This window comes from Myotis nattereri (genome assembly GCF_964212035.1).
Source record: "Myotis nattereri genome assembly, chromosome: 3".
NCBI lineage: Eukaryota > Metazoa > Chordata > Mammalia > Chiroptera > Vespertilionidae > Myotis > Myotis nattereri.
Genome location: NC_138077.1, coordinates 703,290 through 828,954, shown reverse-complemented (window position 1 = coordinate 828,954; position 125,665 = coordinate 703,290). Strand labels below are relative to the sequence as shown.

The 125,665-nt window shown below is 48.9% G+C and overlaps 8 protein-coding genes across 8 annotated transcripts; 6 read left to right on the top strand and 2 right to left on the bottom strand.

The window, feature by feature from the left end:
* Positions 1 to 1,630: 1,630 nt before the first annotated feature.
* LOC308515812 (uncharacterized protein) lies at positions 1,631 to 1,945 on the top strand (the record flags this gene model as incomplete). The annotated part of the gene is made up of 1 exon (XM_081086431.1): positions 1,631 to 1,945. One exon carries the CDS (start codon positions 1,631 to 1,633, stop codon positions 1,943 to 1,945), a length of 315 nt encoding a protein of 104 aa, XP_080942557.1.
* Positions 1,946 to 10,613: 8,668 nt separating this feature from the next.
* LOC308516963 (uncharacterized protein) lies at positions 10,614 to 10,874 on the bottom strand (the record flags this gene model as incomplete). Its single annotated transcript, XM_081088007.1, has 1 exon — positions 10,614 to 10,874. One exon carries the CDS (start codon positions 10,872 to 10,874, stop codon positions 10,614 to 10,616), a length of 261 nt encoding a protein of 86 aa, XP_080944133.1.
* A 12,105-nt stretch (positions 10,875 to 22,979) lies between these two features.
* On the top strand, positions 22,980 to 23,219 carry LOC308515813 (uncharacterized protein; the record flags this gene model as incomplete). Its single annotated transcript, XM_081086432.1, has 1 exon — positions 22,980 to 23,219. One exon carries the CDS (start codon positions 22,980 to 22,982, stop codon positions 23,217 to 23,219), a length of 240 nt encoding a protein of 79 aa, XP_080942558.1.
* A 26,239-nt stretch (positions 23,220 to 49,458) lies between these two features.
* On the bottom strand, positions 49,459 to 59,023 carry LOC308517080 (uncharacterized protein; the record flags this gene model as incomplete). Its single annotated transcript, XM_081088125.1, has 3 exons — positions 49,459 to 49,774; positions 54,466 to 54,681; positions 58,743 to 59,023. 3 exons carry the CDS (start codon positions 59,021 to 59,023, stop codon positions 49,459 to 49,461), a joined length of 813 nt encoding a protein of 270 aa, XP_080944251.1.
* Positions 59,024 to 69,383: 10,360 nt separating this feature from the next.
* Positions 69,384 to 69,578, top strand: LOC308515815 (uncharacterized protein; the record flags this gene model as incomplete). Its single annotated transcript, XM_081086434.1, has 1 exon — positions 69,384 to 69,578. One exon carries the CDS (start codon positions 69,384 to 69,386, stop codon positions 69,576 to 69,578), a length of 195 nt encoding a protein of 64 aa, XP_080942560.1.
* Positions 69,579 to 79,389: 9,811 nt separating this feature from the next.
* Positions 79,390 to 79,587, top strand: LOC308515814 (keratin-associated protein 19-3-like; the record flags this gene model as incomplete). Its single annotated transcript, XM_081086433.1, has 1 exon — positions 79,390 to 79,587. The coding sequence occupies one exon, from the start codon at positions 79,390 to 79,392 to the stop codon at positions 79,585 to 79,587; it is 198 nt and encodes a 65-aa protein (XP_080942559.1).
* An 18,277-nt stretch (positions 79,588 to 97,864) lies between these two features.
* Positions 97,865 to 106,235, top strand: LOC308516962 (keratin-associated protein 19-3-like; the record flags this gene model as incomplete). The annotated part of the gene is made up of 2 exons (XM_081088006.1): positions 97,865 to 97,940; positions 106,000 to 106,235. 2 exons carry the CDS (start codon positions 97,865 to 97,867, stop codon positions 106,233 to 106,235), a joined length of 312 nt encoding a protein of 103 aa, XP_080944132.1.
* Positions 106,236 to 118,489: 12,254 nt separating this feature from the next.
* LOC308516537 (keratin-associated protein 19-3-like) lies at positions 118,490 to 118,687 on the top strand (the record flags this gene model as incomplete). The annotated part of the gene is made up of 1 exon (XM_081087553.1): positions 118,490 to 118,687. The coding sequence occupies one exon, from the start codon at positions 118,490 to 118,492 to the stop codon at positions 118,685 to 118,687; it is 198 nt and encodes a 65-aa protein (XP_080943679.1).
* Between the last annotated feature and the right edge of the window lie 6,978 nt (positions 118,688 to 125,665).

Here is a 125,665-nt window from a genome sequence, read left to right as displayed (position 1 = left end):
GAAACATCAATGAGGAGAGAGAATCATGGATCGGCTGCCTCCTGCATGCCCCACACTGGGGATTGAACCCGCAACCCAGGCATGCACCCTTGACTGGAATCCAACCTGGGACCCTTCAGTCCACAGGCTGACGCTCTCTATCCACTGAGCCAAACTGGCTCAGTCCCAAAATATATTTTTTAGTATAAATACGTTGTGTGCAATATTGGGGTCATACTTACCAAATCTGGCGACTCTGTTTAATTGATAAGGTGAAGGCATTCCCCTGCATCCTGGCTGACCCCTTGGGTGTGACCTTGTGAGAATCAGAGCCGAGATGCCAGTCAGGCTGAGCTCAGACCCCAGACCCAGGAGGCCTGTGCGATCACAGGTGGGCGCTGCCCCTGCTGCTCCTGTGCGGTCACTACGACAGGCCCCTCGCTGTCCTCTCCATGTCCTGGCGGGTCCAGGAGGCGTGGGTGACCTGGGGGTCAGGTCTGCGCATCAACAGGGGCCAGGAGGCCAGTCACGGGGATGATGTCACAGACAAAGCCCCTGGAGGGACAGGGAGACTGGGGGTAAGGGGGGGGACCCTCAGCCATGCCTGAGGGTTCTGGCTCCTGCACAAGGTGCTGAAGGAAAGTTCATGCAGGACCCAGAGTGTCCCCGGGGAGAATGAGGGACTCGGAGGTGACCGGGGGCTCTATGACAAAGTGATTTCCCCATGGACAGGTCACCGTTAGCGACAACGAGCTCCTGGCCCAGCGAGTGCTCAGGCCTCCAGGGGTCAGAAAGGGAGACTTCATGTCGCAGAACAAAAAGGAACAGAGACTGGACCTTGGTGCCATGTTAGCTGTGGAACTCAGTGAGTTTTCTCACCTTTTGATGCCTCAGTTTCCATATTGTAAGAAGAGACCTACTACTTTTACAATTTCTTTGTGACCCAATAGGTTAAAATCTCTGAAATTAGTGATCTAACAAACATTCAGCAGTTACAATAGAGGATATGTGTGTGTGTGTGTGTGTGTTATTTTGGTTTGAAGTAAATGACCACCTCGAATGGATAAAAATGTACTGAGGAGTGGCCCTCGGGGTAAAAATACATCCTCAGACGAGACTGTGCCACGGATTGGACGCACAGGAGCGCTGTGCTGTGCGAGGGGGAGCAGTGTCTGGAGGGCAGCGGTGGGCCCCGCGAGATGACCTGTGACACAGTCAGCGTGTCCTAAGCTGGTCAAGCTCATTGGAATAGCTGCGTTCCCAGCATAGACTCCCCTGCCCGCCCGGAGCCTTGTTGTTTAAAAGGCATTGCTGGCATCATGTGTTCAGGTAACTGGATAATTGATGGAAACTCACCTTATAGACGTGTCCTTGGCTCAAGACAAGGCCCAGGCGACACAAAACAAACACGGTTCCCAGTAAAAGTGAGAGACTCTATACTAATGGCCATTTACTACCGAGTCCTCTCATGATCCACAGACAGGAGTGACCTGCACATACCGGGTGTGAAGTGAATGTTTCCTGCGTGAGTCACAGACGCGATGGCATTCCCGGGCCCTTCTGACGGATATAAAGCTTCCAGGGGAGGAGGCGACATTCACACTCAGAAACGTCCCTCTTCGCCTCAACCCATCCTTCACCCTCCGCCAGCATGTGCTGCAACTACTACGGGAACTCCTACGGGGGCTGTGGCTACGGCTGTGGCTACGGCTATGGCTCTGGCTATGGCTGTGGATACGGCTCTGGCTATGGATCCAGATATGGCTGTGGCTACGGCTCTGGCTACGGCTGTGGCTACGGCTCTGGCTATGGATCCAGATATGGCTGTGGCTATGGATCTGGCTATGGCTGTGGATATGGATCCAAATATGGCTGTGGATACGGATCTGGCTACGGCTGTGGCTATGGCTCTGGCTACGGCTGTGGCTACGGCTCTGGCTATGGCAGTGGCTGCTGCACCTTCTGACCATCCTGCTACCGACGATGCTATTCCTCTTGCTGCTAGAACATCCTCCTAGAACACTCTGCGCCTCCAACATAATATTGAAAATTAATGCTTTTCCCCGAATGATGCCCCATTCTCCATCTCTACACTCCAGTAAGGATTGGACACCTCCTGTTATTACATAAAAGTCTTGTTGTTATTGAGGAAGTTTGAATGCATCCATTATGCACCCCAAAGACAGAAGATTTGATTATGATTATGTTCAAAATGTCAATTTTTGGTTTTTCTATTCTCTAGTGTCTATTCAATGTATTATCCATGGGAATAAGTACACTGTAGTTTGAAAAAATTACAGTTTTCAATAAACGAATGGCATTTGTTCCTGCAAGTATTTGTGTCTCTGTGGCTGGAGTCATCGCTGAGATTAGCATTTGCGTCCCGTCCGCCATGTTAGGCAGCCACTGTTCAGCTCCTCCTTGGGTCTGTTTACTCCTCCATCTACCAATGTGCCCCTTCTCTCACCCATGCCGCCTGGTGGTTTACTTTGGGGTTGTAATAAATCTTGATATTAAGTAATGTGACTATGCTGATACTCCTTTTCAAAGTTATTTTGGCTACTTTAGTTGTTTTTGGTATCCATATAAACATTAAAAGTAGCTTGTCAATATCCATAAATATATTGTGCTGAGATTTCAATTGGGACTGAGCTGAATATAGATCAATTTGGGTAGGATAGACATCTTAAAAATATTGAGTTTTCCAATCCATGAACATGGTATATCTCCTCATATATGTATGTCTTCTTTAATTTCTGTGATGTGCTTTAATGCAATGTTGAATAAGAATGATTATTTTTGTATTCAAAGAGGGCATATTCTAGTGGGGAAGTAAGACAAAAGTTTAAGTAGCTATCCAACATATAAATAAGTAAATAAAGTAAATAACAATTACACTTTTATAATAACTGATAAACAGTTACTTGCTATGAAAAATTAAGTAGCCCACCGAAGCTGCAAGAAGAAATATAAAATCTTAATGGGACTATATCTATTAAGGAAATTGAGTCAATAATAATATTCCAAAACAGAAAGCATCAAACCAGAATGAATTCAGTGGTAAATTCTACAAAAAACTTAAGAAATAAGTTATACCAATGTCCCACAAATACCTCCAGGAGATAGAATAAAGGAATATTTACTAACTCATTTTATGAGGTCATCATTACCTTAATACCAACAACAGGTAAAGACACTGCAAGAAACAAAACCACCACAGACCAATATCTTAAATAAACGTAGATGTAGAAACTCTCAACAAAATATTATGAATTTGAATCCCACAATAGATAAAATGAATTATACGTCATAACCAAGTGGGATTTGTGCCAATTATGCAAGGTTGGTTCAATCCTCATCAATTGCTTAATGTAGCCCATCATATCAATAGCCGAAAGAAGAAAAATCACACAATTATTTCAATAGAGGCAGAAAAAAGATTTGACGAAATCCAAAACCCATTCATGATGAAAACTTTCAGTAACTTGGAATAGAGAGAATCTCCCTCAATTTGATAAAGAATTTCTACAAAAACCCTGATGCTAACAGCATATTTAGTGGTGAGAAGCCAGAGACATCTCTGCTAAGATAGGAAAAGGCAAGGATGCCCTCCTTATCTATTGCTTTTTCAACATCATTCTGGAAGTCTTTGAGATGCAATATGACAAAAACAGATTAACTGATAGGAAAAAAAAGAAATAAAACTGTCTTTTTCCACATGGCAGGATTGTTTATTTAGAAAATCCAAATAAATCTACAAAACCCTTCTGGGACTAATAAGAGATTATATAGCAAGGTTGCAGTATATAAGGTTACTACATAAAAGTCATTGCTTTTCTACATATCAACACAGAGTGCATGGAATTTGAAGTTTAAAGCATAATACCACTTGCAATAGCAGTCCCCAAAATGTAATACTTTGATATAGGTCTAAACATATGTACAAGATCTACACGAGGAATACTACAGAACTCTGTGAAAGAAATGAAGGAAGAACTAAAAAACGAACAAAATATATTATTTCACGTTCATGGGTAGCAAGACTCAATATTGTCAAGATGTCAGTGCTTCTTCCTTATTTTACCTATAGAGTAAAAGCAATCCCGATAGCAACCCCAGCAAATTATTTTTTGAATATTGACAAAATGATTACAAATGTTATATGGAGAGGCAAAGAGCCAGAAAACAGCCGACAATGAAGAACAAAGTTGGAGGACGGACACTGCCCGATTTCAAGTCGTACTTTAAACTACAGTCAGTAAGACAGAGTGGTATTGGCGAAAAACATTAAAAACATAATTGATCAGTGAAGCTGAACAGAGAGACCCCATATAGTTCACACGAAGAGAGTCAACTGCTCTTTGAAAAAGAAGCAAAGAACAAGCGTGGCCGGAACAACTGGACATGTACCCACCAAGACATCGACTTTGGACACAGACCGCGCACCCTGCACACCATCAACCCACTGTGGGCCGCAGACCTAAAGGCAAAAGGCAAAACCACAACCCTCCTGGAAGACAGCGCAGGGGAAAACCTAGATGATTGAGTTTGGCGATGACTGGTTGATGCAAAACCAGGGACATGGCCCATGAAAGAGAGGGGGGGCCCGCTGGGCCTCCTTAGCGTCAAGAACGCCTGCTCTGTGACCCGCCACGTCCAGGGAACGAGAGGACAGTCACCAACTGGGAGAACATATTTGCCAAAGACATTCCTGAAGAAGGACAGAATGTGCGGAGAGCTCTCAAAACTCAACACTAAGAGAACCCGCCACCAACTCAAACATGGCCGGAGAGCTCAGCGCCGCCCTGAAGGTGTCACCGTCGGGAGCGGGGCCACGCGCCCGTGAAGTGGTCCAGGCGGACCCTCTGGTGCAGGCGTTACTGACGGGGGGCTGTGCTGTGGGGGCAGCGGGGGTGGGGGCGGGGGGCGAGGGGGGCGGGGGGCACTTCTGTGCTTTCTGCTGTTTGCTTGGGAATGTGAAGCTGCTCTGAGAAGTGAAGTTTGGTTTAAAAAGCCATCGGGCGCCGTCTCAGACGGGAAGATCAGCCTCGGCGTCTGAGGCGGGGAGGACGCCCGAGTGTGACCGTGTCGGTGTGAGGACTGGGGAGGCTGCGGCCGGCTCTCGGGGTCCGGGTGCCAGAGGTCCGAGGGGCGCGGCAGCAGGAGGGGAGGCTGTGAGGAAGGACGCTCCGCTCCTCTCTGCCGGGTCTCCGCGGCCACTGCTCAGGCCTTTCCCCCATGGCTGTGTCCTGCACGGCTGCCCCACGGCCTTGGGCGGCAGGGCACGTCTCCCCGTGGCCGCAGGCGTGTCTGTGGTTCGGTGCCTGTCATTTCTGTGCTCGTTCCTGATTCCTGGGCCTCTCAAGGAGCCACGAAGCCAGCTGGCGACATCGGCCTGATTCTGTGTGTCTACAAAAGTGTTCGTTCGACGTGCCTCCGGCCAGGGCAGCGAGGACAGGCACACGCACAGGCGGTCATTCGCCGAGGGAGTGGGTGGCTTTTGAAAAGTCAGCGTGAAGAATGTTAATTAAGACGCACACACACACACACACACACGCACACACACACACCACACACACAACCGCAGCAGCATGGACGTAAACATTAGACTTAAAGATTGAGTGTGATGCATAGATCAATACAAGTGCATACAGATATCTGAGAAGCTGTTCCTTTGGGAAAGCGGATGCTTGGATGGAAACATGGGAAATAAACCGGAAAGTAAGATCAGTGTCCTCCCCACCCCCCACCCCCCGTCTTTCCCTCGACGGACTTTTAAATACACGCAGTTATTTCCGTGTGGCAGGTGCAGACACGGATTTTATGAATTGAGGACGTTCCCATGGTCTGGTGGTTCGGAAGTAGCTCAGGCAGCGCTCCCTGCTCCTCGCCGCCCGCTCCCCCCACGGCTGCCTGCTCCATGTTCAGCCACGGACCCCACAGCCAACTTCCCCGCTACCCGCAGAGCCCCCTTCGAAGCTTTCCTTCCTCAAGTATTTTCCCATCCTTAGGGCATTTAGAGTTTCCTCATATCTTCTTTAAAAATATATTTTTATTGATTTCAGAGAGGAAAGGAGAGGGAGAGATATAGAGGCATCAATGATGAGAGAGAATCATTGATTGGCTGCCTCCTGCACGCCCCCCACTGGGAATGAAGCCCACAGCCTGGGCGTGTGCCCTGACCGGGAATCGAACCCTGACCTCCTGGTTCATAGGTTGATGCTCAGCCCCTGAGCCACGCTGGCCGGGCAGTTTCCTCACATCTTACAGTTACTCTTGTATCATGACTTAATAATTTCTATGTTAAACTGTCCCTACGTCACTAGCTGTGGTTCCTGCCTCCGGACTGAACCCAGGCAGATGCAGGGATCCTCGAACCCGGCCTTTTCTTCCCTCTACATTGAGATTCTGGGCAAAGATGGTCCTTCTTATCTAAATGATCAATAATGCCGTTTACATAATTTACTCATCGGGAGTTCAGCGCCCATTTTTCCCCAAAGGAGGAAATGTCATAATTTGGCGAGAAAAGTAGGGGCTGGACACCGTTTCCTTCGGAGAAAAAGAGGCCATTTCTGGGAACATACACAAACATGTTGAAAGGCTAACTCCTGGTCCCAAGTCTGTGAAAAGTGCTTTAGGAGAGATTAGGGTGAAAACCCCCCGAAATACCAGGAAAAGAGGAAAACAACAAGGTGACGAGACGATGGAGACGGTGATGACGACGGCAAAGAGGGTGTTAACAGCAGAACTTCGAGTTTAATGGCAAGTTCTCAGACGCTGAGAGAGCAAAGTAGTAACCACAGGCACAGGCCCATGTATCCGTGAGGTGCTGTGTCATGGCCTCTTCGCGCAATTACGGGAGGTAAACGATGGGTGCACACGCGTGTGCTTAGCAATGTCTTGACTTTGCTTGAGGCTGAGGCACGTCCAGGGGAGCAGCAATAAACGCTGGCTTCCCAGCAAGGCCGTCGGACACGGATGAGCTCACGTTGGGCAAACACTTGTAAAAGGAGGGAGGAGAGCACGTGAGGGAGCAGCCGCCCGCCGGGAGGGACACGCAGGTCCTGGGAGAGTGGGGCTGACGTCTGCGTGCACCTCCCCTGAACCCCCCCCCCCACACACACACCCTGTGCGGCAGCTACTGCGGGAACTCCTGCGGGGGCTGTGGCTGCGGCTCTGGCTGCGGGTCCCGCTATGGCTGCGGCTGCGGCTGGGCCACCAGCCACTTGTCTACAGGGCCTCCTGCCGCTACCCACCCCTCCGGCCATGCCGGGCCTTGGAAGCGACCCCTCCAGGTCTGGGCGGAGCTCCCCGTCTGTGACTCACAGCAAAGGGAAGAACTGCTGTTGGCCGGAACCTGGTGGCCCCTGAGCTCCATCGCGTCCCGAGGCAGCAGGCCCCCCCCCGAGCGGTCTGCAGCTGTGAATTCGGGCTGTTGTCCTGTCCCTGCTCCACGGCTGCTGTGCGAGCACAGGCTGCACCCCTGGGTGACCCTGACATGGGGCACAGCCAGCCATTTCCTCACACAAGGCCTGCTCCCTAACGCGCCTGGTGTCCCCTGTATCGGCCTCAGCCTGGATGCGGGGGCTCCTGGGGGCTGAGAGCAGGTGGAGGTGGGACTCAGGATGAGCCTGTGCGGGGAGGGGTCCCACTTAAACAGCCCGGGGCGGGCACACAGACCCCTCTGGGTCCCCGTGTACCAGCCGTGCAGGCGCCAGTCGGCGTCCGACCCTCAGAACTCCTGTTTCCATCCATGAAAAGAGGCCGTGAACTCCCACCCAGGCCGTCGTCCTGGCGACGAGAAGGGTCCTCAGTGGGAGCAGTGGCCGGCGCAGGGGGCAGTGCGGGGAAGGGCTGCGTGTTGTAGTTGCCAAGCGGCCCCTCTACCGTGTGGCCTCCGTTTAGTGCATCGTCTTCTCCGCTTCCGAGGGGCACAGCCTGGGGCTGGGGGGTCTGCTCATCCTGTCTGTCTCCCCGTCTCTCGCGGGAGCCCGTGGAGGTGGGGACGGCCACGGGGCCCGAACTCCAGGCATTGCCACCTGCACAGTGTGGGCGATGCAGGGGCGTGGAGGGCTCTACAGAGTGATGGGAGTTTACATTCCTTCTTTGTAAAAAAATATTTTTTATTGTTGGTAGTATTACAGATCTCTCCTCCTTTCCCCCCCCTTCCAGCCCCTACCCACCCCCCAGGTCTTCACCCCCTGTGGCCCGTGCCCATGGGCTGTGCCTGTACATATGTAAGGTCGTCGGTTTCTCTCTTCTCACCCCCAACCCCACGTGGAGGTGTGTCAGTCTGCTCCCTGCCTCCCGGCTGCGGGTCTTACTTTGTTGGTCAGTTCACTCTGTTCATCAGATGCCACAGATGAGTGAGATCGTGTGACCTGTGTCTTTCTCAGTGTGGCGATTCCCTGAGCATCATGCTCTCCAGGTCCCTCCGTGCTGCCCCGAAGGGTAAGGCCCCTCTTTTCACAGCTGCGCAGTGTTCCATCGTGTACCAGCCCCACAGGATTTTGCTTTCAATGCTGAGGAATGACTCAGGGTTATTTTGGTTTTCTTTTCCACAAAGAAAACACAGAGACATACTGTGCATGTTCATTGTATTCAAGGGCAACGGTGCAGCGTAACCCACATCCATCATCTCGTGGACGCACAGCAGAAAGCCCCCTAGCGGCCCCTGCACCCCACCTGGCCCCCCCCCCCCACCTGGGAAAACAGAGCTAGAATCTCTACCGTACAGCGGAGTGTGGCCGCCGAGCCAAGCGGCTGCGCTGCCTGAGTGTTTCCTTTCTTATAGTTCCGAGGCTGCGGGGTAACTTCCCATGCTGCTTAAACTTAAACCCAACAGGACGATCCAGCGCCTCTGGGAAGGACTCCTATAGAAAGGAGACCATTTGTTAGCACCTGAGATGGTGCAGCCGATGGGACCAGAGATACGGTCCTTTGGAGCTCTGAGCAACGACAGCTCATCTCCCCCCTGGACACAGAACAGGCACACGAGGCCCGTTCTGGGTGTCGGTCACGCCTGCCCTTCTGGGTGGCAGGCGCCTTCACGATCCATTGTAACAGAGAAGACCCACTTCTGATCTGTCAGCCCACCATCTGTAAGTTGGAACACGTGCCCTTTGAAAATCACCAGCAGCAGGGAGGGAGAGCCGGCGGCAGGAGCGAGCGGGCGCGGGGACGCCGTCTGACTGCACCCACTTGCCGCGGCGCCGCCCTCCTGCCCCGTGACCCTTCCCCACGCGACAGGGACAGGCCAGCACGTCCCTGCCTCACCCCACGTCACTGCCCAGCACCCCTCCCTCCCCCGTGGGGTCTGCAGGGAATGGATGGGCCGGGCTGCCCTGGGAGGGAAGTGCAGCTTCCTGTGGCCGTGCTCCTGCCTGGCCTTCCCTCTCCTGCTTCCTGACGTCAGGAAACCAGCCGGCCGCCCCACTAGCACCCGCACGGCTGCTTCTCCTCACTCCTCTCGGCGGCTTTCTGTTGCCTCCGTCGGAGACCGGAGACCGTCGTGAGCATCTCTCACGAGGAGTTGACGTCAAGTGCAGTGTAAGGGGAGGGTGAGCGTCCCTGCCCTCCCGGGTCCACCTGTCACCTGTGGCTTGGCTGGTGCCGGGTGTGACCGGGGCCGGGCTTGGAGCTCAGGGTCTGGGCTGGTCAGACGGGGGAAGCGAGGAGGGAACCAGAGGAAGCGCACGTTCTGTAGGGGCTGATGTCACGCTCGGGTCTCTCTGGCATCACTGTCACCCCAGGGTGTGCCAAGCCTCTCTCTCTCTCTCTCTCTCTCTCTCTCTCTCTCTCTCTCCCCCCCCCCCCCCTCCTACCCACTGGTGTGAGTCAGGTTCTCAGGGGACACAGAACCAGGAGGAGCTCTACAGATGTGCCCGCTCTGCTCTGTCCACGTGGAGGCTGTCACAGGATGGCTCACGTCATCGTGGGGGACGCGAGGCCCCGTGACTGGCCACCTGCAAGCTGGGGAGCAGGGGAGCCAAATGCACACACAGTTCAGTCCGAACCCGAAGACCTGAGACGCGGGCGGGAGACGATGGACGCCCCACCTCAGGCAGAGAGAGCACAGCTGCCCTTCCTCTCCTCTCTGTCCATGAGCCCGCAGCGGAGGGGCTGATGCCACCTGCCCTGGGGAGTCTCCTCACTCCGTCCACTGACTCAAATGCAAGTCTCCTTCCGAAACTCCCCCACGGACACACCCGGAAATCACGGATCACGTATCTGCTCTCTGGGACTCCCTGGGCCCAGCCAGGTGACAGATGAAATTAACCATCACATTTGCCAACATCCCAACACACACACACAAATGATGAAGGAAAAGCAATTTAAATGCAACAAATCAGTATTGCAATGAGATGTTTATTAAGATTAATTTAAACTTTTCTCACAGGAAAGTTATTGATCAAAAATGTAAGAATTGTAAAGTCAATAAAGTAGCAAAGGAAAAGGTTTTCAGAAAGTTGTGAAACGTTCCAGGCGATTTCCTTGACTCGAGTCTGACCTCCTTTCAGACACTTGAGGATGAGGTTGGCTTTTCGAGCAGAAACGGAATTGCTCAGCTGGAGGGTGGGGCAGTGGGTGCGGCGGCCGGGGTGGGCCGGCGGGGGAGCTTCTCTGGGAGCATCTCAGTAGCACCCGTACAAACAGAACCTTCTGCAGTAAGACGGGCGGTTGCCGCCGTATCCGTAGACGCCAGAGCCCCAGCCGTAGCCGCAGCCCAGGCCGCCATAGCCACAGCCATAGCCGTAGCCCAGGCCGCCATAGCCACAGCCGTAGCCACAGCCATAGCCGTAGCCCAGGCCGCCGTAGCCACAGCCTCCATAGGCACAGCCCACGCCGTTGTAGCCGTAGCCGCGGCCGCCGTAGTAGTTGCCGTAGCAGCTCATGGTCTCAGGAGGGAAGGATTTGATTGAAGAGCAGGGGGTAGGTGTCCTCAGTCTGAGCATCACCCTGGACCACGGTCCTTTTATACGCGCCTGCATGGTGGGCGGGACCCATTGCAGGGCCGTTTACGACATGCTCCTACTAATCTGTGCGAGTGCACGTCCGAGTCTTTGCTTTATTAGACAGTTCGAGGCCCGTGTAAGGGATGACTTTGCGGATGAGTCAGCGTCCCTACGACAAAACCTCGCGCCTCTGACGTGTTTTCTTGTTCTCGCTTTACAGCCCTTGCTCACCCTCCATTCACGGGGCTTGAAGAATGTGACTCCTCCTTCACCAGTGCCTTCCTGACCAGCTTCCCCAGCGCCGGGCTCCAGTCCCCTCGTTACAGCCGCAAAGACCATGCGGGGGTCTTCCTCGGCGCGAACAGCGCCGCTCTCGTCCCCAGAGCGCATGGGGGCTGCAGGCCTCTCTGGGCTTATTATCCGCTTTAGTCAGTTCGTTCCGTGCAACAGGAGAGGGTGTAGAGCTGCATTTTGAATCGTTATAAACTCACCGTCGGGATCTAACAACTGTCAATATCCCACTTAGTTCATCTTCTCCCCGTGTACTTTTTTCTTACTGCTGTTATTTCTGCTGAATATTTAAAAACCAATCCAAGACAAGGCTTATCATTTTTCTTATACGCACTCAGTGTGTATCTCTATCACAAAGTGAGTTTTAAAGACATTATCTGTGCTAATTAGACTGGGTCAACCGGCCATCTTCCAGACGTCTGACTTCCTTCTGGACAAAGTCATGGTGTTGGGGGCCCAGGCAGAGGCAGTTAGGGGTGAGATCAGGCTGGCAGGGGAGAGCAGTTAGGGGCGAGATCAGGCTGGCAGCAGGTTAGGGGTGATCAGGCAGGCAGGGGAGGGCAGTTGGGGGCATTAGGCAGGCAGGCAAGTGAGTGGTTAGGAGCCAGTGGTCCTGGATTGCGAGAGGGATGTCTGACTGCCAGTTTAGGCCTGAGGGGTCCCAGATTGGAGAGGGTGCTGGCTGGGCTGAGGGACTGCCCCCGCCCCGTGCACAAATTTCGTGCACTGGGCCTCTAGTGTATATCTCCACAATCCCATAATCGCATATAAGTTAAGAAACAGTTTATTGGAATCCTCTAAAACTTAGCAGCTCAGGCTCAGGTTCCTAGACTGGTTCACAAGTATATTTTTATAATTAACTTTTTCCCACGTTGGGACTCATGTTCCACTTAGACATCCTGTCACGTAACCCTTCTTAGAGATTTAATAGTCCCCCCCCCCCGCTTTCTTTCATGCACGTTATATCTGAGGAAACCACTGTTGTCCTGCCGCGTGCTCAGATTTGCACGGGGCTCCTGGATCCTCCATGTTCCCCCATGTCCTCCGGCTCTCACACCGTCAGCGTCTCCCCAGGTGAATGTGGAGAGCGGATGTGATTCTGGTCATTCTCCTTATTTTGCTTAATCCCCCCTCCTGCCCTCCCAGGAGATTTTCCTATTGATTTTTAGGGAGAGTGGAAACAAGAGGGAAACACAGTGATGGGTCGCCTCCCGCACGAGCCCTGACCAGGGCCTGGGCTGGGGAGGAGCCTGCAACCAAGGTATGTGCCCTTGACCAGAATCGAACCCAGGACCCTTTGGTCCGCAGGCTGACGCTCTATCCACTGCGCCACACCAGCAAGGGCCAGGCTTACTTTTTAATAAGAAAGATTGTTGATAGGCACTCTGTGCACTTTCTTTTTCTAAGTTATTTTATTATTTTTAACATTTTTATTGCATTTATTGGGGTAACATTGGTTAATAAAATTACACAGGTCTCAGGTGTATGACTCTACAGCACATCATCTGCATGTTGTACTGTGTGTTCACCCCAAGTCCAGTCTCCTTCCCTCACCATTTACCCCCCTTTCCCTCTGCTACCTCCTCCCCCGCTTCCCTCTGGGAATCACCAGGCTATTGTCTGGGTCTGGAGGGCTTTTTGCTTCACCTTTTCCTCCCACCTCCCCGCCCGCCCCGGGGACAGCTGTCAGTCTGCTCTCTGTGCTTCCTGTTGCACCTGAGGAGGTGGGGGGGGTGGGGGCTTGGGGGGTGCCCATCCTGCACACCCAGCGACGTTGGGCTCCTCAGTGGGTCCACGGATGTTCACACTTGCTCATGGGAACCTAGACCCACTGTTGCCAGAAACTGTAAAATGTTGACTTTAAAACCCCATTGCTCCACCATACCTGTCCCGTGACCAGGCCACCCCTGGGGCACCACAGCGACACCTCCTGCTCCCCATCGGCAGCAGGAAAGGCTCCCCAAGTGGGTGCCGCCTCTTCAAAGGAGCTTCTGTGCAAAGTTAATAGCAGGCGGCACGACCACAGACCACAGCGAGGGTGACTGGCAGCTCAGACCCACCTGCAAAGCGCTGCTCCCAGTCTCCCTCCCTCCCTCCCCCTCCCTCCCTCTCCCTCCCCCTCCCTCCCTCTCCCTCCCTCCTCCCTCCCCCCTCCCTCCCTCCCTCGGCCACGGGAGCGCCTCAGGTGATGCTATGGTGACGCCTGTCCTCACCTCTCCGCTGGCCTTTTGGAGAAAGTCTCTCCTTCGAGCAGCCTCGCCCGCTCCTTGTAACCTGCTGGGTGGACACTGTCTCGGCCGGCTCCATGCACCTTCACGGGCGTGTGCGGCCTCGGGGCTGCTTTCCCGCGTCCGTGGGAGGAACATTGGCGTCCACACAGCGGCCGGCCACGTGGGCGGGCGAGGAAAGTGTGCAGCCGCGTCTGCAAGTTTAACGAACGGCTTTCGTCGGAGGGAAAGGTTGTCATCCCCGGACAGTGCTCCTCAGGAAGGCGTGGCCCCGGTTAACTGACAGCTGCAAGGCCATGTCTCTCGTGGTAAAGAGGCCTGTTTCCGATGCTCACGTTAGTTTTTAACTTGGTTTTTATTATTGACACTATTACAGGCCACACCCCGCCTTACCCGCCTCCACCAGCCCCTTCCCTCTGGCCATCGCCACACTGTCTGTCTGTGGGTGATGCCTGTTGCTCTGTGGCTGACCCCTCCACCTTCTCTCATCCAGTCCTGCCCCCGCCCCCCGCTGCCGCTCTGACAACTGTCCTCTGTCCCATGAATCCAGGCTGTTTCTGTTTGCTCATTGGAGATCACGCTGGCTCATTTCACTCAGCGTAATGCTCTCCAGGCCCCTCCATGCTGGTGCAAAGGATGGGAACCCCTTTTCACTGCTGCATAGTATTCCACTGTGTAGATGCACCTCAGCTTTTCTATCCGCTTGTCTGCTGAAGGGCGCTTGGGCTGTGTCCAGATCGTAGCTATTGTAAGTCACGCTGCTATGGACATAGGAGTGCATATGGCCTTTCTGACTGGTGTTTCGGCATTCTTAGGATATATGCACGGAAGTGGGATCACTGGGTCACAAGGGAGTTCCATGTTTAACTCCCTGGGGAAACGCCATGCTGTTTTCATAATGGCTGCACCCATCTGCATCCCCACAGCAGTGCACGCGGGCTCCCTTTTCTCCGCGTCCTCTCCAGCTCTTGTTGTTTGTCGGTTTTTGATGGCAGCCGTCCTGGCTGGGGTGAGGTGATGTCTCCTGGGGCACCTCTCTGAGGCTCAGTGACATCGGGCATCTTTCCACACGTGCCGTGGCCTTCAGTGCGGCCTCTTTGGAAAAGTGTGGATTCAGGTCCTTTGCCCGTTTTAAATACGTTTTGATCTTTGCGTTTGGTTCCATTTTTCCTCAGCTACTGAGCACTTATTTGTGTTCTTTTCCATTAGCGTGTGACGCCGCATTCGGACAGTTGTTACCTGTTTCCTGGTAGGAAGTGCTGGCCGCTGTGGGTTCCTCTGTCGCAGTGCGAGCCAGGCCCCGGCCCAGCGTGGGGCTGAGGAAGGCGAGCTGCGGCGTGTCCCCTCCCCTCCTTCCGCGCCCCGCGGGCCCCGGGCGGACCTGGCTCAGGCGCAGCTGGCGGGCAGCAGGGCGGGCGCGGGGACACAGAGCTAAGGGGTGCACGTGCACAGGGCCCGTGTTTCTATGCTCGGGGTCACCCGCGCGCAGCTCCCCGCGTGGAGAGAGATAAATTCCGTCTGCAGGAGAACGCGCTCAGGGCTTTAGTTTTAAATGGGCCGTGATTTTCACAGGTGAGTTGTGTTTTTAACCGCATTGGCGGCGTCCTGCGTGCCCCAGCGGCTGACAGGCCCTGTGCGATGGTGTCCACGGCAGCGCCTGCTAGAAGACGCGTTTCCAGCTGTGCACACACAGCCACTTGCCCTGGTCTATGGGATCGTTTTAAGGACACGGTTGTCCAGTTCCCTCATCGGAATCGTCCGAGGGTTCGATGTGGCGGACTTGTCCCCCAGGGATCTGTGGCCACCGGATGGAGGATGAGGATGCAGGACGCCTGGCCCTCCCCTTTCCACGGCGCTACATCCACGCCCCGGGCACTGTCCAAGGTGCTGGCCGCGTGGACTCTCTCGATGGCACGGTGGTCTTAGTGGTACTTGACTTCTTTCTCGTGACATGGACTGTGGTGGCTTTAGAAGGCCATTGGAAAGAGTTCCAGTGTGCTGTGGGGGTACACCGATCAAACACTGTGCACACTGAGAAAACAAGATGCAACTTCTCATCATTTACAGCAAAACATAGATGTTCTCCGTTAACCCTGTCTCTGCAGCGTGCCTGGCTTACGTGAGGAGCTGACTGGCGAGTGAATGAAGAAGGAATGAGTGAGTGCGTGAATGCATATATAGAATGGACTTCATAATAGAAATGGCCAATCATGAGGAGATTTATCAAACAGCAGCAAGGCTCTCAGAGTGGGCACCCCATCCCTCCGTCCCATGGGCCTGGACACGAGGTCTGTGTCAGTGACGTCAGCACAGCTTCTAGAGAGAAGTAGAGCCGACACGTGGGACCCCCACAGAGCGTGACGCACAGTGGGGTTAGCCCTGGCAGGTGTGCTCAGGGCTGAAGGCGTTGGCCCATCGAGGGGCAGCCTCCCTCTGTCCTGCAGTGGCATCTGTGGCCAGGACAGGGCCGATGTCCACTCTCAGTGGCTGCAGCAGAACCCCGCTCTGCTCACCCATCACCCAGGGTGGGGGGTGCTGCTCCCCGGGGCTCTCTACCAGGAAGTCGCTGGTTGGGCCAGGAAATCGGTGCGCCTGCCCTCGCTCCATCGGGTGGGAACCCGCCGCGTGCTCTGTCTGCAGGACGTCTGGGGTGACCGACGGGCCTTGCTCCTTCTCAGGGAACCAGAGGGCCTTCTCCCCCTTCCAGGTGCTCAGCCCCGAGGCAGGACAGAGCCACGCCTGAGTTCTGATGTCCCGCTCAGCGGCATGCACTAAAGCTTCTCTCTGGGGAAGTGACCGGATGAAGCAAATTTAAGAACAAACATGATCGCAGAACCTACTGGGTGCGGACACTGCTCCACGGGCCCGACACACACTGACTCCTTTAACGCTCAGAATCGCCCTGTGGGGTGGGCGGTGTTGTTATCAGCCCATTTTCAGATGAGGCAACTGAGGCTCATGGCTATAGTGGCTGCACAGCCATAAGTGACAGAGATATGCCTTGAACCCAGAGAGTGATTCTAGAACTTTCTCTGGAGTCTACTGTGCTCTTGGGAAACCTGTGAGGCCATCTAAGAATATGAGCTTAGAAGCTACTTGACTCGATCGTTGAATGTAGCTCTGAGCTTCGGCACAACAGAGACATGGTCCCTGGTGAGGGTTCTCAGGGTCGGGCTGCTCTGCCCGGCACCCGGGCTTGTTGGTGAAGCCACCGCGGTGCCTGGTAGGTGTCATTGCCAGGTTCACTCTTCAGCCCCCTTGTGGCCAGAGCACAAAGACTGCAAAGATGTTGAAACTTAAAGAAAACTCTTTCATGAAAGTGCGGTTTCATAAATGACGTGTCACCGTGTCTATTTGCTGGCTGTAGGTTCAGATATAAATGTGAAACCACTGGGAAAATATTTGGGGTTTTAAGAATAGAAACATAAAAGGAAATACGAATGTAAGCGAGAAAGGAATTCCGTTTCATCAGGACTGCTGTTCCAGAATTTCAAACGATGGCCTTTTGGTCAAACGTCTCATGAGGCTGAGTAATAGCTGCGGGCTTTTCATAGTAAACCATCTCTCACATAAAATGAGAATTCCTAAAGGAAAGAAAATGGTTTGGAGCAGCAGGGACGCGCTGGGGAAACTCCAGGTTAAGGTAGATTCCCATGACCTGTTGACTATCAGCCAGAAGGAGGCAAAGGTGTTGGTTGACTGGAGTAGGTCCGTGTCTCTGGGAAATGACGTTTCTGCCAGAAGCTGGTTACAAATGGGTAATTTGAGGAACTTGTGTGAGCAGGTTTTGAAAATGAGACAATCCATTCTTATTAATGACCCCAGATGAGCCAGATGTGGCTAAACCACAATGGACATTCTCCGTGTCCCCTGAGGCCAGGCCTTCAATCAGGAGTCAACAAATTAGCCGGTGACACGCCTTTGTGGTGGGTCCCCCGACCCGGAGGGTGTATAAAAGGCTCCTGTGAGGAGAGGGGTCCAGACTGAAGTCACTTCCAGCCCTTCTCCACCCAACGACACCCTCATCTCCAGCACCATGTGTGGCTACTACGGGAACTACTATGGGGGCCGCGGCTATGGCTGTGGCTACGGAGGCCTAGGCTGGGGCTGGGGCACCGGCTGTGGCTGTGGCTACGGCTGTGGCTATGGCTGTGGCTGTGGGTATGGCTGCGGCCGTGGCTATGGCTCTGGCTTTGGCTACTACTATTGAGGACACCTGGGACTCATCCCGCCCACCTGGACGTCAGGGTTCACCAGTCTGAAGCCACCTGCCTTGGGCCCTGTGGAAGGCGTGCCCTCCAGTGCCCTCTGGGTCTGACACCCCACCTTTCCTTCCTGAGTCTGACTCATGATTGGGTCCTGGGAAGTTCATCCTGAGGGTCCCAGGAGGTCTCTCAGGGAATGATGTCATCACAGGTCCTGCCCTTGACCTTCATGTAGGACTCACTTCTCCGTTTGCCTAATAAACCTGTTCAACCCGAAACAATACGCCTGCATTACTTTTCTACAAAGTCCAGTGTCTCTTATTTTGTGTTTTCCTTGATTGAGTTAAGGAAACAATGGCCTACTTAGGGGATGTCTTCTTTTAATGTTTCTACTTCAGTTGCTCTATCAAACCCTTGTGTGTGACACAAGGAAGAGATAACCTCATCGCCCTCACTTTCTGCTCTGGGGGAGCAGCAATGCCACAGGCTGTGCTGGGCTAGGGTTAGGGTTAGGGTTAGGGCTAGAGCTAGGGTTAGGGTTAGGGTTAGGGCCAGGGGTAGGATTAGATTATAATTAGGGTTAGGATTAGGGATAGAGCTAGGGTTAGGGTTAGGGTTAGGGTTAGGGTTAGGGTTAGGATTAGGGATAGGGATAGAGCTAGGATTAGTGTTAGGGCTTGGGTTTGGGTTAGGACTAGATTAGGGTTAGACTTAGGGTTAGGGTTCAAGGGGGGAACATGTGTCAGTACAGTTGAGCATCACCTGAAAACACTCACAGGCTAAGTGCTTAGACACTGAAACCTTCACGGAGGAAGTCCTAGAAGATCTGAAAGTTGACACATAATTCCTGATCTAATCACTTGGGGCCGATTTGAACAGGAAGTGGTTTCTGATGCTGCCCAGGTAGGAGCAGAGGAGGTCAAATCTGCTCCACCTCAATTATCTTTATGTGTCTTGAACTAGAGCTGATGTTTGAAGTGAAACCTTATCTAACATTCATCACATATTTACGTGTTGGCGGCATTTGCTGTCGTTCTATATTCTTGTCTCTTTCCTCTAATTGGTGCGTGTCCAAGGTTATAGCCATCAGTCATTTCCTTTCCCACTCATTTTCTGTGACTGATGGATCCGTAAACTTGGATTTATCTTCCCTGCTATGGGGGTCCTGGCTCCCGGGTTGGCCCTGAAGGAGTGTGAGGAGTGTGTTAGCATCAGACAATGGCCTGTCCCATTCATTTCCACTGGTCGGAGCCAGGAAGGAAATGAGGCTTCGAGAAGGAACTAGGATCCCAGGAAGGTCACAGCGCAGAAGAAAGAGCTTCTTGTCTTCACATCAATCTTCTGTGAAGACTTGTCTTCTCTCCTCACTTTACTCATAAAGCTTATCATTTTCCACTTGATATTGTGATAAACTGAATGGTCTTGGTCTATCTCAAGAAACAGATTGTTAAAGCTACTTCTCTTACTCCATAGGTCACAATAGTTGACTACAAATAAATTAGATAGTGACTCAAATTAGATAATAGACTTAATTGTAAGCTCACAAGACAATATTCTTGGTGATTATAATTTTCCATGATTGGCCCCTTACACATGTGTTAATTGGTTGACGTCCTTAGGCCCCCTGATGTGTCTAACTTGAAGGTCAATGCCACCGCTAACAGCCCAAACAAACATCTCTCTCATTTGTACTTATACTGGCTTGTTGACGACTTTAAAGTCTTCAGATAATGAATTGCTCCACCTGAACCTGGAAAACACAGGTGCTTCTACACTGAACCCCATTCCACTGTGGGTCTCTTTTCTTACAGAGAAAACCTTAGACCCCAACTATTCACTCTATTTACTCTATTTGGTCTTTGAAACAGGAACCACTTAAATTTAGGCATTGAAGTAGTGACTCATTGCAGATTTCAGTTCTCCCAAAGCAATATCTGCCTAGATATGAATGTATTTCTCCCAGACTTTAATATTGGAAAATGTCAAACCCGCAGTGAACCCAGGAATATAGTGCAGTGAGCACCTGAATGCTGTTGACCTCGATATGAAAAATTAATATTTGTCAGTTTCATTTTCTCTCCCTGTGTCTCCACCTCCACCCCCACAAACCCCCCCCCCCCCCCCACACACACACATACACCACACTGTTGAACCATTGGAAACTATTCTGTAGAATTCATGACACTATTATCAAGTGAACAGGGATGTTCCCCAAGTAACTGCAATCACATTATCACCAAAAGAAATACGGTTTTGATACAATACCGTCATCTAATTCACAGTCCATGGTCATTTCCCCAAGTGCCTTTTTTATTATTTTTGACACAGAATTAAATTGGAGGGAAAGGTCACACTTTGCAATGTATTGTCCTTTGTAACCAGCATCCCATGGAATCCAGAGCATCTCCCGCCTCTTATTAGTCCATGATGTTAACACACTGACACACGCTTAAGATTCAAAGATAATTACTCCCTAGAAAATGCCACAATCTGTTTTTGATCATATCAATTGTAATAATTAGACATTTTATAAGTGAATACTTGTAAGACAAAGATGATCAAATGTGCCCGAAATTAGGAAAACTGAAGCTTAATCAGGCATTGAGTGGATACGTGTTGTAGAATGAAATCTAAGAGCACAGTTGAGGAGATGATGTGTGAGTAACGTGTCACTGAGAAGGCTGTGCAGTCGGGGAAGTGCTGACGGGCTTTATGCTGGATTTTGGAAACGAATGACTGGACCACCCAACACTCAGAAGGTTATTGCAAGGCTGTGCCTCACCTGGGCACCGCCCTGGGGAATTGTTCTGTAGACCAGTTCTCTACTGAATTCTGTGCCGTCCCAACTTTCCTGGTCAGCAGGGAGGACGGGACCCCCAGGGCTGAAGGGTCTCAGGCAGAGGTCCTTGGGCTGTGAGCCGCCTACACAAATCGCTCAGCTGAAGAGCCTGGCACACAAGGTCCTGCCCATTCCCAGCACCCACCCCAGGGTTGGCAGGGCCATGAAGACACACCCGCTTTCCTGCCCCAGCAACTCTGGTCCATCCCAACTCCTGATCCCACATGGTCCCCTAGGCCCCTGTGAGCCTGCACCCAGCTCAGCTCCCTGTGAGCCAGGCTGCTCCCTGCTCTTCCTTCCTCAATGGTCATTCCAACATCAGTCACCCCAGTAATGCGCTTCCAGAAAAACAGTCGAACCCAGGGCCAGGCCAGGACCAGCCACCACGTGGTGTAGTCACTTCCAGGACTTCCATATTTCTGTAGCTTGAAGGAAATTCTGTTTAGAATATTCTTCAGGTTGGATTGTCTAACATTCCTTGTGATTAGAACAAGGCTATGGATTTTGTGAAGCAAATACAGGAAGTGATAATGTTTGGTTCTCTTTCCCCCACGGGGAAGGACAGGAGGATGGCTTGTCCCATTACTGATGCTGATAACTTGATCAGTTGACCCATACGGTGAGGACCAGATTTTTCTCCTCAGAAGCTACTTACATGGTTCTTGCACAGTCAGGAAGTCTTCTTTAGAGGTGTTTTGTGACGATATAGATGTCCCATTCATCTCCCAGCACTCACCTCTGGCCTTCACATTTATCTCTCTTTCGTGCCTGAATTGTTAGTCATGATGATGGATGGCAAATGCTGAGTTTTTTGATTCTCATCATTTAAAAAATATATTAGCTGGTGTCCTACTGCAAAGAAGTTTTCCTTCCAACTTGATTGTAACTTTATTTATATCAGTCTAAATTATGGATTTCTATTATAAACAATCCATTACCATGATAAAGAGCTAGCACTTCCCAAGCTCTCTCATGAGTCAGAAAGTGTATATGAGCATTGTGTGGGATTTAGCCTCTGTCACTTAGCAACCTATGACATTGGGCAAGTTATTCAACTTCTTTGGCCTTGGCATTCTTGCCTAAAAATTAGCACCATTCCAGGTTTTTAATGAGAAGTACATGTTTAAAATATGTAAAGCACTTAGAACATGCCTAGAATTTAACAAGTGCTTCATATGTGTCATCATGTACGACTATAGGCAAGATTTATCTTCTGCTTCTTCGTCTGTAAGAATAGTCTCTGTTTACCTTGCCTGGTGTTTGTCATGCAGGTCCTATGTCAAAGCTCTAACAACAGTGATAATTAACGGCATTTACTAGTTGTGTGAAGTACTGATGTGCATTATCTCACATGATCTTCAGAACAACCCTCAGATGTGGTCACACCACCCCATTTACAACAGAAATGTGATGAGATGAGGCGGCTTATTCAAGAGTCTGGCCCCATAATGACAGGTTTTATCTCTCTGATAGAAATACAAACATTGCATTTCCTGGCCAGCTAGCATTTTTTCCAGAAAAGGCTCAAGAACTCCCAGGATAATCTAGGTGTTAGCACCCTTCAGTGATTAGCTTGTGGTGCCTCACTAAGTACATGTGAGGACCACATCTGTGTTTCTGAACCTCCCCTTTAGAAACGTTTTTCATTACAATCCTCTGTTCCTCTCTTCTCTGTTTATCCCTTTCTTTGAGTGACAGATTCTAAAATATATCCGCACAGCCCTTACATTTTCTATAATTTTTCTTATAACATTTTTGCTCCAAATTCTAGAAGGATTTCTTAAATTATACTTCATCCCACCTCACGCTGATGTTTTCTGCCCTCCAGGAATATTGACATTTGGAAATCAGCTCTTATGACAAACATGTTTCCTCTTTCCAGAATTCCCCTTGGGAACATATGCCTGACATTTCTTTTATACACTGCCTGGCTTTGAGTATGAGTGAATTTATGAAATGTTCTCAGCGTGTTAAAGGGATCTACCTCCTCTGGCGATAGCACTGTTTGGAGACCTGGGCTCCCCTGGTCCTCACCCTGACCCTGGTTGTGAACATCTGGCTGCTTTCACTGGGCTGTTTCCTGAAAGAGGAAGGATCTGTCCACACCAGGCCTGAGAGAGAGGCCTGTTCCGTCAGGACTCAAGTGTGTTCAGATGCAATGTCTCCCACACAGATGACTTTAAAGAAAATACTTGGATTTTCCCATTGTATCTGCGAATTAGGGCTCCCATGATTCTCAAGGAGACTGACATGTGTGGCGTTTAGGATGGGACAATGGGTTCTCATGAATGGCCCTGCCTGGGAGCCACGGGGGCCCAGGAGTCAGCAGTGACTCAGGTGGGTCCTGCCACCAGCCAATGGCGTGGCCCAGATGCTGGTCCCTCCCACCCTGAGGCCCATAAAAGGCTCCTGTAGGAGAGGGGTGCAGACTGAAGTCCCCTCCACCCCTTCTCCACCCAAGGACACCCTCACCCCTAGCACCATGTGTGGCTACTACGGGAACTACTATGGGGGCCGCGGCTATGGAGGCTGTGGCTATGGAGGCTGTGGCTACGGAGGCTGTGGCTATGGAGGCCTGGGCTGGGGCTGTGGCTCCTGCTGTGGCTGTGGCTTCCGTGGACTGGGCTGTGGCTATGGCTGCGGCTATGGCTCCCGCTCTCTCTGTGGCTGTGGCTATGGCTGTGGCCGTGGCTATGGCTCTGGCTTTGGCTACTACTATTGAGGAGGCCATGGGGACTCTCACCCTCTGAATGTCTAGCTAGTGGTTCCCCAGGCCTGAACCCCATCCATCAGGTGATTTGTCCCACACGCTGCCCAGCTCAGATAGGATTTGCTGGGCCCTGGTGTCTGCATCTGATGCCACTTGATATCTGGGAGGATATAAACTCATTCTGTGAGCTCACGTTCCCCTTCACATCAGGATGAGATTGGCATCACTGCTATTTCTGTAATTTTATGTTAAATTGGCTCTTCTGTTGCTCTATTACATTTTAAATTTCCTAATGAATCTGGAAGAAAAAACTTATTTCATCTCCTTTCATTTGTTGTGCCGCGTTTTCCTTGTTTTTGGCTGTTCATAGGATAACAATGATTTTTCTTCAATATTTCTTTTTGCTGTACTGGTTCCATGATATGTAACCGCGGACAAATCTGTGAGCTTTGTGAGTCTCAGCTCTTCTCCAGTAAAAAGAATAGGAATTTGCCTCCCGCATGGTGGCTTTAGCTCTTTATACTGTTTGCTGTACAGACTTATAATTAAAGACCCTGCCCTGGCTGGCTTAGCTCAGTGGATAGAGCGTCCGCTTGTTGACTGAAGGTCCCAGGTTCAGTTCCAGTCAAGGGCACATGCCTGGGTTGTGGGCTCAATCCCCAGTAGGGGGTGTGCAGGAGGCAGCCCATCCATGATTCTCTCTCATCATTGATGTTTCTATCTCTCTCTCCCTCTCCCTTCCTCTCTGAAATCAATAAAAATATATTTTAAAAAATTAAACATTGTGAATATCTAAATTCACATTTAAACACAGAGATTGTCTAACTGGCTAAAATCAAACTCATCTGTATATTTTGTATAAGAAAATCACTTTAAATATAAGTGTGTGTGTGTGTGTGTATGTGTGTGTATGCTCACGCATGTGTGTGTCTAAAGGAGAAAATTTGTAGGGAAATAAAACATTTTGAACTGAATGAACATGAAAGATATGCACATGTGTGATATGCAGTGAAGGCAGCGCTCACATGGGAACCGTGGCAGCCCATTTTACGTTGGAAAAGAAGGAAGTTTCCAGATCAGTAACGAGATTCCGCCAAACCATCAGCAAGGAGCACTGAGGGGGAAGCAGGGAGGCGACGATACAGGCCACCGCTGAAGTCAGTACCATTTTCCAAAAAACAGGAAAAGTAAATGAAACCAAAAGCTGGTTCTCTGACAGGTTTAGGCTGATAAACCTTTAGCAAGACTAACAAAGAGAAAAGGAGAGAATACGGATTTTATCAAGAGCAGGAGTAAAACGGAGGCATCACTGCAGACCCTACGGCCGTCACCAGGTCAGGAAGGGGTCAGGCGTGTTCTCTCAGTTCCTCGTTGACACAGTGGCTGCTCACGGTGCCGGGTCTGCACACACCTGTGCTTTGCTGAGCCACCTTTCCCCCCGGGGGCCTGGAATCTTGCTGGTGTCTCTCTGATCTCAGGCACTGAGTGTCCAGGGGCCTCCTGGGGCGGAAACGGTGCCACACAGACGCACCCTCCCCTTTGCTGGGCCAGAGTGAGCTCTGAGTGGTCCCGTGAAGGGGAGGCATGAAACGCCCGCCCCCGGCCCCCGGAGGCTGCCTGCTCTTCCCCTGCTGACCCAGCCGTGCACCCACCTCTCTCCTGTGACAGATCTTCACCGTGAGCACAATGATGTGAGTCCTTCTAGCGAACTCCCCAAAGCAGGACGGGGGTGGGGACCCCAACATCATGGGGCCTCCTGGGAAAGCACAGCCATAGTCATGTAGAACAGGCAGCCATTTCCAGGGTCTAGGGGTTTGGAAGGTAGTGACTGAAAGGGGGTTGAGAAAAGCCTGAGGGGGTTGGAGGGAGGGGTGTGGCCCCATTTAGGGTTTGGTTACGGCGCCTGCACCACAACACTAGGTTTTTCAAATCACAGAACTGCACGTTGCAAGAATGAAGTTTTCTGTCCATATTTTTGAGGGGAAAACATAGGAAGTACTTTGAAGCAATGGGGACTTCACAGGTGACAGTTTGTGGTGGAAAATGATGCAGAAAATTTACCATGGGCTACACAAGAGCTAAACTAATTGAGAAATATGATCTCACTTTGTCTGAAAACTCCCAGCGACAAAGACGTGGTCCCCTGTAGGAGAGGAGGACATTTTCACCCATTCTCCTCTTGTCTTCTTCCCTCTCCAGTTTTACTTTCCTTTCTAGTTAATTTCTCTTTCCCAATTACCCCCCCCCCCCCACCCTCTTCATCTCCACCCACCGCCTCCCCCTTCATCACTCCACTGCTGTCCGTGTCCCTGAGTTCTTTCCCTTCTTCTTTCTTTTTTGCTCAATCCCTCCACGCAGCACCCTCCCCTCAGAACTGTCAGCCTGCTCTCTGTCTGTGAGTCTGTCCCTATTTTGCTGGTAGTTCAGTTTGTTCATTAGGTTCCACATCTGAGTGAAACCATGAGGAATTTGTTTTTCTCTGACTGGCTTATTTCATTTAGCAAAATGCTGGCCAGGTCCATCCACGCTCTTGCAAAGGGTAAAATTTGCCTTTCTTCTTCTCTCTCTCTCTCTCTCTCTCTCTCTCTCTCTCTCTCTCTGTGAACAGCCGGGTAGTATCCCACTGTGTAAATGTTACGACAGCTGTTTTCTCCACTCATCTAGGGTGGCACTCGGGCTGTTTCCAGCTCTTGGCGGCTATAAGTAACGCTGCAGTGAATACTGGGGGCATATAGTCTTTTGAATCAGTGTTTCGTGCTTCTTCAGCTATATTCTCAGAAGTGGAATTGCTGGGTTGTAAGACAGTTCCATTTTTAGTTTTTTGAGGAAACGCCATACTGCCTTCCACAGTGGCTGCACCATCTGCACTCCCACCAGCAGTGCAGGAGGATCCCCCCGCCCCCCCATCCTCGCCAGCACTTGTCATTCCTTTATTTGCTGATGGCAGCCATTCTGGCAGGTGTGAGATGGCACCTCGTTGTGGTTTTAATTTGCATCTCTGATGATTAGTGACATTGAGCATCTTTTCCTCTGTCCCTTGGCTTCTGTACATCCTCTTTGGAGAAGTGTTTGTTCAGGTCCTTTGCCTGTTTTTAATTGGATTGTTTGTTCTTTTGATGTTGAGTTTTATAAGCTTTTAAAATAAATTTTGGATATTAAGCCCTTATCAGGTGTATCACTGGCTCTCTCATTTAAGTGGTTATCTTTCCATTTTGTTGATGGTTTCCTTTGCTGAGCAAAAACATTTTAGTTTGAGGTAGTCCCATTTGTTTATTTTTCCTTTCTTTCCCTTGCTCTAGGATATATATCAGAAAAAAATATTGCCAGAAGGAATGTCTGAGATTTCACTGTCTGTGTTTTCTTCTAGGATTTGTATGGTTTCAGGACTAACATTTAAGTCTTTAATTCATTTTCAGTTTATTCTTGTGCGTGGTGTGAAAAGATGGTCTAGTTTTCATTTCTGCCCACATCTGTCCAATTTTCTCAACATCAAATTCTTTTCAAAAGTCACATGCTTAGAACTGGTAGAGCAACTGAAGTAGAAATATGAGGAGAATGTGTGTCATAACACACATAGTCACCTTTCCTGGAATCAAGCAAATAGAAAATCCCAAAATCATAAAATAAATTATATCACACAAAACGAACACACAGAAACCCAGCTGCAAGGCCAGGCTGACCAGGTCGTTAGGACAGGGACACCGAGTGGTGCGTTAAAGTGTCCTGATCAGCAGCGATGGCTCTGCAAGGTGGAGGAGGCCAGGGGGTCAGGGGTGAAGGTCACATTCTCTCCATGAAGCAGAGAGAGGGGATGAGGACCCAGACGGTTAGTCCCCGACAGGGGCCCCCGTGCAAGGACTCAGCAATCACCCCGAGGCTGTGGAGGAAGATGAGCCTGTGAGGTGACACAGAACACAGGGTTCAGGGCTCAGGAAGCAGGATGGGACGGAGGGGGCAGATAATTTCTCCTGTGTCCTCAACAGTAGTAGCCAAAGCCAGAGCCAGAGCCACAGCCATGGCCACAGCCACAGCCACAGCCACAGAGAGAGCGGGAGCCATAGCCGTGGCCACAGCCCAGTCTGCGGAAGCCACAGCCACAGCAGGAGCCAAAGCCCCAATCCAGGCCTTCATAGGCACAGCCTCTGTAGCCACAGCCTCCATAGCCACAGCTTCCGTAGCCACAGCCTCTGTAGCCGTGGCCCCTGTAGTAGTTCCTGTAGTAGCCACACATGGTGCTAGGGGTGAGGGTGTCTTTGGGTGGAGAAGGAGTGGAGGAGACTTCAGTCTGGGCCCCTCTCCTCACAGGAGCCTTAATGGGCCTCAGGGTGGGAGGGACCAGCACCAGCGCGCACGCCATTAGCTGGTGGTGGGACCCACCTGAGTCACTGCTGACTCCTGGGCCCCCCTGGCTCCAAGGCGAGGTCATTCATGAGAACCCATTGTCCCATCCTAAATGCCACACTAGTCGGTCTCCTTGAGAATCATGGGAGCTCTAATTCGCAGATACAATGGGAAAATCCAAGTATTTTCTTTAAAGTCGTCTGTGGGAGACATTGCATCTGAACACACTTGAGTCCTGATGGAACAGGCCTCTCTCTCAGGCCTGGGTGTGGACAGATCCTTCCTCTTTCAGGAAACAGCCCAGTGAAAGCAGCCAGATGTTCACAACCAGGGTCAGGGTGAGGACCAGGGGAGCCCAGGTCTCCAAACAGTGCTATCGCCAGAGGAGGTAGAGCCCTTTAACACGCTGAGAACATTTCATAAATTCACTCATACTCAAGAGCCAGGCAGTTCATAAAAGGTACTAAGAGGCCTGGTGCACGAATTTGTGTATGGGTGGAGTCCAGCTGGTCCGCCCAAATCAGGCCGGATCAGGGCCAGGCTGGTGGTGGTGGTGGTGGTGGTGGTGGGGAGGTAGGGGGGGCTAGAAGGGGCCACGGAAGGTTGGCCAGCCGGCCCTGCCCCCGATCAGGCTGGTTGGCGGCCACAGCGTGCGTCACAGTGACTGGTCGTTCCAGTCATTCCGGTCACTTTAGCAGGAATACATTTCCATGGGCAATTCTGGAAAGAGGAAACATGTTTGTCATAAGAGCTGATTTCCAAATGTCAATATTCCTGGAGGGCAGAAAACATCAGCGTGAGGTGGGATGAGGTACAGTTTCAGAAATTCTTCTAGAATTTGTAGTAAAAATGTTATAAGAAAAAATGTTCAAAGTGTAAGGGCTGTGCAGACATGTTTTAGAATCTGTCACTCAAAGAAAGGGATAAACAGAGAAGAGAGGAACAGGGGATTGTAATGAAAGACGTTTCTAAAGGGGAGGTTCAGAAACACAGATGTGGTCCTCACATGTACTTAGTGAGGCACCACAAGCTAATCACTGAAGGATGCTAACACCTAGATTATCCTGGGAGTTCTTGAGCCTTTTCTGGAAAAAACGCTAGCTGGCCAGGAAATGCAATGTTTGTATTTCTATCAGAGAGATGAAACCTGTCATTATGGGGCCAGTCTCTTGAATAAGCCGCCTCATCTCATCGCATTTCTGTTGTAAATGGGGTGGTGTGACCACATCTGAGGGTTGTTCTGAAGATCATGTGAGATAATGCACATCAGTACTTCACACAACTAGTAAATGCCGTTAATTATCACTGTTGTTAGAGCTTTGACATAGGACCTGCATGACGAACACCAGGCAAGGTAAACAGAGACTATTCTTACACACGAAGAAGCAGAAGATAAATCTTGCCTATAGTCGTACATGATGACACATATGAAGCACTTGTTAAATTCTAGGCATGTTCTAAGTGCTTTACATATTTTAAACATGTACTTCTCATTAAAAACCTGGAGTAGTGCTAATTTTTAGGCAAGAATGCCAAGGCCAAAGAAGTTGAATAACTTGCCCAATGTCATAGGTTGCCAAGTGACAGAGGCTAAATCCCACACAATGCGGTATGTTCATATACACTTTCTGACTCATGAGAGAGCTTGGGAGGTGCTAGCTCTTTATCATGGTAATGGATTGTTTATAATAGAAATCCATAATTTAGACTGATATAAATAAAGTTACAATCAAGTGGGAAGGAAAACTTCTTTGCAGGCCACCAGTTAATATATTTTTTAAATGATGAGAATCAAAAAACTCAGCATTTGCCATCCATCATCATGACTAACAATTCAGGCAAGAAAGAGAGATAAATGTGAAGGCCAGAGGTGAGTGCTGGGAGATGAATGGGACATCTATATCGTCACAAAACACCTCTAAAGAAGACTTCCTGACTGTGCAAGAACCATGAAAGTAGCTTCTGAGGAGAGAAATCTGGTCCTCACCGTATGGGTCAACTGATCAAGTTATCAGCATCAGTAATGGGACAAGCCATCCTCCCGTCCCTCCCCGTGGGGGAAAGAGAACCAAATGTTATCACTTCCTGTATTTGCTTCACAAAATCCATAGCCTTGTTCTAATCATGAGGAATATTAGACACATCCAAACAAGAATGATCTCACTCATATGTGGGATATAATGATCAACATAATTTGATGAACAAGAATAGATCCAGAGACAAATGGGGGGGGGTTAGAGAGCAACCAAAGGACTTGTATGCATGCATATTAGCATAACCAATGGACACAGACACTGGGGTAGTGGGGGCTTGCCAGGGGTGGGAATGATGGGGGTGGGGGTGTCGGGTGGGTCAAGTGGGGAAAAAGGAGACATATGTAAAACTTTAGAGAACACAAATAAATAAATAAATAAAAAGATGAAAAAAAGAGAGAATATTCCAAACAGAATCTCCTGCAAGCTATAGAAATATGGAAGTCCTGGAAGTGACTACACCACGTGGTGGTGGGTCCTGGCCTGGCCCTGGGTTCGATTGTTTTTCTGGACGCGCATTACTGGGGCGACTGATGTTGGAATGACCATTGAGGAAAGAAGAGCAGGGAGCAGCCTGGCTCACAGGGGTCTAGGGCACCATGTGGGATCAGGAGTTGGGATGAATCAAGGAGTTGCTAGGGCGGGAAAGGGGGTGTCTCTTCATGCCTCTGCCAGCACCGGGGAGGTGGGGGTGCTGGGAATGGGCAGGACATTGTGCGCCAGGCTCTTCAGCTGAGCGATTCGTGTAGGCGGCTCACAGCCCAAGGACCTCTGCCTGTGACCCCTCAGCCCTGGGGGTCACGTCCTCCCTGCTGACCAGGAAAGTGGGGACGGCACGGGACTCAGTAGAGAACTAGTCTACAGAACAATTCCCCAGGGCGGTGCCCAGGTGAGGCACAGCCTTGCAATAACCTTCTGAGTTTTGGGTGGTCCAGTCATTCATTTCCAAAATCCAGCATAAAGCACGTCAGCACTTCCCCGACTGCACAGCCTTCTCAGTGACACGTTACTCACATATCGTCTCTTCAACTGTGCTCTTAGATTTCATTCTACAACACGTATCCACTCAATGCCTGATTAAGCATCAGTTTTCCTAATTTCGGGCATATTTGATCATGTTTGAGAGTATTCATTTGTAAAATGTCTAATTATTACAATTGATATGATCAAAAACAGATTGTGGCATTTTCTAGGGAGTAATTATCTTTGAATCTTAAGCATGTGTCAGTGTGTTAACATCATGGACTAATAAGAGGCAGGAGATGCTCTGGATTCCATGGGATGCTGGTTACAAAGGACAATACATTGCAAAGTGTGACCCTTCCCTCCAATTTAATTCTGTGTCAAAAATAATAAAAAAGGCACTTGGGGAAATGACCATGGACTATGAATTAGATGACGGTATTGTATCAAAACCGTATTTCTTTTGGTGATAATGTGATTGCAGTTACTTGGGGACCATCCCTGTTCACTTGATAATAGTGTCATGAATTCTACAGAATAGTTTCCAATTGTTCAACAGTGTGGTGGTGGTGGTGTGTGTGTGTGTGTGTGTGTGTGTGTGTGTGTGTGGTGGGTTGGGTCGGGGGTGGAGATACAGAGAGAGAAAATGCAACTGTCAAATATTAATATTTGCCAAATCAAGGTGAACAACATTCACGTGCTCATTACACTGTTTTCCTGACTTCATTGTGGGTTTGACATTTTTCGGTATTAAATTCTAGGAGAAATCAATTCATATTTAGGCAGATATTGCTTTGGGAGAACTGAAATCTGCAATGAGTCACTTCTTCAATGACTAAATTTAAGTGGTTCCTGTTTCAAAGACCAAATAGAGTAAATAGAGTGAATAGTTGGGGTCTAAAGTTTTCACGGTAAGAAAAGAGACCCAACAGTGGAATGGGGTTCAGTGTAGAAGCACCTGTGTTTTCCAGGTTCAGGTAGAGCAATTCATTATCTGAAGATTTTAACGTCGTCAACAGGCCAGTATGAGTACAAATGAGAGAGATGTTTGTTTGGGCTGTTAGTGGTGGCATTGACCTTCAAGTTAGACACATCAGGGGGCCTAAGGACGTCAACCAATTAACACATGTGTAAGGGGCCAATCATGGAAAATTATAATCACCAAGAATGTTGTCTTGTGAGCTTACAATTAAGTCTATTATCTAATTTGAGTCACTATCTAATTTATTTGTAGTCAACTATTGTGACCTATGGAGTAAGAGAAGTAGCTTTAACAATCTGTTTCTTGAGAAAGGCCAAGACCATTCAATTTTGACACAATATCAAGTGGAAAATGATAAGCTTTATGAGTAAAGTGAGGAGAGAAGACAAGTCTTCACAGAAGATTGATGTGAAGACAAGAAGCTCTTTCTTCTGCGCTGTGACCTTCCTGGGATCCTAGTTCCTTCTCGAAGCCTCATTTCCTTCCTGCCTCCGACCAGTGGAAATGAATGGGACAGGCCATTGTCTGACGCTAACACACTCCTCACACTCCTTCAGGGCCAATCCGGGAGCCACGACCCCCATAGCAGGGAAGATAAATCCAAGGTTACGGATCCATTAGTCACAGAAAATGAGTGGGAAAGGAAATGACTGACGGCTATAACTGTGGACACGCACCAATTAGAGGAAAGAGACAAGAGTATAGAATGGCAGCAAATGCTTCTAAAACCAAAATATGTAATGAATGTCAGAAAAGGTGTCACTTCAAATATCAATGCTAGTTTAAGGCACATAAAGGTAATGGAGGTAGAGCAGGTTTAACATCCTCAGGCTCTTAACTTGGGCAACATCAGAAATATTCCCTGAAATGATCCAAATTAGGGAATTAAATTTCTGCTTCTTAATCTTCTCAATTATTTCAAACAGGTGAGGTATTAGGTATAAAAGGACTTGCTGTAAGTAGTGTTTAACGGTGATGTTCAACTCAGCTGACAAACATTCCCTCCTTTATACCTAACACTAACCCTAATAATAACCCAAACCTAACCCTAGCCCTAGCCATAACCCTAACCCTAACCCTAGCCCTAACCCTAACCCTAACCCTAACCCTAACCCTAACCCTAACACTAACCCTAACCCTAACCCGAGCCCTAACCCTAACCCTAACCCTAACCCTAACCCGAACACTAACCCTAACCCTAACACTAACCCGAGCCCTAACCCTAACCCTAACCCTAACACTAATGATAACCCTAACCCTAAAACCCTAACACTAATGATAACCCTCACCTAACCCTAGCCCTAACCCTAACCCTAACCCTAACCCTAACCCTAGCCCTAACACTAGCCCTAGCCCTAACCCTAACCCTAACCCTAATCCTAGCCCTAACCCTAACCCTAACCCTAACACTAACCCTAACCCTAACACTAACCCGAGCCCTAACCCTAACTAACCCTAACCCTAACACTAATGATAACCCTAACCCTAAAACCCTAACACTAATGATAACCCTCACCTAACCCTAACCCTAACCCTAGCCCTAACACTAGCCCTAGCCCTAGCCCTAACCCTAAACCTAACCCTAGCCCTAACCCTAACACTAACCCTAATCATAATCTAATCCTACCCATAGCCCTAACCCTAGCCCTAACCCTAACCCTAAACCTACCTCTAACCCTAATCCTAACCCTAGCCCCTAGCCCTAGCTCTAGCCCTAACCCTAACCCTAGCCCAGCACAGCCTGTGGCATTGCTGCTCCCCCAGAGCAGAAGGTGAGGGCGATGAGGTTATCTCTTCCTTGTGTCACACACAAGGGTTTGATAGAGCAACTGAAGTAGAAACATTAAAAGAAGACATCCCCTAAGTAGGCCATTGTTTCCTTAACTCAATCAAGGAAAACACAAAATAAGAGACACTGGACTTTGTATAACAGTAACGCAGGCGTACTGTTTCAGGTTGAACAGGTTTATTAGGAAAACGGAGAAGTGAGTCCTACATGAAGGTCAAGGGCAGGACCTGTGATGACATCATTCCCTGAGAGACCTCCTGGGACCCTCAGGATGAACTTCCCAGGACCCAATCATGAGTCAGACTCAGGAAGGAAAGGTGGGGTGTCAGACCCAGAGGGCACTGGAGGGCACGCCTTCCACAGGGCCCAGGGCAGGTGGTTTCAGACTGGTGAACCCCGACGTCCAGGTGGGCGGGATGAGTCCCAGGTGTCCTCAATAGTAGTAGCCACAGCCACAGAGAGAGCGGGAGCCGTAGCCATAGCCATAGCCATAGCCATAGCCACAGCCACAGCCACAGCCACAGCACGAGCCCCAGCCCCAGCCCCAGCCCAGGCCTCCGCAGCCCTGGCTCCTGTAGTAGTTCCCGTAGCAGCCACACGTGGTGCTGGGGGTGAGGGTGTCCTTGGGTGGAGAAGGGCTTGGGGGGACTCAGTCTGGACCCCTGTCCTACAGGAGCCTTTCATGTGCTCAGGGTGGGGGACCCGCCACGCGGCCCAGGCCATTGACTCATCTCGGGCCCCAGCTCTTAGCTTGTTGGTCCTCAGCCGTGTTTGTCCTCTCAGGGCTCAAAGGAGAGGGGGCCCTCCCAGGGACCCGCCTTCCCGGGCCTTCCCTCTGCCTCCTGCCGCCTCCTCATCAGGAGCAAACACATCTGTGAATCTCACTCTGGCTGCTTTGGGTCCTAGGTAGTTTCACTAATTTTTTTGAACATTTTATAGGAATAACACTATTTCTGACTCATGGATTTTTCTCCTCTTGATCTAAACTAATTATCTTCCTCAGGGATTCGTTCCTGTTTCTCTGCTGATTCCGCCATGTGTCTTCCATCCCAGGCTGTGATAAAAATCCAACCAGATACAGCTTCAGAACGCCACGTCTGGGCAGGGGGCACTCCGCGTTTCCACGCGCGCTCATGACCCTGGTCTCCTGCCTGTCTATTTCCACCGAAGGACTGGAACACAGGCCTCACTCCTGGGAGGACCTGGCTCTGCTATCTTCCCTCTGGATTGAATAGGCAGTTATGCAAATGAGCGAGCGTTCTCAACAGCATTAGAATTATAAGTAATTCTCCCGTAGGCTCATCATCAGATATCTACGTCTTTCAATCTATTAGGTCTCCTCCTCCATCAAGTATCCAATCTTCATTCTTTGTAACCTCATAGCCCCAACATCATTCCTGTCTTTATTCCAATTATTGTCATAAGCCCTCCCTCTGGGCAGCACTGGAAGAATGAGAATGGATTCAAATTAGAGATAAAAAATGTACTTTTGCTTCTTTAAGAGAATGAATGTGGAGACATGGTGTCCTAAACATTCCAGTGTAATCTATCATTAGATTTCTGTTATTCTGATATTCTGAGTCAAAATGTTTTTATGTATCTACTCGTAGCCTTAGGCAGACTCAGAGAGTACAGAATATTGAAGGTCATAAGAATGAAGGCACGATTTTTAAAATATTTCCCAATTCATCTGTCTGGATAGTACATCTAACGAGTAAAAAATATTCCCCTTAATAAGATAGAATGTTTTAATACTAAGAATCCAATGAAATACACTCACCTACCCATTCCTGGGTGTTTTTTTGAATGCTCTCTCCATGTGTGTTTTTTGAAAGGTTCACTTTTGTAGAATAGACGCATCATTGTGCTGTTTTAGTCACAATTTCCTGGGCTGAGATGTTAGAAGTAGTGGACGGCTCAGTATATTATTTTCAAATTTCCCTACAGAAATTACAAGTAGCCTCAACCATCACAGTTCAGAGTCAGTAAAGTAGTAATCACATAGGATGAGGTTCCAGTAGGAATTTAATTAATTTAAATAATGCGATGATCGGTCTTCCCCCAGGCTAAGCTCTTAGCACGTCACCTGAAATTGCCATGACTAAGCAGCATAGGGCAATTTATAAAGGAAACTGTAATTAATGTGGATTTTTTCTTGGTATTTGATCAAAGTCGCTATAAAAGATGTGATTATTCCTGTGGAATGCGGCGCCCTAATCATAACATTTACTGGGTGATTTCTCCATGGAGTAACTTCCTTGACTTAATTGGATTCTTCCTCAGAGCTGAGTTGCTCTTTCTAATCGCAGCAGTGAGAGCAGCGCACCCCGACATGCCCTGAACCCCTTCCCCCTGGGCTTTCCGAGCTTGTGCAGTCCTCTAGTTTAGGGGATCCATCACCAACAAGGACAAATTAGTGCCGCTGCCTCCTCTGTCGTCTCCGCCAGTGTCCTTCCTCTGGCTCACGGCAAAGCCTTGCGGGCATCTCCGTGGTGGGCCGGCCCGCCTTCCTCCCGCCTTCCTCCCCCTCCTGGTCTTGGGTTCCTGCACTCGGCTGACATGCCCAGCGGGGTCTGCCCTTGCCAGTGCCCGAGGCTCCCCATGGCCAGTGGATTCTCCCACTTCTCTCCTCATGCAGAAGGCCCTCTGCCCCCACCTTCCTCCTGCCACACACATCCACTTTGATTGGGCGTCACTGCAGCTTCCCCCCAGTTGCCTTTCTCTTTTCTCTTCCTGGGATGTGGCTCCCAGTTGTGAGGGCGCCCGGCCAGCCCCTGGCCCCTCTCACGGTGGTTTCCGCTTACGCCTCTTTCGATGGACTACCTGGGCTTTGGCCTGTTCGTCTCCATTCACGTCTAAGCTTGTCCTCCAGGATCTGCCTGCATGTCCCGCCCTCGCTCCATCAAGAACAGAAGCGCCAGGACCATGGGGTCTTGTGGGCACCCCCACCGGCCCCCCGGCTACGTCCCGATGCTCAGAACAATGTCTGACAGACAACTGGGTCTTAGAAGTTTCATGTACAAGAGAACTAACAAGTGACCCAATCAGTGCAATCAAGTAGCACTTTTATTTTCATTTTTTTTTTTAAATTAAAATGATTGGAGTGACATTGATTCTTAGGATCAGGTAGCTGCCAAGTGTGAGCTTCTATGCCACAAGCAGCGTTTTAAATTCTCCTCCCAACCTTTTTTATTTTGAAATGATTTTAGTTACCAAATGTCTAGAAATATTTCAGACCTTTAGCGCATCCTCTTCACCCAGTTACACCCATGACAACATCTCCCAGAACCAAGTACAACGATCAGAGCTAAAAAATCAGCTTCTTAAGGAATCAGCTTCTTAACGAATCCGCACGCTTCCCTCGGATTTCACTTTTCTGTCACCGGTGCCCTTTATTTTTTTTCTAGGATCTAATCCAAGATCCCCCTGGCATTGGGTTGTCTACTCTCTTTTGTCTTCCTCAATAGGGGGCAAATTTTCAAGTGTTTCTTTAACTTTCATAACCATGTCCAACACCAGATGTTTTGCGTATGTTCCTCCGTCTGGGTTTGCCTCATAGCCAAGTTGAGGGTCTACATTTTGGGCAAGGATATCGAAGAGATGCGCCTGCTTCATTTAGTCAGAGCAGGAGGTACTTGATCTCAGTAAGACTTTGGTAGTTTTTGGAGTAGACGCTTAAGCCGGAAGTGCTAATAGAATAAATCCTTCTATTTCTGTATAATTGTGGTCCACGGGTTTAAGCTTCAGAGACTCTGTCTTGGCCTTTGATCCTGTACAACATGATGGACACGCATATGTGTGAAATACGGATCAAAGTGGGTCATTTTGCTCCACAGAAACACAACGCACGTTAATCATTCAAGCATTCGGGGCTGAGCCCTGCCATGTTGTCACTGCGTCTTCTATCATGTCTTCTCCACACTTTCCGTCCTTACGCACCTCCCGGAAGCCACACTGTCCCCAAGGCTGAGACATGCAGGGAGGAAGGAGGATGTTATTAAAGGAAAAAAAGAAGTTCCAAGAGGTGAAACCAGCCTGCGTTATAGGACCTCTTGGCAGCTAGTGTCAGAGTTTAGATTTCACGCCGGAATAAACAAGCAACCCAACCAAGAGAAGCATCTGTCATGAAAGGCTCGTGATTTCGTCAGAGGCATCTTGGCGCACAGCGAGGTTGCCTGGATGCCCTGGTTTATGAGGAGTTCTCGAGATGGTTATAATGCCAAAGAGTTTGCAACATGCATCCCACAGTGCCTGTGGCTAGTCCCACGTCCACTCAGTTGGTATATAAGGCCCCGTGCTGGTCAGAAACTTACAACTCTGGGAACCGACTCTGTTCTCCTCCTCGGTCTTCTCCTCACACCATGAGCTTCTACAACAACTACTACGGGGGCCTGGGCTGTGGCTATGGTGGCCTGGGCTATGGCTACGGTCGCCTGGGCTATGGCTATGGTGGCCTAGGATGTGGCTATGGATGTGGCTACGGATATGCCCATTACCGTCCATGCTTCTATGGAAGATACTGGTCTTCTGGATTCTTCTAAGAAATTTTAGATTGCTCATCTGCTCAAGACATTCTCTCATGAAGGACTATTCAAGCAACAACAAGCGAATCTTGCCTGCCATGGAACATCAGAAGCTTTTTGATGGAAATTACCTGTCTTTCCAATAACATAAAAATATTCATTTGACCTGGTGATGCTATGGTCTGATTGAATACAACCAATCATGAGCATTTCCTTTGGAAAAATGTGCTCATTCATTGTTCATTAAAGGCTATCTGTTTTGCACACTTACAACACTTTCATGTGCACTTATTTGCATAGTGTGTGTGTGTGTGTGTGTGTGTGTGTGTGTGTGAGTGAGTGTGTGAGATGGCTGAGCCTTTGGCTAGCTGATGACTTAGGTGTGTGGTTGAAGAGTTATGTTCAACCAGGGCTTTTGAGATCTAAGGGCTACTCTTACCTGCGCTGATTTAATCAAAGCCTCATCTGTGGTGTGTCCAAAGTTGGGCTAAAGACATTGGCAAAGAGGTATCCCGCCCCCCATCACTTCCTTCTTCCTTTAATACTTCACTCTTCCTGGTACTAAGTATTTAAGCGTGCCTCTGGTCAGCGGTGAATTTTCCCTCTAAATTTTGTATTATTGCTGTTTCTTTCCACCCGTTGAAAACATGTTCTTGAACTCCTCTTGTGCACGACGGCCGCACAGATGGCCTAGCTGTCTGGCATTCACACGTCGTCACCGGAAGATGTAGGACTGGAAGTCTGTTTCAGCGAGACCTCCAGTGGGTCCATGTCTGCCTGCCTTTTGGAAAGAGACCCGCCCTCCTGCAAACCAGGTAGTGGCCTGGGGAGACTGCAATCCCGCCAACACGAGTCGGCTCCAAATAAAGGCTGCCCGCGTGTCCCTGGTCCTGGTAGCCCAGGCGACGTTCAGGAAGCTGCCTGTGTACATCCTCTTAGTGCACGCCACCTAGGAAGTAATGACAATGACATCAACAATGACAACGGGTATGTCAATCATATCGGTTCATACTTTGGTAACAATGTCAGAATTTGGGGTGTGTGAGACTGACGCTGGGTTCATGCACAGCTTTCTGAATGGAGATGGAAGTACGAGGCTGGCCAGACTCTAACCTGCACCAAGGACATGTGCTCTGGCCGCATCTAGAGGAGTGGATTTTAGAGCTGTGTCTCCCTCCATCAGCTGAAGACAGACCACAGGGGCACTCAGAACCTCTTTCTCAGGGAAACTAGAGGTTCCATTCTGTGAGACTCATGCTCCACCGGGGGTGTAGGACAGCAGAGCTGCAAACGCTCAGAAATTAGGAAAGAAGAAGGCAACGTGTGCACAGAAGAGCAGTTGAGGGACACAGGTAGCTCTCGTGGATGCATGTCCACGTCTCCACTGACAGTAGAGGGGAAACTTTCTTTGACGCTTCCACAGAAAATGCACAAAGAGTGATCCTATATTAAGTCACGAAGAAAAAAATCAATAAATTTTTCAAGGTAGAAACACTGCACAAACCCTGTTTGATTGCTGTGCAACAAAGCCAGAAATCGCCAATAAAAACAAAGAGTGGAACAGCCCGTTGGCCTGAAAAGTAAATTCTTGATTAAACAACTCTCAGGTGAGCAAGAAAATACCAGATTATAGAACTTCAAAATAAATAATAGTAACAAAAGTTGTACTTACCAGAGTCTATGAAAAAATGTCAGTAATTAGGAAAAAATTCAGAGTACTAAACACTTTTGTTAGTGAGAGTGAAAGAAATAACATAAATAATTTATTAATAACTATATAAAGAACAACTAAATTAGCCAAAGACAGCGCAAGGAAGAAAATAACAGACAGGCAAGAATTAATGAAGTAAAGGCCAGAAAAAAAATAGATTTTAAAAATGACTCAAATGCTATTATTTGAAAAGAGTGACATTTTTAGATCATTTGCTATTTTGATAAGAAACAAAGGAAAAGAACCTAGACAAAGTGAGAAATAGGAGAGAAATAAACGTGGAAACAAGCAGCTTAAAGTTACATGCATCTGCTTTGCGGGTCGTTATGGATATAAGTCTGAAAACCTGTACGCAATGCATACCTTCCTGGGGGAGTGCAGGTGGCCCAAAGAGACACGGTCACGCTTAGCAACAGAAGAGACTAGCTTCCTTAGCACGAACAGAAAATTACTGAGGGACTGCCCCCCCAAGTACTCCCAATGCAGGCAATTTCCCAGGGGAACCCCACGGAAGCTTCGGGAAGGTAGCTGCACGCGCTGATGATCCCTCAATTGCAGATGAGGACCAGCTCCCTGCCTCCTGCTGGCCATGCTCGGTGTTGACTGGGTGGTGGGCAGACCGCACGGTGCTCCCGAGAGCTCTGCCTCTGTGCCCACGCCCTGTGATCCGCCTGAGTGTGGCCGGGGCTCCTGAGTTACTTCTACCAAAGAGGACATGGCAAAGGCAATGAGACATGTACGATGACACGATCACGTGTGGTGTGTGTGTGTGTGGTTGTGTGGCGTTGGTGTGGGTTTGTAACCCCCATCGTGCAGAAGGCTCCCCTTCCCTTCCTGCCTTTGCAAAAAGGGGCAACCACGTTGGGGAACCCACAGGGCGAGGAGCTGTGGGCAGGTGGCCTCTTGGCCCGAGGGCCTCCAGCCAGTCCCGCCGAGCCCTGGGGACACGCTGAATTTGGCCACGAACGTGAACTTGGGGGCAGAGCCTTGCTCATATGAGACTCAGATGAGACCACACACCTGACCGACACCTTGCTTCCTGCACTGCGAGACCCTGGGACTTGCTTGCCCCTGAAATGGTGCTTTTATCTCATTACCACGGCCCACATGCAGGCCGGATGGTCTTATCATGGACTACTACCTCGGGAGGAATCCATTGTAAAAATATTCTTAGATTCTTTCTTTCACAAAATATTTTTTTAAAAATTATTTTTTATTGATTTCAGAGAGGAAGAGAGAGAGAGAGAGAGAGAGAGAGAGAGAGAGAGAGAGAGAGAGAAGAAGAAGAAGAAGAAGAAGAAGAAGAAGAAGAAGAAGAAGAAGAAGAAGAGAAACATCAGTGATGAGAGACAACCATTGATCGGCTGCCTCCTGCACACCCCACACTGGGAATGGAGCCCGAAACCGGGACCTGTGCTCTGACTGGGAATCAAACGGGGACCTCCTGGTTCATAGATCGATGCTCAGCCCCTGAGGCATGCCGGCCGGGCCACTGAGCATTTTTAAGGAAGGACTAGAAGCAGAGGTTATTCCAACATTCATTTATTGTGAGAGATACGTGGGCATTGGGAAGTTATTACTTTTCTTCATTCTCATGAACCAGGCAATGCTTAATTTATGAGTAATATTGCCTCTAGGGTGGAGAATTATCCGGAATAACAGATATCCTTCCCTCGGTAGCAGAGGAGGAAGCGGGAATTTACAAAATATAAGTTTCTTCCTTGGGAACTGAAATAAAAAATGTCAGTAAGAAGCTTGAGACGTCCAACCGCGGAAATCAAAGCCAGGGTCGCTGTTTGAGTTGACAAGTTTATTAGGTCAGCAGAGACACAGGCTCCCGCGTGGAGCCACCACGGCAGCTGCTGCTGTGACGTCATGACGCCGATGACGCCAGACCCGGGGTGGCAGGTGAGTTCACCTTTCCCCACGTCCATGAGGTGAAGGCAGGGGATTCCTGGTTAGGTGGGAGGCCAACCCCAGACCACCCTAGATTTTCCTGAAGCAGGAGAGCCACCACCCGCGAAAGACACAGGACACGTGGGTCCCAAGTCCTGAGGTGCAGGAGCAGGGGCTGGTCCCATGGCCTCCTCAATAGTAGTAGCCAAAGCCAGAGCCAGAGCCACGGCCACAGCCATAGCCTCAGCCACAGAGGGAGCAGGAGCTGTAGCCACAGCCACAGCCATAACCACAGCCATAGCCACGGCCGTAGCCACAACCCAGGCCTCCGTAGCCACAGCCTCCATAGCCACAGCCTCCGTAGCTGCGGCCCCCATAGTAGTTCCCGTAGTCGCCACACATGGTGCTGGGGGCGGGGTGTCCTTGAGTGGAGAAGGGGTGGAGGCGACTTCAGTCTGGACGCCTCTGCTACATGAGCCTTAATGGGCCTCACGGCGGACGGACCCAAACGTGAACTCGTGTCATTGGCTTGTTTCTGACTAATATAATGAGTTTGTTGTTTCAAGACTAGAGATTGCCCTGAGGTATTGACGAAGGGTTGCTGTCACCACCAAGGACCTTTCATCAGACGGTATAGCGACGCCTACAAAACTCTCTCTCCTCACAAACGTTCACTTTAATGCCCTACTGTGGTCGGCAAACTGCGGCTCGCGAGCCACATGCGGCAATTTGGCCCCTTGAGTGAGGCTCTTCCTAAGCCTTAGGAGGACCCTAATTAAGTGAATAACAATGTACCTACCTATATAGTTTAAGTTAAAAAAATTTGGCTCTCAAAAGAAATCTCAATCGTTGTACTGTTGATATCTGGCTCTGTTGACTAATGAGTTTGCTGACCACTGCCCTAGAACCAGGCCCCACGCAGGCAGGAAAAGTTTCAATAGTTTTCACTGACCTGCCTTTGAGCTCAAATAATCCCTTCTCCTCCTTGACCTCCCCGAATGACACTGCCCTCCATGAGATGTGTTATTAAATTGTTAATTTAAATTTTATTTTTTATTTCAATGTTTTTATTGATTTTAGAGAGAGAGGAAGGGAGAGGGAAAGAGAAAGAGAGAAACATCGATGTGAGAGAGTAGCATGGATCGGCTGCCTCTTGCACGCCCCCTACTGGGGATCGAGCCCCACACTGGGGCATGTGCCCTGACGGGAATCACAGACGACACTCAACCACGGAGCACACGGCCAGGGCACGTGAGACGCTTTAACTCTTGTTCCCGCTGAGAGTCACAGGGTGTGTGGGCTGTGGAACAGCAGGGAGGTGAGGGTGCAGAATAAATGTAATTTGGGAGATCATGTGTATTTTAATCAGCTCTCACCTGATTATTGGAGGTGTGTGGACACAGCCCCTCTCATGGCACTGATGTCATGTGCCTTGATGAGAAATTAAAACGAGAAAACAGGATTTTAATACAGTCACACCCACACGTGAAATGTACTTTTACTCATTCAAAATGCTTCCTTTCTCCATACGTGTCCTTGTAGGTGGACTTTTGTAAACAAATACGAAGCACATCGTCTTCTTTCCTGTTTCGTGCGCGTAAAGCCACGAAGGACGCGACCATCACTGCTCCTGCGAGCCCACGAGTTCTGGGACGTTAAACAGTGTCCTGCGCGTCTTCTGAACCGCGTTTTAACGCCCCTCGTGCTTCCTGCTTGTCTGGGGGACCCTCCAGCCGCCTGTGTCCTTCTGTCTGACTCGGCGTCAGTGGCGTGTCTCCTTTTTACTACGTTGAGTCTAACTTCTTAGAACTGATCTCGTAGCCGGACGTACGCTCCGTCGGGGAGGACTCCACGGCCCCTGGGGACAGCGGGCGCTGCCATCGCGCCTCACGGGCGGCGGAGGGCGCAGGTCAGCTCCTGCTCGTGCTTCTGTCTTCATGACGCGAGTGATTCCCAGCCCACTTAGGTCTACTGCTGCCCAGTAGGAGCTTTGGAGTCTCTAGTCACAACTACGGGTGTTTCCTCGTTCATCTCAGCCCGTTTCTGGCTGGTTCCCTGCCTTTGGCGCGGCCATTACTGAGCCACACGGGGAGTTGCCACAGGAGCCGCACTCTCTGTCCTCACGCAGCGGGGACACGGCTTCGCCCAGGGCGTGTGCGGGGCCGCCCCTGGCCAGCTCTCGGGTTATTTACCTCCCGTGTATGTGCAGAAGCCGCCCGTGGCTCTGACTGGCCGTTGACGTATTCTGACTTTCACATTTAATTTACTTCAGACGCAGGTACAGCGACGTCTATGCCGTTTTGCTATTTGTTTTCTCTTTTCTGACCTCTTGTCCCCTCCCTGCTCGCATTTCTCTTATTAAATTACTAGAGGCCTGATGCACAACAAAAATGTGCAAGAGTAGGCTTGGTCAGGAAGGACGTCCGGAATGACATCCAGAAGACGTCTGGTCTAATTAGCATATTACCCTTTTATTATTATAGATTTGATAGGATTTTTTTTGGAATTCCATTTTATTGTCTCTGTATTCACTTATTAGGTACAACACATGTAATGATTGCTATAAACATTACAACATGCATCTGAACGTATCCTGCTTTTTGCCAATAATATTACACCATTTCACAAAACACTCCCCTTTACGCCACTCTGTGCTGTTACTGTCAGACTCATTAGCGATTTTATGCTTCATGAAGATTCAATTTTTGTATCATTTTTGTTTTGATGCTTACTTCGTTTGATACCAATACAGCCTCTCCAGCTTTCTGAAGACCAGTGTTTCTAATATATGAATAATTCGTGTGTATAGTATATGTACCTATATGTTCATTTCTAACGTGTCTGTGTCTGTTTAATTGCTGTGGTGTTTTAAAGAGCATAGGTGTGCGTAATACTCTTAATGGCAGCGTCTCTAGACCATTTCCATTGGGTGTAATTGTTGTCGTGGTTGTGTCTCCATCTTACTATTCGTGTTTTTCTTGCCACATCTGCTCTTCCCTTTTCTCTGCCTGATTTTCCTGCTTCTGCGTCTTCATGTTGGTGCTTCATGTTCATCCTCCGTTGGTTTAGTAGCTAGGCCCGTGGTCGGCAAACCGTGGCTCGCGAGCCACATGCGGCTCTTTGGCCCCTTGAGTGTGGCTCTTCCTAAGCCTGAGGAGGACCCTAATTACGTGAATAACAATGTACCTACCTATATAGTTTAAGTTTAAAATATTTGGCTCTCAAAAGACATTTCAATCGTTGTCCTGTTGATATCTGGCTCTGTGGACTAACGAGTTTGCCGGCCACGGAGCGAGGCCAGCAGTGATGGTTCAGCAGCCACCCGGGGCTGCAACGTGCATCGGAACTCCCTCCCTCCCGTGAGTGATATCACACAACTCTCGGCAGCACATGCCGACTTGACAGTCATCCACACTCGCCACCCTCTGTTCTGCATATTATTGATTTTACTCTTATGTGCCATAAATCATGCTTATTATTTCTCATTTAGGATTAATTATCATTATAAAATTAGAAAATAAAAAAAGTTTCTGCACTAGCTGGTGTGGTTCAGTGGATAGAGCATCAGGTCGGCCAGTGGACTGAAGGGTCCCAGGTTCGATTCCCGGTCAGGCCACAGGCCCGGGTTGCGGGCTCGATCCTCAGTGGGGGGCGTGCAGGAGGCAGCCGATCAGTGATTCTTTCTCATCATCAGTGTTTCTCTCTCTCCCTCTCCCTGCCTCCGTGAAATCAATAAAAATATGTTTAAAATGTTTTCAGTTTACCCCAATGGGTTATGGGAAAGCACTCGTCCTGGCTCCCTGTGTGGCTGTTACCGCTCAGCTCTTCACCCTCGGGTTCATAGGACCCTTTTGCAAAGTCAAATGGGAAACATTTATTCAAATCCACTCGTGAGCCTCTTTGAGACATAATCCTGTGTATGCGGCCACTCAGTATTGTACCTCAAATAACAGATCAAAAAACAATTCTCTCTGGATTTTAAGGTTGGGTAATTGCTATTGTTCTACCTTCAAACTTAATTTAAATTTTCATAATTTTAAGATCTTTGATCCGTGAGATTCAGATGTTATCTAAATGTTATCTTAATTTTGTGATGTTTCAGAGGCATTTTAGATTCCCAATATGTCATTTTAAAGACGATTTTTTAGAGAAGTCCTAGGTTTATATGAAAATTAAGAAGAATGTGCAGAGATTCCCCGTATTCGTCCTGCCCCTCCCCCATGCACAGCCTCCCCACCCTCAGCCTCTTCACGGAGCAGCATTTGGCCAACCGAGGAAGCTGCGCTGACTCTCGGCGATCCCCCACGCTCCACGGTCACATTGGGGTCACCTGGGGGTCTCTCCCGGGGCTGTACATCCCACGGGTTGAATAAATGCCCAATGGCCTGGAGCCACCACTGTGGTCTCACACAGATACCTTCACTGTCCTCCACTCCCCGTCCAATGCCCTCGCCTCCTGCCCCCTGGCCGCCACGAACTCCCGCAACCACGGGCCGGCTGACTGATGCCGTGGCTCTGCCTTCCACAGAAGGTCACAGAGCTGGAGTCATACGATGTGCAGCTTTTCCAGATTGGAATCTCTTTTCATGTACGAATACGTATCTAAGATCCCTCCAGGTCTCGTGGCTTCAAGCTCATTTCATTTTATCCCGAAATAACATCCTGTGGTCTGGGTGCACCCAGTTCATGTGTCCATTCACCTCCCGAGGGGCGTCTTGGCTCCTCAACTCTCGACGATGACGTAGAAGCTGCTCCCACATCCCATGCAGCTTTCTGTGGACATAAGAGCACAAGCTGGAGCACGTGGGAGCGTGGGCTTAGTTTTATAAGAAACTATAAACCTGTCTTCCCACGTGGCCGCACCGATTGGCTCCCACCAGCCGTGAATGAGTGTTCTGCTGGCTTCTCAGTCCTGTGGGCGCCTGCTGTCGGGTTTTGGCCGCTCTCATAGGTGGTGGCAGCGTCTAATTGTCATTTTAATGTGCATTTCTTGGATGACGTCTCACGTGAACCATCTTATCATGTGGTCATTTGCAATCTTCTTTGGTGAAGTGTCTGTCAAGGTCCCTGGCCCCTGGTTACATAAGGTCGTTTGCTTTCTTATTATTGAGTTTTAAGAGCTCTTTGTATATTTTGGATAAAACTGCCAGATGTGCTCCTTACAAATACTTCCTCCCCGTGTGTGGCCTGTCTGTTGGCTGGTTGACGTGGTCTTCTGCCGACGTTTTGATTCTTACAAGGTGTGGCTTATCCCTTCTTCCTGTAGTGGCCTGCACCTTTGGTTTTGTAACTAGGTCCCGGCCATCCCCAAGGTCATCAAGGTTTCCTCCTATGAAATCTTCTAGAAGATTTATAGTTTTTATTTTATATTTATGTCTGAGACACATTTCAGGTTAATTGTCATCAAGGGTGCGAAGTCTATTTCTAGATCTTTTTCATTTTGTGTGCGTGTGGACGGCCACTTGTTTCTGCACCATCTGTTGAAAGGCCGTCTTTTCCGCATTCACAGAGACCAGCTGTCACCTACTCAAGTGAGTCTGCTTCTGGAATATTCCGCTCCATTGCTTTTGCTGTTTCACCAAGAGCTCCCTGTGCTGATGCCTGTGGCTTCATCGTGAGAACTGAAGTCGAGTAGAGTTCCTTCTCCAACTGGCTCCTTCCCTCGACATTGTGCTGGCTGTTCTGGGCTCCCCTCGCCATGGAAACTTTATAATCACTTTGGTGAGATCCACACAACAATAGGCTGGAACTTTGAGTGGGATTGCAGGGAATCTGAGGACTATCTCCAGAGTATTGAGTCTTCCCATCCGTAAACGTAGAATAGCTATTCATTTAGTTCTTCCCTAATTTCCTACGTCAGAGTTTTATGGTTTTGCTCATATAGATCTTGTACACATTTCTTTTAGATTTATATCTAAGTATTTTATATTTTGGCTGTTGTAGTCCATGCTATTATTGTCTAATTTCATATTAATATGTACAAAAGCAATTGACTTTTCTATATTAACCTTGCATACTCTATCCTTGCTTTAATCACTTGTTACTGATAGGAATTTTGTTTTTTAGGTTGTTTCTTTTGGATTTTCTACGTAGACAATCATGCCCCAGATGGAAAAGGGCAATTTCATTTCTTTCTTTCTCTCAGGATAACTTTCATCTCTTTTAAAAAATCTTTATTGTTGAGCGTATCACAGACATTCTCCTTTATCCCCTCATTGCCACCCTTCACCCAGTTCCCATCCCACCCCAAGACTTCACCACCCTGTTGTCTGTGTCCATAGGTGATGCATATGTGCATATCATCTCTGCCTTCTCCCCACCCCCCTTCCCTCTGAGACTCATTGGTCTGTTCCATTTAATCTCTTTTTCTTGGGCATCAGCACGGTCTTCCATTTGACATTGAGGAGAAACATGGAGAGAACTTCCTTGCCTTGCTCCTAATCACAGCAGGAAAACGTCTGGTTTCTTGCTGTTAAGTGTGTGTGATGCTGCTGATAGGATTTGTGTACATATTATATTCTCTATCAAGTTGAGGGAGTTTCCTTTTTTCCTGATTACGAGAACATTTTATTCATGAATGGATGTTGAATTTTGTCACATGTTTTTTCTGCTTTTATTGAACCGATCATGTGATTTTTCTTCTTCATTCTGCTAATGTACTAAATTACATGAATTCATTTTTGAGCACCAAACCACCCTTGCATAATTGGGGTCTATCTCGCGAGGTGGATGTATATAATTCTTCCTATACAATACCGACGTCAAATTGCTGATGCTTAATTTTTGTACCATGTTCATTTATACCTTTTGTATCTATGTCCATCCAGATATTTGTCTGTAGTCTTTATTTTTGTAATGTCTTTCCCTGGTGTTGGTATTAAGGTAATGGTGACCTCATTGAATGAGCTGGTAAGTTTTGTCTCTGATTTTATTTCTGGAAGTGATTGTAGAGAATTGGTGTAACTTATTCTTTAAAACTTTGGTAGAATTTTCCCGTGAAGCTTTCTGTTTTGGAAGGTTATTATTGGTTCAATGTAGTAGGAAGTGATATGCCTATTAAGAGTGTCTGTTTCTTCAGTGAGTTTTATAGGCCACATGATATTTCACAGCAACCCACTGCTTATGTCATTAATCATTATAAACACCCTTTATAATTATGCTAATTACTATTTTATTTAGTTATTTAGATGTGTTTTTGATTCTTACACTGCTATTCACCTCCGCATCCAGAATATGCCTTCAGTGAGTTTAAAGCTCATAATTGAATTTTGAATGAGAACCCACCACAGAAATCAAAGAAGACCCACACACCATGTGTATGGACCAAAAGGCTCAATAGCGTGAAGAATCCACTCCCTCACAATTGGTGAATGGATTCCATTCCATCCCCATAAAACTCTCAGCAGGGTATTTTTGTAGATTTTGACAAGCTGATTCTAAAGTTTAGATGGAAAACAAAGAAACCAGAAGAGCCACGGAAATTGTGAAGAGGAGCACGGTTGGAACACGCACATCAACCAGCACTAAGACCTACTGCGACCTGCAGTAAACAGGACCATGTGTGCTGGTGAGAGAATGGCACATGCAGTCGGTGACGGAATAAGAAACCCAGGGATCGGCGGACACAGTGGCTGAACAGCCTTCTGGGAAGGACACAGGGACAGTGACGATTCTGACACAAACACAGTTACTTCCAGGATCACATCAAGTTTGTTTATTGAAAAAGTTTAATTTCTTCGAACTCTGGCGTATTTGTGTTCCAGGACAACACAACTTCATAGGGTAGAAAAGCCGAGCGTGGACATTGGGAACGTAATCACAATCACGTCTTTCGTCTTCAGGTCCCACAATGGATGCATTCCTACTTCCTCAATAACAAACAAGGCTTTGATGTAATAACAGGACGTGTTCAATCCTCACTGGAGTATAGAGATGATGAATGGAGCATCGTTCAAAGGAAAAGTGTTAATTTTCAATACTATGTTGGAGGTGCAGAGTGTTCTAGGCGATGTTCTAGCAGCAAGAGGAATAGCATCGTCGGTAGCAGCATGGTCGGAAGGTACAGCAGCCACTGCCATAGCCAGAGCCGTAGCCACAGCTGTATCCAGAGCCATAGCCAGATCCATAGCCACAGCCATAGCCACAGCCATAGCCAGAGCCGTAGCCACAGCCATAGCCAGATCCATATCCACAACCATATCTGGATCCATAGCCACAGCCATAGCCAGAGCCGTAGCCACAGCCATATCTGGATCCATAGCCACAGCCATAACCAGAGCCATAGCCACAGCCATAACCAGAGCCATAGCCACAGCCGTAGCCACAGCCCCTGTAGGAGTTCCCGTAGTAGTTGCAGCACATGCTGGCGGAGGGTGAGGGTTGGGTTGAGGCGAAGAGGGACGTTTCTGAGTGTGAATGTCGCTTCCTCCCCTGGAAGCTTTATATCTGCCAGGAAGGCCTGGGAATGCCATCGGGTCTGTGACTCACGCAGGAAACATTCACTTCACACCCGGTATGTGCAGGTCACTCCTGTCAGTGGATCATGAGAGGACTCGGTAGTAAATGACCAGTAGTATAGAGTCTCTCACCCTTACTGGGAACCGTGTTTGTTTTGTGTCGCCTGGGCCTTGTCTTGAGCCAATGACACGTCAATGAGAACAGTGCCCTTGGATGATCTACTCATCGGAACACATGGTTTCAAAGCTTCATCCACGAGTCCAGGTTCTGGGGAGGGAGGGGCGTGTCTGTCTGGAATGAGCCAATTAAATGAGCTCCACTCAATGCTTTGACAGCTAAGGAATTGCTAATGAGTCCGGACTGGATCTCATTGGAGCGCAGTGCTGGGCTGCACTCACACTGAGCATTTCCTGGCAGAGGGCTCCTGTAAGTCCACACTCATGAGATGCTGGGTCGTGGCCTGTTTTACTTTGGGAGCCGCTCCCCAGGACATTGGTATCCCCTCTGGGGGTCCTGCAGTTCTACCCAGAGCACCAACGCCACAGAGTGTCCTCACAATGACATTGTTGAACGTGTTGTCGAGCACAGGTCCCTCAGCCATTGCATCTACTTGATGCCCATGACATTGTGACAGAGTTAGGGACCTTATCACATGGAAATTGCGGTACAAAAAGGTTAGGGAACTTACTAAAATGCACACAGCTCGTGCAGCATCAAGATCACATCTCTGTTCCTCTTTGTAATGTGCCATACGCCCCCCTTTCTAACCATTGCAGACGTGAACACTTGCCGTAACAGGGAGCTCATCATTTCCTACAAGGGTCCATTTTCTGGTAAAGTGACCCTGTAATAAAGCCCCCAGCCACCTCCGAGTCTCTCATTCTCCCCGGGGACACTCTGGGTCCTGCATGAACTTTCCTTCAGCACCTTGTGCAGGAGCCAGAACCCTCAGGCATGGCTGAGGGTCCCCCCCACACCCCGAAGTCTCCCTGTCCCTCCAGGGGCTTTGTCTCTGACATCATCCCCGTGACTGGCCTCCTGACCCCTGTTGATGCGCAGACCTGACCCCCAGGTCACCCACGCCCCCTGCACCCCCCAGGACACGGAGAGGACAGCGAGGGGCCTGTCGTAGTGACCGCACAGGAGCAGCAGGGGCAGCGCCCACCTGTGATCGCACAGACCTTGTGGGTCTGGGGTCTGAGCTCAGCCTGACTGGCATCTTGGCTCCAATTCTCACAAGGTCACACCCAACGGGTCAGCCAGGACAAAGGGGAATCTGGTTGGTGTATCATTTAACTGGAGTTGCCCATTGGCACGTCTGTCCCTGAGAGAGCACGAGACATATTTATGCTAAAAAGTTATCATTTTTAAAACTGAAACTCAATTTATTCATCTTGAATTTTTTTATACCAGCCCCAAGCATAACATGATCATAAAAGTGAGTTTTTTCTCCCAATGTGAGAGGCACGTGCTAGTCCTTCCCACGCTGCACGGGAGGCCGTTACACGTGGCTGGGTGTCCCTGGGGGTCAGCCAGAGCGCTCACTGCCGCGCCTGCCGAGGTCTTCCTGACGCCAAACTATGGCATCTCCTCCGGGATAGAGGGGGCGACCGCAGTGCAGGGTCAGCATCTGGGCATCGTCTCCCGACCTCAAAGCTGTTTCCCTTCGCCTGTTGTTGGCCGACTCTGACCCACCCCCTTCCTGTTTAAGCTGGAAGTTGGTCTTTTCTTCAGGAAGATTCCCGACCCCTCTCTCTTCTTACTCTTCGTCCTGGCCTCTCCTCTGACTTTTCCCTCTGCATTTCCCAGGCACCCCTGTGGTGTGTGTCATCATATTAGAGCAATGATGGCGAACCTATGACACGCCTGTTAGAGATGACACACGAATTCATTTTTTTGGTTGATTTTTCTTTTTTAAATGTCATTTAAATAAAGAAAATAAATATCAAAAATATAATTCTTGGTTTTACTATGGCTGCAAATATTAAAAAATTTCTATATGTGAGATAGCAACAGAGTTAAGTTAGGGTTTTTCAAAATGCTGACACGCCGAGCTCAAAAGGTTCGCCATCACTGTGTTAGAGCAATCATTCCATCTTTATAGCTCGTGCATTATTTGCGTTTCCCACACTTTTAGAAAGCAGGTGTCACATGCGTTCGTTCTCCGTTCATAGCACACAATGAAATGCCCCCCTGTTAAGAGTTTAATAAATGTGGCGAATGAGACTGCGCATAGATCTCACTCATAACAGCCGGTTCTATTTCTTCAGGAATAGCCTCCCTATGCTGATGCCTGTGGCTTCAACGTGAGAATGAAGTCGGGTAGAGTTCGTTCTCCAACTGGCTCCTTCCCTAGACATTGTGCTGGCTGTTCTGGGCCCCCATTGCCATGGAAACTTTAAAATCACTTTGGTGAAATCCACACAACAATAGGCTGGAACTTTGAGTGGGATTCCAGGGAATCTGAGAACTATCTCCAGAATATTGAGTCTTCCCATCTGTAAACGTAGAATAGCTATTCATTTAGTTCTTCCCTAATTTCTTACATCAGACTTTTATGGTTTTGATCATATAAATCATGTACACATTTCTTTTAGATTTGTATCTAAGTATTTTATATTTTGGCTGCTATAGTCCATGCTATTATTGTCTAATTTCATGTTAATATGTACAAAAGCAATTGACTTTTATGTATTGACCTCGTATACTCTATCCTTGCTCCAATCACTTGTTACTTCAAGGAGTTTTGTTTTCTCCGTTTTTCTTTTGAATTTTCTACCTAAACAATCATGCCCGAGTAGAAAAAGACACTTCCTTCCTTCCTTCCTTCCTTCCTTCCTTCCTTCCTTCCTTCCTTCCTTCTCCCTTTCCTTCCATCCTTCCTTTCATTTTTTCATCTTTTTCTTTCTCTCATAAACATGACTTTTATTTCTTTATCCTGTGTTATTGATCAGCAAGGTCTTCCAATATGACACTGAGGAGAAACACGCAGAGAACGTCCTTGCCTGGCTCCTGATGGCAGCGGGAAATGTCTGGTTTCTTGCTGTTAAGTGTGCGTGATACTGCTGATAGGATTTGTGTACATATTATATTCTCCATCAGGTTGAGGAAGTTCCGTTTTTTCCTGATTACGGGAACATTTTATTCATGAATGGATGTTGGATTTTGTCACATATTGACCGATCATGTGATTTTTCTTCTTCAGGCTGCTAATGTAATAAATTACATGAATTCATTTTTGAGCACTGAACCACCCTTGCATAATTGGGGTATATCTCGCGAGGTGGATGTGTATAATTCTTCCTATAATTCTTCCAAATTGCTGATGCTTAATTTTTGTACCATGTTCATTTATACCTTTTGTATCTATGTCCATCCAGATATTTGTCTGTAGTCTTTATTTTTGTAATGTCTTTCCCTGGTGTTGGTATTAAGGGAATGGTGACCTCATTGAATGAGTTGGTAAGTTTCCCTCGGATTTTATTTCTGGAAGTGATTGTAGAGAATTGGTGTAACTTATTCTTTAAAATTTTGTAGAATTTTCCCGTAAAGCTTTCTGTTCTGGAGGGTTATTATTGGTTCAATGTATTTAGAAGTTACAAGCCTGTGAAGAGTGTCTGTTTCTTCAGTGAGTTTAAAGGCCACGTGATATTTCACAGCAACCCACTGTGTATGTCATTAATCATTATAAAGACCTTTATAATTGTGCTAATTACTATTTTTATTTAGTTCTTTAGATGTGTTTTTGATTCTTACACTGCTATTCGCCTCCCCCTCCAGAATATGCCTTCAGTGAGTACAAGCTCACCATTGAATTTTGAATGAGAACCCACCACAGAAATCAAAGAAGACCCACACTCCATGTTTATGGACCAAAAGACTCAATAGCGTGAAGAATCCATTCCCACACAGTTGGTGAATGGATTCCATTCAATCCCCATAAAACTCTCAGCAGGGTATTTTTGTAGATTTTGACAAGCTGATTCTAAAGTTTAGATGGAAAACAAAGAAACCAGAAGAGCCACGGAAATTGTGAAGAGGAGCACGGTTGGAACACGCACATCAACCAGCACTAAGACCTACTGCGACCTGCAGTAAACAGGATCATGTGTGCTGGTGAGAGAATGGCACATGCAGTCGGTGACGGAATAAGAAACCCAGGATCGGCGGACACAGTGGCCGACGGGCTTCTGGCAAGGCCACAGGGACAGGACGATTCTGACACAAACACAGTTACTTCCAGGATCACATCAAGTTTGTTTATTGAAAAAGTATAATTTCTACCAACTCTGGGGTATTTGTGTTCCAGGACAACACAACATCATAGGGTAGAAAAGCAGAGCGTGGACATTGGGAACGTAATCACAATTATGTCTTCCGTCTTCAGGTCCCACAATGGACGCATTCCTACTTCCTCAATAACAACAAGACTTGGATGTAAAAACAGGACGTGTCCAATCCTCACTGGAGTGTAGAGATGACGAATGGGGCATGTTCTAGCAGCAAGTGGAATAGCATCGTTGGTAGCAGGATGGTCGGAAGGTACAACAGCCACTGCCATACCCAGAGCCGTAGCCACAGCCGTAGCCAGAGCCATAGCCACAGCCATATCTGGATCCATAGCCACAGCCATAGCCACAGCCGTAGCCACAACCATAGCCAGAGCCATAGCCACAGCCATATCTGGATCCATAGCCACAGCCATAACCAGAGCCATAGCCACAGCCATAGCCAGAGCCATAGCCACAGCCATAACCAGAGCCATAGCCACAGCCGTAGCCACAGCCCCCGTAGGAGTTCCCGTAGTAGTTGCAGCACATGTTGGCGGAGGGTGAGGGTTGGGTTGAGGCGAAGAGGGACGTTTCTGAGTGTGAATGTCGCCTCCTCCCCTGGAAGCTTTATATCCGCCAGGAAAGGCCTGGGAATGCCATCGTGTCTGTGACTCACGCAGGAAACATTCACTTAACACCCGGTATGTGCAGGTCACTCCTGTCAGTGGATCATGAGAGGACTCGGTAGTAAATGACCATTAGTATAGAGTCTCTCACTCTTACTGGGAACCGTGTTTGTTTTGTGTCGCCTGGGCCTTGTCTTGAGCCAATGACACGTCCATGAGAACAGTGCCCATGGATGATCTACTCATCGGAACACGTGGTTTGAAAGCTTCATCCACGAGTCCAGGTTCTGGAGAGGGCGGGGCGTGTCTGTCTGGAATGAGCCAATTAAATGAGCTCCACGCAACGCTTTGACAGCTAAGTTTATGCTAATGAGTCCGGACTGGATCTCATTGGAGGGCAGTGCTGGGCTGCACTCACACTGAGCATTTCCTGGCAGAGGGTTCCGGTAAGTCCGCACTCATGGAGATGCTGGGTCGTGGCCTGTTTTACTTTCGGAGCCGCTCCCCAGGACATTGGTATCCCCTCTGGGGGTCCTGCAGTTCTACCCAGAGCACCAACCCCACAGAGTGTCCTCACAATGACATTGTTGAACGTGTTGTAGAGCACAGGTCCCTCAGCCATTGCATCTATGTGATGCCCATGAAAATGTGACAGAGTTAGGGACCTTATCACATGGAAATTGAGGTACAAAAGGTTAGGGAACTTACTAAAATGCACACAGCTCATGCAGCACCAAGATCAGGTCTCTGTTCCTCTTTGTAATGTGCCATACGCCCCCCTTTCTAACCATTGCCGACGTGATCACTTGCCGTAACAGGGAGCTCATCATTTCCTACAAGGGTCCATTATCTTGGTAAAGTGACCCTGTTATAAAGCCCCCAGCCACCTCCGAGTCCCTCATTCTCCCCGGGGACACTCTGGGTCCTGCATGAACTTTCCTTCAGCACCTTGTACAGGAACCAGAACCCTCAGGCATGGCTGAGGGGCCGCTCCCCCTCTCCCTGTCCCTCCAGGGGCTTTGTCTCTGACATCATCCCCGTGACTGGCCTCCTGACCCCTGTTGATGCGCAGACCTGACCCCCAGGTCACCCACGCCCCCTGCACCCCCCAGGACACGGAGAGGACCGCGAGGGGCCTGTCGTAGTGACCGCACAGGAGCAGCAGGGGCAGCGCCCACCTGTGATCTCACAGACCTTGTGGGTCTGGGATCTGAGCTCAGCCTGACTGGCATCTCGGCTCCAATTCTCACAAGGTCACACCCAAGGGGTCAGCCAGGACAAAGGGGAATCTGGTTGGCATATCATTTAACTGGAGTTGCCCATTGGCACGTCTGTCCATGAGAGAGCACGAGACATATTTATGCTAAAAAGTTCTCATTTTTAAAACCGAAATTCAATTTATTCATCTTGAATTTTTCATACCAGCCCCAAGCATAACATGATCATAAAAGTGAGTTTTTTCTCCCAACGTGAGAGGCACGTGCTAGTCCTTCCCACGCTGCACGTGAGGCCGTTACACGTGGCTGGGTGTCCCTGGGGGTCAGCCAGAGGGCTCACTGCTGCACCTGCCAAGGTCTTCCTGACGCCAAACAATGGCATCTCCTCTGGGATAGAGGGGGAGACCGCAATGCGGGGTCAGCATCTGGGCATCATCTCCCGTCCTCAAAGCTATTTCCCTTCGCGTGTTGTTGGCCGACTCTGACCCACCCCCTTCCTGTTTAAGCTGGAAGTTGGTCTCTTCTTCAGGAAGATTCCCGACCCCTCTCTCTTCTTACTCTTCGTCCTGGCCTCTCCTCTGATTTCTTCCTCCGCATTTCCCAAGCACCCCTGTGGTGTGTGTCATCATATTAGAGCAATCATTCCATTTTGTAGCTCCTGTATTATTTGCTTTTCCCGCACTTTTAGAAAGCAGGGGTCACATATGTTCGTTCTCCGTTCATAGCACACAATGAAATGTCCTCTGTTAACAGGTTAATAAATGTGGCGAATGAGACTGCGCATAGATCTCACTTTTAACAGTTGGTTCCTTTTCTTCAGGAATAGCCTCCCTGTGCTGATGCCTGTGTCTTCATCGTGAGAATGAAGTCGGGTAGAGTTCGTTCTCCAACTGCTTCCTTCCCTCGATATTGTGCTGGCTGTTCTGGGCCCCCCTCGCCATGGAAACGTTACAATCACTTTGGTGAAATCCTTCCTTCCTTCCTTCCTTCCTTCCTTCCTTCCTTCCTTCCTTCCTTCCTTCCTTCCATCCTTCCTTTCATTTTTTCATCCTTTTTTTCTTTCTTTCTCTCATAAACATGACTTTTATTTCTTTATCTGTGTTATTGCATCAGCAAGGTCTTCCTATATGACACTGAGGAGAAACACGCAGAGAACGTCCGTGCCTTGCTCCTGATGGCAGCGGGAAATGTCTGGTTTCTTGCTGTTAAGTGTGCGTGATGCTGCTGATAGGATTTGTGTACATATTATATTCTCCATCAGGTTGAGGAAGTTCCGTTTTTTCCTGATTACGGGAACATTTTATTCATGAATGGATGTTGGATTTTGTCACATATTGAACCGATCATGTGATTTTTCTTTTTCAGGCTGCTAATGTACTAAATTACATGAATTCATTTTTGAGCACTGAACCACCTTGCATAATTGGGGTATATCTCGCGAGGTGTATGTGTATAATTCTTCTTACACAATGCTAGAGTCAAATTTCTGATGCTTAATTTTTGTACCATGTTCATTTATACCTTTTGTATCTATGTTCATCTAGATATTTGTCTGTAGTTTTTATTTTTGTAATGTCTTTCCCTGGTGTTGGTATTAAGGGAATGGTGACCTCATTGAATGAGTTGGTAAGTTTCCCTCGGATTTTATTTCTGGAAGTGATTGTAGAGAATTGGTGTAACTTATTCTTTAAAATTTTGTAGAATTTTCCCGTAAAGCTTTCTGTTCTGGAGGGTTATTATTGGTTCAATGTATTTAGAAGTTACAAGCCTGTGAAGAGTGTCTGTTTCTTCAGTGAGTTTAAAGGCCACGTGATATTTCACAGCAACCCACTGTGTATGTCATTAATCATTATAAAGACCTTTATAATTGTGCTAATTACTATTTTTATTTAGTTCTTTAGATGTGTTTTTGATTCTTACACTGCTATTCGCCTCCCCTCCAGAATATGCCTTCAGTGAGTACAAGCTCACCATTGAATTTTGAATGAGAACCCACCACAGAAATCAAAGAAGACCCACACTCCATGTTTATGGAACAAAAGACTCAATAGCGTGAAGAATCCATTCCCCCAGAATTGGTGAATGGATTCCATTCCATCCCCATAAAACTCTCAGCAGGGTATTTTTGTAGATTTTGACAAGCTGATTCTAAAGTTTAGATGGAAAACAAAGAAACCAGAAGAGCCACGGAAATTGTGAAGAGGAGCACGGTTGGAACACGCACATCAACCATCACTAAGACCTACTGCGACCTGCAGTAAACAGGACCATGTGTGCTGGTGAGAGAATGGAACATGCAGTCGGTGACAGAATAAGAAACCCAGGATCGGCAGACACAGTGGCCGACGGGCTTCTGGCAAGGCCACAGGGACAGGACGATTCTGACACAAACACAGTTATTTCCAGGATCACATCAAGTTTGTTTATTGAAAAAGTATAATTTCTTCCAACTCAGGCGTATTTGTGTTCCAGGACAACACAACTTCATAGGGTAGAAAAGCCAAGTGTGGACATTGGGAACGCATTCACAATCACGGCTTCCGTCTTCAGGCCCCACAATGGATCCATTCCTACTTCCTCAATAACAACAAGACTTGGATGTAAAAACAGGACGTGTCCAATCCTCACTGGAGTGTAGAGATGACAAATGGGACATGTTCTAACAGCAAGTGGAATAGCATCCTCTGTAGCAGCATGGTCGGAAGGTACAGCAGCCACTGCCATACCCAGAGCCGTAGCCACAGCCGTAGCCAGAGCCATAGCCACAGCCATATCTGGATCCATAGCCACAGCCATAGCCACAGCCGTAGCCACAACCATAGCCAGAGCCATAGCCACAGCCATATCTGGATCCATAGCCACAGCCATAACCAGAGCCATAGCCACAGCCATAGCCAGAGCCGTAGCCACAGCCATAACCAGAGCCATAGCCACAGCCATAACCAGAGCCATAGCCACAGCCGTAGCCACAGCCCCCGTAGGAGTTCCCGTAGTAGTTGCAGCACATGCTGGCGTAGGGTGAGGGTTGGGTTGAGGTGAAGAGGGACGTTTCTGAGTGTGAATGTTGCCTCCTCCCCTGGAAGCTTTATATCCGCCAGAAGGGCCCGGGAATGCCATCGGGTCTGTGACTCACGCAGGAAACATTCACTTAACACCCGGTATGTGCAGGTCACTCCTGTCAGTGGATCATGAGAGGACTCGGTAGTAAATGACCATTAGTATAGAGTCTCTCACTCTTACTCGGAACCGTGTTTGTTTTGTGTCGCCTGGGCCTTGTCTTGAGCCAATGACACGTCCATGAGAACAGTGCCCATGGATGATCTACTCATCGGAACACGTGTGTACAAAGCTCAGTCCAGGAGTCAAAGTTCAGGGGAGGGCGGGGCATGTCTGTCTGGAATGAGCCTATTAAATGAGCTCCACTCAACGCTTTGACCAGCTAAGTTTTTGCTAATGAGTCTGTAGTGGATCTCATTGGAGGGCAGTGCTGGGCTGCACTGACACTGAGCATTTCCTGGCGGAGGGTTCCTGTAAGTCCGCACTCATTGAGATATTTCACCCCGGGGCCTCTCCCCAGGACATTTGTATCTGCTCCGTGGGTCCTTCAGTTCTACCCGGAGCACCAACCCCACAGAGTGTCCTCACAATGACATTGTTGAATGGGTTGTTGACCACAGGTCCGCTCAGCCATTGCATCTATGTGATGCCCATGAAAATGTGACAGAGTTAGGGACCTTATCACATGGAAATTGAGGTCCAAAGAGGTTAGCGAACTTAATAAAATCCCCACAGCTCATGCATCACCAAGATCACGTCTCTGTTCCTCTGTGTAATGCGACCTATGTCCACCTTTCTAATCATTGGAGACGTGAGCACTGCTGGTTCTCTGTGCTCAGCAGATGGTTAATCCCGCCTCTCTGATTGGCTCCCCAGAAGACAGCACCCAGGGCTCTTCTCTCACTGGGTCCTTCTGGCTTCTCTTTTGGGTCCCCGACTCTTTCCTTCTCTCCATCGGCCCCCCGTGTGTCAGCACCATCACCATCCCCGTCCCAGGAGCCTTGGGGGCTGCGGCTCCGGCACTAAATCCCCTCTGCACCTGCAGCGGGAACGTGGAACTATCACGTGGACCAGCAGTTCCGTCACACTGTCCCCACCGTCCCTCCCTGCACCCGCCCTGCCCTGAGCAGCCCCTATGCACACCTGTCAGTGTCCGCACCTGCTCCTCTTCCACAAACAAAACCCTGGACCCCACTGGCCTGTCGCCCGGTCCTCCCATCTCCCTCCACCCACGCCGTCTACACGCAGAGAGAGGTTTTGCCCATCTCTTTGTGATCTGTTCTGTTTTGACTTAATTTCCCACCTGGGCTAAGGTTCCCATGGGTCGCCCGTGATTACTATCTCTCATGCCATCTTTAATCCTCAAGGGTCCTGGTTTGGGCACAAAGTACACGCGTGTTTCATCGATCACATGTCTTTCACAGGCTCCTTCTCCTTCCGCTGCCCACACTGTCAGCTCTCGCCTGTGCTTTCATTCAAGTCTTCTTGCTCCAAACTCCGCTCCTCCCAGCTGCTGGGAGCATGGGCCTGGCCTGCGGGCCGGGCCACTGGTCACCTGGCGGCCACGGGTCCTTGTCTGGCGGGTCCTGGTGCGGCTGGAGCATCCTGCCTGTCCTCGGCCTCCTCCCTCCCTGCGGTGACACCCCCTCCCCTGCTCCCCGCTGTCCAGGGCTTCCTGCTGCCCCTGCCCTTTGCTGCCTGCAATCCAGCTGCTTATTTCATGGAGAAAAGAGCATCTACCAGGAGCACCCCGACTGCCCTCTCCCCGCACGCCCACCTCCATTCGCGCCCCCGCCCCCCAGCCTCTCAGCCTCTCAGCCTCTCAGCCTCTCAGCCTCTCAGCCTCTCAGCCTCTCAGCCCCGTCTCAGTGGAAACTGCCCTCCCTCCCGTCCAGACATGTCTTCGTGTTGCGATGAATGCAGCCCTTCAGTGCCCTGCTCGACAGACCCTTCCTCCGTCTCCTGCGCTTTCAGCTCCTTTTCCCACCGACACCCCTGTAGGCGATAAACTTGCTCAGGTGTCCCAGCCCCGGGCGCTCTCGGCTCCTCCTCTCAGCTCCTCTCCCACCTCAGCTGTCCGATCGCGTTCTCTCAGGCTCCCGTTCGTCTTCGGTCCGCGCCAACCTGCCTCCTGCTCTCGCTGCCACCCCAGGGTGTCCTCGCTCAGCCCCCAGCAGCCCCCGCGCCGTCTCCGCGCCTTGCCTTGCATTTGTGCTCTGCTTTGTGGCGTTGGGTTCCGTGGCCGCATCTCCCCTTGGCTCCCGTTTTGTGCTTTTCCTGATTTCATGTCCTGCTTCCTGGTGCTGCCTCCATCCCACCTGGAGGGTGTGCCGCCTCCGGCCGGCTGTGCCCTGTGGCTCTGGCCCGTCACTACCTACACACAATCCAGCCTCATGCGCAGGACACAAGGGCCCGTCAGTGATAAGCCATGGGCTCCCAGCGACTCCCCCGCAGGCCGGCGGCCACCCTACCTGCTTCCCGCCAGCACCTGCTGAGTGAGGCTCTCGCTGCTCCTCGTTGGTGGAACCCTGGGCCTCCGTGACGATGCCGCCCCCTCCGCCAGCCGGCCTCCCTCAAAGGTTTAGCCTCAACCTGAGCCTCCCAGCAGCGGAGAATGGTCTTGTCTGCCTCCCACGCCCCTGCTTAGTTATGGGTCACAGAGGCCCAGGCGTCTCCCCGCTCCTCACACAGACCCTGGAGTTCAGGTAACATTTGTTTACGCTGTTTGTGTCAGGGCGAGGCCACTGGGGGTTACTGCGTCACTAGTTCACACACAGCGTATGAGCTGAGCCTCTCACACAACGAGGATAAGACAGGGTCCCCCCGAGAGAGCGCAGAGCCAGGGGTGCACAGGGAGCACAGGTGCGGAGGGCGAGGGGCAGACGTCAGAGCGACGGGCAGGTGCGTAGGTCGCCCGGAGGGGAAACCCAGAGGGTGCGCTCCTGCGACAGGGGTGCGGGGCCGGCGAGAGCGGGATGGGAGGCCGCTCGGGTGGCGGGACGAGCACACGGAAAGGCAGAGACACGCAGAGCGGCTTCTCAATGCACACGGAGGGAAGCGCCCTCCACGCGTCCCATCTCGCCTCGTCTATGCCTGTATTCTTGGCCATTAGCAGCATTTTCGTAACAGAGGGCTGGCTCCTCACTGAATAAACGAGTTAACAAATGAGTGAAAAAACCGTCAATATAGGAATCATATCCGTGAAATGGGGGCAACAGTAGGTTTACAGTTGTTTGTTGGGAAAAGAATACGATGGTTTATTGTGAGAATGAACTGTTTTGTGTACTCACAACTGTAAACCTACTTTTGCCCGCCCTGTATATGTAGCGACGATGACGATGATGCGACTGAAAATACCAATCCACGCGCGGAGGTGCCTCCGCATCGAGAACCAGGTTCCGCGTGGCTCTGCGTGACTGACACTCATCACCCCCAATCACAGCAAGCTTTCCGTCTCCGGTGGTCACAGCAAAACCAGCGCCAGGGCCAAGCCGTAGCCTCGCCCTCCCTCCCACACCCGCTCATCAGGCCAGCTCTGCCACACCCTTCATTTACTTACTTACTTATTTTTTTTTTTTTTAAATTTTTAAATATATTCCATTGGTTTTTCACAGAGAGGAAGGGAGAGAGATAGAGAGTTAGAAACATCGATGAGAGAGAAACATCGATCAGCTGCCTCCCGCACATCTCGCACTGGGGAAGTGCCTGCAACCCAGGTACATGCCCTTGACCGGAATTGAACCTGGGACCTTTCAGTCCGCAGGCCGACACTCTATCCGCTGAGCCAAACCGGCTTTGGCGATTTTTTAAAGATGTTTTAATTGATTTCAGAGAGGAAGGGAGAGGGAGGGAGAGAGAAGCATCCATGAGGAGAGAGAAGCACCGATCGGCTGCCTCCTGCTGGGGCTCGACCTGCAGCCCGGGCCTGTGCCTGACCGGGAAGCCAACTGCGACCTCCTGGTTCATGGGTCGGCGCTCAGCCACTGAGCCAGGCCCGGCTCCGCTCCTCCTTTAATGCTGAGCCCCTCCGGGGCCGGGATTTCTATTTTCCGCTTCACGCCCGTGTAGCTACTGTTCTTCCCTTGTCAGCAGGAGACGGGAAACCCCTGCAGGCGTCTCGCGGCCCCACGGTGCTCAGCTCCCCGCCTCCTGGGCTGGAGAAGATGCCCGACTCGCAGTGGTTCGGAGGGTGCTCCGAACTGGATCTTCCCAGGTGGTTGTGGAGCAAATTTCCAGACGTGATCCCATCAGATCCAAAGTGTGTGTGTGCGAGGCTGCGGGGGGGGGGAGGGTCCCGACTATGTCAGCTCTTCATGTTCCCGGGAGGAAGGTGGTCGTCGGGAGGCAAGACGAAGCTGAAGAAGGCGAGCGGGGCCCCCACTGCGCAGGTCTGTTCGGAGCCCCCACCTGCTGTGTGCGCTTTGGGGCCAATTACTCAGCCTCTCTGTGCCTCAGCTGCTCGATTCGCTACACTGGGGGCATATCTGTCTCTCAGGGTTTCGTGACACGTTAATGAGAGAAGATACAAAGTCGTCCCCAGCAATGGTAGCTCCCCAATGGTTCCAGACACTGAGAACGGCTGGTAATAACTTCGGAGCCAGTAGGATCACGACTTTTCTGGAATCGGACACGTCCTACCATCGCCGCTGCCATGCCGACCGAGAGATGGCTTGGGCATCGATACCTCGCCACGGCGACAGAACCACAACTGCCCGTGATGCATAGAAAGCGATGCCATAGGTTTTATGTTATGTCTGTCATCACTGCCGTGCACATGCGTGTCTGCTGTCCTACATACACATCCTACTTCTTAAGTCAAAACATCACTTTTCCTTTTGGCCAACGTGAGCTGCCTTGTCACGGAGGCTGCTGAAGGCCAGGCAGGCCGAGCGGGTTCGGGAACTAAACTCCAGCAAAGCCTTGGGGTGCGGATGCCTCCAGAGGGGAAGGTGTTGGCGGGAAGGAGCCGCGTCTAGTCCAGCTCCTCAGCGTCAGGCTCAGGTAGGTGGCAGGTCCCGTGAGAGCCTCGGGCACAAGCCCGTGTCGCAGGGGCTGACATGACCAAGTCCGAGTGGGTGACCGATAGCACACAGCCAGCTCGTTCGTACAGAATAAGACGTGATTGCTGCAGAAACGGCAGTGCTTGCGTTTGCTTGGGGTGTGAACTCTCCTTATAGTTAACCCATGTGGAAATCCACATTATAGTCAGACCGTTTGATTAATTTAGGGACAAATGACTGTCACAGGCCCATGTTATCACCACCTCATCGCCGATCCACACGGGAACGGAGTGGTAATCAGACACTGACTTGTTCATTTCCTCCGAGAAGTCGCTGTCAGGAAGGCCACCGGGCTTCCTGCTTCCCCCTGAGGAGCAGCCAGGCTGGGAATGAGGAGAAAGTCGTGTTCTGAGCCAGGAATCAGAAGGCCGGGAATTCCACAACCTGGACGTTTAACAGTATCAGCCCAGGACGACTTACTCACACAACGTGCCATCCCAATGTGACCAGAAGCACTTCAAGTCCCACACGGAGGCCACTTTGCCTGAAGGCGACTGTGAGAACTGAATCTAAATTTTCAGTGATTTGGTGCATTGAAGGGTCCATAACTGCCAGAACTTTGTGACCACGACTGAGGCATCGTTACGGTATTGTTCCCAAAGTGGTCTTTATCTCACCCGTAATAATTCCAGCAAATTAACATCATTATGTTGTGCGCTTGGAGGAGCTACCACTAGGTGTCAGTAGGGGTCATTTGCTTTCAACAGGAAAAAGGTAAACTTTTATTAAAAAAAAAAAAAAAGATAGCCAAATAGTTAAAAGGCAAAACAGGATAAAAACAAGAGCACCAAAAGTCTTCTGAGATAAAGAATAAATTGAAAGAATTACCTGGTCCAAATGTAGTGCTGCACATTGATAACAGGGCAATCTATACATATAAAAGCCCAGCGACCTGACTGGTGGAAGGACCAGAACAACCGGAACGATCGGTGGCTATGATGCACACTGCAGCAGCCAACTGGCCTGGTCTGGACCCCGGTTGGCACCCCCTCCTGGCCGCCCGGCCCCTGATCAGCCCCCAACACCTTTGCTGTGAGCCCTTTCATGAGCCAAATTAAGAAATGCCCACTGATTTGATTAGTGAGTCAACATTCAGATTGAGTCACCACAGACTCAGTAAACTTGGCCGGAGGAAGCGGGAGAAGGAAAGAGTTGGGAAGGAGAAAGGGGCAGGGGAAGGAGGCAGTAACGACACAGTGGCTCAAAGACAGGAGCCCTGAACGTCCGAGTGAGGTCTCCACGCCCAAACTGAAAGCACATGAATGAAGGCCAGGAGTGACGGAAAACCCAGGTTCAGTCTCAGAAAGCAGAGGTCAAATGAAGAGAATCACACCAACCACAGAAGGACTGCCCTCCCGTGGCCGGCCCTGCCCCCGATCGGCCCCCAACACCCCAATCAGGGCGGGGCCACCCGGCCAACCTCCCGTGGCCCCTCTGCCCCACCGGCCCAGCCTGATGGGCCCCCATTGGGGAGGGCTGGCCGGACCCCACCCGTGCACAAATTCGTGCACCCGGCCTCTTGTTGGCAATAAAGTGACAATTCTTGTCAACTCTGAGCCAAATAATAGAGCTTGAAATGATAGGAAATGAAATATCAGAAATAACCAAATTCCAGAGGAATACAACTGATGTTAGGTAATTTATCATGCAACTATCCATTTAGGAGAAAAATACATAGGTGAAATGAGAAATACAGTCGATACTAGAGAATGATAGTAATATTCTTAATCATTTTCTTCAGTAATTTGTAGAATATTCAGAAGAATGGTAAAATATTCTGTGTTTCAGAAAAAGCTCAATAACTTACAAATATGAAAAATTTGTATGTATTAACCCAGGATGATAACAAACTAGAGACTGGTTTAATAAAAACTGTATTAAAATACTAGTATGTATTTTAATTAAGTACTGAGTAGAAGAAAAAAATCAAGGATAAGACAATAAAACAGGAAATCTGTTTTATTTCATATGAAAATATAAATTTGTGTTTCAATATATAAAGTGAAACATGTGGTACTTTAAATATGTGTCTTATTTAATGTTAACAATTAAAGGAATGAAATTAAAGATATATTTATGAAGTTCAAAAGTTAGAAAAAGGCCAAACAGGCAATTACAAAGTGCATGGAAAAAGAAAGTAACAAAAATTAATGCAAACACTAAACATTAGAATACAAAAAGATAGTAGAGTTGATAAATTGGTCAGTGGGTTGAAGAAATAAAAAAGAAAAAGAAAAAAATCTATCATGTAAATTTTGTTTGTGTGTATATGTATAAAAAGCTAAATATAAGCAAGAAGATATAAAATAATCACAGGAGGGCTTTTTCATACAAATTATAGGTCAACATCATTCAAGAAGTATGCTAGTAAATTGAAAATATCCCAATAAAGTCAGGCTTTAACTCTATAAATATTTCAAGAAAAAACGGGCAATTAGAGTAGTAATTACGGAAACAAATGAAAATGTGTCCAATAAATCTTTCAAGAGTGTTTTTTCTAGATCTTCAAAGGTTACGTAGACCAATATGGAAATACACTTCGTAAAGTTCACATTGCTTTTGTACTTAAACTTAAAAAAGACAGCACAGAAGATAACTAAAAAGGTAACGCCCTTTTTTATATTCACAAAATTCCTAAAGAAAACACTAGGAGAAAAATGAACGTGAAGATAAATTGAACATTTTAGTGTATTTTCATGAGCTTTTAATTCTAACCATGGTCCCATGCTGTTTCTTTTATATATTTTAATACCTACTGGAAAAGTTCTGATGTGGAAAAACAATATTCGTTTTTCAGGTAAAGAAGATAATTTGGAAACCCCTGGGCCCCAAATCACACTGTGATATAGATTAGGGCCCCTTATAGTCATAGATTGAAATTGGGAGGCTGCGATCATTTCTGCGTTTCATGTTCTCACACAATGAACTAGGTGGGTGGTGTAACATCATCCAGGTCTCCTATATCTTTCCATACAGCTTTCCCACCAATGCCAGCATCTCATCCACTCCTTGCTCATTCCATCGCTCGGTTTGACACTGTTATTGAAACTAGAAAAAGCTATCCTATCTGATAAAAGCCTAATATGCAAATTGTCCCCTTGACTAGGAGTTTGACTGCTCACTATGACGTGTGCTGGCCACCAGGGGGCGGTGCAGAACATGGTGGGTGTCGGTGATGTGGCGCTGGCAGTGGGTGGCAGTGGAGGTGCTGCCGGCCCTGATGGGCCCCGAAAAGAGCAGGACCCCGGTGGGATGGTGGAGCAGGTGAGCAGGTGGCACCAGGCCAAGGTGGATGGGAGCGGGGCCCGATCGCCCTGCAGACAGAGGCCAGCTTTTATCTTTCCCAGGCGCTGAGGGAGCCAGGCAGGGGCCCGATGACTCAGGCAGAGAGGGGTGTGTGGGGGCCCAGAGGTCAGCTGGGATCTGCCCTTCCATGCCAGACTCTTGTGCTTTGATCACCGGCCAGGACTAGGGACTGCACCTGTGCAGGAATTTCATGCACCGGGCCTCTAGTTGTTGAATGACATGTTCTGAAAGGCACTGCTAGTGTACATGAAAGTCTCACCGTGTATAATGCTTATTTTATAACTATCCACCTAATTGTAGCCTTCTGTTGCTCTCACCGGTAGTTGATTCGATTTTCTTGTCTTTTCCAAGTCTGATCGTTGAATAAGTTTTACACTATTCACATCCCACTGCGTCATCTCTTGGTCTGTGTACTTTTTCGGGTGCAGTGACATCCTCTACAGAAAGACGACCTGTAACCCCCGCCCCAGGTCAGCGTCCCCTGCGAAGCCCACGCGTGGCTTTGACACGGACGATAACACTGACCAGAGCACGCAGTCGGAAGCCATCGTCTCGGAAAGTGCAGACGTAGAGGCTGGTTCCCTTCTCCCCAGCAGAACGTGCCCAGGGTCATTACATAACGAACTGCTCGGCCTTTATCTTTCCCAAGTATGATCGCCATTGGGATCATGCCAAGAACAGGATCTAGAGATTTGGTATCAGGTATTTAAAATAAAACCTCCACCCATAAAAAGATTAAACGTGTTTGGTCTCTGATCATTCCACCGCACGAAGACTCTGGCCCCAGCCCAAGAACGTGGAGGCTCCTTGCCATTTTGATGCATCGCTTGTGACACCGCCATCATTCTTTATAACAGCGGCGATGAACGGGGAGAGACGGAACGGAGTTATTCACAGAACACGCGCTGTTCTTGGCGACCAAGCCGGCGCCGAGGAAAGAACCTGCAGCTTTATGAAGCAGCGTGGCTGTGTGTCCCGGCAGGACCCGGGAGGGCGTAGCTCACTACGTGCACACACACCCCCCCCTGGAACTTAACTGCCCAACCCTCCACCTGTGCTGCTGATGCTGCCCGTGGTCCCTGCACACTTGGGTGCATGGTTCTTGGCGTGTCTTTCTCTGGGCTGAGGGTTTTACTATGAAACACTCAGGGAACCCGTCAGAGAGAGGGTGAGAAGTGACTCATTCACCAAGGACAGGCTCAGAGACGAGTGTCGTCAATAGACTTCGCAATACATACGCTTACGACACGTGTGCTACGTGGCTATCACACACGTCAGTGTCACACACACATGATTTGCATACTTGCTTTCCCTGACAAGCGTCTCTTAGATCGCGTGCTGACGAAATGCAGATGCATATAAAACTCAGCCCCGAAACCACATGAAAACGCCCAGCCCAGTGAGAACGGCGGCCGTGAGTCTAAAAACGCTGTTGGCAATCAAACGCCCGATCCGTCCTGCCCCAGGCAAACAGAAAACCTAAAATGAGACTGAAGCAGGATCTGCCTGGACAGTGGGCGTCTCCCCGCAGGCAGGGCTGGCGACCACAGGAAGGGACCTGGGAGTCCTGCCCTGCACCCTGGGGTCTCCGGGTGTCGGCGACGTCGGCCAAGAGGTGACATCCTCCTTTCAAAGCCGCCCATGGCCTGTGTGGTGTCCGGCTGGGCATCGCCAGGAGCCTGTCACGGAGCCTGCGTGTGGCCCGAGTGTGGCTGGATGACCACAGGCGTGTGCGCATCTCCAGAGGCAGCGTGAGGAATCCACACGAGTGTGCACGGAGCTCTGACCCGATGAGCACGCTGTGCATGACGCAGGCTCCCCACTAATTGGCTGCCACGCGCCCGCGGCTCGCTGCCACGCCCCTGCCGAGGGCGCATAAAAGGCCCCGCGGAGGCCAGACGGGCAGTCTGCGAGCAGCACCTGTTCTGCACCCTCCCTGACACCATGAGCTACTACGGCGGCTACTACGGAGGCCTGGGCTGCGGCTACGGCCTGGGCTGTGGCTATGGCTGTGGCTACGGTGGCTTTGGTGGCTATGGCGGCTATGGTGGCTACGGCGGCTACGGTGGCTACGGCGGCTACGGGTACAGCTGCTACCGGCCCTGCTGCTATGGGAGGTACTGGTCTGGCTGCTACTGAGACACCTGCCGGGACTGGACGGGCTGAGCGGGCCCCCCGGCCCCTGCCCCTCTGAGATTCTGGAGAGATGGGCAGCCCTGGGCCCCTGCGGCGGCCTTGGACCTCAGCACCCAGCACCCAGCACCCAGCACCCAGCACCCAGCACCCAGCACCGGCCTGACAAAACCATCGCAATTGCGGTTGGGACGGGGCAGGGCACAGTGTGGGGAGTGACTCCCCGGGCGGATACATGTTTTGGGAGAACCCCCTTCCGATGGCTCATGGACGTGGGGGACTCACTCGACAATAAACTGCCTTTGCTGGGCGCCTGCATGTGTCCTAGTTTCTTGTCTGCGCTGCATGGATAGGCTGTGCCTGTGTGCGCACAGCAGGTGGGAGTTCACGTGTGTCCGTCTGCAGCACGTCTGTCTGACTGCAGTGCATGGCTGTCTGTCTGACTGCAGTACATCTGTTTGTCTGCAGTCCGTCTGACTGTAGCATGTCTGTCTGTTTGCAGCATATCTGTTTGTCTGCAGTGTGTCTGTCTGCAGTGTGTCTGTCTGCAGTGTGTCTGTCTGCAGTGTGTCTGTCTGCAGCGTGTCTGTCTGCTGTGTGTCTGTCTGCTGTGTGTCTGTCTGCAGCATGTCTGTCACTCAGAGTGTGATCCTTCTTAAGGGCCCGAGTCCACATCTACGGTGTGTGCATGTGTGTGTATGCATGTGTGTGTGCATGTGTGTGAGTGCATGTGTGTGCATGTGTGTGAGCGCATGTGTGTGTGTGCATGTGTGTGAGCTTCGTTTCTGTGTCCACGTTCCCGTAGGTGCCCACGTTGTCCTGGCTGTTCTGTTCACCTACTGTTTGTACCTCCAGCTGCTGTCTTCACCTTTTATTTAATTAAAAGACACCCACCCACAGCTTGCTTCACTGGTGACGACACCCTGCAGTGGGATCCTGTGATCTGTTTGAAGAACCTTTTTTTTAGTTGTCGGGACAAAAGTTCTCTTCCGATGCCTGAGAATGGATGGCAGCTTCTGCGTCCACACGAGAACCACACGCCGGGCCAGCACGCGACCTACTTAGTAGTAATTTACGACAGCAGCCCCCTTAGCTTGGGATTCCTAACTCAGACTGGCCACAGGCAGAAGCACATGAAGTTTGGAGAACAGAGTAAAAGAATCTCTGCAAGACGCCACCTTAATTTCTCTCAGGAGCACAATGACCACGACAGAGGGCCCTCGGCTTGGGTTGGGGAACGTCCTGTAAGGACCCCCACTGTCCGCCCCCAAGGCCGGCGGCACAGATTCCAGTGAGGACAGTACCCATGACACTGCAGTCTGTCTGTCTGTCCGCAGTGCGTCTGTCGGTCTGTAGCGTGTCGTGTGCAGTACAAGCTCAAGGAGCCAATGCCAACATGTCTACAAACTTTACAGAATCATTGTACATTCGTCCACATTTTTAAAAATACCTGCTACCAGGTGAACTGGGCGTGGGCATCTATGAAACAGCTGTGCCTGCTGTGCCTGCAGGAGCCTGGCCCGGGCAGGGTGACAGGCTGGTGACGCTGTGGCCAGGGCCTCCCAGGATGGACCCATTGTTCCTTTATTCAACCATCACCCAAGGGAACGTGGTGCCACCCTGTGCCCGAGATGTACTCAGTGCCCGAGGTAGAAAGACATAAAGTTTCCTGTGATCGAGATGAGCTTCTGGGTCAGACGGAAATATAATTACAATTCTGTGGCCCGGCCGGGTGGCTCAGTGGTTGAGCATCGACCTATGAACCAGGAGGTCAGGGTTCCATTCCCAGTCAGGGCACAGGCCTGGTTGTGGGCTCCATCCCCAGTGTGGGGCCTGCAGGAGGCAGCCGGTCCATGATTCTCTCTCATCATGGATGTTTCTCTCTCTCTCCCTCTCCCTTCCTCTCTGAAACCAATAAAGAGAGGAGAGGAGAGAGAGAGAGAGAGAGAGAGAGAGAGAGAGAGAGAGAGAGAGAAAGAAAAAGAGAGAGAGAGAGAGCTGCACAGCGAGGCAGACTGAGCTCACACGCACGGATCCTGGTGTTCAGCTCCTCCCGGCACAGTGAGCCATGACCGGGAGCAGTCACCAGGCAGGACGGCGATCGCACCAGCGGGGCCATTCACCCCAACGAGCAGGACACTCCCACAGGGTCTCCATGGCAGCCACCACGCAGGCTGCTGCTCCACGATGCCTGGTGTCTGAGGAACCCCGCGGACCCCAGGCTGTGGCTCCCCGAAAAGTGACGGGATCCCTGCTGCCGGTGTGGCTCTCAGGTGACAGGACAGCGTGTTGGATGGGAAGCCGGGCCCAGCGGGACGGACAGGAGCAGCGTTTCAGGGAACAATGACGCTTCCCTTCACGTGAGTTCTCAGGAGAGGACAGGCCCCCCGGGCTCTGCAGAGTCCACGGCCACGGAAGGGGGTGGGGGCTCAGTTCAAGGTGAGCGCAGCCTCGGGCGATGCCACGATGGCACCTGGAGCGTGAAGATGGCTCATGGGGTTTGCGACTCAGAGACCCGAACGGGTGTGTGGGTGACAGACACGATCGCATCTTATTGACATAAAATTCTCTTCTAGGAATTTCCCCGAAGCCACACACGCCTCCGTGACTCTCGAAAGCGACTCACATGAACACGTGCAGACGTGTTTGCCGTTGGGAAACAAGAACATGACACGGTTTCCAAGGACCGTGTGCCATTGGGTGACACAGGTGGCTGTCCCCGCCCACGTATATAAACGTCCTGGGGCCATCCCGTCACAGAACGGACCCACAATTCCAGCTGAAATCACCTCTGACACCATGAGCTACTATGGCAGCTACTACGGAGGCCGCGGCTATGGTTGGGGCTGGGGCGGCCTTGGGGGCCTGGGCTGTGGCTATGGCTCTGGCTGGGGCTGGGGCGGCCTTGGGGGCCTGGGCTGTGGCTATGGCTACAGAAGCTATGGCTGTGGCTGCTGGCGCCCATCCTGCTGGGGGGGATACGGATACTCTGGCTTCTACTGAAATCCTGCCCAGCAGCTCAGCCTCTGAACTTACCAGGGACTTCCTCCCACGTTTGATCTAAGGAACCGGACAGCAAACCTCATGCTGGGTTATGTGCACAAAAGCCTTTAGCTCCTCGGGATTATGGGTAGATTTTCAACTGTGCCTGCATCTCCCTCATAGACCAGGATCCTCTGCGTTTGCTGTCAGAACTGATTGGACTGTCTGTCCACCTTCCAATAAAGCATTGAACTTGGACACAAAGAATGGTTTTGTTTGTTCATGAAACGCGTTATGAGGAAGTGGTTCTGGGCACATCCACTCCGCTGTCCACGGGGAAGCGGGCGGGACCATCCAGTTTCCCGGCTTCATCTCCTGTGAGGCCGACTCATCGAGAACCGCCCCCCTCCGCCCCCATCTCCGTCCTCCTGCCTCAGCGCCCAGCCTGCTCTGTGGGCGCCTGGCCCTGACCGTGACGTGGAGGGAACTCGGGGAGCTGAGTGGGTGATGGGAGGGGGCTCTGCAGGGACCCACGTCCGTGTGGGAGGGACGCTCGTCGCCTCCCGCACAGCCGGGCTCTCAGCTCCGGGTCTAAGGTAAACTCTCTGACACAGGGAGTGGGTGTGAGCGTCACTCCTCCATCACGGTCTTCGCCGAGAAGCGTGGACCCATCAGCAGCCGCAGTGCGTTCTTCTGTCTAAGACGTTTACCCACACGGTCTGTTCCATGGGCCTGTCGGCCTCCTCCTCCTCACTTTCTTCTCTCCTTTCCCTTCTTCCTCCCCCCTCTCTCCCCTTCATCTACCTCCCCCTCCCCTCTTCCTTCTCTTCCTCCCCCTCCTCTTCTTATTCCTCCTCCTCCCCCTCCTCCTCTTTCCCCTCCTCCTCCTCCTCCTCACTGCTACCTCTCCTTTCTCCCACCCAGACACAGGGATCTTAGGTCTGAGGGTAAAGGCTCTGGGACGATAATCAAGCTTCAGAATGTATTTTTCCTTGGAAATCATCTTGTTAATTTCAAAGTAAAGTGAGAAGAATCTTTAGTGTGTGTGTCAATTATGTTATAACTAGAGGCCCGGTGCTTGAAATTGGTGCATGGGGAGGGGGTCCCCTCAGCCCGGCCTGTACCCTCTCCAATCTGGGACCCCTCGGCGGATGTCCGATTGCCTCTCGCAATCCGGGACTGCTGGCTCCTAACTGCTCGCCTGCCTGCCTGCCTGATCACCCCTAACTGCTCCCCTATCGGCCTGATTGCCCCTAACTCTCCCCTGCTGGCCTGATTGCCCCTAACCACCTCTGCCTCACCCCGCACCCTGGACCCAGAATTCCCTCCTCCAGCCTGTCGCAGGCACCCAGGACCCAGGCTGGCTTCACCTTGGCTGGCCGCAGCCGCAGGGGATCATGGGTGGGTGGCTTTGCCTGGGCCGCAGCCGCAGGCGCCTGGGACCATGGGGTGGGCAGCTGGTCCCTCTCCTGGGGTGCAGCCTGGCTGGTCCCCATTCCTCTCTCCCTAGTGTTGAGTGTCTGAGCAGTTAAGGCATGATGGCGTGAGGGCGTGATGGCCATTTGCATCTTAGCTCTTTATTATATATGATACATTGAGAAAATAAATTACATCAACATATTAACTATTGTAAACTCTAGGAAAGGGGTGTGGGATGTTTGCTGTAACATTTAGTCTTTCTCTTTCTGGGCGTTTTTAAAATACCCCATAAATGAAATATCTGAAGTAAAAGCAACAATTCTTTATTCTGTCCTTAATACATGTTGTCATATTAGATTTATGAAAACTGGCTCAAGAAGAAAAATATCTGAGTAGTTTTATATTTCACATAGAAATAAAGTCCATGATTAAAAATCTCTCCCAAAATACCCGTGTGGGGCCAGATAGCTTCACTGGTGAATTCTAAACACTTTTTGTTCCAAAGAATAATAGAAACACTCCTACATTTTAGGTTGACCTATCGCAATAAAAACATAATGCCACCAGCAGGGAGAATTACAGGCCGGTATTTCTCATGAGCACATATGCGAGGCTCCTAAGAACATACGAACGCATTCCGTCTAGCCACACATGCATGAAACGGATCAGACCTCCCGACCGAGGGAGTTTTATCTGAGGAATGAAGAACAGCTCGCCGTGAGAAAATCACAACACGAGACGCTGTAAGCGAGTACGGGAGACACAGCATAATAGCCAGCATCCCGGGCGGAACCCTTCTCCCCGCCGGAAGGTCTACAGAGACCCAACCGGTGCCCAGGCCTGGGAGTGACTCTGCTTGGAAGCTGGCCTTTGCGGATGGAACCACGTTGGGATGCGGAGCCTCCAGGTGGGGCCAGGGAAACACGGCACCTTCCCTTCTGTGCCAGAGACGGGGCTCAGGGAGGAGAGGAAGCGTGTTCACAGAGGCGGCCGTGGCCGAGGGAGTGGGCGTGGGGACACCGGACCCCCCCGGGATGGTGGAGGGGAAACAGGGACCCGCCCGGGATGGTGGAGGCGGCCGAGGGGTGAAGGCCACAGAGGCGGGGCGGGCAGGAAGAACGCTCCCCCGTCCCAGGAGCCCAGCCTCACTCCGCAGGTTCTGGGCGCTCAGCCGCCAGGACCTGGAGGCAGCGGCTCCTGGTGTGTGGGACCCAGCTGGGGGCACGCGTGCTGGGCCTGGGGGCGTCGGCATCGCCTGCCTCGTCTTACGCATGAGGAGGGCATGACAGACACGCTTCGTCTGCCCACACGTGTGTGTGGCTCAGGGGCAGGCTGACTCTCTCCTATAAACGCATCCTCTATATTTAAATGGTGTTTCAGGAAAATGTAAATGTTTAAAAGTTAACAGACATTCATTACGCCTCCTTTTACAAGGCCTTGGCTGAGGCCTCGGGGATGCAAGACTCACATCCTCCAACTCAGGGCTCCGGCTGCAGCTCCGGTGACTGGTCAGGGACGGGAACCGTCTGTCCAGGTGGCAGCGGCAGTGAGTGACGGGGAGGGATGGAGGGGCCGGTGGGGACGGACGGACGGACGGACGGACGGACGGCAGGGACGGAGGAAGCGGCAGGAAAACTCACCGGGGAGAGGTTCTGAGCAAACACTCAGGGCAAGGAACTCCCGGGTGTGCAGAAGCGAGATGCGGGTTCGTGGGCAGAGGGACTTCACACGGCGTTTTAGCAGGAAGAGCCGGAAGGTGGGCTTTGGTTACCGTGTGACAAGATCTGAGTGTTTCCTACACATATGAAGACTGTTGGGAAGAAGTCACAGCGAGGAGGCGAAGTGCCGGCGTTTTTAGGATGTAGATATACTTGTACTTTCAGAGGACGAGTAGCCATCGAGAAATCCGCCCCCCCCCCCCCCCCCGTCATCATTACACTAATGGCCTCGCTACAAAGAAAGAAAAAATTGAGAAAGTACTTGTTTAATGAAAACCCAGCCTAAGACAAAGGGAAGAGCAGGGGAGGGAAGAAGAAGGGAAGGAGGAAGGCAAAGAAGGAAGGAATACCTCTGCGGAAATAAGCTATAAATAAAATATAACTTTTGCTTTAATAACCAAATAAGAATTCTTCTAAGTTTATAAAATTGTTTTGGCTTTTTATTACTTTTTTGTTATTAGTTTTTGATATAAGAAGTTGAAGAAGTATTGACAGAATGGTATGAAATCTACTATTTCTACCTGAACATAAGTTATGCACATTGACCACTGGCCTTGTTGATTGCCGACTCAAACGCCAAGCTCAAAATCCTCACCTTTAAAATACTGTTGTATTCACGCATTATTCAGGAAATGCTGAAATGGAACATGGGATAGTTTACAAAATTTGAATGACAAAATGTTTTTAAAAAACGCCTTTGTGACTCAATAATTGTCCTCTTGTCAGCGATCAAGTAAGTAAAATTTTATGCCGTAAGGAAGCTTCACTGACTAACAGGTCTAAGAAGGGACTTAGACATTGAAGAGACAGGAATACGAACATCATTGATTTTGCTGAGAGCTGAGCTGCCAGGGAAGTGGACCGAGCTGACAGACACTACCCAGCTGACGTCCCCGTGGCCGCTGGGTGAGCACAGCCTGGGGCGGGTTCCTATCAACTCTTCTCATTGTGGGCACGATAAGTTTTTGCTTTTGTTTTTAAATATTTTTATTAGAGAGAGAGGAAGGGAGAGGGAGAAAAGATAGAAACATCAATGATGAGAAACATCGATGGGCTGCCTCCTGCACGCCCCACCACTGGGGAACTAGCCCACAACCCGGGCATGTGTCCTGCTGGGGAACCGAACCAGCAACCACTTGGTGCCTGGGATGACGCTCAACCCACTGAGCCACGTCAGCTGGGCCACAGTAGGCTTTGTGGAAAGCAAGCTCAGCAGGAAAATCCAAGGGAAGTTTAAGCTTCCTCAGTTGGATCTCTCTCCAGTTAGGAAAGAATAGCGTAGCTGGGTTTCTATGTAGAGCAGTCTGGGTTTTGAGTCAACTTGATGTCACGCCCCGTGGTTTCCCCATCTGCTGCTGAGGGACCGACGAGCTTCTCTCACGTGTTCATTTGCGCCCAGAGGAACCAGACAGGCTTCAGCCACACCCCCACCCGGCGCTGGCAGCTGGCCTGGGGCCTGGGCGTGGACAGCAGTGGCCTGGACGCTGGTCTGGCTGCGGGAGCCACTGCCCTGTCTCTGACTTTGACTCCAGCTGGAAGGTCTTGGTCCTGATTCTGGCCCCAGGGATGTGGACTTGACTTCGACTGAAACCCACTGATGTTCCCAAGCCTTAGAGACAGGACGCTCAACTTCCAGGCTCTTTACTCAAAGTGTTTCCTAACCTGCCTCCTGGGCTGCTGGGCACGGCTTCCACGACCCCCGTGGGCAGGGCTGAGGCTGTGGCAGGGCCGTGGCTGACGGGCGTGGCAGATTGGAGAGGAGGATGCGATGTGACACCTGTTTTGGGACAGTTCTCGGGAGAATCGTCCAACATCAAATTCCAACTTTTCAAGCGTTGTATCCTGTCAAATCTATTTCCAGCTCAGAACACGGAGAGAAGATGGATTGCCCGCTTACGAGCTCGTTGGCGTGAGATTTAAGGGCTGTCTGTGTGTGGACAGCTGTTCAATAGCAGTTTGGACTAATTCTATAAATATCGGCTGTTTTACCACCGGCGCTTTCTGCTTTCACTCTCCAGATGCTAATTTTTCATCTGAGATTCTTCCAGCGCATTTTACGGGGGGAGAGAGCGCCATGATCATTTCCCAATAAGCGAGTTTAATGTGGCGTCGCCACCGGGTGACCACGGTCGTCATTTATCTTACGTGTGTCCTTTGTTTTATGATTTCGCTGGGAAGACAACTGTGTCCCTTCCTGCGGACACCGGGTATCCATGCTGTTACATCAGCGAGAAGGAAATACCAAGGATTGAGATGAGGGGAGAGGCGGCCGGTCTTCCCAGGCCCGTTCTCTCCGTCAGTCAGATCCAGACCCCGGGCCGTGCCGTGTCAGCCAGCTCAGTCCTCCCAGACAGTCCATAGGCTTAGACGGCTTCTCGGTTCCCTAAAATTCACATCGGTGTGGCCCGGCCGGTGTGGCTCAGTGGTTGCACATCGACCTATGAGCCAGGAGGTCAGGGTTCGATTCCCAGTCAGGGCACAGGCCCGGGTTGTGGGCTCGATCCCCAGTGTGGGGCGTGCAGGAGGCAGCTGATCCATGATTCTCTCTCATCATTGATGTTTCCTCTCTCCCTCTTCTTTCCTCTCTGAAATCAATAAAGATACATTTTTTAAAATTTACATTGGTGTGAACTCCCAAGTCTGGCTATGATTTGGGTGCTAAAACCCCTGGACTGAGATTCTGGTCATTCACAGCCTTGATTATGATTTTAATTTATTTGGCCTCTTAGACTCAGGTTAAACCCACGGTGTTCGGAGTCACCTGGGGAAACTGGTATCAGGAACGGCGAGGAACCTTACGTTGAACTCTGAACCGAACACTCTCTGGACCCTGCCATACACACCCTGTTATTCATTCTCTTTAAAAAATATTCTTATTGATTTCAGAGAGGAAGCGAGAGGGAGAGAGAGAGATAGAAGCATCCATGATGAGAGAGGATCATTGACCGGCTGCCTCCTGCACGCCCCCCATCGGGGATCGAGCCTGCAACCCGGGCCTGTGCCCTGACCTCCTGGTTCATAGATCGATGCTGAAACACTGAGCCACACTGGCCGGGCTATTTATTCTCTTTTAAACCGGCTGCCTCACCAGTTCTTTGTAGACTGATGGCCACTCAATCTCCTCACCAGGCAGAGCTTTGGGGTTGGTTTTCTCTCCTAAAACCTTTGCTGTTTCCACTTTTAAGGTTTTGCTCCACGTGAAGCTGGTTGCCGTGACCTCTGGAAGGATCAGACCTTCTTCTCGCTGTCGGGAAGCTCTCAGAGGCCGTCGCTGCAATGGAGACATTGGTTGGAGAGGAGTGATCGATGGGGAGATGGCAGAGCAGAGGGGGCGACTGACTATAAAAGGAGCCATCAGGTGTCGGCGACAAGATGAGCCTGGCGGTGAGCAATCCGCTGAGGGTCAGGAATGTGCCGATGTGGACGAGTCAGCCATGTCTTCCCATCAAAGCAAAGCCGCACGCTCAAGGCCGCCCAGTGGGAGGCTGGGTCAGCAGAACTATTTTAATGGGAGTGAGGCCTCTGTGTCAGGAGACGGCCTCGGTGAGTGACAACATTCCAGGCGATGCGCGGGGCGACACGGAGGAATGGTCACGTGATTCAGCACCTGCTGGCCCATGTATATAAGCTCCCTCCCCACTCGCCGACACTCACTCTCAGGACCTCGTCTTGAACAGAAACACACTCCCCCTGACACCATGAGCTACTATGGCAGCTACTACGGAGGCCGCGGCTACGGCTGGGGCGGCTTCGGCGGCCTGGGCTGTGGCTATGGCTCCGGCTGGGGCTGGGGCGGCCTTGGGGGCCTGGGCTGTGGCTATGGCTACAGAGGCTACGGCTGTGGCTGCTGGCGCCCGTCCTGCTGTGGGGGATACGGATACTCTGGCTTCTACTGAAATCCTGCCCAGCAGCCCCACATCTGAGGCCATGAAAGGGGGACCCAAATGTGACTGCCGTGGCCAGACCAGGACCCGCTAAGGTCCAAGCATCAGGGACATGACTAGGAATGTTGATCACCTCACGGTTGTCTGCACTATGTCCCCTGGCGTTTCTTGTTTGCATTCTCGTAACTGTGAGATTCTCTGTTCTTTTTGCAATAAATGAGTGTAAGTTAAGACGGCGTACGTGGCCTTTACTTTTCTGCGAGAGTCCATGGCCAGCGTGGCTTTCGCGGGTTCAAAGACTTGGAGGGAGGGCTGACGCGCAAATGATACACAAGACGGAATATTAATTTTTATAATTATCGGGGGAACCAGAGAACAACCCAACTAAAGAAGTCGCGTTCTCCCTGTTGCTGCTTTCCCAGCTGCTTCTATTAGCTAGAATACACAGTTCCCTTTAGGACGCAAACAGACACATCGATGGTAATGCTTAGCAAACAGTAAGAGTGCCTGGTCTTGGGGAGTTTGCTTTAGGCCATTGAGTCAGCAGCAGGTAATAAAATGTAGGTATTCACCCTGTGAATATCAAAGGAGTCCTGGTCAGCCTTCTGCCAGACTCCTTACATTTATATCCATTACTGTTGATCTTGGTCGTCAGCACTCTTCTATTTAGCTCAAAATATCAGAGTGAGTATTTGTAACCTTACCAGTTGATAATGAAGAACATAAACTACTCCATGAAAAACTAAAGTAAGAGGATCTGTATATGCATCACACACACACACACACACACACACACACACACACACACACACCCAAGGCCAGACAGGCAGATAGATGTAAACCCTCACACTCAGTTGAAATGAAATTTTTCTTCTAAACACAAGACCAGCTCGTATTCAGCGTTTGTAGTGAGACAACACGGATGCTTAAACTTATCACTGAAATGTCAGTTATAGGCACTTTCACTTCTCCAGCGAGGCCAGCATGAGGAACAAGTAAAGGGTGTCCCAAAATTCACGCAAGAAGTAATTTTGATAGAAAACACAGGTTTATAATTAAAAATTGTAAATTTGTTATTGATTCATAAAGCATACAGTATAGGGTTATGTATGGAATAGCATATCGGGTAAATGACCTCCACGGCTTTGCTGGCACATACGCACTCTTTTGTTGAAATTTTCCATGACCGTTTTGCATAAATGTGGCTGAATTTCGATGAGGCTCATTTTCATCTTGATGGCTTGGTTAATCGACAAAATTGTCACTTTTGGGGTTCAGAAAATCCACGAGTGATTGTTGAGAAACAAATGCATCCACAACATGTCACTGTTTGGTGCGGATTTTGGGCTGGAGGCATCATCGGACCATTCTTCTGCGAAAATGTGGCTGCTCAGGCAATAACAAAAGAGTGCGTATGTGCCAGCAAAGCCGTGGGGGCCATTTACCCAATATGCTATTCCACACATAACCCTATACTGTATACTTTATGAATCAATAAAAAATTTACAATTTTTAATTATAAACCTGTGTTTTCTATCAAAATTACTTCTTGCGTGAATTTTGGGACACCCTTTACTTTTCTGTTTTGTTAAAAGCTTGTTGGTGTTTGGCGATAAGGAAAAGAAGTGAAAAGATAAAACCGGTCTCCACATTTGCACTGAAAATGCCCTTCTTCACGTGACTCCCCCGTTTCTCCAGGGCCGCCCGTGACGCGCGTGATTGTTCTCCATGGAGGCCGCGCCTGACGTGCTCACGGGGACACGCAGGGCTCCCTGCCGCCCGCTGCCCCGGGTGGCGTGTCTGCACGGACACAGCTGCCGTGGAGTTCAGCGATCGCCGCCCATGCACCCTCCGTTGTTGTGATTATTAAATATCCTGCGGAGGCTCTTTGGCGGCCCTTTCCTGATTGGGCGGCATCTTTGTAGAAATAACTCTGAACAGCGCTGAACCCAAACCCTATTACAAGTGATGATGCGTAGGAAAGTCTCCGACTGGCTCGCTGAGCGCAGGCACCGACTTGCTGAACCGGATCTTGCCTCCACGCCTCTCAGTGCCTTGGGAGGGAGAGGGGCTCGAGCCACACAGTGACAGACAAGAGAGTGCAGGGCCCTGGCCGGTGTGGCTCAGTGGATAGAGCGTCGGCCTGCAGACCCCAGGGTCCCCGGTTCGATTCCAGTCAGGGGCACGTACCTGGGTTGCAGGCTCCTCCCCAGCCTGGGCCCCAGCTGGGGCCCCTGCAGGAAGCAACCCATCGATGTGTTTCTCTCGCATCAATGTTTCTCTCTGTCGTTCCCTCTCTCTTCCTCTCTCTCTAAAAATCAGTGGGAGCCCCAGCCGGTCTGACTCAGTGGGTACAGCATCGACCTGCAGACCGAAGGGTCCTGGGTTTGATTTCGGTCAGGGGCACGTACCTGGGTTGCGGGCTCGATCCCCGGGGGGGGGGGGGGGGGCGGCGGGGGGGGGGAATGTGCCGGAGGCAGCTGATCAATGATTCTCTCTCATCATTGATGTTTCTGTCTCTCTCTCCCTCTCCTTTCCTCTCCGAAATCAATAAAAACATATTTAAAAATAAAAAAAAAACAATCAATAGGGAAAACCCTTGGGTGAGGATTAACAAAACAAAAAGGAAGTGCGGCCCCTTTCTGTGCCCCCCGGGGGGGCTGCACCCCAGGGCGCCTCAGAGACATGTGCACACAATGCCTCCGCCCGCCGACCATCTCCTGTAGGGCCTGCCGGGGCCTCCTGGGGGGCCTCCTGGAGGGTGGGTCTCCGTGCAAACGTGTCCCGTGGTGGCTTGGCTGGTTTTCCATCCTGGACTTGCTTGGAAACAGACGGTGCACCGAGAGCATCCCTCTGTATCCATGGAAACCTGTCCGTGTCGGGTCCGTGGGTTCAAACTTCAGGAGCGGGCTGGGCTCTGCAGGCGCCTGTGCTGAGCACCTTCCCGGAGCCTCCCTCCCTCCCGCGGGCTCTGTGTCCTGTCTCAGGGCGGCCCCTCGGGGCCAGCTCCTCAGGGACAGGCTCCCCCTTCTCCGTCCTCCCCGCCCACCCGCCTGCCCCGGCTGCCTCTCGGCCACAGCCTCCCCGATGCCGTGACTCCTCTCCTGGCACCTTCTCCGAAGTCACGGGCAGAACCTCATGTGCCTTCGTCGGAGCCACCCGTGCACGCGTGGTGACATCACCGAGCCCAGCAGCGCCCTGATACCGTCCCACACGCCGTGACCCTCCCAGGACCGGCCGTGTCCTCGCTGCAGCCACAGCCTGGCCTGGCCTCCGGCTAATGGGCCTTAAAGCAGCAGGAGCTCCGAGGCCGTGGCCGTGGCTGGGCCAGGGAGGTGGGGCTTGAGGAGAAGCATTGCTTTCATGTAACGAGGAGGAGCAAGCAACCTATTTGTTTTCTTTTTACTATTTTTATGGATTTTAGAGAGGGAGGGGGAGAGAGAGAGAGAGAGAGAGAGAGAGAGAGAGAGAGAGAGAATGAAGGGGAATCATGGATCAGCTGCCTCCTGCACGCCCCCACTGGGGATGGAGCCTGCAACCCGGGCCTGAGCCCTGACCAGGAATCGAACCGGGACCTCCTGGCTCACAGTTCGCCGCTCACCCACTGAGCCACACCAGCCGGGCAGGCAGAGCGATGGTTCCTTAACCACCTCGGCTGCCCCAGGCCAGCAGTAGGTCCTGCAGGGCCGTGGGGGTCAGGCTTTCCTCTCAGCCTCACAGACGAGAGGGGCTGTGGCCGCGGCCGTCATGGTGCCGGGGGGGATGCGTGTTGGGTCTGGTCTTCAGTCCAGGTCCTCGGAAGTCACTCCAGGTCTGATGCCGGCCCTTCTCGCCTCTCTGTTAGCCTCATGGCTTCCAGACGGCGGGTCCTTCCACAGCCTCCGCCCTGGTCATCGCTCAGGACCCCCGCTGTGGAGGCCCCCGAGCAAGGGCATCACCGATGTCTGCCCTTCCTGCCCTCGGTCCCTTTCCATTTGGCTTCCGGGCCCATCGCTCAGGGGGACGGGGGGTCTCTTACCGGCACCATGAGCAGTGGGCTCTGCATGCTCAGCGGACGTGAGGAGCAAACAAGACGAGATGAAAGGAGGCTCAGGAGGGAATGACGCGATGGAGGGAAGTGGTGACAGAGGTGTCCGACCCAGGCCGCTGCCCACGCCACACGGCGGACTGAACATAACCCCGAAGAGCCGGGAGAGGATTGGTGGTGGCAGGAGTTTGGGGGGCGCAGGGAAGAGCAGGTGGAGCATAGGCGGTTTTTAGGGCAGGGAGGTTATTCTGCATGACCTGTTTTCGTGGTCACATGACACGCATTTGTCCAAACCCACAGAACAGGACAACACAAGAGCGAGCTCCCATGTACGCTGTGGGCTTTGATTCCCAACAGTGTGTCCATGTGGGTTCATTCATCATGACTCCGGTGCCATACGTGTTTCATATGCTTAACAACGGGGGAAGGTGCCTGTGTGCGGGTGTGTAGGAACTCTCTACTTCCTGCTAATTTTCTCTGTGATCTTTAGACTGCTCTAAAAATGGAACCTATTTATGTAAAAGGGGGGACCGCATAGCAGGTGAGAGACAGGGTGGAGAAGGGGAGGCGCAGTGAGTGGAGGGACGGAGCAGGGTGTGACGGCCTTTAGGAAGCACCTTGGAGAGACTCATCCCGGAGGAGAGGAGCCGATGAGAGAGGATGAGCTTTGCTCAGCCTTTAGAGCCCTCGAGAGGCAGGCCTTGGTGACTGTCATTCTCTCTGAGTTCCAGACCAATGTTATCCCACGCTCGCCAACGCCCACAGGACAACACAAAGACTACAGAGTACACAACTGCCCGGCTGGTGTGGCTCAGTGGTTGAGCATTGACCTATGAACCAGGAGGTCAGGGTTCAATTCCCGGTCAGGGCACAGGCCCGGGATGCAGGCTCCATCCCCAGTGGGGGGCGTGCAGGAGGCAGCCATTGAGTGATTCTCTCTCATCATTGATGCTTCTCTCTCTTTCTCCTTCTCCCTTCCTCTCTGAAATCAATAGAAATATATTTAAAAGAAATAATAAACAACGGATTTACTTAATAATTATATACCAATATTGGTTATCCATTGTGACAAGCAATCATGGTTTCTATACTGCACAGTAGAATGAAAAGGGAACGGTGAGCACGCTGTGATGGTCACTGTTCTCAGAGGAGAGGAAACATCTTTGGCTCCTTCCTCGCGTCCGCATGGCGCTCAGGGAGCTGGTTCTGGGTCCTCTCCAGCGCCTGCTCCCCTCCCCTCTCTCTGGACGAGATGTAACTCACTTTACAAAAGGAGGGAAAGACGTTAGAAAAGGAGATGGTAACGTGCAGAGCCCTGCATTCGACCTGTTTCTTTGATTTAATTTGTAAGTGAACTACAGCCACTAGAGGAAGTACAGCAACGAAGACAACCAGATGAAGAAGCGTTTACTGAGAAACGCGGTCGGATGGGGCAGGTCTGCGGGCATGAAGAATGTCGCTGGGGTCCGGCACGCCCGAGAAAACATGGATTCCTTCTCGGGACCTGATGCAACGGCTTCCCCACAGCTCCCCTGCGGCGTGAGGGACGCTCAGCTCACACATATGTAAAGTGTGGGCCGCGATGCGTTGCTAAAGTGATAAAACGACCTTGAAGGCCACTCTACCTTAACTACAAAGACATTTCGGACATTTTAATGAGTGGGCGGGCCTCTCCCTGAGTCAGGGAACAAAGAATTAATGACGTAGCTATGTAGATGCAATAATAGTAAAAATAACACAAAATGGGCTACACGTGATTGAGCACCTGCTGGCTCAGGTATATAAGCTCCCTCCCCCCTCGCTGACACTCACTCTCAGGACCTCGTCTTGAACAGAAACACACCCCCCCTGACACCATGAGCTACTATGGCAGCTACTACGGAGGCCGCGGCTATGGCTGGGGCGGCTTTGGGGGCCTGGGCTGTGGCTATGGCTCCGGCTGGGGCTGGGGCGGCCTTGGGGGCCTGGGCTGTGGCTATGGCTACAGAAGCTATGGCTGTGGCTGCTGGCGTCCGTCCTGCTGCGGGGGATACGGATACTCTGGCTTCTACTGAAATCCTGCCCAGCAGCTCAGCCTCTGAACTTACAAGGGACTTCCTCCCACATTTGATCTAAGTAACCGGACAGCAAACCTCATGCTGGGTTATTCACTCTAAAGTCTTTAGCTCCTCAGGATTATGGGTAGATTTTCAACTATGCCTGTGTCTCCCTCATAAACCCAGGATCCTCTGCGTTTGCTGTCAGAACTGATTGGACTGTCTGTTCACCTTCCAATAAAGCATTGAATTTGAAAATAAAGTATGGTTGTTGGTTTGTTCATGAAACTCAATTATGGGGAAGTGATTATGGGCACATCTACTATCTTCTTGGCTAACAATCATTTTTCTTTCACACGCCTCTCAAGCATGCATAGAGGTAGAAAAATAGATATAAAAATAAATAATTCTACTCTGAAATGAAAAACATTGTTTTGAAATGTTAGTGGTTTTGTATTTATCAATATCTTGCTTCTATTTGGATAGTATTCAGATGTAAGTCAATAAGAAAAAGCAACGACAATGTAACATATCAATATATTTTCTTATCAAATATGTGTTTTATTTAATTGCTATTTCTCAACTCACTCCTTCCATTTGTTCAAGTGGTAACAGATCGGGTGTATCATGGGCTGATGGAGGAAGTCACCCATCTGCACACGACTCTTATTCTACACAATCTCACCCGGTGTGTCGGGCTCTGAGCACATGATCTCAGTCAACTTTGTCATCAAGCAGCTGACCCAGAAGCCAACCATGGATTGGGGTAAATTCCTTTCATATGAGGTCATGGAACTCAAACATTTCAACTGAACGTTTCTGTTCGCTTTCGTCTGCTCTCACTGTGTCTCACTGGCATCCTTCCTCACCACCATCACCACACCGAGGAATTAGCTTCCATCCAATCAGGGAAAGAAACAAGACGTAATTGTGAGCTTGTTTATGGCTTAGCTGAGACTGATGACAAACACAGCTGAGTCCCAAAAAGTCTCTTAGAAATCTGGATTCCAGTGAAATCTGAATTCTCCTGATAAAATAGTAACTGGAGAGCAAACCTCATGCTGGGTTATTTGCACAAAAGGCAGGAACAATCTATTTATACAATCTATATATTGATACAATCTATATATATAAAAGGCTAATATGCTAAGTGTCCCCTTGGGAGTGCGACAGGGAGACCAGGAGTTTGACGGCTTGCTATGATGTGTGCTGACCACTAGGGGGCGGCGCTGAATGATGGAAGGCCCTGATCAGCCCTGATCACTGGCCAGGCCTAGGGACACTATCTGTGCACGAATTTCGTGCACCGGGCCTCTAGTTTTTTTATAAATGTAAAGAAATACCAATGGTGTTTTTAAAAAATCAAGTGACATATTCAGGAAATAATATAAAATGAAGATATTTTGTCTAAGTTGGTCAACCTTGGTCAAATATGTTGACTGAGTGCGACGTCCAATCACAGACATGGTGCGGGAGGCGCGGAGCAGCGGTGCCTGCGGCTCACTCCGCAGAAAGGCCCAGAGATCTGGCCTCTGAGGCCTGTGTTGGCCGTGGTGACAGGGGGAGAAGCGGAGCCTGACTTTGACTCTCAGGGTGTTTTCTCCCTTCGTGCAGCCAAACAGAGAACCTACCGCCAACGTCCGCTCAGCTCCCGGTACGTAACTGATCCCGGGAGACGTGGCAGGGGACTTCCTCTCCCAGCGGAATCGCTGCGTCCCTGACGTTTCCTGTTGGGATGCATGTCATCACATCTTACTTTAGGGTTTTATTCGTTTTGTCTCAGTAAAGAAGGAAAACTATGAATTTATAGCAGAAGTGCCCTCATTCCACAAAAAGCTGTCATTTGGCCAAAAGAAAAATATATGTTCATTAGCTCACGCACCAACAGAGGGTCTGAATGCCATCACCAACTTATTATTTTCTCGTAGAAAGCGCTCAAAAACAGAATGACAAAGAAAGAATTGTCGAAATCTTTCAGCTCATTGAATTAAGAGTAAAAAGAAATATTCATTTCTTAGTTTCCAAAAATAAGGAGTATCTAAAAGATATTACAGCCCTAAACAGTTTGGCTCAGTGGCTAGAGCGCTGGCCTGCAGACTGAAGGGTCCCAGTTTCAATTCCAGTCAAGGGCATGTTCTTTGGTTGGGGGCACATCCCCAGTGGGGGGTGTGCAGGAGGCAGCTGATCGATGTTTCTCTCTCATTGATGTTTCTAACTCTCAGTCCCTCTCCCTTCCTCTCTGTAAAAAACCAATAAGATATATATATATATATATATATATATATATATATATATATATATATATATTTATAAAAGAGAGAATGCTGTGGCTGGTTTGATCTTCTATCCAGACCCTAAAAACTTAAAAAAATAATAAAATAAGTAAAAGATATTACAATTGTTCTATTTTTTGATGAAAAAATAAAAACATTAAGTTCATATATTTGACTTTTTTTTCTTAATCTCCTATATCTGTGTTTATTTTCTATGCAGGTATATGTATATATATGTTTCTATATGTAGATTTATATCAGAGTGATATGTATGTATATGTGTGTGTATATATCTCACTGTGATACATCGATTACTATTTTTTGTCTTTGAAAATACATACATAATCATGGTATATTTCACTATTGGGCTTCAAAAATTATTTTTAATCTATTGGTTTCTATTTCACGTGGACACAGCTATTTGCATCAGAAACAATAATATAAATCATCACAGTCAAGCAATCTAGCAAATTGACTGAACTGCTTATGAGATTCTTAAATTTGTTAGACTTATTTGTGATCGTTTAGCTTCGAAGTGACTCATTGGGAATGAAAACTTTTGCCTGGTTTTTCTTTTGCAGAATGAGAAGTGAAGATGGGATACATTTTCACGAAGGAGAATAAGAGATTTAACAATAGGTTAAATATTCTTTACGCCTTGAGAGCCTTTTAGTCCCAAATCTATCTTAGAGACTTCCTCCACGTTGGGGAAGAATTCACTTTTTCATTCATTCAACAAATATGTTTTGGGCAGAGGAGCGTGAACACATTCAGGTGGGAAATGTATCATCAAAACCACATTATTTATAAACCTCGAAACAAAACAAAGTGCCCTCAACAAGCAAACAAAACCTCAGCTCCGTGAACGTCACGGAACTGAACGAAAGGGCGAAGGGCCAGGGCAGGTGCAGGCACGTTCCAGCCGCCTCACTCGGGGCCTCCTTGCTCCCCCCGCAGAGCAGAGCAGAGCGAGCGGAGGCGACTCGCAGGGCTGGGCGCTGGCCTCCTGCCCTGCTCCCGCCTGCATCTCCCGCACATTTATTTGTGAGACTGTTAAGGCAGGAGGATGCGCTGAGACTGTTACAGACATAGCGCCTTAGGCGTGTGGAAATATTTAAAAACGTAAACCTTGGTAAGTAAGTAACAGCTTATTAAAAATGCTTGCTGGGCGCCTGAGAGGAAATAGGGGGTAGAATACGCAGAATCGGGAAAGAACAGAAGGACAAAGCTATGGGCTACAACTTCACCACCTGATGGTGTAAAAAACCGTGAGTAGTGGGGTGAGATGCCGACGGGAAGGTGGGTGAGAGCCAGTCCTGGCTGCGGGAGAGTGGGGGGATGATGCAGAGGGGAGGCGCAGGGAGGTGGGGGCGCACAGGGAGGTGGGGGCGCACAGGGAGGTGGGGGTGTACAGGGAGGTGGGGGCGCACAGGGAGGTGGGGGCGCACAGGGAGGTGGGGGCGCACAGGGAGGTGGGGGCGCACAGGGAGGTGGGGAGACAGATGACTGTGGATGATGAAGAGGACGAGAGAAGGAGGAGGAGGAGCCACTAAAGCAGGGAGCTGAGATCTGTTTCTATCATTTTTATATTTGTTTTTAGTTGAATTTATTGGGGTGACATTGGTTTGCAAAACCCATAGAGGCTTAAAGTGCACAACTCAGCAAAACATCATCTGCTCCTGGCATCCTGCGCCCACTGCCCCCCCCACAAAGTCTCTGTCCGTCCCCCTCCCCCCCCACCCCCTCCCCACCTCCCCCGCCCCCCTTTCCCTCTGGCCAGCACTGCCCTTCTCCGTGTCTGTGTGTTATGTTTATGGCTTTTTTGGGCCTCATCCTTTCACCTCATTTCAGCCATCCCGCCCCCCACCCCGTGCCCCCAGCCGTCAGTCTGCTCCAGGCTTCCATGCCTCTGCTTCTGTTTCCTTCGTCAGTTTATTTGGTTCATCGGTTCCACATGTGAGTGAGATCATGTGATACTTGTCTTTCTCTGCCTGGCTCAGTTCAGTGAGCAGGACACTCTCCGGGTCCGTGCGTGCTGCCGCTGAAGGTCAGGTTTCCTTCCTGTTTTACAGCCACATAGGATTCCACGGCGTAGATGCACCACAGCTTCCTACCCACGCGTCTGCCGATGAGCACGCGGCCGTTCACAGATCTCAGCTGTTGTGAGGCGCCTGCAGTGGGCGTGGGGTCCACACAGCCTTTCCAAGCAGTGCTTCGGGGTCCTCAGGGAGCACCCCAGACGTGGGGCTGCTGGGTCAGAAGGCAGCTCCAGTTCTAACTTTTTGAGGAAGCTTCATACTGTTTTCCACGGTGGACCACACACGACAATAAACTCAAAACGGATAAGACTCAAGTCGCAAAACCATACCAATCCTAGAAGACAAGGCAGCAAAGTCCCCGACGCCTCTTGCAGCAGTGCTTGCCGATGTGCCTCCTGGGGCCGCGAAACGTAGGAACAAACAGAACCAGGTGGGACGACATCCAACTGAAAAGTTCCACACGGCAAAGGGAGCCACCGGCCAACGGACACGGGACCACGGAGGGGCAGACATTCGCCAACGATGCAGCTGGTCAGGGTCTGAGTCCCAAAACCTATAAAGAACTCACACACTCAAGGCCATGAAGACAGACGGCCCAGCTGAGGAGACGGGCCGGGGACCTGCCTGGACGCTTCTCCAGAGAGGACATGCGGACCCCGAGGGGCGGATGGAAGAGGCTCAAGGTCACCAGCCACTGGAGATGCCACTCACACCCACACGGAGGGACCGCCTCCCACCTGCCAGGGGCTGCCTCACCTGTGTTTTCACATTAGACTCCTACATTCTGGAAGAGATGGGATGAGTACAAAGGAAACATGTTTCAAGATGTGTTCACGCTGGCGTCCATGCTGGAGCTTGTTCTTGTGGTTAGTCCTCCGCTTCTGAGATAACTTTTACCACGTTGTAAACCAAAAGGGTATTTCACAAGAGGATACATCACACTAAATAGTTTACGTGTGTGTGTGTGTGTGTGTGTGTGTGTTTTCTCCTTGAGAAGTAAATTTGACACAGAACTGGACACAGTAAAGAATGTGAAACTTGGTTGGTGGATGTGACCCCAGATGGAGTCAGACACAATCATCCAAAGAACGGCATGCAAGTGAGCAATGACACACCCTCAGCGAGAGACACCACCCGGTTGTGATGACGCGACACGCTTCCCAATGAAAAATCCTATTTAGGGAATTTCTATTCTGTGACGTGGAAGATAGATATGCTTCTCCTTAGAAACAAAGACTGTCATGGGTCCCAGGGGCTCACGTTCTGAAGAAAGGAGACAACCCCAAGTAAATAATAAAGGGGGGAGGTAGGAAAATATGTCTGAGCCGGAACAAACACTTACAGAAGGAGGAGGCACGGAAGTCGGATGTCACATGACAACGTTCTATTCACAGACGGACACCATTTCAAAGCGAAAAAATACCAAACCGAGAGCACCCGGGCAACTAGTTTCATGGCGTGAATCTGACCAAACACCAGCACCCAAACGCGCAGAGAGCTGCTGCCAGTCAACAACAGCAACAACAATACTGATTAACAAGCCGGGTGAGCACGGACAGCACAGTGGGCGGAACAGGCACTTCAAAAAGGAGAACATCATAGGCTGAGCATCAACCTATGAACCAGGAGGTCACAGTTCGAGTCCCGGTCAGGGCACAGGCCCAGGTTGCGGGCTCCATCCCCAGTGGGGGGTGTGCAGGAGGCAGCCGATCCATGATTCTCTCTCATCATTGGTGTCTCTCTCCCTCCCTCTCCCTTCCTCTCTGAAATCAATAAATATCATTTAAAAAGGGAAGGACATCTAAGGGGACTGTAAACATTGGGAAAGGTGCCTAATGCCACTGCCAAACCCCATAGTCAGACGTCAGGAGTGCTCGCAAGGGGACCGGGTCTGAGCGTGGCCGTGGGGGAGCACGGGGAGCCGCCACAGCCTCGGGTCTGCAGTGAGCAGGGGGCTGGACACTGCGTGGCGGGACCTGCTGAGGCTACAGCTGCCACTCACGCCCTGGGAATCATGTACAACCACGAGAGCGGATATCCAGGTAAACAGAAAGGTCAGTATCGATAGGTACACATCAGCTTTATTCCGACATGTTAGCCAGAAAACAGAAAGAAAAAAAGGGAAGAAGAAATAAAGAAAGAAGAGAAACTGCCCCAAATCAAGTTTGAGAGGAGCAGCCTCCTTCCCGGCCACGGAAACAACGACACGGGTCCTCCGTGCCGCGCGGGGGGCGCCTCCCCAGGCCGCGGTGTGCAGCGGGGAGAGCGTGCTGGGTGCACAGGATCCCTGCGTGTGAGTCAGAACAGGGACCCTCCAAGGGAGCCACACTGGTTGGCGGTGTCAGGAGAAAAATGCGGGCGATCGGAGGGGGACAGCTCAAGGCTCTGTGAACTCTTGCGCTTGAGATTTAGGCGTTTTACAATATGCGCTGAACAACAACAAATACAGGAAACCATGGGGAAGGGCTCTATTTTCCTAAAGCAGTAAGGCTCCTGGAGCGAGTTCCGCCTTGACACTCTCCGAGCATCCTGTCGTCGTGGCTACGAGACCATCCTGCAGGTCGGACCTAGGGGTGCGCTCATCCACTCGGCAGTGACTGACTGAGCGAGGGCTGCGAGTGGTCACCGGGGGGCAGTCAGCAAGTCCACCGGGGACCCGCCTCCCATCATCTCTTAGAAACGCAACAGAAGGTGGACAGTGTGTGTGAGTTCATCAAAGGTGAACACGAGCTGAGCCGCTAGTTCAAGTTGGGAGACTGTCTTCAGGGTTCACCAGGGGGCGGGCAGCCGGGGTGGGGCTAGCCTGGTGGAAGCCAAAGGGATTTTTGTCTCAGAAAGCACTTTTCCCCACCTTGCCTTTTTACATTATACACACCTGGTTTTTACTTTATTATTACTACTATTATTATTATTACTATTATTATTATTATTATTCTTTAATTCTCCCCCGAGGATATTTTCCCATTGATTGTAGAGAGAGTGGAAGAGAAGGCACATATATGAGAGTATTTAAGTAAGGATTGCACAGGAATGCATGGGGCCCAAGAGAAATGGTCTATATTTCACGGTTTAACCTGGTCCGAGACCCTGTGGCACTGGGAGGAGCTGAGTGACAGGTGGGAGTGAACGGGAGAAGAGATTAAATAAGGGGGCAGGTGTATGGGTTCGAGGGGAGGAAGGGACGGGTCTGGACGACAGGCAGGCGCTGGGAACGTGGTCCTGGTAGCGCTGGGAACGTGGTCCTGGTAGCGCTGGGAGCGTGGTCCTGGTAGCGCTGGGAGCGTGGTCCTGGTAGCGCTGGGAGCGTGGTCCTGGTAGCGCTGGGAACGTGGTCCTGGTAGCGCTGGGAACGTGGTCCTGGTAGCGCTGGGAACGTGGTCCTGGTAGCGCTGGGAGCGTGGTCCTGGTAGCGCTGGGAACGTGGTCCTGGTAGCGCTGAGAGCGTGGTCCTGGTAGCGCTGGGAACGTGGTCCTGGCAGCGCTGGGAGCGTGGTCCTGGCAGCGCTGGGAGCGTGGTCCTGGTAGCGCTGGGAGCGTGGTCCTGGCAGCGCTGGGAACGTGGTCCTGGTAGCGCTGGGAGCGTGGTCCTGGTAGCGCTGGGAGCGTGGTCCTGGTAGCGCTGGGAGCGTGGTCCTGGTAGTGCTGGGAACGTGGTCCTGGTAGCGCTGGGAGCGTGGTCCTGGTAGCGCTGGGAACGTGGTCCTGGTAGCGCTGGGAGCGTGGTCCTGGTAGAGCTGGGAGCGTGGTCCTGGTAGTGCTGGGAATGTGGTCCTCGTAGCGCTGGGAACGTGGTCCTGGTAGCGCTGGGAACGTGGTCCTGGTAGCGCTGGGAGCGTGGTCCTGGCAGCGCTGGGAGCGTGGTCCTGGTAGCGCTGGGAGCGTGGTCCTGGCAGCGCTGGGAACGTGGTCCTGGCAGCGCTGGGAACGTGGTCCTGGCAGCGCTGGGAACGTAGTCCTGGCAGCGCTGGGAGCGTGGTTCTGGTAGCGCTGGGTACGTGGTTCTGGTAGCACTGGGAACGTGGTCCTGGTAGCGCTGGGAGCAGGAGACATGCCGGAGAATCAGGATGGGACAGGGGGCTTTGAACAGATGGTTGGCTACTGTGATTCACTTCCCGGATATGAACAATATTTCCCCGTGTTACTGATCCAAATGCCTTTTATTTTCCAAACTGGTATGCAAAGCAGAAAAGAGAATATGGTTTCTGAGAGCCAAGGTCATGGAACGACAGGGAGGACGGCTCCGTTTGGACCCTTCTGTCTGAAGGTCCATGTGGTGCCCACAGCGCAGGGGCGGGATCCAGGCGTTCAGAGGTGTCCTTAGCTCGGACCAGTGACCTCACCCGGAAGCACGGGATGCCTTTGAAAGCTCAGGGTTATTCTAGGCCTGATCGGACCAATTTCTTCTAATCGTCAGCGAAGCATAATAATCCAGGGCGAGCGTGCGATGAAGCAACACTGAGTTCTGAACAAGCCGCCATCCGACCTGCTACGCAACGTGCTCGCTCTGAAGGATTGCGCTCAGTCTGGTATGTCCCGGCTTTGAAGATGCAGCAGTTTCTTCTCATAAAAGAGACGCAATGTGTGTAAGGGACACCCTGACTTGGCAACAATACAGGCGAGACACTTGGATGAGCACGCGGCCCCTTCAGAGGTTGGCTTTGCGTCAACGAGGGGTGACACGGATGACACAAAACAGATGGCATGTGACTCAGCACCTGCTGGCTCAGGTATATAAGCTCCCTCCCCCCTCGCTGACACTCACTCTCAGGACCTCGTCTTGAACAGAAACACACTCCCCCTGACACCATGAGCTACTATGGCAGCTACTACGGAGGCCGCGGCTATGGCTGGGGCGGCTTCGGCGGCCTGGGCTGTGGCTATGGCTCCGGCTGGGGCTGGGGCGGCCTTGGGGGCCTGGGCTGTGGCTATGGCTACAGAAGCTATGGCTGTGGCTGCTGGCGTCCGTCCTGCTGCGGGGGATACGGATACTCTGGCTTCTACTGAAATCCTGCCCAGCAGCTCAGCCTCTGAACTTACAAGGGACTTCCTTCCATGTTTGATCTAAGTAACCGGACAGCAAACCTCATGCTGGGTTATTGGCACAAAAGTCTTTAGCTCCTCAGGATTATGGGTAGATTTTCAACTGTGCCTGCATCTCCCTCATAGACCAGGATCCTCTACGTTTGCTGTCAGAACTGATTGGACTGTCTGTTCACCTTCCAATAAAGCATTGAACTTGAAAATAAAGTATGGTTGTTGGTTTGTTCATGAAACACAATTATGAGGAAGTGGTTCTGGGCACATCCACTCCACTGTCCAAGGGAGAAGCCATCTTCTTGGCTAACAACTTTCCTTTCCTTTCACACACTTCACAAGCATGCAGAGAGGCAGGAAATAGATATAAAGATTACTAAGTCTACACTGAAATGAAAAATTTTTTTTTGAAAATCCAGTGATTTAAATATTTCAGTCTCTTGATTTAATTCATAAAACATTCAGACTTAAGTCAACAACAAATAGCAATGAATATTGAACATATCTACCCATTTATTTATCAACATATGGATTTTACTTAACTAACATTTCCCAATTCAATCTTTCAGTTTATTCAAAATTGCTTTATGTTTTTAATTTTTCTTTTAATTTCAGAGAGCAAGGAGGAGGGAGAGGAAGATGGAAACATCATGGATGAGAGAGAATCATTCACTGATCGGCTGCCTCCTGCACACCCCCCTCTGGTGATTGAGCCTGCAACCTGGGCACGTGCCCTTGGCCGGATAAAAACTCAGGACCCTTCAGTCCACAGGCTTACGCTCTATCCACTGAGCCAAACAGGCAAAGGGAAACTCAAAACATTTTTAACTAAACGTGTCTGTTCCCTTTCCTCTGCTCTCACGCTATCTCACTTCATCCTTTTTTTTTTTTTTTTAAAAAAAAAACATATTTTATTGATTTTTTACAGAGAGGAAGGGAGAGGGATAGAGAGTTAGAAACATCGATGAGAGAGCAACACCCATCAGCTGCCTCCTGCACACCCCCTACTGGGGCTGTGCCCGCAACCCAGGTACATGCCCTTGACCGGAATCGAACCTGGGACCCTTCAGTCCGCAGGCCGAAGCTCTATCCACTGAGCCAAACCGGTTAGGCACTTCATCCTTCTTCACCACCATCACCACATTGAGGATGTATCCTCAATCCAGTCAGGGAAAGAAACAACAAGACATAATCGTGAACCAATTATTATTGAGCTGAAGCTGAAACTAAAAAGCTTTCTTATAAATCTAAATTTTAGTAAAATCTGAATTTCTCCTGATAAAAATGGGGCAACAGGGGGCATATATTTTTCATGAAATTAAAAAACAACAACAGTTGGACTAAAACCGTGGTCGCCAAACTTCCGGACCTCACCGACCAAAGTGGTCCATGAACCACCAGTTGGCGACCACTGGACTGAAATACCAAAGTTTTCCTAGAATCCAAATATATAGTCAGAGAATATTATATGATGAAGATATTTTGTTTAACTTGGTATAATTTGGTTAAATATGTGTGCTTGAGTCTATGCGGTTAGATACTCCCTACAGCTGTTCAGGCAGAATTTAATCTTTCAGTCACTCAGCAAATATGTTTTGTTTGGAAAGGAATGAATACATTCAGAAGGGAGGGAAATGTATTATCAAAAATGTTACATATGCTCGGCTTGCATGCCTCAGTGGTTGAGCATCAACCTATGAACCAGGAGGTCACGGTTCAGTTTGATTCCTGGTCAGGGTGCACGCCTGGTTGCAGGCTTGATCCCCAATGTGGAGTGTGCAGGAGGCAGCCAATCAATGAATTTCCTCTCATTATAAATGTTTCTATCTCTCTCCCAATCTCCCTTCCTCTATGAAATCAATAAAAGCAAATAAATAAAAAAAGGACATAAGGAAAACCTCAGGGTAAAATTACAAACCAGAGTGGAGGGATGAAGTACTGATGGGAAAAGTGGATCGGAGCGGAAGGCCTGGCTCCTGTGAGCGTGTGTGGGACTGAGCAGGGAGCGGGGAATGACGACTTAAAGAGCGGCTGGAAGAGACAGAGGATGTGTGGGAACCAGGAAGAACAGAGAGAAAATAAAGAGCACCTGCAAAGCAGAAGACACCGTCACCTGTTTTGGGATAATCCGCTTCTATGTGAAAAAGAGGGTGATGTTTACAGAGAACTTTGTGACCAGGTGCTCAGCCTGGGGGTTCACGTGTGAGATTGTTCTGTGGTCAGATCCTCAGCTTCTGAAATGCATTTCACTGTGTGGAGAAGCCAAAAGGGTATTTCACAAGAGGATACACCACACTAAATAATTTACATGCGTGTGTGCGTGTGTGCGTGCGTGTGTGTTCGTGCGTGTGTGTGTGTGTGTGTGTGTGTGTGTGTGTGTTTTCTCCTTGAGAAGCAAATTTGACACAGAACTGGACACAGTAAAGAATGTGAAATTGGTTGGTGGATGTGACCCCAGATGGAGTCAGACACAATCATCCAAAGAGCGGCATGCAAGTGAGCAATGACACACCCTCAGCGAGACAACACCGCCCGGTGGTGATGACGCGATACGCTTCCCAATGAAAAATTCTATTTAGGGAATTTCTATTCTGTGACGTGGAAGGCAGATATGCTTCTCATAGAAACAAACACTGTCATGGGTTCCAGGGGCTCTAACCAGGCAGCTGTGCCGGCTCCAAATTTTACTAAATATGAGCATCTCTGGCGTCAGCAACCAGATTAACGAGCTGTCTCAGGGCCATGAATCTTTGGGAATGAAACCCAGGAATGGTCACGTGATTGAGCACCTTCTGGCTCCGGTATATAAGCTCCCTCCCCCCTCGCTGACACTCACTCTCAGGATCTCATCTTGAACAGAAACACACTCCCCCTGACACCATGAGCTACTATGGCAGCTACTACGGAGGCCGCGGTTACGGCTGGGGCGGCTTCGGGGGCCTGGGCTGTGGCTATGGCTCCGGCTGGGGCTGGGGCGGCCTTGGGGGCCTGGGCTGTGGCTATGGCTACAGAAGCTATGGCTGTGGCTGCTGGCGCCCATCCTGCTGCGGGGGATATGGATACTCTGGCTTCTACTGAAATCCTGCCCAGCAGCTCAGCCTCTGAACTTACCAGGGACTTCCTCCCACGTTTGATCTAAGTAACTGGACAGCAAACCTCATGCTGGGTTATTCGCACAAAAGTCTTTAGTTCCTCTGGATTATGGGTAGATTTTCAACTGTGCCTGCATCTCCCTCATAGACCAGGATCCTCTAGGTTTGCTGTCAGAATTGATTGGACTGTCTATTCACCTTCCAATAAAGTATTAAATTCCAAAATAAGGTATGGTTGTTGGTTTGTTCATGAAACACAATTATGAGGAAGTGATTATGGGCACATCTACTCTATTGTCCAAGGGAGAAGCGACCTTCCTGGCTAACAATCTTTCTTTTCTTTCACACACCTCACGAGCATGCAGAGATGCAGGAATAGATATAAAGATTAATAATTCCACACTGAAATGAAAAAATGTTTTAAAAGGGCTACTGATTTAAATCTTTCAATCTCTTGATTTTATTTATAAAATACTCAGACTGAAGTCTACAACAAACAGCAATGAATATTTGAAAGCTCTATATTTATTTATCAACATATGGATTTTATTGAACTCAACTAACATTCCTCAGTTTAATCCTTTGATTCATTCAAAATTTGTTTATTTGGTTTTATTATTATTGTAAGCACAAGTAATGGTAGTAGATCACAGCGTAATGCTAGGGGGACTTATAATCTGATAGACTGAGCACCTGAATTAATCTGAGACGTAATCATTTTCTTTTAGATCTTAGAACACGTATACATATGTGTGTAGGGGGGTGAGTTTCTCATATGTGAACAGGGGGTTAAGTTGTTCTTAAGTTTCCTTTCAAGACCTATGTGAAGGGATTGAGGAAGTGGCTCAGCTGTGAATCCAGCAAGCAGAACCCATAGGCAGGGTCAGGCCCACCCAACAGGAATCAAACCATCATCTCATCCACATCATCTCCTCACCATCATCTCCTCACCTTTATCTCATCACCATCATCTCCTCAGCATCATCTCATCACCATCATCTCCTCAGCATCATCTCCTCACCATCATCTCCTCACCTTTATCTCATCACCATCATCTCCTCACCATCATCTCCTCACCATCATCTCATCACCATCATCTCATCAACTGAAGGCTAAGGACAATGGCTGACAACCGAGGACCCCCAGGGCTGCATGTAGCTGCATTCAGTCCCCAGCCCCTTCCCCTTTATAGTCCTGTGCCCTGCACCTGCTCAAAGACAGGATTTGATGCCTGTAAGCACCCGTCTTCTTGGTGGGCTGGCCTTCTCAGTAAACGCCTGATAGGATGCCACCTGCCTTCGTGATGGGACACAGCGACAGGCAGCCTGCGCCCACCCAGACGTTTCCTTGTAACAATACCGTAGGCTTATGATGAAAGTAAATCAACTTTAAAGACTCTTATTCTATACAATCTCACCCGGTGTATCGGGCTCTGAGCACATGATCTCATTTGACACTGTCATCAAGCAGCTGATCCAGAAGCCAACCATAAATTGGGGTAAATTTATTTCATATGAGGTCATTGAATTCAAACATTGCAACTGAACATTTCTGTTCGCTTTCCTCTGCTCTCACTGTATCTCACATGCATCCTTCATCACCACCACCACCACATTGAGGAATTAGCTTCAATCCAATCAGGGAAAGAAACAAAAGACATACTAGTAATTGTGAATGAATTATTATTTAGTTGAAGCTGAAACCAAAGAGCTTTCTTAAAAACCTAAATAAAAGCAAAATCTGAAATTTTCCTCATAGAAATGGGCAACGCGAGGCATACATTTTTGATGGAATAAAAAACAGATGTAGTAAAATACCAATGTTTTCCTAGAATTAAATAATATAATCAGATGACAATAAAAAATGAACATATTTAGTTTAAATTGGTCAAATTTGGTCAACTATGTGTAATTGAGTCTATACACTATCTTAGGTACTGCCTACAGCTGTGGCAGGCAGAATTTATTCTCAGCAATATGTTTTGTTGGAAAGAACAGTGAATACAGTCAGATGGGAAATGTATTATCAAACAGTTACTTATTGTAGGACCCTGTCTAGAGCACACCAATGTTCAAGGCCACTCTGAACATGGGAATCCTAATCAAAGTGTTCAAGGTTGAGTTGCTATACGCAGGTGCAAGGCAAGGACACAGCAAGCCATACACTACAACCACGCACCTTTCTGTATCCAAAATACTGATGTTACTATTTGGCAAAAAACCCCTTTTGTTTGAGCGTGTTTGGGCATGTATGTAAGGTGCCACTGACCACCTGCCGTGGCTGCTGTTGGGTGTAATTAAGCAGGTCCCATTTACCTGCTGGTACCCTATGTCCTTCTGATTCCCCTCACCCAGAGGGTTAAGTCCCTAGCCTAGGAGCTTGCCTCTGACACGTATAAACCTCAAAACAGAACAAAACCCCAGAACCACCTACAAAACAAAGCCCAGGTACATGTTAAAGTCTGTGAAACACACACAATGGAAAAGACCAAGCCCCAGGCGTGGGCACACTCTAGTAGGGCTTCACCTTGAACCCTGGGCTCACACTCGGGGTTCCTTACGAGCCGAGGAAATTCGCTGAAGGCTGGCGGCTAACCTCTATGATATTTCTGTTTTTGTCTCAGTCACATCCTCCCTGCCATGTTTATTTTTTGCAGCATTTCCAGGCATCAAGATTTCAGGAGACTCTGAGTAAAATATTATATAATCTTAAGAGTTCAGAAGTCTTTTTAATTTAAAACCATGAAGAATTAGAATATCTTATTGAAAAGGCTGGAGGGTTGAGTGACAAGGGAAAGGGTCATGGAGTCGGTAATGCTGTGACAAGTTTGCACAGTGACAGGTGATTGCAGGTCATTACAGCGGGAGGCCATGGTGAGGTATAAACATGCTGAGTCATTCTATTGTGCACCTGAAACTAATACAACCAATGTAAGTTTGCATGCCAACTGGTCTAAAATCCTATCTAAGAAAGAGAAAATATGCTAATTGACCCTCATGCCATCATAAAGATGGTGGCGCCCACAGCCAATAAGGAGGGCATATGCTAATTCAATTCCCCACCCTCAAAGATGGCAGTGCGCACAGCCAATAAGGAGGGAATATTCGAATTGACTCCCCTGCTTTCAAAGATGGCAGTGCCCACAGCCACAAGATGGCAGCACCCAGTCCCCTCAGCCCCTCAGCTGTCCAGGGCTGCCCGAGGCTTGTGCTGCTGGCAGTGGCAGCAGCAGAGGTGCAATGGGGTGTCGGCTTCCCCTGATTGCCAGTTCGCCTCCTGGCCAAGGGCTTCTGGACTGTGAGAGGGGGCTGGCCGGGCTGAGGGGCCCCTCCTCCAGTGCATGAATTTTCATGCACCAGGCCTCTAGTAAAATATAAAATAAAAGTGTTTGCTGATTGCCTAAGAGAAAATAAGGGGCAGGACACAGAGAATTGTTAAAGAATATAAGGACACAACCGGCCGGTATGTCTCAGTGGTTGAGCATTGATCTTTGAAACATGAGTTCATGGTTCAGTAAAATTCCTGCTTAGGGCACATGTCCGGGTTTCAGGATTGATTCCCAGTGTGGGGTGTGCAGGAGGCAGCTGATCAATGATTTTTCTCTCATTATTGATGATTCTCTCTCTATATCTCCCTTCCTCTCTGCAATCAATAAAAGCCAATTTTAAAAAAAGAATATGAGGACAAAAATACCATGCTAAAATTAAAATCCTGCTAAAATTAAAAACCTGAGTAGAGGGATGAAGTACTGATGGGAAAACTGGATCAGAGTGGAAGGCCTGGCTCCTGTGAGCGTGTGTGGGACTGAGCGGGGAATGACGACTTAAAGAGCGGCTGGAAGAGACAGAGGATGTGTGGGAACCAGGAAGAACAGAGAGAGAAAATAAAGAGCAACTGCCAAGCAGAAGACACCGTCACCTCTGTTTCCGGGTGATCCGCTTCTATGTGAAAAAGAGGGTGATGTTTACAGAGAACTTTGTGACCAGGTGCTCAGCCTGGGGGTTCACGTATGAGTTTGTCCTGTGGTCAGATCCTCAGCTTCTGAAATGCATTTCACTGTGTCGATAAAGCAAAAGGGTATTTTGCAAGAAGATATATAAGATTAACATGGTTTTCTCACGTGCGTGTTCAACATGAGAGAAGTACATTTGACAATTAAGGAATTTCATAGGTGTAAGGATCTTACATTGGATTTCTATATTTGAATTGAAATGAAAGATAGGATAATCCAAAGAATGATATACAAATTATGATGACACAATCCAATATAATAAAGAGGCAATATGCAAATTGACCGTCACGCCCTCACACAAGATGGCCGCCCCATGTTGTCACAAGATGGCTGGCAGGGGAAGGCAGTTGGGGGAAACCAGGCCTGCAGGGAGGGCAGTTAGGGGTGACCAGGGTAGTAGGGGAGTGCAGTTAGGGGTGACCGGCCCTGCAGGGGAGGGAGGCAGTTGGGGGGGACCAGGCAGGCAGGGGAGGGCAGTTTGGGGCGACCAGGCTGGCAGGGGAGGGCATTTGGAGGAGATCGGCAGGCAGGGGAACAGTAAGGCATCGATCAGGCTGGCAGGCAGTGGTTAGGGGCAACCAGGTAGGCAGGCAAGTGAGCAGTTGGGAACCAGCAATCCCAGATTACGAGAGGGATGTCCAACTGCTGGTTTAGGCCATGGATCGGGCCATAACTGGCAGTTAAACATCCCCCCAGGGGTCCCAGATTGGAGAGAGTGCAGGCTGGGCTGAGGGAAACCCCCCCCAAGTGCACAAATTTCATGCACTGGGCCTCTAGTATTTAATGAGAACACTCCAACCAATATGACGAATGCCACGCGCTTAGGAATGGAGAATTGTGTTTAGTGAGTTTTTATCTTGTGACGTGGAAGACAGATATGCTTCTCATTAGAAACAAAGAATGTAAGGGGTTCCAGGGTGTTCTAACCAGGCAGCTGTGCTGGCTACAAATTTTAATAAATATGAGCATCTCTGGCGTCAGCAACCAGATTAACAAGCTGCCTCAGGGCCATGAATCTTTTGGAATGAAACCCAGGAATGGTCACGTGATTGAGCACCTGCTGGCTCAGGTATATAAGCTCCCTCCCCACTCACTGACACTCACTCTCAGGACCTTGTCTTGAACAGAAACACACTCACCCTGAAACCATGAGCTACTATGGCAGCTACTACGGAGGCCGCGGCTACGGCTGGGGTGGCTTCGGCAGCCTGGGCTGTGGCTATGGCTCCGGCTGGGGCTGGGGCGGCCTTGGGGGCCTGGGCTGTGGCTATGGCTACAGAAGCTATGGCTGTGGCTGCTGGCGCCCATCCTGCTGCGGGGGATATGGATACTCTGGCTTCTACTGAAATCCTGCCCAGCAGCTCAGCCTCTGAACTTACAAGGGACTTCCTCCCACGTTTGATCTAAGGAACTGGACAGCAGACCTCATGCTGGGTTATTCGCACAAAAGCCTTTAGCTCCTCAGGATTATGGGTAGATTTTCAACTGTGCCTGCATCTCCCTCATATTTCCAGGATCCTCTATGTTTGCTGTCAGAACTGATTGGACTGTCTGTTCACCTTCCAATAAAGCATTGAATTTGAAAATAAAGTATGGTTGTTGGTTTGTTCATGAAACACAATTATGAGGAAGTGGTTCTGGGCACATCCACTCCACTGTCCAAGGGAGAAGCCATCTTATTGGCTAATAATCTTCCTTTTCGTTCACTCACCTCACAAGCATGCAGAGAGGCAGGAAATAGATATAAAGATTAATAACTCTACACTGAAATGGTCAGAATATTTTTAAAGAACCAGTGATTTAAATCTTTCATTCTCTTGATTTTATTCATAAAATATTCAGACTTAAGTTAGCAATAAATAGCAATAAATATCAACCATATCTATTTATTTATCAACCTATAGATTGTACTTAACTGACATATCCCAATTCAATCCTCCCATTTATTCAAAATTGGTTTATGTTTTCAATTTTGCTTTTAACTTCAGAGAGCAAGGAGGAGGGAGACAAAAATATCAAGGATGAGAGAGAATCATTCATTGATTGGTTGCCTCCAGCATGCCCCACCTCTGGTGATTGAGTCTGCAACCTGGGCATGTGCCTTTGGCCGGAATCAAACCCGGGATCCTTCAGTCCACAAGTTGATGCTCTATCCACTGAGCCCAACCGGCGAGGGCAACTCAAAACATTTTTAACTCAATGTGTCTGTTCCCTTTCCTCTGCTCTCACTGTGTCTCGCTGGCATCCGTCTTCACCACCATCACCACACTGAGGAATTAGCTTCAATGCAATCAGGGAAAGAAACAACAAGACATAATGTGAACGGATTATTATTTAGCTGAACCTGAAACCAAAGATCTTTCTTAAAAATCAAAATTTCAGCAAGATCTGACTTTCTCCTGATAAAAATGGGGCAACAGGGGGCATATATTTTTGATGAAATAAAAAAACGAAAGGACTAAAACAGCATTCGAAAAACTTTCATACCTCACCGACCACAAGCGGTCCGTGAACCACCAGTTGGCTACCACTAGAATGAAATAACAATGATGTCCTAGAATCCAACAATATAGTCAGAGAATATTCCAAGATGAACATATTTGGTTTAAATTGGTATAATTTGGTCAAATATGTGCGCTTGAGTCTATACTGTTAGTACTCTCTACAGCTTTGCAGACAGAATATAACCTTTCAGTCACTCAGCAAATATGTTTTGTTTGAAAAACAGTGAATACATTCAGATGGGAGGGAAATGTACTAGCAAAAATGATACTTATGGCTGGTCTGCGTGCCCAGGGGCTGAGCATCAACCTATGAAGCAAGAGGTCACGGTTCAGTTTGATTCCTGGTCAGGGCACATGCCTAGTTGCAGGCTCAATCCCCAGTGTGGGGTGTGCAGGAGGCAGCCGATCAATGATTTATCACTCATTATAGATGTTTCTATCTCTGTCTCTGTCCCCCTTTTCCTCTGAAATCAATAAAAACAAAATTTTAAGAAGAAAAAAATACATATAAGGAAAAAAAATTGTGGTAAAATTACAAACCTGAGTGGAGGGATGAAGTACTGAAGGGAAAACTGGATCGGAGCGGAAGGCCTGGCTCCTGTGAGCGTGTGTGGGACTGAGCGGGTATGACGACCTAAAGAGCGGTGGGAAGAGACAGAGGATGTGTGGGGACCAGGAAGAACAGAGAGAGAAAATAAAGAGCAACTGCAGAGCAGAAGACACCGTCACCTCTGTTTCCGGATGATCCGTTTCTATGTGAAAAAGAGGGTGATGTTTACAGAGAACTTTGTGACCAGGTGCTCAGCCTGGGGGTTCACGTATGAGTTTGTCCTGTGGTCAGATCCTCAGCTTCTGAAATGCATTTCACTGTGTGGAGAAGCCAAAAGGGTATTTTGCAAGAAGATAGATAAGATTAACATGGTTTTCTCATGTGCATGTTGAACTTGAGAGAAGTACATTTGACAATTAAGGAATTTCATAGCTGTAAGGATCTTACATTTGATCACTGTATTTGAACTGAGATGAAAGTAAGATAGGAAAATACAAAGAATGATATGTAAATTAAGATGACACAATATTTAATGAGAACACGCCAACAAACATGACGAATGCCATGCGCTTAGGAATGGAGAACTGTGTTTAGTGGGTTTTTATTCTGTGACGTGGAAGGCAGATATGCTTCTCCTTAGAAACAAATAATGTCATGGGTTCCAGGGTGTTCTATCCGGCAGCCGTGCCAGCTCCAAATTTTGATAAATATGAGCATCTCTGGCGTCAGAAACTAGATTAACAAGCTGCCTCAGGGCCATGAATCTTTGGAATGAAACCCAGGAATGGTCACGTGATTCAGCACCTGCTGGCCCATGTATATAAGCTCCCTCCCCACTTGCTGACACTCACTCTCAGGATCTCATCTTGAACAGAAACACACTCCCCCTGACACCATGAGCTACTATGGCAGCTACTACGGAGGCCGCGGCTACGGCTGGGGTGGCCTTGGGGGCCTGGGCTATGGCTATGGCTCCAGCTGGGGCTGGGGCGGCCTTGGGGGCCTGGGCTGTGGCTATGGCTACAGAAGCTATGGCTGTGGCTGCTGGCGCCCATCCTGCTGCGGGGGATATGGATACTCTGGCTTCTACTGAAATCCTGCCCAGCAGCTCAGCCTCTGAACTTACAAGGGACTTCCTTCCACGTTTGATCTAAGTAACTGGACAGCAAACCTCATGCTGGGTTATTCGCACAAAAGTCTTTAGTTACTCAGGATTATGGGTAGATTTTCAACTGTGCCTGCGTCTCCCTCATAGACCAGGATCCTCTACGTTTGCTGTCAGAACTGATTGGTCTATCTGTTAACTTTCCAATAAAGCATTGAATTTGAAAATAAAGTATGGTTGTTGGTTTGTTCATGTAACGCAATTATGCGGAAGTGGTTCAGGACACATCTACTCCGCTGTCCAAGGGGAAGCGAGCTTCTTGGCTAACAATCTTTCTTTTCTTTCACACACTGCACAAGCATGCAGAGAGGCAGGAAATAGATATAAAGAGTAATAACTCTACACCAAAATGAAAAAAATAAGTTGTGAAAGGTCCAGTGATTTAAATATTTCAATCTCTTGGTTTTATTCATAAAATATTCAGACTTGTGAACTGCAAATAGCAATGAATATTTAACATACCTATCTCTTTATTTATTAACATATAGATTTTACTTAAGTCAACTCACATTTCCCAATTCAATCATTGCATTCATTCAAAACTAGTTTAAGTTTTCAATTTTTTTTTTAATTTCAGAGATGAGGAGGACGGAGAGAGATAGAATCCTGAAGGATGAGAGAGAATCATTCACTGATTGGTTGCCTCCTGCACGCCCCCCTCTGGTGATTGAGCCTGCAACCTGGGCACGTGCCCTTGGCTGGATAAGAACTCAGGACTCTTCAGTCCACAGGCTTATGCTCTATCCACTGAGCCAAACCAGCGAGGGCAGCTCAAAACATTCTTAACTCAATGTTTCTGTTCCCTTTCCTTTGCTCTCACTGTGTCTCACTGGCATCCGTCTTCACCACCATCAGCACGCTGAGGAATTAGCTCCAATCCAATCAGGGAAAGAAACAACAAGACATAATGTGAACCAATTATTATTTATCTGAACCTGAAACCAAAGAGCTTTCTTAAAAATTTAAATTTCAGGAAAATCTGAATTTCTCCTGATAGAAAAGAGCAACACGGGGCATAAATTTTTCATGAAATAAGAAAACGAATGGACCGAAATACCAATGTTTTCACAGAATCAAATAATATCATCGGAGAATAATATAAGATGGACATATTTTGTTTAATTCATGTAATTTGGTCAAATATGTGTGCTTAAGTCTATACTGTTAGATACTCCCTACAGCTGTGCAGTCAGAATTTAATCTTTCAGTCACTCAGCAAATATGTTTTGTTTGAAAAACAGTGAATACATTTAGATGGGAGGGAAATTTATTATCAAAAATGTTACTTATGCCTGGCTTGTGTGCCTCAGGGGTTGAGCATTGACCTATGAACCAGGAGGTCAGGGTTTGATTTCCGGTCAGAGCACATGCCTGGGTTGCAGGATGCATCCCCAGTGTGGGACCTGCAGGAGGCTGCTGATGAATGATTCCTTCTCATCATTGATGTTTCTATCTCTTTTTTCCTCTTCCTTCCTCTTTGTATTAAAAAGAAAAAGAAAAAAGAAAGAGGAAAAAAAAGGAAAATATATGTTTCTTATTGTGGGGTCCTGTCTAGAGCACACCGATGTTCAAGGCCACTCTGAGTGTGGGAATCCTAATCATAGTGTTCAAGGTTGAGTTGCTATATGCAGGCGCAAGGCAAGGACACAGCAAGCCATACACTGCAACCACATGACTTTCTGTAGCCAAAATACTGATGTTACTATTTGGCAAAAAGCCTCTCATCTTTGATCATGTTTGGGCATGTATGTAAGGTGCCACTGACCAGCCTGCTGTGGCTGCTGTTGTGTGCAATAAAGCAGGTCCCATTTGCCTGCTGGTACTGGCGTGTCCTTCTGAGTCCCCTCACCCAGAAGGGCCAAGTCCCTGGCTAAGGAGCTTGCTTCTGACACATATAAACCTCAAAACAGAACAAAAACCCCAGCACCACCTACAAAACAAACCCCTGGCACATGTTAAAGTCTGTGAAGGTCACACAATGGTAAAGACCAAGCCCCAGGTGTGGGCACACTCCAGTAGGGCTTCACCTTGAACCCTGGGCTCACACTCAGGTTTCTTTAAGAGCCAGGGAAATTCGCTGAAGGCTGGCGGCTAACCTCTATGATATTTCTGTTTTTGTCTCAGTCACATCCTCCCTGCCATGTTTATTTTTTGCAGCATTTCCAGGCATCAAGATTTCAGGAGACTTTGATTAAAATGTTATATAATCTTAAGAGTACAGAAGTAGTTTTTATTTAAAGCCCTGAAGAATTAGAATATGTTATTGAAAATGTTTGGGGGTTGAGTGACAAGGGAAAGGGGCAGAGAGTCGGTAATGCTGTGACAAGTTTGCACAGTGACAGGTGATTGCCAGGCCATTACTGGGGGAGGCCATGGTGAGGTATAAAGATGCTGAGTCATTATACTGTGCTCCTGAAACTAATATAACCAATGTAAGATTCCACGCCAACTATCTATACTAATAATAGAGGAATGTGCAAATTGTCCAGGACGCCGTCACATAACGACCAATAGGACAGGGGCAGTGCCATGGCAGAGAGCTCTCAGCTCGCCTGTGCTGGGGGTTGAAGGGTGCGGAGCTGAAGGGAGAACAGATAGGCAGTTAGGGGGATCAGGCCAGGAGGGGAGAGCAGATAGGTAGTTAGGGTGATCAGGCCAGGATGGGAGCGCAGGTAGGCAATTATGGCGATCAGGACAGGAGGGGAGAGCAGTTAGGGGGTCAGACCTGCAGGGGAGTGCAGTTAGGGCCATCATGCTGGCAGGGAAGCAGCTAGGGGCATCAGGCAGGCAGGCAGGCAGGTGAGCGGTTAGGAGCCATTGGTCAGGATGGCGAGAGGGATCCCAGATTGGAGAGGGTGCAGGCCGGCCTGAAGACTGCCTACCCTTGCGCATGAATTTCGTGCACCAGGCCTCTAGTCCTAAAATAAAATTGAAAATAAACTGTTTGCTGATTGCAAACAGGGAAAATAAGGGGCAGGACACAGAGAATTGGTAAAGAATGTAAGGACACACCCGGCCGGTATGTCTCAGTGGTTGAGCATCCATCTTTGAACCAAGAGTTCATGGTTCAGTTTGATTCCATTTTCTGATCACCAGTGTGGGCTGTGCAGGAGGCGGCTGATCAATGATTTCTCTCTCATCATTGATGATTCTATCTCTCTCTCCATCTTCTTTCCTCTAAAAGAAAAAGAAAATGAGAGGAAAAATACTATGCTAAGATTACAAACCTGAGTGGAGGGATGAAGTACTGATGGGAAAACTGGATCAGAGTGGAAGGCCTGGCTCCTGTGAGCGTGTGTGGGACTGAGCGGGGAATGATGACTTACAGAGCAGTGGGAAGAGACAGAGGATGTGTGGGAACAAGGAAGAATAGAGAGAGAAAATAAAGAGCAACTGCCAAGCAGAAGACACCGTCACCTCTGTTTCCGGATGATCCGTTTCTATGTGAAAAAGAGGGTGATGTTTACAGAGAACTTTGTGACCAGGTGCTCAGCCTAGGGGTTCAAGTGTGAGATTGTTCTGTGGTCAGATCCTCAGCTTCTGAAATGCATTTCACTGTGTGGAGAAGCCAAGAGGGTATTTTGCAAGAAGATATATAAGATTAACGTGGTTTTCTCATGTGCGTGTTCAACTTGAGAGAAATTCGTTTGACAATTAAGTAATTTCATAGGTGTAAGGATCTTACATTGGATCACTGTATTTGAACTGAGATGAAAGTAAGATAGGAAAATACAAAGAATGATATGCAAATTAAGATGACACAATATTTAATGAGAACACGCCAACAAACATGACGAATGCCACGCGCTTAGGAATGGAGAATTGTGTTTAGTGAGGTTTTATTCAGTGACGTGGAAGACAGATATGCTTCTCATAGAAACAAACACTGTCATGGGTTCCAGGGGCTCTAACCAGGCAGCTGTGCCGGTTCCAAATCTTAATGAATATGAGCATCTCTGGCGTCAGCAACTAGATTAACAAGCTGTCTCAGGGCCATGAATCTTTGGAATGAAACCCAGGAATGGTCACGTGATTCAGCACCTTCTGGCTCCGGTATATAAGCTCCCTCCCCACTCGCTGACACTCACTCTCAGGATCTCATCTTGAACAGAAACACACTCCCCCTGACACCATGAGCTACTATGGCAGCTACTACGGAGGCCGCGGCTACGGCTGGGGCGGCTTTGGCGGCCTGGGCTGTGGCTATGGCTCCGGCTGGGGCTGGGGAGGCCTTGGGGGCCTGGGCTGTGGCTATGGCTACAGAAGCTATGGCTGTGGCTGCTGGCGTCCGTCCTGCTGGGGGGGATATGGATACTCTGGCTTCTACTGAAATCCTGCCCAGCAGCTCAGCCTCTGAACTTACAAGGGACTTCCTCCCACGTTTGATCTAAGTAACTGGACAGCAGACCTCATGCTGGGTTATTCGCACAAAAGCCTTTAGCTCCTCAGGATTATGGGTAGATTTTCAACTGTGCCTGCATCTCCCTCATATTCCCAGGATCCTCTACGTTTGCTGTCAGAACTGATTGGACTATCTGTTCACCTTCCAATAAAGCATTGAATTTGAAAATAAAGTATGGTTGTTGGTTTGTTCATGAAATGCAATTATGAGGAAGTGGTTCTGGGCACATCTACTCCACTGTCCAAGGGAGAAGCCATCTTCTTGGCTAACAATCTTTCCTTTCATTCACACACCTCAGAAACATGCAGAGAGGCAGAAAATAGATATAAAGATTAATAACGCTACACCAAAATTTTAAAAAAAAGTTTTTAAAGGGGTAGTGATTTAAATCTTTTAATCTCTTGATTTTATTCATAAAATATTCAGACTTAAGTCTAGAACAAATAGCAATGAATATTTCACATATCTATGTATTTATCAACATATGGATTTTATTTAACACAATTAACATTTCTCAATTGAATCATTCCATTCATTCAAAATTGGTTTATGTTTTTAATTTTTTTTAATTTCAGAGAGCAAGGAGGAGGGTGAGAGAGATAGAAACATCATGGATGAGAGAGAATCGTTCATTGATTGGTTGCCTCCTGTATGCCCCCCTTGTTGATTTAGCCTGCAACCTGGGCATGTACCCTTGACCAGATAGGATCCCGGGACCCTTCAATCCACAAGTTGATGCTCTATCCAGTGAGCCAAACTGGTGAGGGCAACTCAAAACATTTTTAACTAAACGTCTCTGTTCCCTTTCGTCTGCTCTCACTGCGTCTCACTGGCATCTGTCTTCACCACCATCACCATACTGAGGAATTAGCTTTAATCCAATCAGGGAAAGAAATAATAGGACATAATTGTGAACCAATTATTTTTTAATTGCAGTTGAAACCAAAGAGCTGTCTTATAAATCTAAATGTCAGTAAATCTGAATTTCTCCTGATGAATAAGGGACAACGCTGGGCATATATCTTTGATGGAATAAGAAAACGGAAGGACTGATATCGCGGTCGCCAAACCTTCAGACCTCAGTGGCGACACTTCATTCTCAGACTACCAGTTGGTGACCACGGAACTGAAATACCAGTGTTTTCCTAGAATCAAATAATATCATCGGAGAATAATATAAGATGAAGATATTTTGTTTAATTCGTGTAATTTGGTCAAATATGTGTGCTTGAGTCTATACTGTTAGATACTCCCTACAGCTGTGCAGGTGGTATTTAATCTTTCAGTCATTCAACAAATATGCTTTGTTTGAAAGAGTGATTACATTCAGATGGGAGGGAACTGTATTATCAAAAATATTACTTATGCCCGGCCTGCGTGCCTCAGTGGTTGAGCATCAACTTATGAAGGAGGAGGTCATGGTTCGATTCCCGATCAGGGCACATGCCTGGGTTGCAGGCTTGATCCCCAGTGGGGGACGTGCAGGAGGCTGCTGATCAATGATTCCCTCTCATCATTGATGGTTCTATCTCTCTCTCCCTCTCCTTTTTTCTCTGTATTAAAAAGAGAAAAGAAAGAAAGAACAAAAAAGAAAATATATGTTTCTTATTGTGGGGCCCTGTCTAGAGCACGCTGGATGTTTAAGGCCACTCTGAGTGTGGGAATCCTAATCAAAGTGTTCAAGGTTGAGTTGCTATGCGCAGGCGCAAGGCAAGGATGCAGCACACCATACACTGCAAACACGTGCCTTTCTGTAGCCAAAATACTGATGTTACTATCAGTTGTACCTGTTAATAATGCAAATTGAACATTTACCGGTTAATAATGCAGACTTTCTAATCATAGAAAACACAATTATTTCATGAAAAACATCAAAAGTGCTTTATTCAAAGTAATGTCCATCGCTAGCTACACATTTCCCCATCTTTCAGGTAATTTGTGGACACCGTCCCAATAGAACTTTCCTTGTTTTGAGGCAAACCATTCAGAGACCCAATTTTCCACTTCTTCATATGTTTTCAAGTGCTGCTGAGAAAGTGCGTGTGCTATTGATCGTAACAAGTGGTCATCTGAAGGAGCAAGGTCTGGTGAATACAGCGGGTGGGTTAACATTTCCCAGGCCAGATTTTTTAACGTGTCTTTAACTGGTTTTGAAGTGTGTGATGGTGCGTCATCATGTAGCAAAATTACTTGGCCGTGTCTTCTGGCACAGTCAGGTCTTTTCACGATCAAAGCGTGGTTCAAATTGATTATTTGTTGTCGGTAGCGATCAGTATTAACGGTTTCACCTGGTGTTAGAAGCTCCTGATACACCACACCTTCCTGATCCCACCAAACGCAGAGCATTGTCTTCTTTCCGAAGAGATTTGGCCTTGCAGTCGATGTTGATGGTTGACCTGGATCAACCCATGATTCTGTGAGTTTGGGATTCTCAAAATAAATCCATTTTTCATCGCCAGTCACAATTTGATGCAAAAAAGACTTCCTTTCGTGCCGTTGAAGCAACATTTTACTGATGACTTTTCGGTTTTCCATTTGTCTTTCGTTCAGTTGCTGTGGCACCCATTTTTCCTTCCTTTAAAACCTTTCCCATTGCTTGTAAATGATCAGAAATTGTTAGCTGAGCAACGTTTAATCTTTTAGCAAGTTGTTTTTGAGTTTGACACCCTTCTTCATTCAATAATGCTTGTAATTATTGGTCTTCAAACTTTTTCGGTTGACCTGGACGTTCTTTGTCTTTCACATGGAAATCATCACTTTTAAAGCGTTTAAACCAGCGCTCACAGGCATCTTGAGATGGAGCATGTTCACCATACGCTTCCTGAAGGATACAATACCTTCCAGCAGCACTTTTCTTCAAAATAAAGTAATGAATTAAAACTTCCTGCAAATGCTCTTTTTTTGGCATGAAATTCATCATTTTTAAGTGTAAAAATATCTATGATGTTAACACCTTCAGAAAAGTTGACATATGAAGTTTTGAAGCTTGCTGTCAATACAACAAAATAGCATACACATCACATCGTATATATATCAATATATGTGTAACTCCACCTAGTGAAAAAAAATCCACAATGTTAACTGGTACACCTGGTATTTGGCAAAAAGTCTCTTTTCTTGAGCATGTTTGGGCATGTGTATAAGGTGCCACTGACCACCTGCCGTGGCTGCTGTTGTGTATAATAAAGCAGGTCCCATTTGCCTGCTGGTACCCTATGTCCTTCTGATTCCCCTCACCCAGAGGGTCAAATCCATCATTGAGGAGCTTGCTTCTAACACTTATAAACCTCAAAACAGAACAAAACCCCAGCACCACCTACAAAACACAGCCCTGGGCACATGTTAAAGTCTGTGAAGGTCACACAATGGTAAAGACCAAGCCCCAGGCGCGGGCACTTCCAGTAGGGCTTCACCTTGAACCCTGGGCTCACACTCGGGGTTCCTTACGAGCCGAGGAAATTCGCTGAAGGCTGGCAGCTAACCTCTATGATATTTCTGTTTTTGTCTCAGTCACATCCTCCCTGCCATGTTTATTTTTTGCAGTATTTCCAGGCATCAAGATTTCAGGAGACTCTGACTAAAATATTATATAATCTTAGGAGTAAAGAAGTCTTTTTGATTTAAAACCCTGAAGAATTAGAATATCTTATTGAAAAGGTTGGAGGTTGAGTGACAAGGGAAAGGGTCATGGAGTCGGTAATGCTGTGACAGGTTTGCACAGTGACAGGTGATTGCAGGTCATTACTGGGGGAGGCCATGGTGAGGTATAAACATGCTGAGTCATTCTATTGTGCACCTGAAACTAATACAGCCAATGTAAGATTGCATTCAACTATTCTAAAATAAAACATAAAAGTGTTTGCTAATTGCCCAAGAGAAAATTAGGGGCAGGACACAGAGAATTGATAAAGAATGTAAGGACACAACCGGCCGGTATGTCTCAGTGGTTAAGCATCAACCTATGAACCAGGAGATCATGGTTCAGTTTGATTCCTGGTCAGGGCACAGGCCCGGGTTGCAGGCTTGATCCCCAGTGTGGGGTGTGCAGGAGGCAGCCGATCAATGATTGTTCTTCATCATTGATGTTGCTATCTATCTCTCCCTCTCCCTTGCTCTCTGAAATCAATAAAAAGAAATTTTTTAGGAAAGAATATAAGGAGAGAAAATCAGGCTAAAATTACAAACCTAAGTGGAGGGATGAAGTACTGATGGGAAAACTGGATCAGAGTGGAAGGCCTGGCTGGTGTGAGCGTGTGTGGGACTGAGCGGGGAATGACGACCTAAAGAGCGGCGGGAAGAGACAGAGGATGTGTGGGAACCAGGAAGAACAGAGAGAGAAAATAAAGAGCAACTGCCAAGCAGAAGACACCATCACCTCTGTTTCCGGATGATCCGCTTCTATGTGAAAAAGAGGGTGATGTTTACAGAGAACTTTGTGACCAGGTGCTCAGCCTGGGGGTTCACGTGGGAGATTGTTCAAGTTGAGAGAAATGCGTTTGACAATTAAGGAATTTCATAGGTGTAAGGATCTTACATTGGATCACTGTATTTGAACTGAGATGAAAGTAATATAGGAAAATACAAAGAATGATATGGAAATTAAGATGACACAACATTTAATGAGAACACGCCAACCAATACGCCGAATGCCACGCGCTTAGGATGGAGAGTTGCATGTAGTGAGTTTTTATTCTGTGACGTGGAAGACAGATATGCTTCTACTTAGAAACAAAGACTGTCATGGGTTACAGGCTGTTCTAACCAGGCAGCTGTGCCGGCTCCAAATTTTAATAAATATGAGCATCTCTGGCATCAGCAAACAGATTAACGAGCTGTCTCAGGGCCATGAGTCTCTTGGAATGAAACCCAGGAATGGTCACGTGACTCAGCACCTGCTGGCCCAGGTATATAAGCTCCCTCCCCCCTCGCTGACACTCACTCTCAGGATCTCATCTTGAACAGAAACACACTCCCCCTGACACCATGAGCTACTATGGCAGCTACTACGGAGGCCGCGGCTATGGCTGGGGCGGCTTTGGGGGCCTGGGCTGTGGCTATGGCTCCGGCTGGGGATGGGGCGGCCTTGGGGGCCTGGGCTGTGGCTATGGCTACAGAAGCTATGGCTGTGGCTGCTGGCGCCCGTCCTGCTGGGGGGGATACGGATACTCTGGCTTCTACTGAAATCCTGCCCAGCAGCTCAGCCTCTGAACTTACCAGGGACTTCCTCCCACATTTGATCTAAGGAACTGGACAGCAGACCTCATGCTGGATTATTGGCACAAAAGGCTTTAGCTCCTCAGGATTATGGGTAGATTTTCAACTGTGCCTTCATCTCCCTCATAAGCGCAGGATCCTCTGCGTTTGCTGTCAGAACTGATTGGACTGTCTGTTCACCTTCCAATAAAGCATTGAACTTGAAAATAAAGTATGGTTGTTGGTTTGTTCATGAAACACAATTATGAGGAAGTGGTTCTGGGCACATCCACTCCACTGTCCAAGGGAGAAGCCATCTTCTTGGCTAACAATCTTCCCTTTCACTCACACACCTCACAAGCAAGCAGAGAGGCAGGAATAGATCTAAAGATTAATAACTCTACACTGAAATGAAAAATAAATGTTTTTAAAGGGATAGTGATTTAAATCTTTCAATCTCTTGATTTTATTCATAAAACATTCAGACTTAAGTCAACAACAAGTAGAAATGAATATTTATCATATCCATATATTTATCAACATATGGATTTTATTTAACACAACTAACATTTCCCAATTGAATCATTCCATTCATTCAAAATTGGTTTATGTTTTTAATTTTTCTTTTAATTTCAGAAAGCAAGGAGGAGGGAGAGGGAGGTAGAAGCATCATGGATGAGAGAGAATCATTCATTGATTGCTTGCCTCCTGCATGCCCCCCTCTGTTGGTTTAGCCTGCAACCTGGGCACATGCCCTTGACCAGATAGGATCCCGGGACCCTTCAATCTACAAGTTGATGCTCTATCCACTGAGCCAAACCGGCGAGGGCAACTCAAAACATTTTTTAACTAAACATCTCTGTTCCCTTTCGTCTGCTCTCACTGTGTCTCACTGGCATCCGTCTTCACTACCATCACCACACTGAGGAGTTAGCTTCAATCCCTTCAGGGAGAAGAACAACAAGACATCATTGTGAACCAATTATTATTGAGCTGAAGCTAATACCAAAGAACTTTCTTAAAAATCTAAATTTCAGCAAAATTTGAATTTCTCCTGATAAAAATTGGGCAACAGGGGGTATATATCTTTGATGAAATTAAGAAAAAGTTTGGAGTAAAACAGCATTTGCCAAACCTTTGGACCTACTGACCACCAGTGGTCCGTGGACCATGAGTTGGTGACCACTGGACTGAAATGCCAATGATTTACTAGAATCCAATAATATCGACAGAGAATAATGTAAGATGAAGATATTTTGTTTAAATTCATATAATTTGGTCAAATATATGTGCTTGAATCTATGCTGTTAGATACTCCATACAGCTGTGCAGGTGGAATTTAATCTTTCAGTCACTCAGCAACTATGTTTTTTTTTTTTTGAAAAGGAATTAATACATTCAGATGGGAGGGAAATGTATTATCAAAAATGTTACATATGCTCGGCTTGCATGCCTCACTGGTTGAGCATCAACCTATGAACCAGAAGGTCACGATTCAGTTTGATTCCTGGTCAGGGCACATGCCCATTTTGCAGGCTTGATCCCCAGTGTGAGGTGTGCAGGAGGCAGCTGATTAATGATTTTTCTCTCTTTATAAATGTTTCCATCTCTCTCAATCTCCCTTTGTATCTTAAATCAATAAAAAAAGAACATAAGGAAAACCTCAGGGTAAAATTACAAACCTGAGTGGAGGGATGAAGTACTGATGGGAAAAGTGGATCAGAGCGGAAGCCCTGGCTCCTGTGAGCGTGTGTGGGACTGAGCAGGGAATGACGACTTAAAGAGCGGCGGGAAGAGACAGAGGATGTGTGGGAACCAGGAAGAACAGAGAGAGAAAATAAAGAGCAACTGCCAAGCAGAAGACACCATCACCTCTGTTTCCGGATGATCCGCTTCTATGTGAAAAAGAGGGTGATGTTTACCGAGAACTTTGTGACCAGGTGCTCAGCCTGGGGGTTCACGTGTGAAATTGTTCTGTGGTCAGATCCTCAGCTTCTGAAATGCATTTCACTGTGTGGAGAAGCCAAGAGGGTATTTTGCCAGGAGATATATAAGATTAACATGGTTTTCTCATGTGCGTGTTCAACTTGAGAGAAATGCGTTTGACAATTAAGGAATTTCATAGGTGTAAGGATCTTACATTGGATCACTGTATTTGAACTGAGATGAAAGTAAGATAGGAAAATACAAAGTATGATATGCAAATTAAGATGACACAATATTTAATGAGAACACGCCAACAAATACGACGAATGCCACGCGCTTAGGATGGAGAGTTGCATGTAGTGAGGTTTTATTCTGTGACGTGGAAGACAGATATGCTTCTCCTTAGAAACAAAGACTGTCATGGGTCCCAGGGGCTCTAACCAGGCAGCTGTGCCGGCTCCAAATTTTAATAAATATGAGTATCTCTGGCGTCAGCAAACAGATTAACGAGCTGTCTCAGGGCCATGAGTCCCTTGGAATGAAACCCAGGAATGGTCATGTGATTCAGCACCTGCTGGCCCAGGTATATAAGCTCCCTCCCCACTCACTGACACTCACTCTCAGGACCTCGTCTTGAACAGAAACACACCCCCCTGACACCATGAGCTACTATGGCAGCTACTACGGAGGCCGCGGCTACGGCTGGGGCGGCTTCGGGGGCCTGGGCTGTGGCTATGGCTCCGGCTGGGGCTGGGGCGGCCTTGGGGGCTTGGGCTGTGGCTATGGCTACAGAAGCTATGGCTGTGGCTGCTGGCGCCCATCCTGCTGCGGGGGATATGGATACTCTGGCTTCTACTGAAATCCTGCCCAGCAGCTCAGCCTCTGAACTTACCAGGGACTTCCTCCCACGTTTGATCTAAGGAACTGGACAGCAGACCTCATGCTGGGTTATTCGCACAAAAGCCTTTAGCTCCTCAGGATTATGGGTAGATTTTCAACTGTGCCTGCATCTCCCTCATATTCCCAGGATCCTCTACGTTTGCTGTCAGAACTGATTGGACTGTCTGTTCACCTTCCAATAAAGCATTGAACTTGAAAATAAAGTATGGTTGTTGGTTTGTTCATGAAACACAATTATGAGGAAGTGGTTCTGGGCACATCTACTCTACTGTCCAAGGGAGAAGCCATCTTCTTGGCTAACAGTCTTTCCTATCATTCACACACCTCACAAGCATGCAGAGGGGCAGGAAATAGATGTAAAGATTAATAAGTCTACTCCAAAATGAAAATAAAAGTTTTCAAGTGGCCAGTGATTTAAACCTTTTAATCTCTTGATTTTATTCATAAAGTATTCAGACTTAAGAGAAACACTCAGGGGGCAGGCTCAGTGAGTGCCAAAGCCCCACTGAAGCAAGTCCTGCCCCATAAGGGTGTCTCCTGCACAGCAACTCTTCCATTGTAGACACAGCTGGTCCTCACAGCCAACTGGCCTGGAGGTCAATTCCTGCCAGTGATACCAATAGCAATTAAGGCTTAACTACAACAAGACTGCGCACAACCCACAAAGAGGTGCACCAAGAGGATACACCTCTGGTAATTAGGGAGGCTGAGCCACTGGGCCCTATAGGACACCTAGCACACAAAGCCACTCTATCAACACAGGGAAGCAGCCAAAATGCGGAGACAAAGAAACAGGTCACAAATGAAAGAAATGAAGGAAAGCAAACTAGTGGATATAGATTTCAAAACCACAGTTATAAGGTTACTCAAGAATCTTCTAGAAACCTCCAAGAAATATAGTGAGACCCTGAAGAATATGGAAAAGGACCAACTAGAAATTAAGCATACACTGACTGAAATAAAGAATATTATACAGAGATACAACAGCAGACTAAAGGACCCCTAGAATCAAGTCAAAGATTTGAAATACGAAGAAACAAAACACACCCAACTGGAAAAGAAAAAAGAAAAAAGAATCCAAAAATATGAAGATAGTGCAAGGAGCCTCTGGGACAACTTCAAGCGTACCAACATCCAAATTATGGGGGTGCCAGAAGAAGAGAGAGAGAGCAAGATATTGAAAACCTATTTGGAGAAATAATGACAGAAAACTTCCCTTACCTGGTGAAAGAAATAGACTCACAAGTCCAGGAAGTGCAGAGAACCCCACATAAAAGGAATCCAAAGAGGACCACACCAAGACACATCATAATTAAAATGCCAAGAGCAAAAGACAAAGAGAGAATCTTAAAAGCCGCAAGAGAAAAACAGTCAGTTACCTACAAAGGAGTCCCCATATGACTGTCAGCTGATTTCTCAACAGAAACTTTGCAGGCCAGAAGGGAGTGGCAAGAAATATTCAAAGTGATGAATAGCAAGAACCTACAACCAAGATTACTCTACCCAGCAAAGCTATCATTCAGAACTGAAGGTCAGATAAAGAGCTTCACAGGTAAGGAAAAGCTAAAGGAGTTCATCACCACAAACCAGTATTATATGAAATGTTGAAGGGTATTCTTTAAGAAGGGGAAGAAGCAGAAAAAGGTAAAGATAAAAATTATGAACAACAAAGTGATAACAAATATGTATCTATCAACAAGTGAATCTAAAAATCAAGTGAATAAAAAATCTGATGAACAGAATAAACTGGTGAATAGAATAGAATCAGGGGCATAGAAAGGGAGTGGACTGACAATTCTCGGGGGGAAGGGGTTGTGGGGCTTGCGGTAAGAGACTGGAAAAAAAATCGTACACCTATGGATGAGGACAATGGGGGAGGGTAAGGGCCTGGGGTGGGGTGGGAACCGGGTGGAGGGGAGCTATGGGGGGAAAAAGAGGATCAACTGTAATAATCTGAACAATAAAGATCTATTTTTTAAAAAAAGAATCTTAAATTGGATCCGTGCATTTGAACTGAGATGAAAGTAAGATAGGAAAATCCAAAGAATGATATGCAAATTAAGATGACACAACATTTAATGAGAACACGCCAACCAATACGACGAATGCCACGCGCTTAGGAATGGAGAGTTGCATGTAGTGAGGTTTTATTTTATGACGTGGAAGACAGATATGCTTCTCCTTAGAAACAAAGACTGTCATGGGTTACAGGCTGTTCTAACCAGGCAGCTGTGCCAGCTCCAAATTTTAATAAATATGAGCATCTCTGGCGTCAGCAAACAGATTAATGAGCTGCCTCAAGGCCATGAATCCTTTGGAATGAAACCCAGGAATGGTCACGTGATTGAGCACCTGCTGGACCAGGTATATAAACTCCCTCCTCACTCGCTGACACTCACTCTCAGCATCTCATCTTGAACAGAAACACACTCCCCCTGACACCATGAGCTACTATGGCAGCTACTACGGAGGCCGCGGCTATGGCTGGGGTGGCCTTGGGGGCCTGGGCTATGGCTATGGCTCCGGCTGGGGCTGGGGTGGCCTTGGGGGCCTGGGCTATGGCTGGGGAGGCCTTGGGGGCCTGGGCTATGGCTGGGGGGGCTACGGATACTCTGGCTTCTACTAAACTTCTGCCTTAGAAGCCCGCGGCTGGTACCAGGCGTGGATTGGCCAAACCTTTCCTCTGCCAGTGGCTGAGTGACCCTAGGCCTGCGTTCCAGAGAAAGCTCCGAATTTCAGAGGATGTATTCATTATGAGCGTGTCTGCACCAGGCCAGACATGCGCAGCTTCGAGAACACCCAATGATTTAGGCTGAATACCCAATAAATCATCGAATTTGAAATGGAAAATGTGGTGTTTTCAGTTCATTTATCTCCATTATGTGTACAGACTTTCATGTAAATTTTACAATCTGTTGATTACACACTGAGTGGCCAGATTATGATGCCCACCCCATCAGTACTTCATCGACACTTCCAAAATACTGAATATTGAAAACTTCCTAAGCACATACTCTCAAGGTTTTATTACAATTTGCATAACTAATTCACTCCACTGTACTGATGGGGTGGCCATCATAATCTGGCCGCTCCGTGTAAGTACAGTACACACATGGAGTTGTAAACCTATGCACATTATAAAAACACAATTATATCACACGTTTCATACTTTATCTATTTTTATTTCTTAATGGAGTTCAAAACCAGGGACAAATTCTCTACCTTTTTCGAATATTTGTTATTGTCTTCTTATCCATATGATTTTATAGAAACAAGTGGTGGTGGATCTTCCCATTGCTCGTTGCTAGACACTGTCTCATAGAAACTGTAATCTTAGCCACTCTCGTTCCACAAATCTCAGCAGCCATATCTGTGCACTTTCTGAGAAGGTCAGCTGTTTTCCTCTGAATCTTTGGATCATATAGAACCTTCCGTTGTTCATCATTTCCTGCTTCCATCTCATGTGGGAAGCGGATAAGAAGACTGTCCTAGAAGCTGTTGATAAACTGGACCATGCAATGTGACCTTGGGTTACTCAACTCGCTCACCCCCCCCACCCCCCCGCCCCCCGGTCCTGGGAGGACCCTCCTCCTCCTACCCCCTCCCCCTCCCCCTGCCCCCTCCTCCTCCTCCTCCTCGTCCTCCTCCTCCTCGTTGTGTTGAGGAGCCTGTAGCTGAGTGAGGAGAATGCACAGCTGGAGGCGTCATCATGGAGCGAAGCAGTGTGTGGCCTCCAGTGACTCACAGCACCATTCACTACATTTTAAAAACACATATTTTTATTGATTTCAGACAGGAAGCGGGCGGGGGAGAGAGATAGCAACATCCATGATGAGAGATAATCATTTGATTAGCTGCCTCCTGCACGCCTCCTACTGGGGACCGAGCCTGCAACTGAGCATGTGCCCTGACCGGGAATCGAACCCAGGACCCTTCAGTCCGCAGGCTGACGCTCTATCCACTGAGCCACACTGGGTAGGGCATTCAATACATTTTTAAAAGTCATATAAATATGGGTTTCAGGGATAAATAGCATCCCTTCAAAAAATGACCACTTTATTAGCAATATAAGACACGTGAAATATCTACAAAAACATTGTTTTCCTAAAGCTGAAGGCTCCCCTCCGGCGGTGCCAGGCCCCAGTCCTGCTTGGTGTGAGCCGGGCGGATGCCATACAAGAAGCAGGAGATGGAATCACAGGAGTAAACCCGAAAGGACAGGGAACCCTGCCTCCATGGCCCAGGTTGCTGCAGGTGGGGCTCAGCTCGGGTGCTTTCCCGGGCGGTGGGCGCTGGACGGGGTCAGACCCGCGACCTGAGCCCCTGTCTCCGACTGCACGGCCCGGAGCCGCAGGCATTTCCCCTGGAAAGTGGTCAGACGACCGCTGTGCAGTCCGGGGATGGACATGAGAGCGAGGGAGCACCGCGGGCCCACGGAGGCCAGTCCCCTGCTCTTCCAACACCGTTACCACTTAATGGCAAGAATTTCCTGTCAACTTCTACTGTGTCTGCGTTCGAATGAAACTAAACCCTTTTCTTATTAAAGAGTTTTAATGTTAACGCCAACGCGGACATCCCCATTTCCCCGCTTCCGCCTGAATCACGAGTCATGTGAAAACCGCACTCCACACGGGGCAGATCTATGGTGAGGGAGGAGGTTTGACTTGGGGCCGTGAAGTCACAATGTGTATACAGATGATGCATCATGGAAATGTACACCCAAACCTGTATGATTTTATTAACCGATGTCACCCCAATAAACTTAACTAAAAACGCAACTCTTGGTAAAAATGACAAACAGAGAAAGCCCAAACATACCAAACAAAACAACCATCACACACTCTTTCGCTCAGGGCTCCCAGGGGCTGCAGGTCTCGTCCCCATGGGGCGAGAAGGCTTACAGAGCCAAGCAACCACGGAAGGACCCGGTTATGCCGTTGAATCGAGCGGAATAGGATTTGTGTTTTCCTCTCATTTGGCTAATTTCTCCAGGGACAGTTTCCATGGGGCTGACAAGCAGCAGCCCATCTAATCATTACTGCTTTTGACATTCTTAGTATAATCAATATTATCATAATTTTGTTCTACTTAAGGTTGTACCAATCTGTATCTAAAGTGAGAGAAAATTGTTTGAATTAATAACAAAAGATTTCCTTACTTTCTGGGAAATGTGAGAATGTTGTTTAGCTCTCCATGTATCAATATGAATCAAAACTTGATTCATGATATAAAAATTTATTAAAAACTAGAGGCCTCGTGCATGAAATTCGTGCACTTGGGGGGAGAGGGGTGGTCCCTTAGCCTGGATTGTGAGAGGGCGCAGGCCAGGCTGAGGGACCCCACTGATGCACACTCGGGGCCGGGGAGGGACATGAGAGGCTGGCCAGCCGGGGAGGGCCCGGGGGAGGGCTCCAGGACATGTCCAGTCTGTCTCGCTCAGTCCTGATTGGCCAGACCTCAGCAGCAAGCTAACCTACCAGTTGGAGCATCTGCCCCCCAGTGGTCAGTGCACATCATAGTGACTGGTCAACTGGTCGACTGTCTGCCCCCTGGTGGTCAGTGTATGTCATAGCGAGCGGTTGAGAGGCCTTAGCATATCATTAGCATATTATGCTGTGATTGGTTGAATGGCCGACCAGACACTTAGCATATTAGGCTTTTATTATCTACTAGAGGCCCAATGCATGAAAATCATGCAAGAGTAGGCCTTCCTTCCACTGGCTACTGGCACCAGCTTCCCTCTGTCACCTGGGACCCAGGCTTCCCTCGCAGCCCTGGCTTCGTCCGGAAGGATGTCCGGTCTAATTAGCATATTACTCTTTCATTATAAACGTGGAGGGAAGCCCGGGTCCTGGGTGCCAGAGGGAAGCCAGTGCTGGCAGCTGAGGAAGGAAGGCCGACTCTTGCATGATTTTTGTGCATCGGGCCTCTAGTCTAGAAAAATGAAGACCTAAGTCTGCTCTTGATCTACTGAATGGACAGAAAAATAATCCCTGCCCCCCAAAGAAATTTCCAGTGTTACTTCTTCCCTTGTTCATATAGAGAAAGAGTAACAGATTTGTTCCAGATTTTTCAAACTATCTTTTCTTCTTTTTTGCAGTAAAGAGCATTTATAAGTTACGCATGTCATCGTCCTGTGTTTTCTTATCTGGAAACAACAATTTCGTGTGGACTGTGTTATTGCAGTGTTTTACTTGTGTCCCATCCAGGAAGAGTCTTCGGCTTTATAAAGCCAAAAAAATAGCCCTTCATCACGGCCACATGCTCTGACTGAGCCACATGAAAAGTGTGAAATTCCTAGGGAATTGACCCATAATTCTAAATGATTCCTTTTAAAGGAAAATACTCATATTATCAGTTGGCTGATCTTCTCAAATGAGAAATAGGGATGAAATGGAGTGGGGCTAGATTTGCAGGGAGATTAAAGGCTAATGTTGGCTTAAATGCCATGGAAACGAGGGGGCTGCTGGAACGGAGGCGCCTCCGGACCCTGGTCCCACCTCACACTGACCTGGTGAGTAAGGAGTCGCGGAGGAGGCGCTGGGTGACGTCTGAAGTGCGATCTGAGAAGGATCTCACACGGGGCTGAAGGACGCGGGTGGGATGCGGGAGATGGCCTGTGGGGTGCACCCACCTGCACCCAGGCGGCAGGGAGGCCAGGGCTCCTGAGGAAGGGCCCGGGTGTAGAGAGAAGACCGCTGGGGGGGGGGGGGCGCCCACAAGATGGGCTTTGATCACTGCAAGGCTCACTCCACTTCTGACACCGACTGTGCTGTTGTTTTAAAACCAAAACAAGAACGCCAGGGCGTGAAGCCAAACCTAAATCCGTCCCCTGAGCCCGGTACAGGTTCTGAAGCTGTGGGGGTCGGGGGTGGGGTGTGGGGTGAGTGGGGGGGTGGAGGGGGCGCTGCTGTGGCTGCTGTTCTCCGTCTACTCT